General features: G+C 35.1%; 13 protein-coding genes, 1 long non-coding RNA gene and 3 pseudogenes across 25 annotated transcripts in view; 7 read left to right on the forward strand and 10 right to left on the reverse strand.

The window, feature by feature from the left end:
* The window catches only part of LOC130710251 (protein NUCLEAR FUSION DEFECTIVE 4-like), a 3811-nt gene extending 2912 nt beyond the window's left edge, over positions 1-899 (reverse strand). Inside the window, exon 1 of the mRNA XM_057559452.1 lies at positions 358-899. Coding sequence (XP_057415435.1) covers positions 358-681 — 324 coding nt within the window. The 5' untranslated portion in view covers positions 682-899. The remainder of the gene's footprint in view (positions 1-357) is intronic.
* Positions 900-11076: 10177 nt separating this feature from the next.
* Positions 11077-12552, forward strand: LOC130713159 (uncharacterized; annotated as a pseudogene).
* A 6868-nt stretch (positions 12553-19420) lies between these two features.
* Positions 19421-20370, reverse strand: LOC130712009 (uncharacterized). The gene has a single exon (XM_057561828.1). The coding sequence runs from the start codon at positions 20270-20272 to the stop codon at positions 19661-19663; it is 612 nt and encodes a 203-aa protein (XP_057417811.1). The 5' UTR covers positions 20273-20370; the 3' UTR covers positions 19421-19660.
* Positions 20371-45188: 24818 nt separating this feature from the next.
* LOC130713160 (uncharacterized) lies at positions 45189-47158 on the reverse strand (annotated as a pseudogene).
* Positions 46207-51467, reverse strand: LOC130713865 (uncharacterized; annotated as a pseudogene). Its single transcript, XR_009011055.1, has 2 exons — positions 50937-51467; positions 46207-50265 (listed from the first exon to the last, which is right to left on the reverse strand). The product of XR_009011055.1 is annotated as an uncharacterized LOC130713865 (transcript).
* A 2117-nt stretch (positions 51468-53584) lies between these two features.
* Positions 53585-57390, forward strand: LOC130710014 (uncharacterized). The gene is made up of 5 exons (XM_057559165.1): positions 53585-54753; positions 54865-55644; positions 55731-56404; positions 56482-56770; positions 56859-57390. Exons 1-5 carry the CDS (start codon positions 53755-53757, stop codon positions 57219-57221), a joined length of 3105 nt encoding a protein of 1034 aa, XP_057415148.1. The 5' UTR covers positions 53585-53754; the 3' UTR covers positions 57222-57390.
* Positions 57391-58518, reverse strand: LOC130710015 (uncharacterized). Its single transcript, XM_057559166.1, has 2 exons — positions 57918-58518; positions 57391-57823 (listed from the first exon to the last, which is right to left on the reverse strand). The coding sequence occupies exons 1-2, from the start codon at positions 58083-58085 to the stop codon at positions 57611-57613; spliced, it is 381 nt and encodes a 126-aa protein (XP_057415149.1). The 5' UTR covers positions 58086-58518; the 3' UTR covers positions 57391-57610.
* A 2167-nt stretch (positions 58519-60685) lies between these two features.
* On the reverse strand, positions 60686-65335 carry LOC130715258 (uncharacterized). Of its 7 annotated transcripts, none has more exons than XR_009011606.1 (7): positions 64558-65335; positions 64319-64462; positions 63103-63224; positions 62951-63005; positions 61584-61653; positions 61193-61240; positions 60686-61069 (listed from the first exon to the last, which is right to left on the reverse strand). XR_009011606.1 is itself a non-coding variant. In XM_057565337.1 (4 exons), exons 1-4 carry the CDS (start codon positions 64693-64695, stop codon positions 62990-62992), a joined length of 420 nt encoding a protein of 139 aa, XP_057421320.1. In that variant the 5' UTR covers positions 64696-65331; the 3' UTR covers positions 62663-62989. The 7 variants fall into 7 exon arrangements, 1 of the variants encoding a protein (XP_057421320.1); XR_009011604.1 differs by having other exon boundaries at positions 60688-61069; positions 61193-61246; positions 64558-65333; XR_009011605.1 differs by having other exon boundaries at positions 60688-61069; positions 62804-63005; positions 64558-65333.
* Positions 65336-70949: 5614 nt separating this feature from the next.
* Positions 70950-72817, forward strand: LOC130714821 (uncharacterized). 3 transcript variants are annotated; one of them, XR_009011460.1, is made up of 4 exons: positions 70950-71102; positions 71252-71327; positions 72113-72158; positions 72244-72816. It is a non-coding gene; the product is annotated as an uncharacterized LOC130714821 (long non-coding RNA). The 3 variants fall into 3 exon arrangements; XR_009011462.1 differs by lacking the exon at positions 70950-71102 and having other exon boundaries at positions 71194-71327; positions 72244-72813; XR_009011461.1 differs by lacking the exon at positions 70950-71102 and having other exon boundaries at positions 71201-71327; positions 72034-72158; positions 72244-72817.
* A 701-nt stretch (positions 72818-73518) lies between these two features.
* On the reverse strand, positions 73519-76592 carry LOC130714820 (uncharacterized). The gene is made up of 9 exons (XM_057564779.1): positions 76398-76592; positions 76113-76312; positions 75671-75852; positions 75283-75564; positions 75148-75206; positions 75006-75042; positions 74823-74894; positions 74312-74618; positions 73519-74077 (listed from the first exon to the last, which is right to left on the reverse strand). Exons 1-9 carry the CDS (start codon positions 76483-76485, stop codon positions 73733-73735), a joined length of 1572 nt encoding a protein of 523 aa, XP_057420762.1. The 5' UTR covers positions 76486-76592; the 3' UTR covers positions 73519-73732.
* A 3845-nt stretch (positions 76593-80437) lies between these two features.
* Positions 80438-82909, reverse strand: LOC130716255 (protein RGF1 INDUCIBLE TRANSCRIPTION FACTOR 1-like). The gene is made up of 4 exons (XM_057566463.1): positions 82497-82909; positions 82151-82396; positions 81888-82028; positions 80438-81229 (listed from the first exon to the last, which is right to left on the reverse strand). Exons 1-4 carry the CDS (start codon positions 82503-82505, stop codon positions 80894-80896), a joined length of 732 nt encoding a protein of 243 aa, XP_057422446.1. The 5' UTR covers positions 82506-82909; the 3' UTR covers positions 80438-80893.
* A 3846-nt stretch (positions 82910-86755) lies between these two features.
* On the forward strand, positions 86756-91621 carry LOC130715954 (protein CHLORORESPIRATORY REDUCTION 6, chloroplastic). The gene is made up of 6 exons (XM_057566117.1): positions 86756-87121; positions 87969-88040; positions 88595-88968; positions 90588-90719; positions 90808-91016; positions 91155-91621. Exons 3-6 carry the CDS (start codon positions 88758-88760, stop codon positions 91359-91361), a joined length of 759 nt encoding a protein of 252 aa, XP_057422100.1. The 5' UTR covers positions 86756-87121; positions 87969-88040; positions 88595-88757; the 3' UTR covers positions 91362-91621.
* A 5785-nt stretch (positions 91622-97406) lies between these two features.
* On the reverse strand, positions 97407-99484 carry LOC130713161 (uncharacterized). The gene is made up of 3 exons (XM_057562953.1): positions 99190-99484; positions 98547-98776; positions 97407-98435 (listed from the first exon to the last, which is right to left on the reverse strand). Exons 1-3 carry the CDS (start codon positions 99482-99484, stop codon positions 97407-97409), a joined length of 1554 nt encoding a protein of 517 aa, XP_057418936.1.
* A 2491-nt stretch (positions 99485-101975) lies between these two features.
* LOC130711234 (ubiquitin-like domain-containing protein CIP73) lies at positions 101976-111013 on the forward strand. 3 transcript variants are annotated; one of them, XM_057560764.1, is made up of 16 exons: positions 101976-102412; positions 103181-103324; positions 104243-104360; positions 105177-105257; positions 105850-105968; positions 106058-106129; positions 106901-107065; positions 107175-107244; positions 107335-107510; positions 107710-107874; positions 107950-108021; positions 108095-108224; positions 108314-108634; positions 109721-110100; positions 110427-110501; positions 110591-111013. In XM_057560764.1, exons 2-16 carry the CDS (start codon positions 103202-103204, stop codon positions 110597-110599), a joined length of 2076 nt encoding a protein of 691 aa, XP_057416747.1. In that variant the 5' UTR covers positions 101976-102412; positions 103181-103201; the 3' UTR covers positions 110600-111013. The 3 variants fall into 3 exon arrangements, with proteins under 3 accessions (XP_057416747.1, XP_057416748.1, XP_057416746.1); XM_057560765.1 differs by having other exon boundaries at positions 101976-102357; XM_057560763.1 differs by having other exon boundaries at positions 101976-102178.
* A 16380-nt stretch (positions 111014-127393) lies between these two features.
* Positions 127394-129344, forward strand: LOC130715061 (40S ribosomal protein S11). Its single transcript, XM_057565058.1, has 6 exons — positions 127394-127526; positions 127640-127680; positions 127777-127877; positions 128678-128822; positions 128917-129006; positions 129111-129344. Exons 1-6 carry the CDS (start codon positions 127515-127517, stop codon positions 129199-129201), a joined length of 480 nt encoding a protein of 159 aa, XP_057421041.1. The 5' UTR covers positions 127394-127514; the 3' UTR covers positions 129202-129344.
* An 8927-nt stretch (positions 129345-138271) lies between these two features.
* On the forward strand, positions 138272-141881 carry LOC130714646 (probable protein phosphatase 2C 27). The gene is made up of 4 exons (XM_057564566.1): positions 138272-138659; positions 139542-139739; positions 140292-140494; positions 141031-141881. The coding sequence occupies exons 1-4, from the start codon at positions 138489-138491 to the stop codon at positions 141590-141592; spliced, it is 1134 nt and encodes a 377-aa protein (XP_057420549.1). The 5' UTR covers positions 138272-138488; the 3' UTR covers positions 141593-141881.
* A 458-nt stretch (positions 141882-142339) lies between these two features.
* LOC130714645 (110 kDa U5 small nuclear ribonucleoprotein component CLO) overlaps positions 142340-144179 on the reverse strand; it is a 5347-nt gene continuing 3507 nt past the window's right edge. The window contains exons 7-10 of the mRNA XM_057564565.1: positions 143991-144179; positions 143559-143669; positions 143205-143411; positions 142340-142930 (exon numbers count right to left, since the gene is read on the reverse strand). The exon at positions 143991-144179 is cut by the window's right edge and continues 10 nt beyond it. Of these exons, the coding sequence (XP_057420548.1) occupies positions 142832-142930; positions 143205-143411; positions 143559-143669; positions 143991-144179 (606 nt within the window). The 3' untranslated portion in view covers positions 142340-142831. The remainder of the gene's footprint in view (positions 142931-143204; positions 143412-143558; positions 143670-143990) is intronic.

The following is a 144179-nucleotide window of genomic DNA, read 5'->3' on the forward strand; positions in this document are numbered from 1 at the left end:
ACCGTTGATGGTCGAGTAAAAATAAGCTTGACCAAACCATGATGTAATATGACGAAATGAAGATTATGAACTTAAGGAATAATAGAAAAAGGAAAGGGAATATCCATTTCAGAAAGGTTTGATTATTTGATACTATGGCTTATTCACAACTCCTCCCAGTTGTCCCCTTCAACTTTCCAGATAAAGTAAAGGTAAAGTTAAATATAATTTGTCTTTGAGAAATTCTTAAAAACCCAAAAACTAACAGATCAGATTAAACCAAAGTAATTAACCAGAAATCTAAAAAAGATCCAAACTTCATGAAACCCAGATCAAAGTGATTGGTGATAAAACTACAAAAAGTAAAGTAAGACATACCAAGAAGAAAGGAAGGGAGAGTGTTTGGGTGATAGAGAGCCAGATGAGACCAAAACCGATGAAAGAGCAGAGACAGCCAATGGAAAGCATGAGCCAAGGTGGGAGCTTGTTGGAGGCAATCCCAGGAAGAAGACCAACATTCTCACCAACATCATTGGCAACACCAAGGAGTGCAACCTGGCTCTGGTTGAAACCCAGAACAGATTTGAAGGAAGGAGAGTAGAGTGGAAAAGTGTAGGCAACTCCAACAGCAATTTGAACCCACACAGAAACTCCAAGTCCCACCCATGGTGGCCTTGTTCCTCCCTTCACTTTCAACACCATGGAGCTTTTAGCTTAGTTTGGTTTAGCTTCTGTGTGATTGTGGCGGTTTTGTTGTGTTGTGTGAGGTGCTACAAAGTGCAGAGTAATGGAAACTGAAGGATGAAGTTTGAAGAGGAAGAATGGAAATTTGCATTTGCGAGTGGTTGGTGTCAGAGGCGGGTGTACTTTTAATTTGTGGACTTGAACATTTGCAATTCAGATATCTCAAGTCACTGTTAAATCTGTTGATTAGTATTATATAAATATGATTCTGATTTAGACTATTTTTGAAAATATCAACTTAGTGATACTACCGACAAGATCTACACTCTAGATGGTTTGTAGATAACTATATTTCTTCATTTAGTTAATGTTTGATCTTTAGGTGATATATGAAAATTGATTCGTCGGAAGATGTTTAGCATCTAATGTGATTGCAGAGTCTTAATATGACACCTTGATGTGTTAGAAACACAAATATGATGTAAGAAATTAGAATTTAGAAATGTGGTAGAGGGTTGCATTCTTAACGAGCTTCTATAACGGCATTTTTTATGTGTCTCAAGTTACTAGATCAATTATAATTAGTTATTACTATTTTTATATTTATTTCTAGTTTGTTATTTAGATCTATGTCACTTATACGATATAGTTTAGTCGTAAGATCACCTTCTTCAAGTGATAGTATAAATTGTAAGTTGCATTGAATGAATTGGATAATAAGAATATTGACAAAAAAGCTCTTTTTTATTTTTTTAATTTTGTTTTCATTTTTTCCACTTTGTTTTTGCTTGCTAGAATGTCTCTCTACCAAATTGATACATGTGATTTGTAAAGTAGTGAATATATTTCTCTCAATAATGTTGATTTAAAATTAATTGAAATATGAGTTTGTGTATTAAGTATTAACACGTGTTATAAAATATTGAGAAGTATATGTCATATACTAATTCGTAGAAGAAGGAATAGGTTGTAGGGGTTCTAAAATTCTTGAAATAGGAAGAGAGAGTCGGCAACAAGAAGTCAAGAACAACACAACATACAACATGATCCACGTTCCTTGGGCGTATGTCCACCTCAAGTAAAAGAGAAAGAAAAATGAAAAGCTTTTTCTTACCAATTCCGGCACAAATACAAGTCCTCCAATTTCCCATCACACTAGCTCAGAACAATTAATTTATTTGGCAACTGGTTTGGTTTGGTTGAATAAATATATAGATCGAACTGGACAAATCCATATTGAAAATGTTGACCACTTGGGATGGGAACTGCCAAGATGGAAATTGAAATCAATCAAGTGGCTTGAGCCTTGATGAGTGATGACCCAATTTAACAACTAGCAGAAGATGCTGCCAAAGATGTTAGGTTATTTAAACAAAAAAACTTAGACCATCAACTGTTTTTTTTTATAATAAAGGAGGCGAAAGTCCAAAGAAATAAGATTACACCAGTAGTCTGGGTATAGCTACCCCAATTAGACCATCAACTGTATGTAAAATAGAATCAATATTGCGTATATTTGGTACGGCTTTTGGTATATCATAAATGGCTTTACGCCAACTTGAAAGGGTCAATGGGGACATATATTCATTCACACCACAACTTGAAAGGAAATACATGTGTTAATATGACACCCGGGAGCGATCTGACAGTTCAATGAGAATGTACTGACATTGATAATCAGTGGTTATTGACAAAAAATTTAGGTGGAGAGAAACATAATTGAACCAATCTCGCACTAAAAATTAAAGGTATTTCGATGATGTATATGTATGAGAGATTATACAATTGCTACTGAAGATAATAAGACGTCTATTCTTTTTTGAGAGTTAAGTTTGTAGAAATTTAAAAAGTTAATTGTACTTGTATGAGAGCAATATGAGATGAATGAACTTCAGGGATGCTTCACAGGAAGCACCATGGTGAGAATAAAATGCGTTGGAAAATTACTCATATTGCTATCGTGGGGGAACTGGCGTAATTGTCGAGTAGAGATGTTATAACTAACTCTCATTTCCCTCCACTTTCACTTCAGTGAGAGAGATAAAAATAAAAGAGAGATATGAGAAATGTAATAGAAAAATATGATTGGAAGAACATGGGAGTGAAAATAAAAAATAAAAAATGTAAGTAAGGATAAATAAAAATTGATATAATCAAAACAAATGCAAATGGATTAAACATAAGCCCGTGAGTGCAAACAAGGCTTCTATTTCAAGGTTTGGCAATCACACAATTGTACAATTGGAGTTGGAGGATAGTAATAATTGTTGCATATTAATATTATCAGGCCGGCCCAGTACAAATGTCCAAAAAGATCGCCACTAGGAGGATTAAAAAGAAAGGATTATCTCAATTTAATATTTAGAATTTTAGATGACACAATCTCATGACACTACAAGAAAATCTATTGTTGCTAGCGTCAAAAGCCGTCAGTAATAGAAAAACTGTAAATAATCTATAATTTCAACGAATATTCAATGACCACGACTTCATTAGTACAATTTTTTGTTGGTAACAATTACTAACGACTACACATAGTTGATGAAGTTACCGACGGTTTTAGTCGTCAATAAGTTATTAACGACTTTGACAGTAAAAAACACCATCAACTATTTATGGTGGTTGAAAATTTCTGACGATTAAAGTCGTCGATATTTGTGATGAATATTAACCGATAACTTTTTCATCGCTAATTGACTTTTTAAACTAAAATAAAGAAGTATGAATGGAAAAATAGAATATAAACCAAAAATGGTAACTAATAGTATAAAATAAATGAGTAATAAATATATATAAAAAGTATAAATGATATAAATAATACAAAATCTACTATAAGGTCAATACGTTGAACTACTCTTCAAAAGCGCTCCACACCCTCTGAGTAATCAGCATCCTCTCGATAGTCCTTCTCATAACCCGGCTGAATAAAAGGAGGAGTAGCAGCAATACCAACAACTTCAATGGAAGCACCAATATGCTGATGCAAAAATGTCAACTCCTACAAACAAGCTCTGGAACACAACAGTCATGTGAACATTTGTTATTACTCCATATTCATGGAGCATATGCATTGTTGGAGTATCTCGTGCAACTTCTCTATCGCCATGTTGGACTGTTGCTGCGGCTTGTTGTCCTTCTGCAACATTTGTAACATGTCATGTAGTTTGGGGAAAGCTTTTGGGACACATGATGAGTATCTGACTCTTGACTCTTCAGTAAGAGGACGAACGTATCTCCCAGAAAACATATGCTTACGGTGCCATAGATATGAGTTTAGTGCTCTCCCCGTCCATATCAATCCATAATTTAAGATGAGCTAAGGAGTCAATGTATACTCACGCCTCACTTGGGGAAGCATTTGAGGACTGCTGCTGAAATTAATATTAGAATCATATATAAGTTATGTTACACTTAATGTTATAGTGAATTATTATAATTACATAGGTCTCCTCAGCGATTTTATTAACCTAAATCTTGTCCTTCTTTCAAGTATGAGTTGAATAGCTCATCCACATATAGACCTCCTGCGTAATTGCTTCTCCTAGAGTAATAATTTCAAAAAAAATAATATAGATAAGATAAATAAAGATTTGTATTTGATGATATAAGCAGGTGTTTGCTGTGGTACATTAAGTCAGATTAGGGTGTGGTACCCAAAATGAGTTGATTCAATAATAAAGACACATGTATCGATTAAAAATTTGATTTTATTATATCATAGTAATGCAGTGTTTCATTCTTAGGGACATGAGATATGCGAGTTGTGTTTTTTGAGCTTTGTTCATCAATTAACCATGATCATTTTACGCGCATCTCAAACATCATCATTCGTTTCCACCACTCGTCCATTTTTCATTAAAAAATGAATTCCATGAGATAAAGTCAATTAACAAGTGAAGTAAAATCTAAAGATGTAGTATTTACCTTGAATAATATGATAATAATCTATTAAATTACTTAATCCAGGTACCACATCCAAAAAAAATTCAGGGTACCACAGAATTTACCAAAATAATTACTCCGGTATGTATATAATAATTAATAATTGGATGTGAAATTGTATGAATGGTTAATGGTTAAGTGATTGTATGATGACTTATATTTAAGAGATTTTTTACTATTAGAAATATAAAAAAAATTGGTCAGCAAATACTTATTTTTCTAAAATATGAGAATGAATGTATATAAGCCCTAATGCCCTATATTTCGTTTTTGTACCGAAATATGGTAAAATCTGTCTCCAATATCTTAAGCCCTCGAACTCGATTGTTGGGTCCTCTAAGTTAGTTTGGGCCTATTTCATTTTTGTGAAAGTTTGAGCCTCCTTGTTTTGCCGAGTAATACCAAAATGGACAATAGATATATTGCTAAAGTTTTTGGTACATAACAAAAAAAATAAGTTTGCTACTATAGCTATGCTAGGATTATGAAAAGAAGAAGAAAAAAAAAAGATAGATGAAAAATGGATTAAATGGAATTGCACTTTATTGGAGTTTTTTTTTTAAACTCACTCTATGATTCTATTCAAATTGATATAACATTTTGGATTATTATGAATTAACCCCACACCCTCTATTCTAGTGAAATCATGTGTTTCTTTTATCATGTGTTATGAACTTCTACACTAAAAATAAATACAGTTTTAAATACAGTTTTTTATTATTAATTTTTAAAATAAATATTTACTATTCTTAATATCATTGATCAATAGTTAAATTTTTTCCATTAATATTAAATATAATAGAATATTTGTAAAAAGTCACTAACATAAGCTTTTAGGAAGTAGAAATTTTTAGATTATCAAAAACTTAGGGCCTGTTTGGTTTGAGAAAACATTTTCTGTTTTTATTTTCAATTTTCATTTTCTGGAAATGGTTTTCATTTCACTTTTTTAAAAATTAAGAAAATGTGTTTGGCTTAACTTTCTATTTTTCATTTTCTAAAAATGAAAACATTGGAAATGTGATTGATTCAACCATTTCCAAATTATTTCCAACAAATTTTTATACAGTAAAATTTATTTACACGCCATTAATGAATAATTTGAAGAAATACTCTATATTAATTTCAAAACGTATTTTGAACAATAAGGATATTTTTATTTTTATTAATGAACAATTTGTTATTACAATATTAACAGTATGAACCTTTAATGATATTAGGGATTTATACATTTATAATATATTTTTTGTCTTGACCAATCAGTTGCCATGAAAATAATTTATTTGTATACAATAACATTAATTATTATATTAATTCATAAAATTAGAGTACATATTTTTGTATTAGGTCTTATATTTAGTAACGGAGGGAGTAAGAAACAGAACCACATGCAATCCTCTAATGATCTGAAATGCAACCTATTATTTTTATGGGGTGAGCAACCGAAAAAAAAAAAACAGCACACTCATGTGAACCAAAATACAAGTTTTCCGTGACAAAACCATTTATATTGATCTGTGTAAGATTCGAACTCGCACCGTGAAGAAGAAATAAAGATATTTCAAATGAAGTTTGACATATTCACAAAATTGCCACCGCTCATTTGGCCGTTTTCGTTTTCTCACTGTTTCAAAGAAGGCTATGTTTGGCATGCCATTTCAGCTAGCTTATAGCTTATTTGACTAGCTTAAAGCTTATTTGACTAGCTTAAAAGCTCTTCAAAAGTGTTTGGTGAAGGAGCTTATTTTAGTAGCTTAAAGCTTTAAGCTATAAGCTATCTCAGGTAGCTTATAGCTTAAAGCTTATAGCTTATTAAATTTATTCTCATTTTTATCCTTATTATTTTATTAAAATTCTACCATTACCCTTATATATTTATAAAAACACTAAACTTATTTTCACCTTACACTTACGTATGCAGTTTCCGCCACCATTCCCGCCACACCGCTGCGCACCACAAGTATTATAAATATTATATTAATAAAAATAAATATTATATTTTTAAGATGATATATAACTGTAGCTAATAAAAATATTTAAAGTGATAATAATTTTAATATTAATACCATATTGGTATTAATGTGAAAATAAAGTAATGTTAAATATAAAAATAATTATACAAGTATGTCCTTTTATGTCATTTTACAATTTCAGCTTGTTTAACAGCTAGTTCTACCAAACACTTTTGTTTCAATCACGTAGCTTTTCAGCTTTCAGCTAACTTATCAGCTTTAAGCTATCAGCTAGCTTATAAGCTTTCAGCTAGCTTTTCAGCTTTCAGCTAGCTTATCAGCTAAACATGCCAAACATAGCCGAAAACGTTGAAAACGACTTTTTTTTGTTTTCAAAATGGGACATGTTTTCAGAAATATTTTCGGTGAAAACATTTTTAAAAATTTAAACAAACACATTTTCAACTTTATTTTCAGTTTTTGACGAAAATGAAAACAGAAAACAAGCAAACCAAACAGGCCCTAATATTTTCAATGTCTTTATTTTATTTAATTGTTTTTTATCGGTATTAAAATAGTTTATGTCAATTAAATTAATTTATATAATATTTGAATTTGAATTTTATAATTTTATAATTTTCTAAAATCTTGATAGTTATAGTAAATTCCTCTCTTTTAGATTGTTGTAATGTATGTGTATTAGGTCGATCAGATTACTCGTGCAAGCCTGGCTTAGGGGAATCCCAAGTTTGGTCATCCGTCAAGCTGAAGAAAGGTTATGTTGCCAAGACCTCTTAACTCATAGGCTTGGAAAGCTTGGCCTGTTAGGACATGTCAAACGACCTCATTTCGTGTCGAGAGATATACTCAAGATGACCAAGTATCTAATAAATAGTTGACCAACTGTGTGCATAGGGCAACACCTCATTAGTAGGCTTTCCATATGAGCCCATCAGAAAAATGTGAGTGTCGTTCTAGGTACCTTCAAGTTCGGGTTCCTTCTCACCAAGGTACCTTAGCCCTACTACAATCACTCTTTTTGAAGGTGGAGCAGGCATTGGCCCTATTATGTCCTCTCTCTCTATAGGTGAAGCAGTCATTACCACTACTACTCCAAGAAGACTATGGGTGAGGCGAAAGTTCATGATGCAAATACAAAGATGAATGAGTGAAGGAAGAAGTCGTTTGGGTGCGCTCAGCTTGGGTGACGTTGGAGATAAAGGTGAGGAGGAATAAGTCGTTTGGGTGCGCTCAACTTATTTGATTAAAACCCATTTCAAAACGTTTTCCCCTTTACAATGTTGACGATGACAACAGAGTTGAAGGGGAGGAGGAAGAAGCCGTTTAGGTGCACTCAATTTTTTTGATTCAAACTAATTTCACAAAGTTTTTCCCTTTACAAAGTTGACGATGACAACAAAGATGACGGGGAAGGAGGAAGAAGTCGTTTGGGTGCGCTCAGCTTGTTTGATTCAAACCAATTTCACAAAGTTTTCCCCTTAATAAAGTTGACGAAGACGACACAGGTGAATGGAAGGAGGAAGAAGTTGGTCGAGTGTGCTCAACTCTCACCTTATTTGACTCAAACCTATTTCACAAAGTGTTCTGATGGCAGCTATTGGCTAGTAAGTTGACCATGATGAGATTCGCTTTGTCACCATAAATGTTACAAATATCATATAAGATGCTCTCCTCACACTGAATGAAATATGACGTTTACTATAGCACCACTGTTTGACTTCCTACTTGTGTCCTAGGATATTTTTTATGAACAATTAGAATGCTAATTAGTAGAATCCTTGTTTAAAATGGGATGAAATGGAATGTATTATATCTCATTCAATCTCAGACCCCATTCGTGTATGCATCTGTTGAAACACGGGCGGAATAAGACGACAGAAACAAACACCATATCCAAACCAAACATGAAGAAGCACCCGCAGCATGCGGTTTTCTGCACGCACATGGTATTGGTACATATGGACCCAACTAACCTACTTAACCGTTCTTTTCGTAAATCACAATAAAGCTTAACTACACCACTTTCTAAATATAAAATCATCTTTATTACTATATAGTTGGTCTTTTACTACCCTGGTAATTAATTAGTGCTTTCTTGAGCTAGACACGTTAGATGAATAGAGGTGTGGACCTCTCAACTACATTGGTAAACAAACTCATTACTCTCTCTCTCTTTTTTTCTTTTTGATAGGCATCATTACTCTCTCTCTACCTTACCTAATACTCCTCAGCTTCTCATATCATAACACATATATATATATAGTACTCCTACTTGAGAATTAATTAATTTTCAAATTTATCAAACATGAACTATGTAGGCCAACTTTATCAGTTCATCCGCTCCTTCTCATTATTGGATCGCGATAAACTAGTCTAGTCAGTTTAGGTTTGTTGTGACCCTACCAAATTGGACCATTTAAAACTTTTATATATCTACTACTTCTTATTTGTCCACTACTGTAGCTAAATAACCGCCAATTACGCATCGACACGTGTTCTTCCTTTACTTACTTTGTGTTTTTTATTTTTTTTTCAACTTGAAAAAGAAAAAACGACGCCGTTTTCCGTCAACACTGATGACCTTCTCTCATCAACCCACCCCGTCAACCACACTGTTCATCACGTTCTGATATCCAAGGACTGATTTCGCGTGTGCCTCTACTTCTCTACCCACCCCGCCGTAGCAGTCATACGTTCTGATATCCAAGGTTCAGCCATCCTTCTCTCTCCTTTCTAACACAGACCAGCAACTGGCCCTAATCTGGTCCCTCAGTTCCCTCCTTCTTCTCCCAAAATCACCAAATCAACTACCATCGACCACCTCCTCTCTTCCCCTCAAATCCACAACCACCGACCACCTCTTCACCGTCAAAACCGTCACCTCCACCACAACCTAAATCAAGCACCACCGCCATCGCTCCCTCTCTTTCCAAATCGCGCCACCGTCGTCGCCCTTCCGTCCTTTTCCCCGATTTCTCGCTTCCTTGACTGTATCAACGTCACGATTTCCCCCTTTTCCATCGATTTCCGATGTCACTCGGCGTGCTCTCATGGATTCTCCAGTAATGGCCATCACACCCTGTCAACCATTACGTGGGTAACGGTTCAATTCAATACACTGCTTAACACTTCTCATACGTTTCCTTCTAATTTCGTCCTTTTTATCAATTTTTTATCTGATATTGTTGATTTGATGTGCATTTTTGGGGGGATTTGGTACTTGGTTTAGTAGTTCTTATACGTTTCCTCCTCATTGTTATCTTCGGTTCATGCACTTTTTATGCATCTGTCATTTCGAAGCTGATTTGCAGTTGGGATTAGGTATGTAGATGGAGGGTTATAGGTGAAGGCTTTATAGAGGCTTCTTTTGTTTCTTCAGATCGATTTGGCTATAAATATCCTCAATTCTCATTCAACCACACTTCTCCCAATTGGGTCTCTGATTCTCTCCCAAGTTTGTGTGCGACACAGGTTGTTGTCTTCTACCCTCTTACTTTAGTCTGATCACTTTTCTATTATGTGGTTGAGTCTGGATTATTATAATGGATACTATTCTTAATTGATTGATTTGTGATTCTTTGTATTTGAATTTTCAGGAGGTTACATCACATACTGAGATTCAGAGGTAATAATTTTTCCAGTTCTTAAATTCATGCAATGCATTATAATCCAGTGTTAGTTATTGTTGATATTTTTTTTTTCTTTTTCTTGGCTGATAATTTTATAAAATTTGTTATGAATTAACCTCATCAATTTTTTTATGAAATTAGAGTTTTCAATATTCATGGCCTGGTACTTTTAACAGAGTAGGATAGGACCAATTCAAAGTAATTATGTAATTTTTCAATGTTCACAACTTGGTAGGAAGAGGAATAGGATTTTGATTCATGCTTTTGTGTCACTCAAGGCACTGTGTACAGAGATTCTTTTTCTAAATACACGATTTTGGTAATTTATAATTTCAGTTGATATTTCTTTTCTGTTTTGTGAGGTTTTCCATTTTCTTGATCTTCATTTCCTCAAGAATTGTATTATAAATGAGATAAAAGTTTAAGGGCACTTTTACTGTACTGTAACATGCCTTTATCCTTTAAAAAATTGTACAAAATGAAGAACGTATTTTTTGGGTTTCTTAGAGTTTACACTCTACTAATCCAATTAGAGACACTTTGAATATAGTGTGGAACATGTCTAATCCCTTTTTTAAACTAAAATCAATCATCCAAATGTCCAATTAAAACCTAGAATATGCAGATTGGTAATTATTGATAAATTTGTTCATGGTGTTCTTTTGCCAAGATCTAGGAAGACTAGGATTAACAAACCATACATTTTACATGTCATTCTCCATGTTCGAGTGAAACATTTATATGATTATATTAATAATTGTAAGCGTTGTGTACCATTGCTTGTGTTAGATTGAATGAATCACATAAATTCCACCTGTTGCACCTTGGTCTCTATAAGTAGTGGTTTGATGTGTTGTTTTTGTGAATTGTGGAGTTTGAAAAGTTATCACTGCTAAGATTAGTTCTTTTGTATTAATTTGTTGTCTAAGTTATATCAACAGCTTCCCCAAATTATTATGAAAGTTTTACACTCTATCAAGTACGCCTGAGATAAAATGACAAGGCATGAGCTTCACAAGCTCATGACTTTAAATTTTCCTTTCTATTCAAAGTTTTCCAGTTTTGTTTGTTCTATTCTGCCTCATGTTTTGCTTTCTGTTTATCCCCACTGTGTGGTGAAACATTGCTTTTGTTTTATGATCATTGTGTGGTGGAGCAGCATGCTATGTGACTTTAAGTATTTTATGTGTCTTCTTGTGCAGGAAGCCAGGAATGCCTCTCTTGCAGTTGGGATGTGCCCACAAAGCCAATGGGAGAAAGTTACCAAGGGTTCTAGGGCTAGATCAATGTCTCCTTTTGACCACAAGTTCCTAGACATAAGGACTGCTGGTGCAACACTAGAAAATTTTAAGGTGTCCACTGATGAAGGTAAAAAGTTCATGGTTGTATTTAACACTAATGAGTTACAGTTTCTTGAAGTTCCATTAATTTCTCTAAAAACGGTGATGACCAGCACTAAAACCTTTTCCCTCCTTTGCAGAATTTTTTGCTTATCGCATTGTATTGTTAGTATTGGGTATTATTCTCATGACCACAACATCCTTTGTCCGCAAATCATTAGTATTTTATTATAGCAGTGCAATGGCAATTGGGATAACTCTTGTGGTACTGATTGTTCTATATCAAGTAACTTTTTTTTTTATTCTTCAAGTTTTGAAATTTGGAATGTTCAATGTTCAACTGTAGGCAGTGTTATCAAATATCCGCCACGGCGCCATGGCCGTTTTTTGGCTTTCCGCAATGGCTGATATCCCGCCATATGGCTGCCATATTCCGTCATTAATTGTCGTGTGTGGCGGGATTTTGGCTTCCTGCCATCTGCAATTAACAACACTCACTATAGGTGTTGTTTATGATGAGTTTGCAATCAACCAAACCTTCAACTCCAACTCTTCATCTCAAGAAAACTATTCTTATGCCTTTTTGTAGATTATTGTATTGGAAACAGGTTTTGGGCTTTTATTCATCTGCAATGATATCTGATTGTTGTGGAAAATTTTTTGTTGACTTCAACATGGAATTCACTGCTTCTAATTTACAGGGCATGAAACTTCTTCCAACTGGTCAGAAGAGTTCCCTTGCTATATTTTTTTATATTCATCTGCTGTAAGTTTAACCTCAACACACTTCTCTCCAATCTTACTAATTTATAATGAGTGTGGATTATATATTTTCAACCATTACTTTAATCAGGTTGGTTTCGGTGGTTTTCTCCTCCGTTATGTCCTGACTTAATTCGTTTAGTACTTACGGAGCTAGGAATTGATCAAGACATGTATAATCCTGCATGTAAGTCACCTCCATGCTTGCTGCTTATTTGGTTAGACATCTATGCTGCTTATTAATTTTTTTTCTCCTTTATTTATGTGTATTCTGAATTCTGGTTCTTTTGGATGGACAACTTCTTTAGTTCTTTTTGTCTGTAAATTTGAATGATTTGCTATGAAAGAATGTATTGCCTAAAATAAAATGGTCCTTAAAAATGATTTTTGTAAGGTTTCCAGTTCTGCATTTTTGTGAGTTTATGTAAAAAAGAAAAGCCATTGAAGAATGAAAGCCCCAACCTTAACTTCTCATATAATGACATGAATTGTAGATTAATTAATTTTGTTAATACTAGGGTGTTCCTTGGCATTGATGTCTTAGATTGCAGTTGTGCATTGTAAAAGAGGTTTGCCATGTTTGGTGTCCTTGGAAAAAGGCATGCAGCAAGGCAACAATGAGTGTAGAAGGAGGGGACTAGAAAGACTTAAAAACTAGGAATGTTAAGATCAATTTTGTGAACTTGAAATTACTGTCAGCCTAATTTTGTCTAGGTCTTTCAAAAATTTGAAAAGATAAAAGGAAGCAAAAAAGAATGAAGGTGCTCTTTTCTCTTTTATTTACTTATTGAACCTTCTATCCCACATTGGCAAATCATTCTCTCTAAGACTCACGCTGGAAAAATCATGCACTTTCACCCCCTCCCCCTTCCCTCTCCTCAATAAATAATTGATTTTAAAATCCTAAGGAAGGGGAAGAAGAATTTTTGGATTTTGTGCTAAGTGTAGAACCTTTGTTAGTTTAGAAAAATTCTTTGTGCCAAGAAAGAACTATGTGTTGCTCTTTAAGGTTGTATTGTGAGTGCATGTGAGACCTGGTACCCCAAACTTTCTTGCACAGTGCATGTGAGTGCATGTTTGTGATTGGTTAAAGGCTTTTGTTTCATTTTTTCTTTCAAGTTTGAGTCAATTTGCATTTAGTTTCAATTTTAGTTTTATCTCATTTTTACTACATGGCAGTGTTCATGGGAGCATTTTTTATTTTTTGGGAGAATTTAAGAGCCAATAGTAATCAAGAAGTTTATGTATAAGCTATTCAAATGTTGTGTTTACATGATGTATTTTTTTGGTGTGATTTCCAATATAAGTTCCTTATCAATTGGAATTGAAGTCTTTGATTGTAAGTTTACTTATATGGGTGACATATTTTGTTTCCTTTTACCTATCTTTGTCCGAACAATCAACTAGAAAGCATCTAAGAACCCTTAGTAATGTGAGTATATTGGACTATATGTTCTTCTATAATTGGGGATTTCTATATCTCCTTATGCACAATGTTATATCGAATATTGAGAAGAAAATTGATCAGAAAGTGACTGAACTACAAAATAGATAAGTTACTGCACTTCAGTTAGAGGATAAAGTGAGATCTTAAAATGATTTGATGTCTGCCATAGATCAATGTGTGTAGTGTGTGATTCTGTGTTTTAGAGAAGTAAATATGTAATATGTATTATATTTTTATAAATGAGAACTGGCAACGTTTCTGAAACTTAATGGTGTATTGCAGAAATTGACGCTCTAATGCATGAACTTGATGAGGAAGAGATGCAAATGGATGAATTAGCAAAGAGGACTATAGAGAAGTTGAAAGAATCCACTCTTTGAGATGTTGATGCTGCTAAACCTGTTGAAAATGACTCATGACAAACTGCAGCGGTTAAACGTGATGAAAATATTTATACATATATAGAATAGTTGGTTGGTTGTCTCATACAACTATTGGTAGATAGGGATAATGAGTAATCGCTTTAGTGTGATGGTTTTAGATGATTATTTGTGAGGGAATTTGATAACGGGATATTTGAAGGAAGGTGATCATGAAAAGGCTACATCTTCTCATTTGACACTGAGCAGTAGAAAACAAAAGACTTTGACTTGATATTCATGCTATGAATAATATTGTTAAACGATATTTCACGTTAAAAAGTGAAGTTAGACCTGTCTTTTGCATTTCGATGCATGTAGGCTCATTTGCAAGCTCATGGAATAATGTTTTGTTGACACTTATCCACATCCACCTTAGATATATAAGAAGAGAAAATCGAGAAATGTGTGGAAATGAGATAGGAAAGAAAGTGAGATATGAATAAATCATTACTCTTGGATATGTGTATAGATATTTTCTTTTAGTTTCAAATATCCCCCTCATAGTCTAATATATTATTACATTTCAGCCAACTTTTCATTTTTTACTGTAAAGATTGCGCTAAAGTGTAAGTCGATAGGGGTTAAACACAATTAACATTTGAAACTCATATAATTCATATGTATAAGAAAGATAAAACATTTAAACATAAACATAAGATAATAACGACATATAATTGTTTGACTAATTAAAATTGTATATCTTAAAAAATACTTCATTGTATTATTCTATATATATATATATATATATATCAAATTCTGAATAATTGTAGTTAGCAGTGGAGTTCGTGAAAAATTATCCGTGCATCGCACGGACAAACGGGTATAATCCTAGTGTGTCTAATCCCTTCAAGTTCGCCTAACATTTGCAACATTAATTCATAAATAAAAATACAAAATCTTACCAATGTAATTTCGTGAAATCTTTACCTAAATTTGGATCATGTTTTGAAATTGATTCATGTGAACGAAAAGACACCGTTAATATAGCTCGATAGTTATATAGTTTTCATCCCAGCTGGTTTCTTTTAATTCTAGTTGATTTTGAAGTGTTATGGAATCTTCGTTATGATATTTTCCTATAAGAAAAGGAAAAAGTTCTTCATGGACATGATTGATGTTAATTGTTAAAGATGAAGTTGAATGAATTCAAAAGTGATGCTGGATGGAAGCTGTAAATAATAGTAACATGTCGACATGTAGACTGTCTGTACTACACACAAACGATGTTTTGTTTTTGAAAAGGATGTTTGCTCAACTTGAATGGAAAAAGCGTCTATAACACATAAAGACCCGTCACACTCGAGAATTCATCGACCTTATCCACTTATCCTCTTTTTTAATAATTATAATAATACTTTCAAAAAATAATTATAACCTTAATAATATATACTTTTTTGAACTCATTAATAATATATACTTAGTCCTTGCATATTCATACGCAATTCCTAATTGAAAGAGATTGTTGAATTTTCTTCGGAGCTATATATGAGTTAAGCATCACGCAGAGTTGGATTGAAAGGCTTGGTTTTCAATTTCAATAATAATACTCGGACATTCAACAAATTATAGAAACCTATGTTTTTCATTTATCTTCTTCTTTATATTATACATAATCCTTCTTTCTCTTCTTTTGTTTAATCATTTTAAGTGTTTGTTAGATATTTGCACGGGAATGACTGCATATAATTTTCCTTTCAACATGATTGATGTTAGTCTTGCATTGCACTATAATGTGGCATCACAAGCTAGCTAGCATAGTGTCACCACTTGCTCGACTGTTACCTTGGGTGTGGGTCAGTAAAAATATCTCTCATCATGAAATAAAATAGTTAGTGTTAAATATTTAAAATGTCTTTATTTAGTATTTATAAATTAAAAAAAACATTTATCTCACTCTCTATTTCACAAAAGTAGTTAATGAATTAGTTGAGCAAGCATAATTTAAGGGTTATCTAAATGATTAAACGAGTAACCTTACTAAAAATACCTTAATATAGTATTTTTCATATTTTTTAATTTTTTTGAATAATAATGATTTTTAAATACAAAGAGCAAAATAGATAGTGGAAGAATTTTATTAAAATTGTAAGGATACAAAATTTATAAACTTCTTGAAGAGGCATTCAAGGTAATGCATGGGGCTAGTTAAGATAAGCTTGATGATTTATCCCGTGAAGGCATTTGGTCTTTTTATTTTTATTTTAGTTTCAAGTTTTATTTTATATTTTATATCTTATATATTTCTTACCGATATTGGATTTAATTTTATTAGTTCATTAATCTTGATTTTTTTTATAAGCAAATTTGTATTTAACTCAAGCACAAGGGGTGCTAGAACCCAAATACAATGAGAGGAAAAAAAAAAGAACAAGAGACCAGAGAAAAGAAACTAAACCAAGTAACAATGGTACCCCAAGCCAAAACTAACCAATTATGTTGTTGTTCTTGGGACTGTCAATAACGGTTTGTTTGGTTTGAGGGGGGAGGGGATGGAAGGAAAACACGGAAAATGAAATCCTTTGCCTCCTTTGATTGGGGAGGACTAATGGAACAGAAGCGGAGATTATTTCTTTACTTGTTTTTCACTATAGTTTTTTATTATTTTTACATTATTGGTTTCTTTATTATTTATCTGAAAATTGCAACGATAGTAATTTCAAAAATATAATGATACCTCTTTCTAAATTATGTTACAATTTTAACTAGGACAAATACAATATTATTTTTGATATAAAATATATGTTATAAAAGTAATTTTAAGGATACCCAAAAATTGGAAACAACATTTTTTGAACTGTGTAAATATATTTTTAATAAATAATTTAAATTTTGTTATATATGAATTATTTTAGAAATTTTATATATGAAGGATAAAATAGTAATTATACATCACACTTCTATTCTTTCGTTCCACTTCTTTTCATTTCCATTCTACCTTACCAAACAACCTAAAAATCATCTTACTTTTCTTTTCCTCCCTTTCCTTCCTCATACCAAACAAACCATAAGGATTGAGCTGGTTTGTTGCAGCTTGATTGTATTCCTTTTTTATTGAACTTAATGCTGATTTTTTTTATACCTTAAACAGAGGTATTTTTTAGTGATTGCTTGGTGCTCGATTTGGATTTTTGGTTCTAGGTGTGGTTTGTTTGGTTTTGAAGCATGCATTCGTACATAAGGGGTTTTTGAGCTAGGTGGAGAGTGGGTTTGAGCCGGGAAGGAGAATGTGGCACCCGATATACCTGCATATATTCTGATGCATAAGTTAGTAAGGGAAGTGAAAGATTAAGTGAATGTAAGGATGAGATTGAAAGAACTTGCCTTATGATGTTAAGGATATTGATATTTATAGTAAAGGTTGGGTGAGGTCCAAGGGGTGGTCGCTTTTGAGAGGCGTTGCCCTTTGTTTGTGAAGTGTTGGATCTCAGCAATTAGGCCATGATCTCACGATGAGAAGAAAAGTGGCGGGCTTGTCAGGTTCGCCGTGAGGCGCGTGTCAACTGGGTGCGGTCACTTTCAATTTTCTCCTTCTCAAGGTACATGACACCTTCCACCGTTGGATTTGACGTCGACACGTCCAATTGGGGTCGTCACTCAGCCTTAGCACACATGCTCGATTGGGTTAGTCTTTGTCCTAGGTTAGCCAGATATGTCTCGTCCAAGTTACATTAGACCGAGACAATTCCCCATAATAATAGTCCCTCCAATCTAGCGTACAACTTGTCGATGTTCGAACTTTGTTGGTGGACGAGGGTCCCCATAATAAATTTTTCTCTCCTCCAAGGTTGTATCAATGACTACTGAAATCTAATGTTTTTATTTAGTGTCATCTTCTCTTTTTAAGCTTCATCAATCAAATAAGGTGATTGTCAAACACACATAGGATTTTTATCCTAATTTTGATATATTCACTCTCAACTTATCATCTATTTCATTTTAACATTTTTCTTTCGATGCCACTTTTTGTTTATAATCGCACAACTTATCATATCAGTCATCGTTCTCTTCTTATTTTCTCTACCAAATGTGAGTCTATTAAATGTCAACAAATAATATTCACTTTTCATCCAATTTTCAATTGGATTTTGATTCATTCATACTTGTATTTTTTTTCAAGTCATTGCCACTTACTTTATTTTCGTATCTCTCACTTCCTTACCTACACTACTTTCCTTATTTGAAAACTATCTCTCACTTCTTATTTGTCTACCGAATGTGAGTCTATTGGATGTCTAACAAATAATTTTCACTTTTCATCCAATTTTCCATTGGATTTTAATTCATTCATACTTGTCTTTCTTTTTCAAGTCATTTCCATTTACTTTATCTTTTGATCTCTCATTTCTTTACCTATCACACCATCTATCATTTTGTCACTACTTTCTTTATTTAAAGACTATCTCTCACTTCTTTACCTACACAGCATCTATCATATTTCTCATTTTTCCTTCCCTATCCCAGTTCCGGTACCATGTGGATGTCACATTCCACAATCCTATTCACAGCACCATTCATCAATTCATACAAAGTCTGGCACACAGGAATGGGATACAGCATCACACAAAAACAAAACTAGGTTTTCTTTCCTTCCACAACGCTTTATCCTGTTATCATTTCCTGCATTCATATGGCCCCATCTTATCATGTCCCTTATTGCCTCCCCACCACTTTGCCACCAAAAATATATTCCCTGCAAAAACAAAATCCAAAAATATTAATTCAATATAAAACCACCAAAGTTAAGATAATCCTAAGAAATCATATCAATAAAATAATAACAATTAACAAATTTAAAAGTAAACTCTGCGGGCGCAACACGCAACACGCAACAAACACATAAAAGAAACAAACAAACAATTATGTAAAGTGATAAACTAATAATAAAAAATTTCACCGAAAATAAATAAGAAAACAAAATATTCTTTCAAATCAACAGAAAAATCAAACGTAAAAACAAATCAACAGAAAAATCAAAACAAAAAAAAAACAGAAAAATAAAAAAAAAATCAAAAGAAAAAGAAGGTAGAGAGATTAACAGTGGAAGAACGCAACGAAATTCATAACCACACGATGAACGGAGAAGATGAAAGAAAAGGTTGATGACACGTTACGAGGGGAAAAAATGGAAAAACAGAGGAAAAAAAATACGAAGTGTCACCGAATTGACAGAAAGGAACGACGATGTGAAAGATTTATGATAATTGAATCAACAAGCATCAATCGAAATTTTGAGTGGAGTTAATTTTAAATTTAAAGTGAGATTTGATTTTATATAATTTTAGTCAAAATTGTTTTTGATTTGATGAAATTCAGTCCAGAAGCTTCAAACAGTGGCCATCAATGGCTGCCACTACCAGATATATCATCTATAATATCTATATACACACGCGCGGACACAGACGAACGAAAAACCACATAATAAGGCTTTCAGATCTACAGCCGTTACGGCGGAATCCGGCACGGCGGAGGCCGGTGGTCATCATCATGAGTCATCGGCGGCCTTGGACATGACGGAGAGTCTGCTAGGTCTCGGCCGAAAGTCTCCTCTCCTCCTCTGCTGATGCGAGGAAGGACGAATCAACGCGGAGAGCGCTCTCCTCACGATCTCCCCTTCCACGCCGCGGATCCTGACTAGCGAGTTCGTCATGGCGGATCTGCGCGCGTTGAGGCGGTTCGACGAGTACGGCGCGGCGGAGTGTGAGCCGAAGCCTTTGTGGAGACTGCATCGGAACGAGCCAGGGTGCGTCGTCGGCGAACACATGCACGTCCTCTTCTGCTGCTGATGCCTCTGGTTACTCTGCTTCTTCACCAACTGACCACCACCGGAACCACCACTTCGCGGCGCAACGGAGATAGACCGGTTCGGTGAAATTGACCGGTCCAGGGAGAATCGGACCGAGGATGATGAAGAAACGCCGCAGAGGCTGACACGTGTGGGAGATGTGGAACGGTGGTGGTGGAAGAAGGTGGTGGAGCGGGAGGAGAAGCTGGAGGTGGAGGAAGCGAAAGCGGAGGAAGGTGAAGAGTTGAATCGTGGTGATGGTGAGAGAGATCGGAGAACTGGGGTTCTGGATTTTCTAGAAGATGCCGCCATTTTTGTTACAGAGAAAGAGAAGGGAGTGAGTGAGTGGTTTTATTTTTCTTTTGAACAAACCGGGTTCGGCTATTTGGTTCGGCAAACCTAGCTTTACTCTAGGTATGTATATATAGGAATTGGGAACAACAGTGGCAATGAATGAATGTGAGTGAGTGCGTGGGGTCATATTCCTGATATTTTCTGACTGGGGCGTTTACTTTAGTGGAATTATATTTAGGCCCACTTCGTTTGGTTCTTTTTCTTTTTCTCTACGTGTCATTAGGAAATTAATTTAGGTTTTTTGAGAAAATTAATTGAGTTAATGTATTTTGATTATATTTCTAATGTCGACATGACTAGATTAGAAGAATAATAACCCCTCTCGTAATGTTTTTGTTTTTGTTTTTGTTTTTCAGAAAGGTGCGTGTACATGTGATAAATCAGAAATCGGGATTTAATGTGTTGTCATAGGGAGAATGAATTGTGAATGGAAAGTAAATAGTAGTGTTAATTAGTTACAATGTGTATTTAATGTAAAACTTATATCAGTCAAAATCATTAAATTAGTTATGTTAAGAAAGCATTGATTATGATTTATTAGGTTAGATTTTTTAATCAACGCTCAATTATATAAATTAAAATATTTTTATTGGAGAGTGAGAGTGAGAGACTATAGTGATTTCTCTTACTAATTAAAATTATTTAATTTTTTATTTTAAGTATGGATTTAAATTTCATTATTTATTATTTAATTTTTTTGATATTCTTAACATCAAATACTATTATTTAAATTAAATAACTACATTAAATTATTTAAATTTTTATTTCAATTTAAATTATTTAGTTATATTTTTAATTGAAATTTGTCATCATTACATTCTTTTTATTTTGATCAATTTCTTCTTTTAATTTTTATTTTATTTTCTATGATCTCTATTGTTACATCCATGATAACACTTCTTATCATATTAAATTAAATTTACAATATTTATATTTATATTTTAAATTTATAAAATTATACTCAAATATAAAATATCTAAAAAATTAATTAATTATCATAAAATTAGTTTTGATTCTTCATACAGGCTAAAATAGTATACTAGTGAAAGTAAAAGGAAAAAAGACCGAAAGGGAAAGAAAGAAAATTCAAATTGAATTATGAATAAAGGGTATTTGAAGGAGACAGGAGTGGGAATGGATGTGTATAAAATGGAAGGGCTGGGATGCAAAAGCAAAAGTGGAATTGGAGGATAGATAGATAGTGACATGTAATCTAATCTAACCAGAGGATGGAGTTGGGTTAGTTAGTTAACCTGAATGGAGGACGTTGAGCCCTCTGAATTGCTATCCAACGGCTTTCAGTTCCACAAAGCTGTGGGCTGCCCATCATATCATAATAAAAAAAAGACAAAAAATATAGGATAGGATACAAGTCACAGAACCGTTTTAAACCCACAGTCTGAAATAGTGATAGTCTGACACCTTCTTGTTTTGCGGGTTCCTTAATCCCGCGCCACGTTCACGTCACCAAATTTACCCTCCATACCGCTATTTTACCCTAAAAGTATTACATAAAAATCAATAGTTATATGAGTTTAATAAATTTGTATCGCTAGTGTAAAATAGTTTTACACTGACGTTCAATCACACTATACCATGTAAGCTAAATAGTAACATTCATTTTCTATTTTAATTAAAAAAATAGAATTTCTAATTTGAAAGAAATTAGTTGGATGTCTATCTATATAAATTTGGAAGTTTGGGTTTTATGAGGGTGTACAGGGGGAACCCCATGGCAGCGGAGATAAGAGCAATGAGGTTGGGCTCCAACTTGCATGGAATAGGAGTATCAAGAAGCTTTATTGTGAGTCTGACTGCTTGGAGTTAGTTAAGGCACTAAGTAGAAGAGATCATGGTTGTCATGCCTATGTGCTTCATAGCTGCAGTCTATCCATCTTCTCTTGAGCAGGAGGAGGGTGGTTTGTATTAGACATATTTCAAGGGAGGCGAATAGCACGACGGATTGCTTGGCGGGTGAAGGTACTTGAATGCCGTGTGGTTTCACACAAACTTCCCCTAGTGTGGTTGACTCGTTCCTATCTAGGGATATTTTAGCGCTTTAGTTCTTTATGTCTTATTTCCCAGGTACAAAAAAATAAATTATATACTGACAATACATAACTATTTAATTTTAGTTATATCTTATGGAATTTAACATCGTGAATTTAATTTACAATTAAAAAGAGTTATTTCCTTGATTGTGTGTTTATGTCGAGACAATCATATAAGTATCTACATCTTCATTACAAAATTAGTTTTTACATATGATTTTTCCACGACACTGGCTATTGTGATTCTAGACTATCATGGACTCTTAGTCGTCCATTAGTGGATTGATCCCTAAACTTTTCTCTCCTCAACCCATATCTCCCTCAACTCTTACCACTTAATCTATCATTTATTTTGAAACCTTTAGATATAAATAAAATATTTTAAACGTTAATAGAAAATAAATAATAATACAAAAATGATAAGACTAAAACACCCTCACCATTTTACTCTCTCTCTCTCTCTCTCTCTCTCTCTCTCTCTCTCTCTCTCTCCCTTCCTCTATTATTTCGCTTTCTTCTTAATTATATGTTGAATCCACGCACCATTTGTGTGTTGAATTGGTGGTGAAGTGGGAGGTTCGAGAGCGAAGAGCGATATACAAAAAATACTAACATACAATAACAATGAGATGAAACTAGCTAGGAAGAGAGTTCAAATGTATGTTATGAGATGAAGAAAGCCCAGATCAGAAAAGTGGAAAAAGAACAAGCATTTGAGGAGGCAGAGAGATATGGAGGTAGCTTATTCGAAAATCTTGTGGCATATTGGACATTCCATGCATGACTCTAGTGTTTCCCTCTTCGCATTCGACATTGAGCTTTTGGCGTAGATTAAGGATTGGGTGGTGTTGCTGTGATTAAGGGATTTTAAGTGATGGTGGGTTTGGGGGAAGGAGGATAAAAGCAAAAGGGAATAGAAGGAAGGGAATGAAGGAGATGGTGCTGCTGGGTTGGGGAGGCTTTTAGTGTTGATGGTTTCGATGTAGGATTTTTGGGGAAGGAGGCATTGGGTTTTGGCGGGGGGCAGGGTGGGGGGTTCAATAATGGTGGTTTGGGGGGGGCGTTTGGTGCGAACATGTTCTCCAAACTCCGCCACTATAGATTGTCCGAGTTAGAGTGAACATGTTTTCGGTGGTGGCAGACTTGTTTTATGGGAGTGGTGGTGAGTCGCTATAACGATGCTTTTCTAATTATGCATGGTCACGAGTGTAAAGCAAAGCAAGCCTTTCTAAGCATTAGATTTTTGGTACATCGGAAAATATTATAAGCATTAGATGATCATCGCTATAACGATGCTTTTCCAATTATTTAATCTTAAATTTTAAATTTTTACTTAGTGGTGAACCGTTGCAATGAGGCGCCGCCTTTCTTTGCACTAGATGATCATGGGAAGTACAATTTAATTTTATCTTTATCTAATATTTTCAATCGTTAGTTATTGACAAATATAATCAAGGATATGATTGGTTTATGAGAAAATGAAAGAAGAAGAAATTAATTGTAAGACCAAGATTTGGTCACGTAGTACAACTCTATGTTTTGATGATTACATGATAACTATTGTGTATGAACAATTGTGGTACTCTAACATTGTTTTCAGAGTGTTTAAATGACAGGCTCTGACTCTGGTCAATACTCACAATTATCAGAAGTATTTAGCCAAAGAGTAACCAATGCAACGCTTTCGCACTCACTATGTTCTGATTGAACAGTAGTATATGCTTCAGAAGTTCTGAAGATGATAAGCTCTGATGTGGATTCAGATCACTTCAAGTTCTGAAGACCAGAAGCTCTGAAGGTCCAGAGGCTCTGAAGGTCCAGAAGCTCTGAAGGTCCAGAAGCTAAGTAGTGAAGATTATGAAGTCCAAGAGTAAGCTGGCTCTGAAGACCAAATACTTCAAACTCTGATAACCAGAAGCAGAAGATACGAAGGTCAGAGGATCCAAGCTTCCCTCTGACTCTGATCACCAAGCTTCACAAGTTCCAACATGAAGCGTCGTCTGAGCAGAAGTCAACTAGGATAAGGCTCACGTTGATGTCCAAGTACAAAAGCAATTGTACTATCCTGACGACCTTACCTAAGATGTTCAGCCACAACAGAATCTGGAAGTTCCGGATTTGCCCTTCAACGGTAGCATTTCAAACTGCGAATACAACCCTAATCCTTGGAGTATAAATAGAGGCTGGAGATTGAAGAAGCGGCTAAGAAAATTTGTACAAGCTTAAGCAACCATCCAATATTCTCTTAGCAATCTTTCTTCAATAGTTCTTACTGTGTTTACCTTAGCTTTCCAAGAAGCACTCATTGTAAACCCAAAACCTTCAAACAGTTAGTTTGATTTCCTTAAGGGACCAAGGTTGGTCAACTCCTTGAGAAGACTAAGAGAGTGAATCTTAGTGTTTGCTAGTTCATTGTATTGTTAGTCACTGAGCAGGTTGCTAGTGGAGTTGTAACAAACATTGAATAGTGGATTGCCTTCATTCTAAGAAGGAAGAAATCACCTTAACGGGTGGACTGGATTAGCTTGAGGGATTTATCAAGTGAACCAGGATAAAATACTTGTGTGCTTCTCTTCATCTCATATCTTTGCACCTTGTGTTGTTTGTTCAAGAGATTTGTCTAAATCTCAAGACGGAAAAGTTTTTCTGTTGAAAACGTTATTCAAACCCCCTTTCTATCGTTTTCCATACCTTCAATTGGTATCATAGCGCAAGTTTTGATTACCACACCTAACAGTGTTCAGTGATCCGGGCCGGTGTGAAAAACTGAAATGGCTACCACCAATGATGCGCAAAAGGATGTCTACAGTGCAAAGCCTCCTATCTTCGATGGATAGAAGTTCGAGTACTGGAAAGACAGAATCGAAAGCTTCTTTCTTGGCATTGATGCTGATCTTTGGGATATTATTGTGGATGGCTATACTCGTCGAGTTGATGCTGATGGCAAAAAGCTTTCAAGAGAAAATATGACGCCTGAGCAAAGGAAGAAGTTCTCCGAGCACCACAAAGCTAGAACCATTCTTCTCAATGCTATCTCCTTTGAAGAATATCAAAAGATAGCAGATCGTGAGTATGCTAAGTCTATCTTTGATTCCTTAAAGATGACTCATGAAGGAAACAAAGAAGTAAAAGAGACAAAGGCGTTGTCTTTGATTAGGAAGTACAAATCCTTCCAGATGGAACCTGACGATGTAAGATCAAGTTTTGATCGTGTAGTACAACTCTATGTTTTGATGATTACAAGTTAACGTTTTAGTATGAACAATTATGGTACTCTAACGTGTTTTCTGAGTGTGCTCTTAACAGGCTCTGACCTTGACATAATCTCACACAAATCAGAAGCACTTTGCTTAAAGAGTAATCCTAGCAACGCTTTCGCAATCTCTATGTTCAATCTGAATAGTAGAAAAGCTTCAGAAGATCTGAAGTTAATCAAGCTCTGATATGGACTCAGCTCACTTGAAGTTCTGAAGATCCAGACGTTCTGATAACCCAGACACTCTGAAGGTTCAGAAGCTCTGATGGTTTAGAAGACTCTGAAGATCCAGAAGCTGAAGAGTGGAGACTCTGAAGTCCAGAAGCAAACTGGCTCTGAAGACCAAGTACTTCTCCTCTGAGTTCAGAATCAGAAGGTACAACGGTCAGAGGATCCATGCTTCCCTCTGACTCTGATCAACAAGCTTCACAAGTTCCAACACGAAGCATTCCTCTTATCAGAAGTCAACAAGGTTAAAGGTCACGTCACTATCCAAAGTACAAAAGCAAGTGTACTATCCTGACGACCTAACCTAACATTCTCAGCCACAACAGAAGCTGGAAATCACAGATGTGCCCTCCAACGGTAGCATTCCCATGAAATGTTCAAACCCTAATCCTTGGAGTATATATAGAGGTTGAAGACTGAAAGATGTCGTTGAAGAAACTTATACGCGCAAGCAATATTCAAATCTTCTTAGCAATCTTTCTTCATCGAATTCATTGTGTTTACTACAAGCTTTTAAGAAACAACTTCTTTGTAAACAATATTCTTTAAACAGTTGTTTAGTTTACCTTTAGGAGATCAAGGTTGATCGGATCCTAGAGAAGACTAAGAGAGTGAATCTTAGTGTGAGCTAAGTCAGTGTATTGTTAGTCACTTGTAGGTTTCAAGTGCAGTTGTAACAAATATCTGATTAGTGAATTGCCTTCATTCTAAGAAGGAAGAAATCACCTTCACGGGTGGACTGGACTAGCTTGAGTGATTCATCAAGTGAACCAGGATAAAATCCTTGTGTGCTTTTCTCATCTCTTATCTTAAGCACTTTACTTGTGTCTCGAAAGATTTGTCAAAATTTTAAGTGGGAAGTTTTATTCTGAAAACGCTATTCAAACCCCCCCTCTTTCTACCGTTTTTCATACCTTCAGACGAATCCATTGAAGATATGTTTTCCAGATTCCAGTTGGTTATTGCTCGAATAAGACCCCTCAACAAAAGTTATACCACTGCTGATCATGTCAAGAGGATTCTTAGAGGCCTTCCTGAAAACTGGGTACCCTTGATAACTTCATTGAAGTTTTCAAGAGATCTTGATGAGTTGAGTTTGGAAGAACTCATAAGCATGTTGAAGAGTCATGAGTTAGATCGTGCAGAGCATCAGACTCACAGGAAGAAGTTCATAGCCTTGAAATCCAAATCTGAAAAGGCAAAAGCTGTCCAAGCAGCTGAAGAGTCTGAAGAAACCTCTGAAGATTCTGACGAAGATGAGCTGACTCTGATATCTAGAAAGCTCAACCGCATCTGGAAGCACAGGCAGAGCAAGTACAGAGGCTCATAAAAGGGCAAAGGAAAGCAAGAATCTTCATCCAGTCAGAAGAAGTCCTCATCAAAAGAAGTCACTTGCTTCGAATGCAAAGAATCAGGATACTACAAAAGTGACTGTCCAAAGCTGAAGAAGGACAAGAAGCCGAAGAAGCATTTCAAAGCAAAGAAAGGTCTTATGGTGACTTTTGATGACTCAGAGTCAGAAGAAGTAGACTTTGATGGTGAGATCGTTGAAGGACTCATGACAATTGTCAAGAACAAAGATGCAGAGTCTAAGGATGCACCTAATGCTGAATCTGCATCAGAAGAAGAGCCAGACTCTGACGATCAAAATGAGGTATTTGCTTCTTTCTCAACTTCTGAACTTAAAGTTGCCTTGTCTGATATTATGGATAAATATAACTCTCTTTTGACAAAGCATAAAAAGTTGAAAAAGAATTTCTCTGCTGCCTCTAAAACTTCTGTTGAATATGAGAAAAAGATTTCTGAATTAAATGTGAGTAATCATGCTTTAGTTAACTCTAACTCTGTGCTCAAAAATCAAATTGCTAAATTAGAAGAAGTTATTGCTTGTGATGCCTCTGATGTTAAGAATGAATCTAAATATGAAAAGTCTTTTCAAAGATTCCTAGCTAAGAGCGTAGATAGAAGCTTAATGGCTTCAATGATCTATGGCGTAAGCAGAAATGGAATGTATGGCATTGACTATTCTAAACCCAATAGAAATGAGCCTCCTATGCCTAAGGCAAAATCTCTATATGAACATTTTGTACCCTCTGGTACTATATTGCCTGAACCATTGCCTGTTAAAGTTACTAACCCCCTCTAAAAAAGGGAACTTTTTCTATGTCTAAATATCATGCTCAGATTCCTCTGAAGTATCATGTTGAGAAACCTAAGGTTGTCAGAACCTCTGGGGTAACTAACAAGAAAGGACCCAGAAAATGGGTACCTAAGGAAAAGATTATCTATGTTGCAGATATCTTTGATCGCTCCACTGAAACACCAATCATGGTATCTGGACAGTGGATGTTCGCGACACATGACGTGAGAAAGGCGTATGTTCCAAGACCTGAAACTTAAGCCTGGTGGCGAAGTTGGTTTTGGTTGCAACGAGAAGGGTAAAATTGTTGGTTCTGGTACTATTAGTATTGATAATAGTCCATGCATTGATAATGTTCTTTTAGTAGATGGTCTAACACATAACTTATTGTCAATAAGTAAATTAGCTGACAAGGGTTATGATGTTATTTTCAATCAAAAGTCTTGCAGGGCTGTAAGTCAAATCGATGGCTCCACTCTGTTTAACAGCAAGAGGCGGAACAACATTTATAAGATCAGATTATCTGAGTTGGAATCTCATAAAGTAAAGTTTCTTCTTTCTGTTAATGACGAGCAATGGGTATGACATAGACGGTTAGGGCATGCCAGCATGAGAAAGATTTCTCAGCTGAGTAAGCTTGACCTTGTCAGGGGCTTACCCACTCTGAAATTTTCTTCAGACGCTCTTTGTGAAGCATGTCAAAAAGACAAATTTACAAAAGTCACTTTCAAAGCAAAGAATGTTGTTTCCACCTCAAGGCCGTTGGAACTTTTGCATATCGACCTATTTTGACTAGTGAAAACTGAGTCTATAGGTGGCAAGAGATATGGGATGGTTATCGTTGATGACTATAGCCGCTGGACATGGGTAAAATTCTTAAGCCGCAAGGATGAGTCTCATTCTGTGTTCTCTACCTTCATTGCCCAAGTGCAAAACGAGAAGGGTTGCAGAATTGTGCGTGTCAGAAGTGATCATGGTGGAGAGTTTGAAAATGACAAGTTTGAGAGTCTGTTTGATACCTACGGGATATCACATGATTTCTCTTGTCCTAGAACTCCTTAACAGAATGGTGTTGTTGACAGGAAAAATAGAACTCTCCAAGAGATGGCTAGAACCATGCTCCAAGAAACTGACATGGCAAAGCACTTCTGGGCAGAGGCAGTAAACACAACATGTTACATTCAGAACATAATTTCTATCAGACCAATTTTGAATAAGACTCCCTATGAATTGTGGAAGAATATAAAGCCCAACATTTCTTATTTTCATCATTTTGGTTGTGTTTTCTATGTTTTGAATACTAAGGATAGATTGCATAAATTTGATTCTAAATCTTCTAAATGTTTATTACTTGGCTACTCTGATCGCTCTAAAGGTTTTAGATTTTATAATACTGAAGCTAAAACTATTGAGGAATCTATACATGTTAGATTTGATGATAAGCTTGACTCTGACCAGTCTAGCTGATAAGTTTGCAGATATGAGCATAATTGTTTCTGATAAAGGCAAAGCTCCAGAACAAGCTGAGCCAGAGGCAGACTCTCCAGAAGAAGCTGGTCCCTCTGATCCACTACTTTAGAAGAAGAACAGAATAATTGTCTCTCACCCTAAAGAACTGATTCTGGGAAACAAAGACGAACCAGTCAGAACCAGATCAGCATTCAGACCCTCTGAAGAGACTCTACTAAGTCTGAAGGGATTGATGTCATTAATTGAACCAAAGTCAGTTGATAAGGCTCTTCAAGACAAGGACATGATTCTAGCAATGGAAGAAGAGTTGAATCAGTTCTCCAAGAATGATGTCTGGAATCTTGTCCAGAAACCTAAAGGTGCTCACATTATTGGAACCAGATGGGTTTACAGAAACAAGCTCAATGAGAAAGGAGAAGTAGTCAGAAACAAAGCAAGGCTAGTTGCTCAAGGCTACAGTCAGCAAGAAGGGATAGATTATACTGAAACGTTTGCTCCGGTAGCAAGATTAGAAGCTATCAGAGTGTTGATCTCATTCCCTGTGAATCACAGCATAGTTCTTCATCAAATGGATGTCAAGAGTGCCTTCTTGAATGGATACATCTCTGAAGAAGTGTATGTGCACCAACCTCCTGGTTTTGAAGATGAGAAAAACCCTGACCATGTTTTCAAATTGAAGAAATCTCTGTATGGTTTGAAGCAAGCTCCCAGAGCATGGTATGAGAGATTAAGCTCATTCTTTCTGGAAAATGAGTTTGTAAGGGGTAAAGTAGATACAACTCTTTTTTGCAAAACTTACAAAGATGACATCTTAATTGTGCAAATTTATGTTGATGATATTATATTTGGCTCTGCTAATCCATCTCTTTGCAAGGAATTTTCTGAGATGATGCAGGCTGAATTTGAAATGAGTATGATGGGAGAACTTAAGTATTTTCTGGGATACAAGTTGATCAAAAACCAGAAGCAACATATATCCATCAAAGCAAGTACACAAAGGAACTTCTGAAGAAGTTCAACATGGCAGAGTCTACAATAGCCAAGACTCCAATGCATCCTACATGAATTATGGAGAAAGAAGATGCCAGTGGTAAAGTATGTCAAAAGCTCTATCGTGGTATGATAGGCTCTCTCCTATACTTAACTGCATCTAGGCCAGATATTCTCTTTAGTGTATATTTATGTGCTCGATTCCAATTAGATCCGAGAGAAACTCACTTAACTGCTGTTAAGAGGATTCTCAGAGATCTGAAAGGTACCACTAACCTTGGCTTGATGTATAAGAAAACATTAGAGTATAAGCTGGTCTTGGTCCTGGATACCTGTGTCGTCTGCTCCCGATCAATCTGCTTCGAATCAGGCCAGACTTGACTCTATTGAGAGGCGACTTGATTCTCACTCCACACTTATTCAAGATCTTACAAAGATGTGTGCTGAGATTCTCCGAAGGCTGCCTAAACCTTAGTTTTTAGGAACTCTCTTCTCTTTCTCCTTCATTTTTCGTATTTTTATTATGTTATGCTTTTTAACTTTGCTTTTAATCAATTTATCTTGTTGATTTTCTTCTTATGTGCTTTAAGTTTTAATTTTACTTAGCATACGCGTTAACAAACCAAAAATCCTTTTTCCTCAAACACCTCATTTATTCATTCATATACGGCATTACATTTAAAAAGAAGGATTTTTCCTCAAAGATCTACATTGCCTACGCCTCTCAGCCTTCTCAAGCTCCAGACAATGCTGCTTGAACTCCAGTTGGACCACGCTCTGGCGAACTTCCTGCTTCTCAGGACCCTCTGCCATGGCTTCAAGTGCTGTCTCCACCGCACGAACCTCAGCATAGTTGTCTAGCTCCCGCTGGAAAAGGTCTTGAAGTTTCTCTACGAAACCTAGGAACCCTCTGAGCGTGGCGTCCAACTCTGGACTCAGACCCATGCCTAGCAACTGGTTTGTCAGTTGGTAAACGCTAGGATCCTCTGGGTGCCTGACATTGAAGAACAGATCCTCTTCAAATTCCTTCCTCTTAAGCTCACTCAGCAATTTTCGAAGGATGCCATTTTACTGATTGATTTCAGAAGCAGATGCGCTGTGAAGACTATTATGATTTACCTGCTATTTATAAGCTAAGTTCAGTCTCCAGAAGTTATTGCTAAAGCAGTTTCTCGAGATGTTTACATTGGAAACTGGTGCAAATCTTAAACTCTCTGGCCGGTGGTAAACGCTCCATTCTCTTTCTTGACCGGTACCATTCACTTCATTTAATTTTCTGCATCTGCATTAATTAACTATTTTCTTAATTAATTTCATTAACAATTAATTACTCTTATTATCCATTTATCCTCTTCTCCAAATTTTTCTTTAACTTAGTCCTTCTCTGAGGGGGAGTACCTTGTACTTCACGCTTAGTTTTTCACACCCCATTCTTTTTGCTTATGACAAAAAGGGGGAGTACAACCTAGTTTTTGATGTGTAAGCTATGTTAGCGTACTATTTTTTTCTTTTGGAGAATTTTCAGTTATCCATATTTATGACCATAGATTTATCAGTGAGGCACCAGCAAGGAACACATTTTCACTTCCTCTGAAGTGTTATTGATTCTAATACCTCTTCCTTGTTTTGACTCTGATTATTCATGCGCTATGATAATTCCATATATATGTGAATCTGACTGATATATCAATATGATCAATTAAACTTTAGCTCAGAATCTAGATATTACTAATGTTTCATTAAGTCTTAGATTCAAGGGGAGCTAAGCTTAGAATCAAGCTGTGACTTGGATTCAGGACGAGCAAAATAAACCATACATCTCAGGCTAAGTTTAACTCTGCTACCCTAAACTCTGAGTGTATTCAGTTTATTATTTAAAAATTGTTCATCAAAATACTTGGTTTTGTCATCATCAAAAAGGGGGAGATTGTAAGACCAAGATTTGGTCACGTAGTACAACTCTATGTTTTGATGATTACATGATAACTATTGTGTATGAACAATTGTGGTACTCTAACATTGTTTTCTGAGTGTTTAAATGACAGGCTCTGACTCTGGTCAATACTCACAATTATCAGAAGCATTTAGCCAAAGAGTAACCAATGCAACGCTTTTGCACTCACTATGTTCTGATTGAACAGTAGTATATGCTTCAGAAGTTCTGAAGATGATAAGCTCGGATGTGGATTCAGATCACTTCAAGTTCTGAAGACCAGAAGCTCTGAAGGTCCTGAAGGTCCAGAAGCTCTGAAGGTCAAGAAGCTAAGTAGTGAAGATTATGAAGTCCAAGAGTAAGCTGGCTCTGAAGACCAAGTACTTCCAACTCTGATAACCAGAAGCAGAAGATACGAAGGTCAGAGGATCCAAGCTTCCCTCTGACTCTGATCACCAAGCTTCACAAGTTCCAACATGAAGCGTCGTCTGAGCAGAAGTCAACTAGGATAAGGCTCACGTTGCTGTCCAAGTACAAAAACAATTGTACTATCCTGACGACCTTACCTAAGATGTTCAGCCACAACAGAATCTGGAAGTTCCGAATTTGCCCTTCAACGGTAGCATTTCAAACTGCGAATACAACCCTAATCCTTGGAGTATAAATAGAGGCTGGAGATTGAAGAAGCGGCTAAGAAACTTTGTACAAGCTTAAGCAACCATCCAATATTCTCTTAGCAATCTTTCTTCAATAGTTCTTACTGTGTTTACCTTAGCTTTCCAAGAAGCACTCATTGTAAACCCAAAACCTTCAAACAGTTAGTTTGATTTCCTTAAGGGACCAAGGTTGGTCAACTCCTTGAGAAGACTAAGAGAGTGAATCTTAGTGTTTGCTAGTTCATTGTATTGTTAGTCACTGAGTAGGTTGCTAGTGGAGTTGTAACAAACATTGAATAGTGGATTGCCTTCATTCTAAGAAGGAAGAAATCACCTTAACGGGTGGACTGGATTAGCTTGAGGGATTTATCAAGTGAACCAGGATAAAATACTTGTGTGCTTCTCTTCATCTCATATCTTTGCACCTTGTGTTGTTTGTTCGAGAGATTTGTCTAAATCTCAAGACGGAAAAGTTTTTCTGTTGAAAACGCTATTCAAACTCCCATTTCTATCGTTTTTCATACCTTCATTAATGTGAGAGGAGAGAACACAATTAAAAAGTATATTAAATAGATTGATTGATATGATAAAAATAAAAGAAATAAAGATGTAAATATCTTTCTCATTATGTTTGGTTGAGTTTATGTTTTTATACACATCTTGGTGGAAAAATCCATTTTTTTGCCAGCACTAGAATGTTGGGAGACTAACCGAAAAAGTGGTAAACTCGACAAGACGAACGACGAATGTTGTGAGGAAAGAGAAGGTGGATACAAGGCCTAAGGATGTACATTGGAGGCTGGAGGTGATAATCCGACAAATTATAATCGATGAAGTGCTTCCGGCACCACCAATATATGGATAATCCGAATCACGCTAAGTGTTGGTACTGAAAACATATCTACACCTGCTTAAAAAATTCAAGCCACAAAGAAGTCATTAAAATGGTGGCAAGACAGAAACGAATGAAGTTATTTGGATTGGTTCAGATTTGAAAACCGGAAAATAAAAATAAAAAATCGACCTAACCCAAAAATTGTAGTATTTTTTAATCACACTTTGGATCCAAAATTCATCACAATCGGACCCATGTTCAGCCTAATCCCTGATGTTTGAACTATTCTTTTAATGATGAAACCAAGTTAAGACTGTCCATGCAAAGACAAAACCTCATCCGCTAAACAAGGATTCGGTGAAGAGACACATAAGATATGGGCGGCTCTTATCTAAATCAGATGCCCACTTTGCAGAATGGCATGTTGGAGGATTGGTTAAAGAGAGTAACAAAGGATTCACATAAACCCAATCTAGCTGCGTTCCAGTACTGCTATATATGACACCGAAAGTTTCCTTCCACTCCTAAGTTCTGCCCTTCATTAGTTCATTTTGGAAGATTCTGAAATAAGTAATATTTTGCTCACACTCTTGCATTCCATTAATTTTTCACGAACCACACTACAGTACCATAATAATTTGACATGGTGTGTTTGTGACGATTTTTAACCATTATAAAACATAAATTTTAAACTTATCACTTTGTGACAGTTTAAAATTGCTATAAAATTAGCGTTAAAACACTGCAAAGTGGTCGAATTAGAGCTGATTTAATTTCATTTTCGGATAGATATGATTCAACGTCAGACCCATTGCAAATTGGATAGGATCTAAAAGGAAACTGAGATGAATGTTTATCCTAATTAATTAACACATATATATGATAGATGAAGTCAAGTTTTAGCTGAATACGGATGCAGTTTTAATAATCTACGGCACGTATTTGATCGTGTGCGTAGGCAAATCCTTCTTGTTCTAAATTAAGTTCTCATCCTTATTTAATTTATCAATACTCATCATTGGAGATATTGTCAACTTCACATTAACCCATTCCCATTTCCCACCACCATGCTTTCGCAATCAGTAGCTGTAGAGGGTCAAACACGACCCTGCATTTTTTGACTACATGGTGCAACTTAATCTTCAACAAAAGGGACATCAAATTTTATTTATTTAATTTATTTTTGTTGATCGACACATAATTTCTAATATACAAACTCACTTTCAACAGAAAATAAAGTAGTCATTTTAAAGGGGAAAACAAACACGATTGGTGAATCAATGAGACTAATGCGAGACCTCCGTCAGTTTAATTAAGGATGTCTGTGCCGGCCACGAGACAATGTATGACTGTGTTTTACTTTGTGGAAACAATGTATACATGTAATTCTTTTTATTAAAATAAATAGTATTTTTTTCTTAAAAAAGGCTAAAGACTCAGAAATAAAAGTCCTAGACTAAGACAAACCTTCATTGCCCCCTCATTCATAAAGTGGATCTATCCTTAGTGTCAGGTGATTTTTCCTCCATCATGGTGTGAATTAGGTGGAAATGCATTTGAAATCATTTTGAAAAGTTTTTTTTTATTATTACCATGCATCTAAATCATTTCGATGAGAACAAGTGAACTAGTGGCAAAGGAAGGAGGGAGGAAAAGGTGGTATTGTAGCGTCGCAGGGGTGAAGGGGGTGATAGAGGTAGATAAATGAGAGTGGCAGAGAAAGTGGACTAGTGGCCGAGGAAGGGGGAAAAGGTGGTGTCACAGAGGTGTTAGGGTCGGGGGGCAATATCTGGTGGCGGAGGGAAGAGGGGAAGATAGGAAGATAGGGGTAAGGGTTAGAGAGTGTGAGGGGATGGAGCGGGTATATCCGATAATGAAAGGGGAAGTGGAGGTGAGGATTGTGAGTGTGAGGGGTGGGGCGAGGGGCCGGTGACGTGGGGTGAGGGGAGACACCTTGGAAGCGGAGGTTGTGCAAAGTGTGATGGAGTTTTAGGAGGGAGGTTATAAAGATGTTGAGGCAGAGAAACAATCAAACTTTTTGGCCGATACTAAGCAGTGGACCTACGGGATGAGCAGTCTAAGTTGTTAGCATCGTTGGCAGGTGAAATTGACGTCAGTGCCCTGGCGGCGAACCACTGCTAATTGACGTTGGGCAAACGCTAAGTTGGTGAGTAATTTTATAGCCTTTCACAACCGACACTCACTAATAGCAGCTTAGCCAACGCTACTTAAGCATTGGTTGACCAATGTTGCACTTAAGTGTAATTAAATTTTTATTTTAACACTTTGCGTTGATTCAGTTGACGCTTAAGGCTGAAAATTAGCGTTGGCATCGAGTTCAACTCTAATTTTTTACTCTAAAATAAATCTTCTTTGTAGTGATCTCATAAGCTACAAGGGACTAACGATCACTTTCACCTCTTACTTCCAATTGCCATGTAGAGGAGTGTTAGCAAAGATATGTGAGTCACTGGATTGCACTTGAAGTATTTTTTTCATATTCATAATAGAATATTAATGCTTAATTGTCCCTTATATTTTTAGAGCATGTTGAATATACAGTGTAAAAAATTATAATGAGCCAAAATTACAATGAGCCCAAATTATTGTAGGTAAAAATAACTTCCTTTAATTTTGTGGTTGTTCACATGCTTTATTGTGGTTTTACATCAAATACACTCTTAAAATATTTTCATCAATTTTTACTCTGATCTTAATAATTCTTACTCATTTTTTTTCTATTTTTTTCTCCTTTTATATATATCACACATTAAAAGAGAGAGTATGCGTGAATGTATTAAAACTTTATTAATTTGGTAGCCGTTGATTAATATTGTCCAGCCTAGAGAGACACTTGAACCATGTTGCTTGCCTATAGCTGATAGTGGTGACTGGCCAATATTATTCATAGGTTCTCTGCATCTGTTACATGCACACCATTATCCCTCCATTTTCAATACCGAACTTTGCTCAATCATCAGTGGCGCATTGGAATCAAATCAATCCAAACATGCCACCTGCGCATATATACATGAGTACTCCCAACACAATTATATAAAGTATGGTTTCTATAATCTCGGTACATGTAAAACCCTGCTCCTTGGGAATCTTGGAGCTAAACAATCATTTAAACAGACATAGAGTAGAATTTATACAATTCCCACCTCGTGTGAGCTTCCCTCCCCCATGTCATGAACATCAGAGACCCATAATGTAAATGGCTGAATGCATGTCTACCGGCTATTTTTAGCCTAAAACATGATATAAGTTACATTTCAACATGATGATAGATTGCCATGTTCAGATTTGTTAATTAAAATGGTTAACTAACGGCTGGTTGATTGATGGAGATAAGATCCTTTAAGCACGTTCATGTGTTTGAAACAAAATATTATTAAAAATGAGAGGTAGATTTATGTTGGAACATGTTAAAAATTAGTCTACTAATGAATTATATTTTTACAACTAACATTCGGTACATGTAAAATAAATATTTAAAACATGCATTCGGCACATCTTATTTTATTTGAAATATTTTTAGCTTGTAAATCATATTTTTCTTAGTCCATAGTAGGCAAAGCCTCTAAAATAAAATAAGACGCATGATTGTATCTCAAAATTATACCTTGATTAAAATAGATTATTTGAGTTTATGTTATACTATAAACACTTATGCAAGTATTTGAGAGAGTTTATGTATAATAAGCTGCTCAAATTAACTTATAAATAAATGTTTATACATAACTATAACTATTTTTATAATAAACTTCTTAAGATAACTTATGAATTAATATTAATGGTTAAATTTTTTTTATAAGCCATATTAATGGTTAAATGTTTATTATCATAAACGCTTAATTAACTTAAACACACTTTAAGTGAGCCATAATGTGGCACCTATGACTGACGAGGACAAAGAGTAGTCGCTGATGCAATGAGAAGACACAGATAGGAGTAGCTCCTGCAATGCTTCTAGATGAATGCGACACATGAATTAACTGACCTCGCTCTAGAATGAGAGTTATTCCGAGACTATATAAGTATAGCTCGTGAGACTATAAGTCATTAAGTTGAGAGACACTTATAAGATTTAATTAGTATTACTCATAATAACAATATACTTTTTTTTAAGAGTTCAACTCATAAAAACTTCAAAATTAAGTGTGTTTGCCTTGAAAAAATATGAGATGAGTAAAGAAAGCGTGTGAGTGATGATAAAGTGTATTGAAAATATTCATATTATTACTGTAAAACTAGTCATTAGATCGGAGATGGATGCTTAATCAATCAAAATATAATATTTTAAAAAAAAACTAATTAATGTGATTAATGAGGACAAATTTTTCTCCCTCACTGCAAATGAGCCATAACCAAATAAGGAAAAACCGTTGCAAGTAACAACCAGAAATTAAGTTCAAAGAAGAAATTTCAACTTCATCACAGGTCATCAAATCTGCATATATGTCCCTAAGAAAAGAAGACAAGTGCTCTTGTTTTTGCATCAAGACGAATTAATGTGGCAATGACACATGCCACTTGTTTGTGTGAAACATTTGCACCCTGAATAATAGGCCACTTCTCAACCACGATTTATCAATTGTTCGATTGATGGAAAGTAGATATTATTTTTTTATCAATTAATCCGAATTCCAGTTTGGAATTTTCCTCCAATTACATTTATTCTCAGGTCTTGAGTTGCAGTGAGCTGGCTTCGACCCAGTTTGCATACTGTTCACGCAATGAATCAACATATTTTGATGAGGGTGATTCGTGTCCACAATTTTATATGATATTCAAAATTCAACCTTGAAATTTTGCGTGAGATATGTAATGGTCCTAACAAATAATTAACACAATTGTCTCCTTTTCATTTTCAACAAGGGTAGCATGCACATGCTAGAAATTTGGAACTTTTGGTCCAATAAGTGAGGGAGTTAGGTTGCCGGGTAGCGGTCTTGTGATGCACATTTACAAGGTCAAGTATGTATTTGACTATTTGTCTTCATATATCATTGGCTCCTTCGATTTCATTATTTCAATTCTCTAACTGTGAAGCTTCATAAACAATAATGATCATTGAATTGAATCCAACATAGTGCTGATACCGAATTGACATTAAAAGCTGCAGCGATTCAATTGTAGCATTTTAAACCGTCACTAATATATATGATAATGCATATATTTCTATAGATTGTATTGTTAGTGATCAATTTGCCGCGTTTTAAACAACCATGATTTGAAGGAGAACGATTTCTTTCAACTTTTTCATTTGAACTTTTCGTAAGATTTTTCCTACAAATTTGCTTTTAGATCTTTTATTCTACCAAAAATTAAATAATTTTTATTTCAAATTCCATAGGAAAATTTGGAGGCTACGTATGAAGGCAAATCCACATGAATTTTTTGAAGCTAAATCCGCAACAATTCTGCTAATGCCACTTTACTCAGTACATCTTGTTCACTCATTAAGCAATTCCGTCTCGGATTCTAATGTTGTAAACTGCAACATAAAAATTTTGGTGAAAATTTTAGAATCTAGCGCAATGAAATTATGGGAATTGGATAAAGAAATCGGGGTATCATTTTTTGGGGGCGGATAAGAAGGTCATCTAAAAAAAATGGTTGAAATGGAACAGAGGGACCAAAAGGGTTGGAAAGTGAAAGCTAATAAGGGTAGTGGTGGGGGAGATGATGATATGCCATGAAGATCTTAAGTCTCAATACAAGAGGGGTGGCCAATAAGGTCAAATGAAGACTATCAGGGAGATTGTTACTAGTGAAAAAAGTTACAAACCATTGATAACTTCTATAATCGCGCTACGGGTGATTTTACCTGCAAAAACAGTTATTCTTCGAATTGTTGAGTTCTGCTCATAGTCTTCCTTTTTTGTCCATATATACTAAAATGTGAATAAATATTAAGAATTGCACGTGGTTAGGCTTGAGATTTCCAAAATCCAATCAGCCCAATGAAACCTGATTCGATAATGCAATCTGATGAAGTAAAAAATTCCTTTTCTTTTAGATGCATAGATCGAAAACCGCCATATTCAAAAGTTGGGCTCATCTTCCATTCAAATCACCCATAGTGCAATCTTGCAGGTGATTTTAACGCAACAAAAGACATAGAAAAAAAAGAGAGGAATCTCATACTAAACAGCCCAATGAAGAAGGGCAATTGAGGAGTTTTATATCTTCACAAACATCATAAATGTCTTGGATATATCATTTGTTGGGTAGAAAGTTTACTTAGTTTCGACTTAATCTTACGGGCAATGCATGAATAGACTTATATTACTCGCAAATAATTGCATCAACTGAAAATAAAAAATGCAATGATATAAATGCAGCTGAAATTAAGTTGTCCTTCAAAGCTTACGTTTAACTAAAAATATCTCAAACTGTGTGCGTGACAGAGAGATGTCATCAGAATTAAGTTATTTTCTTGCTTATACTATACTAATGTTCCTTCCATCACAAACTTCCGATCAAAACTGTGATTTCTTGTCATTTCCATCATACCACACAGTGTAAAAGGGAAACATGCATCAAGTATAGATATATGTATCAAGTTTCCATACCACAAGAAAAAAGGAAAAAATAAATAATTAAAGAAAAAAACAACTAAGGGGAACAAGAGGGTTCCACACTTCCACTGTCATATATACACATACTGTACACATCTCAAGATTTCATGTGATCAATGTTAAACTTTTGTGTTTATTTCTCTAATTATATATATATATATATATATATATATATATTAAAAGACCAATTTGCTAATATTTTTGAAGAGAAATAGACGCAAAATTTAGCAGAACGGATGAGATGATCCGTTTCAAATCTATTACAACAAAAAAGGAGTGATCATGGAACTAATGTTTGTGATCATTCAAGAAACTGCAACAGCACCTCTGTTACCGTTCATCAAAGAGAAGCGACTAGGTTTTGGTTGGAAAGTCTTTCTCCTATGAAGATCATGGCTATTAGGCTTAATTATTTGCAGGAGAATTGCCCTCAAGGAAGCTTTTGCAGCCATGGATGATGAAACCGACAACAATGGCGACTTCAGGTGATGAGGGTCCGAGGGGGAAGGGCTTCGAGGTGAGGGCCGAGCCACCGGTGCTCGGGGCGGCTTCTTGTGCATGCTGCACCGAAACGAGCCAGGATGGTTGGTGGGTGCGCACATGCAAGTGCGTGATGCTGGGTTTGTGTGTGAATTGGACATTGTCATGGAAGAAGCATTTCCTGAGGCCATGGAGAATCAAAAAAAAGAAAAAATAATGTAAGAAACATTTGATTCTCTTTTTACATGTTTATTATTGAGAGCAGAGCCCAACACCATGGCTATGGGAGGTTGCAGTTGAAGCATTGAAGGTATGGCTTAAGTAGATTCTGTTATATTAGGTAAACACCTTGGTGACCTTTTGTTTTGAGTAGGAATTCTTGGTGCTGCTTGAGCAATTTTATAGGAGATCATTGGGCTTTGATCATTTCCCAAGATATCTATGAGAATAACTCTTTTTAGATGGGCGAATTAAAGCATGTTTCTTAATCTTCTCTCTTTGTTTCAAGCATAAAATGCATAAAGTACAAAAAAAACACTATTGTTACTTTTTTTTTTAAATTCACTATTGTTACTTACTCTAACCCAAAAATGAGTGTTAAACACCTATCATAGAAAGTATATAAAATACAAATGTGACATATGATACACCAACTCGTGACATATAATTTTGTAGCGATTTTTAACAGCCACAAACTGCACAGTAAAAAAATTAAGTAAAAGGTAGGTTATAATGGTTAAAAATCACCACGGAGCTTTATGTCGCAAGTGAGACCCACATTTGTGAATGTTCGCCAATCGTTTTGGGATATAATATGATGTGAGTCATGTTACATTAAGAGAAAAATGGAAATAAAATTATGTGTTTGAGATTAAAGGGAAGGGAATACTATTGTGATGCTTAAAAATGATGATTTTATTTTAAATTGAACTTCCACATGCTGTTTATTAGTCTTTCTATTAGAATAAGACTATTTCATTGCCTTTTATTTTTGGGAAACTATCTATTATCTAATGTTCACTCTAAATTAAAATCACTCTCTCCTTGTTGATCAATAAAAATATGATTTTTGATACTTAGCATTCTTATAATGTGATAGCATGATATTTTATTACACTAAACAATCACTTAATTATGAGAGAGCACCACTAAGAAAGTGCATGGAAAAGTTTTCCTACATTTATTTCATATTATTACATCAATCTTGTGCTACTTTTTCTAATAATTAAATGGTGTTTCTATTTTTAATAAAGAGTGAAATAACTAATGTAAAAATAGCACCACCAATTATAACTAGTGCTTTTTTACCCGCGCGTTGCACGGGGAATATGTCTATTGTATTTGATACATCGATTCATATTTTAAATTATAAATATTTAAGATGCTAAGAATGTAAGAATAATCATAATAAAGATGTAGATATTTAAAGAGCACAAATTTTGAAAAACACATAAGTTAATAAACCAAAAGCTTTAATTTTTGCATATGTGAGGTATAACTGAATTTTGTTTGTGAAGATGTATACTCGTGTTGCATAAAGGGTAATGCAATCTAGCAAATCACAATAAAAACTCATAAAATCTGGAATTAATTAAAAATCCGAAAATTCAATAAAAATATCATAAAAATTAATTAATACTCTAAAAATAAATCAAAAATTAATTAAGATAAAATCAAGAAATAAAAAACCTAAATCCTAGTCAAATCTAAAATTTAAAAATGTATTTTTTTATTAAGGAGAAATAAGGTAAGGAAAAATCAGGGCACATGTGGCAAGTGGGGCCAAGGAGAAAGAGCTTACATGTAAAATATTAGATGAGAATTAATCTGGGAGCGACACGTTACTAACTTGGTATGTGAGAGCGACACGTCATGTTAGAAGTTGTTCTTTTCTAATATATATATAATTTAAAAATGTTCTAAATAAATATAGATAAAAACTATCAAAATCTAGCAAATCACAATACAAACTCATAAAATCCGAAATTAATTAAAAATCCAAAAATTCAATAAAAATACCATAAAAAATAATTAATACTCTAAAAATAAATAGTAATATAAATTAAGATAAAATACAAAAATAAACAACATAAACCCTAATCAAATCTAAAATTTAAAAATGTACTAAATAAAAATAGATAAAAACTATCAAAATCTAGCAAATCACAATAAAAACTCATAAAATCCGGAATTAGTTAAAAATCCGAAAATTCAATAAAAATACCATAAAAATTAATTAATACTCTAAAAATAAATCAAAAATAAATTAAGATAAAATCAAGAAATAAAAAACCTAAATCCTAATCAAATCTAAAATTTAAAAATGTATTTTTTTATTAAGGAGAAATAAGGTAAGTAAAAATATGGGCACATGTGGCAAGTGGGGCTATGAAGAAAGAGCTTACATGTAAAATATTATGTGAGAATTAATCTGGGAGCGACACGTCACTAACTTGGCATGTGAGAGCGACACGTCATGCTAGAAGTTGTTCTTTTCTAATATATATAAAATTTAAAAATGTTCTAAATAAATATAGATAAAAACTATCAAAATCTAGCAAATCACAATAAAAACTCATAAAATCCGAAATTAATTAAAAATCCGAAAATTCAATAAAAATAACATAAAAAATAATTAATACTCTAAAAATAAATAATAATATCAATTAAGATAAAATACAAAAATAAACAACATAAACCCTAATCAAATCTAAAATTTAAAAATGTACTAAATAAAAATAGATAAAAACTATCAAAATCTAGCAAATCACAATAAAAACTCATAAAATCCGGAATTAATTAAAAATCCGAAAATTCAATAAAAATTAATTAATACTCTAAAAATAAATCAAAAGTAAATTAAGATAAAATCAAGAAATAAAAAACCTAAATCCTAATCAAATCTAAAATTTAAAAATATATTTTTTATTAAGGAGAAATAAGGTAAGTAAAAATCAGGGCACATGTGGCAAGTGGGGCCAAGGAGAAAGAGCTTACATGTAAAATATTATGTGAGAATTAATCTGGGAGCGACACGTCACTAACTTGGCCTGTGAGAGCGACACGTCATGCTAGAAGTTGTTCTTTTCTAATATATATAGATATAGATTTGGCTATTTTTTTCTTTCTTAGGACCAATCTGTCATTGAATTTAATTAGAATGACACTCTGCGAAGGTGGAAGGTCGAATCATAAAGTAGCATGGTGAATGAAGAGGACTTTTCGGTCAAATTGAGTGGACTGCTTGCTTAGCTGATATTTTCTTTCTTGTGCGTGAAGATTGGATCCAATTGATTCTCATTTTGCTTTCTTTTCTCTATAATTTTCTAGGAACCTTTCATGTATTGGAGCATATATGAAGATAGGAATATTGGAATACAGAGATCATGAGTTGAATTTAACCCTCTTTATCTCAGATATGACAACAATGAAAGTGATATGAAAATCTATGACAGATGCTTTACCAAAGTTCAATGCACCAGAACTAGAACGTTTCTCTAATAAAAATGTTAGGAATGAATGTGTATCCAAATAGGGTCTATCATAATCAAATTAATGGGTTGATCATTCCCATAATCCCATTCCATCACACTGAGTGCATGATTGTAGCATTTTACAAATCATTCTACAGTGGATTCTGTAGACAAAATTAATTATGTGGGGAAGTTGTTGCGCGTAGTTTCTGAGTGTCAAAATTGATTTTGAGAAAAGAAAGCTGATGTTAACATACTCTAAAGATGATAGATACTGTGCCTCAACGCACAGCCTGGGGTCCTGGGGAGTCAGCCAGCTGAGGTGGATTTCAAATTTGGTCCAAAGAACATCATTCTACAGTCTTTTGTTCTGTAACAAACCTGTGTCCCAACATGTTGCAATAGCAGCTTTACTTTTAAGCTTTGTCCATGTCGTGTGGTACATTAACAAGTTGACAATGAATCCCACTATTCAAACTAAACAAAGAAAAGCACAACCCTGCATTTCACTTTCAATGTTGGACATTTTCCCCCTATACTAGCTATAAAGGTGAATTGAGAGTGAACTGTAACTTTCGTTTTTATTTTCAAGTTCATAGTACTAGTACTTGCCAAAGCTCTTTTTATATTCATTCCATCTACATTGTCCCATAATGATTCAAATTACTCTGTATCACATATAGTAAGAGATACAATGTGATGAATATAATATAACTCAAATGCACATTAGGATCACTTGATACCTAATGTTGTCACGATCACAATATCTTTATCTTTACCTGAACCATTTGGTGTGAAGCCGATGCCGCTGCTCTCTTTAATGGATGATACAAATCACCAAGGACAACATTACAGCTACATACACTGATCTCCAATAAATCAATTTAGTATAACTCTGCAAACCAGGATAACAGCTTTTGATAATGTCTGTGAATGTTCTCCTAACAAAAGTGCAGTCTTCTAAATCAACCAAAAAATGGACCAAAGTGATAAAAACCATATGTCACATTCACTGCAGCAGCCATTTGAGTGTACTTAGAAGGGGTGATTCGACCTTGAGTCACACAATTTCCAGATGAAGATGCCTTACAAGTATAATTCTTCCAAACCTGCTCGAGACAATTAATCTGAATGTTACAAAACCTTATATGCCATCAACATGTGCAATGAATGTTAGCGCATGTTTGAAAATTCTTGTACAATTGATTCTGGAGCCAGAATCAATTATGGGGAGAAGGTTCAATGAGTAGTTTCTGGGTTCCATAATGTATTATGAGGAAGTAGAAGTTGATCCAAACATACTATCAGATATGGACATTTCTTCTAGTCCTATATGTATAGATTTTAAGTTTCATGATTTTTGATAGCCCTTACCTCACTAGCATTTTCCAATGCAACTTCCCCTGCTGCACACTACCTACGTGGATAGTCGCTGTTAAATTGATTGCAGAGAACAGGCATGAGGGTACCTGATTGATTGTGAGGAATGGAGTTTCCATTTGACACTGGAAATGAAATTGTCAACTAACTGAACAAGGGAATGTGTGATGGTCTTGCTTTGTAATAAGGTTTCCATAGCAGTTGCATTCTCCACGCATGGAAGAATTTCATCCAAGGCAACACATGTTAGGATCCGAAAAAATCTAACGGCAGCCACAAGTGAAGGAAGAGAAAAACGGAATAATTTTTGGTATTTTTTATATATATTTAAACTAGAAAGTAAGTGCTGGAAAATAGACAAGAAGGTAAACCTTCTTACAAGAGAAAATAGACTAACAAAAATAAAAGATAACTCCTAAAATAAAAGATAGTCTTAATCTAAAAAATGACCCGACCAAAATAAAAGATCAACTCCTAAAATAAAAGATAGACTCTTAAACTAAAAAATATATATAAAATAAACCCCTAATATTTAGAACCTTAACAACACATGTATGATGTATGATGTATCTGCAATGGCACTACTAGTGCAGAAAAATGCAGGAAAGTAAGGCTCCTATTATGAACATGCAATTGCAAAGTGTTTCATTACAAGTATAATGCAATGAGTTCGGATCATTCAAAAGTATAAATTGGATAAAAATAAGACTGGCGCACATGAACTTATGAAGAAAAAAAATGCACCACAAAGTATAAATGTGCCAGCAACAAGAATCCATCCAACAACTAGCAAGCTGCAGACACAAAGCCCATCAATAATTTATCCAACAAGGGGAGTAAATGAAAATAGCTCAATGAATTCAGGCTTCAGCTTACAAGGACACTACAACCCAAGTATTGAAAATGCTGCAAAAAAAGTTTTCACACAATTAAAATGACAAATGAGATTATATTTTGGTAAGCCTTTAGCACAGAGGAAGTAAACAAGAAACAATATAGAGAATCCGAGAAATGCAACAAAGAGTATAACTGCAGCAACAATAATAAGAGCTAATCTCCTACAGAGCATAACAGATGATTGTTAGCAAAACACATTGAAAAATATAATTAAAATTTTTAAACCTGCACTTACATTCCATCTATGGCTCGGAGTAACATCTTTGAATTATCTTGAGTCTTCTTGGAAAGATAATCAGCAGCAGTGCTGAATTTCTTAACATTATCAATGTCATTTTGAACATCTGATGGCAAACTAAATTCCAATGATCTGCTTAGCAATAAGCCGACTGACAACGTAGTCCAGTGTGTGCATCCAGCTCTCAAATATCCAAAACACATGCTTAGGGAGTACACACACAGATACATTGCCGCAATGGTGCAAAGGATAAGGATGATCAAGGACAAAGCATAGAGCCATAGACTAATTTAGAAATAGCCATAACACATGCACAGATACATTGCCACAATGGAGCAAAGGGTGAGGGTGATCAAGGACAAAGCACAGACTAATTTAGAGTAGCCATGAGGCTCTCCTGGAAGAGTGCAAGAATGAGACTATCCACACACACACACACAGAGAGAGAGAGAGAGATACATTGCCGCAATGGTGCAAAGGATAATGATGATCAAGGAAAAAGCATAGCCTAATTTAGGATGATCAATGACCAAGAATTATATTGTATATCTATTGATCCTTTGCCTTCTTTATTCTGTTAACTAGAGATTCTATTGATATTTGGATTCTAGTTCCTTCTGTTGCATCACTGCTTGAGATGCTTCACGTAGATGTTGAATTCCACGACCCAAACTTGCAATTGAGGGAGCTGCAGGGAGAGATTCAACAGCGCACTCAATCCCATCACCATACAAAAACAAGCCTGTGCAAGTTCCAACACTGCCTGCAAATGTAGCCCAAGGCAAGAACCCAACGGGCTGCCCTTTTCGCTTCCTCATTATTTCATAGAATGCTGTTCTCATAGCTGAAATACTGGTTTTTTCAGCAGAGGCTATAACACTGTGAGTAACGGCTCGAATCTTTTCAGCAGATATAGCTGTCTTCAGGATACCAGAGGTTTTCACTCCAGAAGTTGCGAATCCTGGAGCAACAACTTTAGATGGGCCAAAAACAAAAGCCAATGCTTTCTCCATCTGGAGGAGAGCAATCTTGACTGAAGCTGGAGTTTTGAAAGTAACAACCTTCATCAGTGTTGATGCAGGAACTCCTTTGGTCAGAGATGAAACTCCTAAAACTGCAGTCGCACCAGCCTCAAATGTCACCACAGGTTTACCCGTTAACAACCGCTTCCTGTCACTTTGATTTACATCAACCCCTTCACCTTCATAATTCTTGATCAGCTATCCAACCAGCTCTTTTGCTTCTCCAGGAAGAGGAGTATCCCAGTGTTTCCTAAGACCTGCTAGTTCACTAGAATCCACCACTGCCACAATGGTCTTGAACTTGTCATTCTGGCTACGGATGGCCTGTGCAAAGAGCACATGTGTCTTGTCATCAACCGGAAGCTCCGAGAACTCAATCTTACTTGACTTGCAACCACCAATTGGCCGCAACCCCCTATTATTCAGAGCTACTCTCAGCCCCTCAACGGCAATTCGGAAAGTATACACCTCAGAAACAGTTCTGATGTCAAGAACCTCCCCTCTTTTCACATCCAGCAGCATCTTCTGCACATGTGCGAGCGCCTTCCCCATCAACGGAATATTGGAAAATATAAAACACAAGTCCTCAAGTAAAGGGTATATACACTTGGCAAAAGCCGGGGTCTCATAACTAGTTGTTGGCTGAATTTCCACATAACCATCCTCCATAACAGCATTAGCCTTATTGCTATTACCAAGCAAAAGGGTATCCTTATACTGAGGAACCAAACTACTAACAATGCGTTGTAAACGGGTTCCACCACCATCAACCCCACCAGAATTATCACCACTGCCGCCGCCACCATCACCATTATCATTACTACTAGTGCTACCCCAACAAGTCTTCCCTAACGGCGAGACAATGACAATGAAAGAGGATCCAACATCATGAGCAGCCTTCTTAGCCGCCAACAAGGGACCATGAAAACTGGTCCCAAAAATTTCCCTGAGCACAAAATTCCCAGCAACACTCTCAAACTTATCACTACCAATCTTATCAACAAAACAACGTTTAATCACACCAAAAGAAGAAATGGGTACCGGGTTATAGTCTTCTTCTTCGGATTGAATCTGTGAGAAGGGAGAAAGACCAGCTTGAACCACAACAGCGTCGGGTTTGATTTCTCTGATGAGGCATTGCGCGTCGGAGACTGATCGTTCGGAGAGGTTGAGAGTGGAGAGTATGTAGATGATGGATTGGGTTTCGGGGTCGCGAACTGCAAACACGAACTGCTGCATGTGTTCGGTGATGTTGAGTTTTCTCACGATTCGCTTCGAAGCTCTCAGTTCGTCGAATTTGAAAGGCCAGAGGTTTCGCAGCCACAACAATGCAATTGCCATTGCGATGCAGAGAGCTTCGAATTGAAGGAATGCGATGCAGAGTGGAAGAAGAGTGTGGAAATTGCAAATGCAGTGAAGAACGATACGGTGGCAATGGCAAACACACCACCGTGGGAATTACCATTGGACTGTTATCCAGTGGCGGATCCAGGACCCCGAGGTCAGGGGTTCAAAATTTTCAAATAAGCACATCGATAAAAATATAATTAAAAATAAAAATAGACCATAACTATAATTCTTAATATATCTCATGAATTTGGGAAATCAAGCTTCACACAACAAGAATTAGGGAAAAAAAAATAGGGAAAAAAATAGACATATCCAGCTTTTTTTTTGTAAACCAATGATATAATAAAAAGGCACAACGGGTGCCATCCCAAAGATTACAAGTAAGCAACAAAGAAAAAATAAGACACAGAGGGAGAGGTACAAAGCAGCAGCAAGGCTGCAAACACACAACAGAGGAAAATAGCTAAAACTGCAATTACAGAGTTGATATACATTTTTTTTGAAAAGGCCAAAAGAAATATATTAATAAGAAGCACAAGGGGTGCTTCACCCCTAAAGTACAAGATACAATCTATACAGTGGTACCGGTGGAGATAGGAATGCCAAGCTACAGAGTTGAAAGTTTCAACGATAAAGCAGCTTTCTTTATCTCGCTTGCCGTTAGTCCGTCTAGCGCCTTTCTTTCGGTTGGGGTCCGTCCCGGGGCTTAGACCGCGTCGGGTTCTATTTTTCTATTTATAATGACTTTGCCCAACCATATCCAGTATAAACACAAAGATGATAATACAGATGTACATATCCAAGAAAAAATATTTGCCAAATCATCTCCCACTTATAATTGTAACACCAAAGCCATGCCTCCACTGTTTCCTGATTCTCTTATTTCACCCTCTAATTCTGAATTTCATCAATCATCCATACTTACAAGTTGTGTAACCAGGTTACCAGAGGTAGCATGTGATATTCTGTAATTAAATCAAAAGAATGATTCAGCTCAGTGAGGTGATATAGACTATAGGCTACATAGCTAACGAATAATTATACATACACACCTCTTTTTGAGGTGTAAGAGGTGGAATGAGGAGAGAGATAGGAAGAAAGAAAAAAGTAAGAGAGAGAAAGTATGAGATGTGATAGATGATAAGAGGAGAGAGATAGAAACAAAAAGAGGTGGAAATGAAGTGTTTTAAAAATGAGGTGTGTATATATCATTACTCGTCCTTTTGATTAATAGAAGAACAAACAAATTTTCAGATTTAAGACCAATCCCCTTCATCTAAAACGTGACAAATGGTCTCCAATACTACTATAATCTGTGAGAACTATTATGTACAGCAATAAAACTAACCAACAATTTCCAAAACTCATAGGACCATTGTCTCCAAAACTAACCAACAATATCTTGTCTCCAAAACGCATAGCTATATGAAAAGTTGGAAACATTAACTAGCCCCAGGAAAGAAAAATCAATTTCCCCCAATTTTGAAACCTAGGGTTTCAGAAAAATATTTCTCATTCTTCAGATATTCACCATCTGAAGAAAATCCTAGCCTCCGCTCCTTCCCTTCTCAATTGACAATCAGACAATCACGATTCACGCATCTACAAGAACCCAAGAAGAAACAAAACAAAATACCTGCATACGAAGGGAAGGGAAGGCGAGGCGTGGCGTGGCGTGGTGGTGGTCGGTGGTGGTGTCGCCGTGCCGTGATGAGGGTGCGAGAGGCGGAGAGGGTGAGGGCGTCGTCTGGGCGTGGTGACTGACTGGTTGGTGAGCGTGAATTAATTCGTGAGAGTGAGACTTGAGAGCGTGAGTCGTGAGTATCAGAGGCAAGGCAAGTGTGTGAGAGAGGAGTAAGTGGAGGGTCTGGGTGCAAATCTAAAAACTCAGGGGGTTCAAAAAACAAATATTATACAAATATTATAGGGGGGTAAGTTGAATTTTTTTTTTTTTCAGGGGTTCAACTGAACCCCTGGGCTTGCTGTGGGTCCGCCCCTGCTGTTATCTCCACCGGTCCATACTACACTCTCCGGCGCTGTCAGTGGCAAACGCACCACCGTGAGCTCCGGCAACGCCGTCAAGGATAGTTGCAAGCGCACAGAGGATGGCTTCACAATCAAAATGAAGAGTAAATGGTTGAGACTTCAGAGTGTTGGAAGTTGAACCTGAAGAGTTTAATAATTAATGTTATAAGATTGAAATACTGTTATTTAATTAATATTGAGTTAGAAAATGATAATTATTGATTAACTAATTTATGAGAATTATAATATATGAAAATATAAAGTAGTGGTTCAGAAATATAATATTAAATGAAGGCATGAATAGAATAAAATGAGGTAAAGTTATTTCGAATTGGAAGTGTAAAACAATAATAATTTTGGAATGAAAGGAGAATCTATTTTCAGAGAACAAATCATTCTCCATTACCACGACTCTCTCTGCATATTAAATTTTGGACCAACTGTGTTGGAATTTTTTTTGGTCTAGGAGGAAACGTAACTGTGTTAGAACTTGTTAATAAGCTATTGTTAAAAATTGAAAAAAAAATTACTCCCTTTATTTTAAAACAATTGTTGGTTTAGTTTTCACCAATTTTTCAAAATTATTATTGTTTTAGAAATTGAGATTTTGTAAATGACTCTAGAATTATCCAATTTTCTTCCGCATATGTCATCATCTAATATTATATTTATCACCTAAAACTTCTAATTTTCACTAATCACAGTCCTTACTAATTATTTAACCAATAATTATCATTATCTTTCTTCAATATAACCAAGGATCTTTTAGTTAAATTATATATCAATCAATGTAGTTCTTAACCTTAAACAACATTTGACTTTAACTATGGAAATTATTGGTCACATTCGACTGTACCTTCGTAAACATTAACGTTAGAGGTCGGCTATCAATTTGGTCCCTGTGTTAGAACTTAGAAGGTCACTTTCTCCCACCCCTGGGTGGGAAGGGTAGCTCACTTAGTTGAGCTAAGGGTAGTTACTAACCACTAACATTTACTTATAAAAAAAAAAATTCTCCCACCCCTACGTCTGTCTCCCTCCCCCATCTCCCTCTCACCCACCACCTCCCTCTCCTCTCCCCAACCCATTCCCCTCACCCAAACCCTCCCTTATAGCTTCTCACAACCTACTTCTCCCCCCCCACACTCATTCCTTTGTTGTCGATGAACTCATCATCATCTTTATTTCTGGCAATGGTCGCACCTAAGGGTGGGAATAGGTCAGGTCGTTCGTAGGAGCCTATGGTCTATCCTATCACAGGCCCAGGTCAGGCCAGGCCAAATTGGTAAATAGGCAAGGCTTAGACTTTTTGAAAAGCCTATTTAGTTAAAAAGACTAGACTCGGGCCATTCAAAAAGTCTTTTAAGCCTTATAGGCTAGCCTATTTAAATAAAAATGATCAGTATTTTTCTGGCACATTGTAAATACGATTAGTATAGATATATTTTACTTTACCATTGATGATGTCTATATATTATAAATTTATCATAATATCTTAATATTATATAGGCTTAAATGCATTTGGTGCCCCTGATGTTTCATGGGAGTGCAAATGATACCCCTCTTCTAATTTTGTCAACGTTTGTGCCCTCCATGAAACAAAACAGTGTAGCGTTTGCCCTTCTGTCAGTTCAACGTTAGTTTACTAACGGAGGGGCTGACGTGGAATTTTATTTTGCTTTTCCTATTTGCCACGTGGATTTTAATTACTGAATAACAAAAAAAAAAAAGAGGGGCACGTGCTAGATGGGTTACTGCTAACCCTAAATCCCCAATTTGGGGATAAATCCCCAAATTAGAAACACAGAGGGAGGAACGGTCGAGGAACAAGGTGCAAGCGTTAGCCCTGAGGAAATCCTTGAGCACGTTGTTGGCCCCTTTTCTTGATCCTTGAGCACGTTGTCGTCGCACATGGCTAGTGGGTCTCCAAATCGTGGACGTAGTCGAGGTCGAGGTAGGAGAACAGGAGGGACCCCGACGAAGGATAAGGGGAAAAATGTGGTCCAAGAAGAACCCACTTGTGAAAAGCAGGGATACGACCCTTTTCGAGATTCCTGGTTTGGGGAGGATATTCCCGACCATTATCGTTTCAGGTATCCCTTTTCAAGATTCATGTCTATTTTTGAATACTTTTTCATGAGACCCACATGTGCATCTATGTTGAAAGTGACTTGGTCATGTTATTTTATGTTTGATTGATACTTCACATGCCAGTGTCCTTTGTCTTAATCTATTGCATGTTGAAAGATTATTGTTTTTAATACTTCACATGCCAGAGTGTTTTCTCTTAATCTATTGCATGTTGTTCTCACTGCAGGCCCACTAGTAGTCAATTTGCAACAGTTAAAGTGTGGCATGGTGGGAAATTTGTGTGTGAACCGAGGGTAGATTATATAAATGGGGTTTGTCTTACTCTACCAAACTGGGATATGGATGAGATTAATTCAATTGATGTAGGCAAGGTTGTCAGAGGCTTAGGATATTTGAACTTTAATGTGTGGTACAAAGACCCTGGCCTTGGGTTTGAGATAGGCTGCAAGCCTTTCAAAGATGATAGAGATGTATGTGCCTTTCTGAATGATGTGAGTGGCTATGATGTTGTCAACTTCTATGTTGAGCATATAGTAGAGGAAGAGCCTGAGTTTGTTGAACCTCCACCATTTCTTGAATTTACACAGCCTACTGTTGAGGGGGAGAAAGATAGTGAAGTCTTGTGTGAAGGGCAGCCTACTGTTGAGGGACATGCTACTGGCATAGACATTGATGTTGACATAATACAAGTGGGACAGTGTAGTGTTGAGAGGGAGAAACAGGGTGATACAAGTGTTGTTGGTGGGGAGAGTGATAAGGAGGGTGAAGCATTTAATGCAGGACAGGGCAGTGGGGAGGGTAATAAAGATGGTGATGCAGTTATTGTTGAGGAAGAGGAGGTAGTTGCTGGAGACAAGGAAGGGGAGAAAAAGAAGAGTAAAAAGAAGGAAAAGAAGAAGGGTAAAAAGAAGGACAAGAATAAGAGTAAAAAGAAGGACAAGAATAAGGGTAAAAAGAAGGAAAAGAAGAAGGGTAAAAAGAAGGACAAAAAGACAGAGCAGGAGGGGGGTGTTGAGAGTTTAGTGAGTGAGAGTCAAAGTGAATCTGAATCTGAGAGTGCAGTGAGTGATGTGAGTCTAGATGACAGTGATTTTGATGAGAGGTGGGACTGGAGGACAGTTTTAGAGGTTGAAGGAGATGAGAGGCATCCAGATAGTACCTCAGAGGAAGATGATGATGCATTTGTCAATGAAGTAGATTTTGACAATGAAGATGGTTCATCTGATGAGTTGGAATCTCCACCAGACACAGATGATGAGCATTACCAACCACAGAAGAAGTACCCAAGATTCAAGTTGGGTCCAGAAGGCACAGAAGTAAAATTTGAAGTTGGTCAGGTACCTAATTTATGTTATTATTTTTCAGATCTGCTAATTGTTTAGACATTAATATGCTCTGGATATTTATGTTCTTATCATTCATGTTTATTGCATGAACTGTTTTCCCAGAAATTTGAAGCATCTCAAGTATTTAAGACAGCCATCAGAGAATATGCTCTTCAGAGGAGGAAGAATTTGATAATTGAGAAGAGTGATAGTAAGAGAGTGGTTGTCAAGTGTGAGGGAGAGTGCACATTCTACTGCAGGTTGTCCAAGTATAAGCAGAATAACTTCTGGCAGATTGTGAGTCTTGTAGATGAACACACATGCTATAGGACAGCAAAGAATAGACATGCCAGGCCACAAATCCTTGCTAAGAAGTTGCTTCCAACTATAAGACATAATCCTGGATTGAAATGCAAGTCAGTGATAGCTGAGGGGCAGATAAGGTGGGGTGTTGTCCTTAATAGGTTTCAAGCATCCAGAGTTAAGGCAGCTGCAAAGAAGATGATTGATGGGGCAGAAAAGGACCAATACACTAATCTCAGGAGCTATGCTGATGAGCTTCTTAGAAGCAATCCACAAAGCACAGTCATCATCAAGAGCTCTCTTGGAGCAAATGGTCCTGTTTTTGAAAGGATGTATGTTTGTTTTGCTGCTTGCAGGCTGGCATTTGCACATCATTGTAGGCCACTGATTGGACTGGATGGCTGTTTTCTGAAAGGTGTGTATGGAGGGCAGCTCCTTTCAGCTGTTGGAAAGGATGGGAACAACCAGATGTTCCCCATTGCATTTGCCATTGTTGAAGCTGAGACCAGAGACTCCTGGGAGTGGTTTGTAGCTTTATTGCTTGAAGACCTGAACTTGGTAAAGCAACAGAGATGGGCATTTATTTCAGATCAACAGAAGGTGATTTATCATTTTTGTTTATTTGTAATTTTTTGTTCACTTATGTCCTAAACATGAACTGATTTCTTGATTGTTTTCACACTTAGGGTCTAGTTCCCACTTTACAGTCATTAGCAGGTGATGTGGAGCATAGGGTTTGTGTGAAACATGTGTATGGTAATTGGAGGAAGAAATACCCAGGAATGGAAATGAAAGGTGCTTTGTGGGCTGCTGCAAGAGCATGCACTGTTCCACAATTTGATAGGGCTATGGAGAAGCTGAAGGAGATGAATGAACAAGCATGGATGGACCTCTGTCAGATACCTGCCAAGCAATGGTCAAGGGCCCATTTCAGCACTAATTCTCTGTGTGACCTACAAGTGAACAATATGTGTGAGGCTTTCAACATGGCCATTCTAGAACATAGAGACAAGCCAATCATTTCACTGGTTGAAGGATTGAAGCGCTATATCACCTCCAGGATTGTGAAGCAAAGACAATTAATGATGAAATATAGAGGGAATATAGCTCCTATGATTCAACAAAAATTAGAGGATAACAAGAGAGAAGCAGAAAGTTGGCATCCTGAATGGAATGGGGACACCGAATACTCTAAATTTGAGGTTTCAAGTGGTCCATTTTTGAAGTATGGTGTGGAGATCAAAGACAGCCATTGTGCTTGCAGAAAATGGGACTTGACAGGTATCCCATGCTGTCATGCAATTGCTTGTATGTGGTATAATCGCACCTACCCTGAAAACTTTGTGCACAACTACTACAAGTAAGTACTCATGATCATAAACTCTTATGGGGTCCTCTCATTTATTTACACTTAATCCGTGTGTTTGCTTATTGCAGGAGGGATACATTTCTAGCAACATATTCCTACATCATTTTACCTAACAATGGCCCAAAATTGTGGACTAAAAGCAATCTTCCACCAATTCAACCACCATATGTAAGGAGGGCACCTGGGAGGCCAAAGAAACTAAGGAACAAGAAAAATGATGAACCAAGAAACCCTTACAAGATTCCAAGAAATCAAACAAAAGTGAAGTGCTCCAGATGTGGACAATGGGGGCATAATGTGAGGACATGTGGAGGTAAAACTGGTGCTGATAGGGACATAGAAAAGGGGGGCAACAAGGTAAAATTAAAGCAATTTTTAGTTTATACTAGAACTCTATAGCTTATGCATATTATTGACTGAGAATGATTTGTTTCTAATTTGTCAGAAAAATCCAAAGAAGGTCCACCCTGGCCAGGCTTCTGGAAGTGGAACAATTCCTGTAACAAGAAGTTCATCTGCTGCTGCAAGGGCTGGAAAAGGGCCTCAGAAACCTCAGTACAAACCTGCTGCAAAAAGAAAGAGGAAGGCTCCTGATGCAATTACAACCCAAACTGCTCCACAGCCAGCTTCCCAACCAGCTTCCCAACCAGCTTCCCAACCATCTTCTCTGCCAGCTTCACAGCCAGCTTCACAGCCCTCATCAGGTCATGGGAGCACAATAACAGCTACACTACCTCCATCTGGTGCAACCACAAGAAGAAGAAAGAGACCAAGAGTTGTAGTTGGAACTCAAGAGAGCACTAGTTGATTATGAGCCTTGATTATGCTGTTTTTAGTCTTAGTGTTTTCTGGTTATGTAATGAACTTAGTTAAGCCTTTGGTTAATGTATGACTTTATCTATTGTAATTTGCAAGGGATGTTATCCATGTTTGGTTTTGTATGACATTATCCATTGAATTTGGAATCTATGATTATATTAGCCATTTTGAATTTCCATATGACAACTGAAAATAGTAGATAGCCTAGATAGAACATTGTGTTTGCAGACATCATTTCAAACAACAAAAATTTGAGGACAAATTACTCAAATTCATTTATCAATTTCAAGTTTCATACATATGCACTAAAGGCACACACAGTACAAATAAACCCCACAACCTCTCCTACTTCTACTACATCATCCTCTCACCCTAATTCTACTTCATCATTTTCACCATTAGAATTGCACATACAATCAACAGGAACACAGCTACAGACCATCCCAGCATACAACACTTGATCAACATTGCTTGGTTCTTCTTCATCTCATCTACTCTACGCAACAAGCCTGCAATTATTTTCTTGTCACGCGGGTTACCCTCCAACTCATCATACCACTGGAAGAAATCACAGTGCCTCCTGTTCTGTTCCTGAGAATAAATAAATTTTCCCAACAATTTCAGTTCAAGCAAAACCAAATTCACAACAATTAATCAACCTTAAACAATTAATCCAAAACATTACCTTAAACCTGCCACATCCATAGAACCGCCTACCAATATTTCCGTTCTCGTTCGTCCAAGTAGTCACAACCGGGGCAACTTCTCCACACTTGCACAAAACAACGTTCCTCCTTCGACCGTAGCCACTGGAAACAGAGCTCCCTCCAGAGAAATGGCTTTCCCCACCCATGTATGCCTCTTCTTCGTCTCGAGCCCTTAGCCTTCTCCCTTTCCCTTTCGCGATTTGTTGAGCTCTCGTGCTCGTGTTCTTCGTCGCTCCTCTTCTTCGTCTTTCCCTTTCCCTTTCGCGATTTGTTGAGGTCCCTTTCCCTCTGTGTTTCTAATTTGGGGATTTATCCCCAAATTGGGGATTTAGGGTTAGCAGTAACCCATCTAGCACGTGCCCCTCTTTTTTTTTTTTGTTATTCAGTAATTAAAATCCACGTGGCAAATAGGAAAAGCAAAATAAAATTCCACGTCAGCCCCTCCGTTAGTAAACTAACGTTGAACTGACAGAAGGGCAAACGCTACACTGTTTTGTTTCATGGAGGGCACAAACGTTGACAAAATTAGAAGAGGGGTATCATTTGCACTCCCATGAAACATCAGGGGCACCAAATGCATTTAAGCCTATTATATACTTATTGACATTTTTATATATTAAAGCAAATTGACTCATATAATGACTCAAAGTTATAAGTCTATTTAGAAATAGATATATAACGTATTTAAATACCTTAATATGATGTGTGATTTTATATTGGCTCTCCGACTCTAAGACACCAACATAATCTCTTGTCATCTCTACCGAATAGCTTATAATATTAGGAGTCTGATTGTTGAAAAAAATATTTTAGTATAATTCAACTCGTTAGTTTATAAATTTGATAGCTTCTGTACAGATAAGTTTGCTGGCAAACTTAAAACTCTTGTTGTGAAACAGACATTTAAATAGGCTACCAGGCCATGCCAGGCTTCCGAGAAGGCCAGGCCAGACTCGAAAAAAAGCCTTTGACAAGTCATAGGTCAGGCTCAAGCCTTAAGATTTTTAAACAGGCTAGGCCTATTTACGCAAAGCCTACCTAGGCCCAGCCTATTCCAACCCCTAGTCGCACCCATCTTCTTCAATATAGAGAATAATCCCCCACCGCCACATCATACTCCTCATTCCTCCCCCTACCCACCGCTTCTTCATAAGTTGTTTCCTTAAGATCTTTCAAAGTTTCCTTAAGATCTTTCAAACACGTATACAAACATATATGTTATAAGATAAACTCATAATCTCTTCCAAACTTGTTCTTCTCACTCGATATAATGCTATACTAGAAAGACTAGAATTTTTTAAGGATATGAATATATTTGGTTTTCCATCCATTGACACTTTCAATCACATTTAAATGTAACGTAAACGTGATTTTACATATCTCGAGACACTAACGGGGAAGTTAGAATTCGCTATGTTGAATTTAACGTGAATCAAAGTAGTCTGATTTTGACACATTAACTTCAATGTAAACATAATTTCACATATCTCGAGACACTATATGATGCACCTAGAATTTTCAATATTGAAAATTTGACGTGGATTAAAAATATCTAATGCAAAACACGTTAACTTTAATGTAGCGCACAAGTAATTACTACTAAATATGTTTAAATCTCCTTATATTCTTAATGGCAAAAAAAATATATGCCGACAAGTAACTAGTCAAAATCTAAGAAACTGAATTGCAAGAAAAGTTGTCAATTTAATCTACCAAAAACTGAGATAATTAGGTTTATCCTCGTTTGTCCGTGCGATGCACGGATAATTTTTTACGTACTACACTATTAATTACAATTATTGAGTATTTGATATATATGGAATAATATAATTTTCTAAGACATACAGTTTTAATTAGTCAAACACTTCTACCGTTATTATCTTATGTTTATGTTTAAATGTTTTATCTTTCTTATATATATATGAATTATATGAGTTTTAAATGTTAATTGTGTTTGACCCCCTTGTCGACTTTAATTTGGGGCAGTCTTGACTGTAAAAGATAAAAAGTTGGCTGAAATATAATAACATATTAGACTATGAGGGAGATATTTGAAACTAAAATTATACACATATATAAAAGTAATGATTTATTCATATCTCACTTTCATTACTATCTCATTTTCACACATTTCTCTATTTTGTTTTCTTATATATCTAAGGTGGATGTGGATAAGAAATGTCAACAAAACATTATTTCATGAGTCCAAACCACTAAAGGGCAATAATAACAGCAAAATTTCTTCATATCTGTTACTTCTTTCATAAGTTTTTACTTATAAATATTTATAAAATTATGAATAAAAGTTCTTAAATTATAATAAATTTATTTTTATATTAGTTTTAATATGAAAATATTTTTGTACAAACACCATGAGAGCATTTTACCCTGTAACTTAAATGTAAATAAGGCTTAAATATGTTTCCTGTAAAATTAGGGTATTTTGGTTTCTATCAAAGTAGGTTATAAAGAAAGTAGATCGGTAATATGGAGAGAGAAAAATATAACGTATATTGTATTGGTATTCTTTTAAATGAGGGTAATTTATGAACACAGTTATGAATTTATTATTATAAACTAATCCTATCAACCTTTCTTGAAGGTTATAAAACAAAGTCAATATGATTTATAAAATGGAAGAGATGAATCTAATCCTTTTAGGAGAAACCAAATAGCATTGGAATTAGTATATGTAGAAACCTTTGATGTTGAGAATGACTTCTAATATATGATTAAAATTGAATTTCAAATGATGGATAGTTAAGCAATTAAATAACTAATTTTTGACAACTACAACATATATTAATAGAGAGAAAACCCATGAGAACACTCCTCTCATGCTAGAGACCAAAACAGACCAAAACATTAGACACAAAAATTCAACAGAGTGTTAACACAAATATTGATGAAACATACCACAAAACCGATAGTTGTTCAACACATGAAAAGAAATTACTCCGCTACAATATTTCAAACAATTATTCTACATTGTTCTCTGCAGTCAACACTCCTCAAACTATACCCCGCTGACACTGAAGAAATTGAATCCTGGATAGAAAGAGACACTAGAATTCCACGCAAAAGAAAGTTGATGCACTGCCCAGACTCTAACAATAAGCTTAATCATTTGCTACACATTGGCATCCATGATTGAGAAAATGAAAAAAGAAGAATCATAAGTTGGAGATGCAATGAAAGAAGAATCAGAAAGCAAAGCAATTAATTAGGACAAAGGAAGAAAGAAAAAACTAACCACCAAGAGAAAGTGAGTTCGTGATTGAGCTTGAGAAGAGATAAAATTCTGAACCTAAACAATAAAGTGCAATAACATTAGAATTTGTAAGTGACTCTTAAAAGATACTTTAACAAAGATTAAAAGCAGGTATCAAAAAAACAATATTTTTTTAGAAAGACAAACAAAGAGTAAAATCACTAATGAAATAAATCTCATGCCTATAAAATTCATTTAAGAAATTCTCCAACTATCTCCAATGGCCAATTCAGTTGAAAAAAATGCATTATCTCTCAAAATGATGCTTTGATAACAAATCTATTCCTTTATCCTACATCCAACAATATGGTATTAATTCCTCCTAAGCCTCAGTTTGAGATTTATTAACAGCAGCTTTTAGATCAATGGCAACCTTTTCTCACTTGATGTCTGTTCTTTCCTCATCTAAATGTTCCTTGAGTTCAGCTATATTTGACATTTGACTGTAAGCAGAAGAGACATTGTTACCACTGGTAATGAAGATACTTCTCAGTTGTATATAATTTCAATTAAGCTGAAATATGCAATTAGAGGTTGAGTTCTTAAGTATGCAAAAAGAGCCATGTAGAAAGGAACACTGCAGGCAGAAGATGCAGAAACAAAATGTTGCAGCACATCTGCATTACAAATGTTCATCTGCATTTTTAACCTTGAATTGCATAAAAGCCCTCCTATGGGATGAGTAAAAACATTGCATGCATCCACAAATGAACAGAACAGAAGTCATTAATTAGAAACAAACTATCTGAGGATTGGCATTGACTATCAAAACTAAAACTACAACATTTAGTTGCTCCGTAACAGCACTCTAAACTTTTGATGAATCCATTATTCTATTTATTCTCTTGCACAATAAAACATATACACCATCAGAGAATTTCTCAGCAACAGATCAGATATCATATCTTCAAAATTAGAGACAAAGAGGGTATAGAATAAAAATAAAGGGTCCAAGAGAGAAAAAGCAATATCAAGCTTTAAATTCATGATATTTTATTGGGAGACCATAGCTAAACAACAATATGGAGACTATGTAATAGGTGTAGATAATCAATAGCTGTACACATACTGAGAAAGAAAGAAGTGATAGGTCTTACTCTTAGTATAAAATATAGAAATAGGAGCATTTATACCTGAACTTGAACCAAGAAGAAGACTAAATGGCGCACGGGAAGGAGACACTTAAGGATGAAAACCATTAAAACAACAATGAAAATGACTCTTGTAATCTATCCCTCAAACTATCACGGGAAAACTGAAACATGGAAAAATAAGTATGATGCCTGAAAAAAAACCAACTCAATTTTAAATGATAAAGACTACTTATTTATATCTTGATTCCTTAGCAAGTATTATAAATGATTAGGATTTGCCAAAATGTAAGTGTGCTGTTGGAGCCAAATTAGCCCCTAAGTTTTTTTGGAAAATCCAAATATATATAATCAAGGCAAAGCCTAAAGAAGAGTTACATGATAGAGGCAAAATAAAATACACAAATAAAAGAGAAATAGCAAAGGAAATTAGATAATGAAAGCATGTATAAATAACAGTAACACAAAAGAACAACTGCAGCACAATTGTCTATATCCTCACTTCTAGTCATGTTCCAAGGCAGCAATGAAAAACGAATCAAGGGGCAGGGCACACAACAAAAACTTTGCATTAATTCAGCAAGGAGAACAACAGAATTTAACAGTAGCAGAAATCAGAAGTGGATAAATACTCCTGGTCACGATCAACCTGAGAAAAGATGGCTCCAACAACAACTTCTGCAGTAAATCAGCAAGGAGCACATCTGAAAATAACAGTAGCAGAAACCAGAAGTGGATAAAAATAAAAATCACTCTCAACCTTAAAAATATGACATTAATTTCTAAGGGTTAAGAAGAAACCTAAGATGAGCCATCTTGCAAGGCCTTCCCCCATTTTGGGGCTTGTCATCAAGTTGTCCTTGAAAATTCAGTGCACCAATGCCTTCTGCACATTTCTTCTCACCGAGACTTGCAACCATAACCTGTACATGTGAGTTTACAGAAAGAAAGAAAAAACCATTGCAGCATTAACAACTTTTATCAAAGGAATGTAAAGTGTAAAATGGTAAACTTTTGTCACAAGTTCCGGCCCCATCAAACACTTAGATCTTAAAAGAGTACCTATTAAAAACAACATGTAATATAGTCATCATCAATTGAAATTACTAAGAATAATATAATTAAACTAATATAATTAAACTAAGGTCTAGTTGCAGAATTAACATTGTGAACATAGCAAAAATGATAACACAGCAAGAGTTTCATATTTGTGTGAATGATCACTCACTTAAGGCCCTTGACCAATAATGGAGTGCAAAAAGATCATGTGTAAATGTCATGCAAATTAAACCTAATATCAACGGAAGCAATTTAAGTTCATGTTTTCACCTTTTCCAGCTTTCCAAATTTTCTATCTGTTTTCTGTCACTTGAAGAGTGCATAGAATGTTTCAAAAAACATTTTATGGTTTTTAAGGTCAGAATATGACTAAATCAGTTTCCACTATGGGGTTTTTAAGCATAGAACTCATATCCAAATATTCTGTCACAAGCTTTCAATCATATAAATCAATATTTTTGAGTTAAGTTAATAAGAAATTTAGCCTATGATGTACATACTGTAGAGATGTATGAGTCAACCTTCATATTTATGTTTGCTACCATGATATTGTAACAAAGGTTGAGCTCAAATAGCCACTGGATACTTATTTAAATTCATGATTTCTTCCATGCTATGACAAATATTTCTTCATTTACCTAATAGCACTACAAAACTTCTCACTTGCAATTTAGTTCCAATTTATTCCACAATTTCTTTTATGTTAATGCCAATATCATATAACCTTCCCATCCTCAGCAATTACACATTTACACAGCTGGCAACGGATATTACAGATTGCATAAATATAGTAAGTAAGAGCAATAATCCTCCAATTAAATGATAAGCAAAAAGTTCTTGCAATCTTACTCATTGCAGTATAACATCAAGATGAAACATGAACGAAAATTCATTTAAACCAGTTTGACAGCAAACAAATAGCAAGTAAATCTACCTAAAATTAAAGATAAATGATTACCTTGTAATCATGTTCAGCAGCACGATAAGAACCGTTGTTATCCACCAACACAAAAAATGTAAAAGTGTATACATTTCCTTCAACTATGTCCCTTTGGAATTTTCTCATCAAATACTTCTTGATATTTGCCTCTATTTTACACCCCTGAAATTTATGATGGACTTTTAATCAATACAACAGGATCAAGATTTCTAAAAAGAAATAAGTAACATCAAATACATCAAGACAAAAGTACCTACCTCTGAATCAATCAACACAAGCTGCAAAGCATATGGTTTGGAAGGTTCAGCAGCAGGTGACATCTCCCATTTCCTAATAACTCTTGCTCTGATCTTCCATGCTTGTCTACCAGGGCATAAACTTCGAATGGAATTCATGTGTGCAGGTACAGAGTAAATAAAAGCACAGTTAGAATAGATGGGGGTTTGAAGCAGAAAGATTGGGATATGGGAATGATGAGATGGGAGTTCACAACTGGGGTATTTATAGCCAAAAAAACACCTCAAAAAACTGAGAAAGAGATATCCTTCAACACATTACAGTTGTACGAAATATATTAAAAAAAATGGGGATTGGGATTGAAACTGACCGTTTGTGGAGGGTTCAAGCTCTGCTGATGCATTCAACGATAGTAGTTGGGGTTATCGTGAAGAAGGATGACAAAGGAACAGTTGACCATTTAAGCTGTCGATCAGCGATTGGTTGTACCATAAACGACGGCAAGGTTGGCTTGAGATACACATCTAGTGGCGACCGAAAGCAATTCTTCATCAGATCAATCAAAAGAGACTGTATTGATGGATTGGTGAGAAGTAGATTTAAAGATGAAGGCTAACACGGAAGCCATCTAGGGTTTGAGTTTCACGTGGAGGAAAAGGGACCGTGAGAGAGAGCGCTCGAAATCATAGAGAGTAGGATAGTACGGCGGAGTTGGTGGAAAGGGAGAGAAAACACGCGATAAGAGAGGTAGGGTTGATGAGACAACGGTGAAGAACAGGGTTGAACGAAAACGACGTCGTTCTGATTTCTGGGAAGAGAAAAAAAAATTAAGTAAACAACGGCTGGACACGTGTCGCTCGGTCATTGGCGGTTATATAGCTACAGTAGTGGACAAATAAGAAGTAGTAGATGTATATACACAGCATTATTGAATTTGTATGTTTCTTTTACACCTAGATATTGATGATTCCATTCCAAACAAAGGATTCTTTTTTCCCTACATTCCAACGTGTAGGGGTGTCAGGCCTGAGGCTCACTATTTTTCGCAAACTCAAACTAGACAAAGATGGGGTTGCAAAAAATTCTACCTCTTGTAAGCAAAGCACATCACACATAGGGACAATGTTTCATTTCACATCTAAGACCATTTACAATGGTTCAACACCCTCAACACCACTTTTTCTCTTCCCAACACTCCACATCATTTTCTCTCTCCAATTCAACACTCATTCAACTTTTACCCACTCCAATGGTTTTTCATTCAACACCAACACCCTGCCCCACCACTTTTTTATTTCATACTAGTATTTTTTACCCGTGCGTTGCACCGGGCCTTCTATTTTATTTTGTATTGTGTTTTTTTTATGGTTTTTTTGAAATTATTTATTTGTATGAAAAGGAGAAAAAATAATTTTTTTTTTGATAAATAGGTTTTTTTGTCAAAGTATTAATTTATGTTTTTAATTGTGTTTTTTTTTGTCTTAGGTTTTTTTTATGAGTGTATTTATTTTTTAGTTTGTGTTGTTTGTCCTTGTTTATCTAATTGATATTTTTGATTTGTTCTTTTGATATAACAATTTTATTGTACTTTACAGATAGTAGTAGTATTTTTTTGTAAGATCTTATTTAATATTAAGTTTGTCTTTTTGAGGTTCATAACTCATACGAAATAAATAATCATAAATTTATTTAAAATAATTTGAAGTTAACAGTATAAGTCCATATTAAATTATCACTATAAACCTTGGTTTCTTCAAAGATGATCGATTAAATGAAAATGATGTCAACTATATTAAATTGTACAAAATCATATTTTGCAGTAGGAGTCGTGTCACTTGTAACCTCTTCAGTTTTTGAGATGCCGATTCAAGTAATCTTTTATTTGTGCTTTGTGACTCTATATTTTCTAGCAGATGCTTGAACCATAAAATGTTAAATCGCATAAACTTGTCATACATAAAGTGTGTCACCAAACTGTAGCATTTGAAAAACTACAATTTTAAAAATTCACTTAATTATTGTAACAATAAATAGTTTGGTTTAGGTACCTTGAAAGTGGGGAAAACAAAGAAATTTAATACTTTTTCAACGATTAAGAGCAGTTTAATACTATTAACAATTTGAGATTTTTTGAAATCTCTTGTTTTCCACACATGAAGTACACGAACTGTTTGAGTCATCCTACAAAATAAAAAGTTGAGAAAATCAAAAACAAAATAATTTTTTAGTTGTTTCAATTTGACATGATGAAATCAAGTTGAAGATCATCATGAAATAAAAACCATGTTAGAACACACGTAAACATTATAGGCTAGTACATCAATAGTTAGTCGTTGGATATATGTACCTGAAAATGTCTTGAAGCATGAGCCTTTGAAAAGAAAAAGACAAATACCTCAACAAAGCTTATGTGAAATGCATATGTTAAATGAGTATTGACACTTATTACTTTATATAGTTGTAGACAAAAGGATTAGTGATAGCTTTTTTTTTTTTCTTTTGGTAAGATTTTATTTAGTATTAAGCATAAATTTTTTAATTGCATAACTCATATAAAATAAATAATAATAATTTTTTTAAGTAATTTTCAATTAATAGTAGAAGTTATTTTGTAAAAAAATTAATAGTAGAAGTCTATAAAATGACATTGATGAATGAAGTTCAAGAGGGAGAGATAGGAGTTTGTTTTTTATTGAGTGACCTTTAACTTTCAAGATTTATTATTAATATTAATTATTAGTTGATTAATACTTCAACAAACCTAAACTAATAATATATGTCTTATGAAATTCATAACTTATATCATATTTAATATTAATTTTGACCTATGACATTCCATAACTCATATAAATTAAATAATAATAAATTTATGAGTAAAATACACTCACCCCCTCAAGGTTTGCAAGAATGACACTCCACCCCATTGTTTTTTAAAATCTACACTCCACCCCATTTTTTATAAATGCAAAATTTAGTGACGAAAACAAATTCGTCACTAATAAAAAATAATTACTAATTAGTTAAAATTTAAATAAATTAAATGCATATACACTATCATACATCAATTTATGAAAATAATTTTACTGAATTAAATTTAAAAAAACCATCCACTCTGTCTGTTAAGTCAACGTCTCATCTATCTCCAAATTATATTTCTCACCACAAACGGTCACCACCAAACCTTTGCTCCCTTTAACACGACGACAACCGTCCCGGAATGTGAAACCCCATGGCACCACCATGCCTCAAAGTTTTGCTGCGACCTGAACCCCAGAACGTGAATCGCAGATCCCCAAAGCCACTTGTTCAACTACTTGTTGTGAACTTCACCCCTTTAAGTTGTGAGCGAACACTTTGTTGGTTTAAGATGTTGTTGGATTTTGTTAAAAACGGTGCTCCACCGCATCGTTGGGTTCTAATAACCTCTGATCCACTTCATATTTCTTAATTTTGTTTCTCTATTTTCTTCACCCATTTGTGTTGCTTTTTGGGTCTACAATCCGGTATAAATAGATTATTTTGATTAAAATTGAATTATTACCAAATATGAAAACACAAGCATGTTTCACTATGTTCGAGATATGGTTTGTCAACCAGTCATGTGTGCTATTGCAGAATTTGCATTGTGAATTTACGGAGGAAGAACGCGAATGAGAGAATGAGGAGGACTGTGATGTTTTCATTTTTATATTTATTGGATTATATTGAAAATATTTTTTGAAATTATTGATTAAAAATTTAAATAATAACTAATTATTAATGAAGAATATTTTTCGTCACTAAATTTGCCTCTATATAAAATGGGGTGGGGTGTAGATTTTAGATAAGAATGGGGTGGAGTGTTATTCTAACAAAACTTGAGGGGGGTGAGTGTACTTTACTCTAAATTTATGTAACATAATTTGAGCTTAATAGTATAAAGTTATATACTTACATTGATGGAGGAAATTCAAGGGGAATATCAAACGGTTGAGATTAAAAGTCTTCTAAACATCGAACGGTTCTTAAAAATCACATATGAAATAATATGTATAATTACTTAAAAGCTCATAGATAAAAATAAATATATGAAACATTTTTTATTGATAGACTATTTTACCCTCGAGGTTGCTAAACTTCTTCTTTAATTTTTTTTTAAATTGAAGGATTTACTTTCAATAGAAAAAGGAACAAAAATGAAAATAAAACTCACCAAATAGAGTCGATAGATAAAAGGAATAAAAATGTAGAACAAAACCAAAAACTGAAGAAAAAAAAAATGTAAGATTAGTGACAACATTCATAGTGTAAATGACACCTAAAAATGATATAAATTGAGTTAAACTTAAGGTAGACGATGAAGATGACAACACCACACCAAGTTGTAAAATAAAATAAAGGTGACTCTCATTTAGTCGATTAAGTTCATAATGAAACAATAAAGATTACGAAAAATGCAAGAAACTTACATGTTTTCAAGATGTAACATTGGAAGAATGGAAAACAACATTGGAAAAATCTGAAAGAATAAACAAATTGAAACTAAATCATTGAAATGTAAAAGGAGAAAAAAGCTCCATTGTACCGCATTAGAAGAAAAGATTGTCATTTGGTCAACTAAGTTCATAATAAATTAATCAAAATTAAAAAAAAGCAAGAAACTTACATTGGTTGAAGATTAAATTGTCAAAAAAATGGAAGCAAACATCATAAAATTGTTCAAGAAAAATAATGAAACACAATTACAGAAATAACCAAGAAGATGACTTTAACGGTTTATGTAGAAAAAATATTTTTGAAACGAAATAGAAGTTATGAACATATCATAATAATATTGATAATCAATAGCAAAGAATAAAAACATGCATAAATTGAAAAAAGTAAAATAAAATGTGCAACTTTCATCTATTGAATAAGTGATAACAAAATGCATATTGCGAATAAAGACTAAATCTTACAGGAGTGGGGGATGAAGAATGAGAAAAAATAAGACCGTTTGGGAAGAACCGTAGCATGAGAACAAAATCAGAAGAAGAATTGATGGCGAAATCAGAAAAGTAAATCAAAAGGGATAAATAAGGCGAAGAAAGAAGGGCACTTACCGGATGGAAGATGGTGATGAAGTAAAACTCAATGCCTGAGAATGAAAAGTGATTAAGAAGAAGTGACCGGTGGAGAAGAAAAAGATGCAAAAGAAAATTTTCTAACCTGATGGAAGATCTTCTTGTGCTGAAATGATACTGTTAGAGAATCCAAATTAGAGAGATTTCCTGCACATGAATGGAGATGCTGAATATCGAAATGAGAGAGATGAAAATAAGTTGAAAGAGGAATGGAAAGATGTTTTATACATGAGAGAAGAAGGAAGAGACTCTTTGTGATTTTGTAACCATAATCCATGATCATGAGTTACAAAAGCAACAAATAAAACGGCCAAGAATATGAAAAGGTTGTACAAATAATTTCATAAGAAAAGGATCAACAGTTAGGATTAGAAGAAATGAATGGCCAAGATTGATTTCATATTGAATTACTCACAAATTTACCTATTTGACCATGAAAAGTTTTCCACCCATGTGCATTAAAATATTAAATTACAATTTTACCCTCAAGGCTGCAAAAACTCTCCCTTTATATAGTTTATAGATAGATAGATAGATAGATTTTTATTTAATTATATATTTTTGTTTTTATGATTTACATCAATTACAATTATCGATTTAAATTAAATTAAAACAATAAACACTTAACAATTTAATTTTTTTTTAAATATAGACAATAATTTATTTTATTTCCTTAACTTATTTTATTTTATTGTTGAGATCCATTTCAAAACAAAGGATAATAGAAAGATAATAAAAATAGTGAAAAAATTGATTTTTTTTTTCTGTGTCCAAATCAAACGAATTAAGTCTCTATTTATAGAGGAAAAAAAATCATGAATTTTGGTTAAAAAAAATTTTTTTTTGCAATGAAATAATTGAAGTTCAAAAGATTAAGATGATAAAAATCCAGACAACGAACCAGAACGCGTCACGTGGCACCGGTTACCCCCTCTCAACATTTTGAGAACTCTCAACACCTTCTCTCCTCCACCTCATCTTCAACACAACTCTCAACACCACTACACCCTCTCAACTACCCTCAACTCTCCTCTCAACACCACCATTGCACTTGGTCTAAGGCTCAACAAATATTTGTACTGTACTATCTTGTGGATTTTAGTTTCCCAAAACAAAGATAATCCAATAGAGAGCATCTTGAAATACTTGTAAAAAATTATGAAATCTAAAAAAATAACACATTCCGATGTACTTTAATTGAAGTTACAAATTGCTACTTCAATTAAAGTGTCTTGGAATGTGTTATTTTCTTATTTTCATACTTTCTAACGAGTATTCAAATGAGTCCTGATTTGACATCATGCCTGCAATGTCATGTGCCTCCACCTCCATTGCTCCTCCTATCATTCCAAAGCTTTGCAAACAAGCTTTTGCCAGCCAAATGCCATCATCACACTTTGTTTGACCGAAACAAATGAAAAGTAGTCTCCAACTGAAGACAAGAGTTAAAGGGGGAAAGTAAGGTACGGTCATTGCTTTGGTTTATGCTTCATACTTTTTGGTTATATATATGGTGAGTTCTGTGGTACCTTAAATTTTTTTTTTGGGTGTGGTACTCCATTAAATAATTTCCTATATATAGCTGTAAAAACCATGTATTAACAAAATGCAGGGGCCACAGAGAAAGAAGAGACCCAGATAGTGTGTTAACTTGAGGGAAAGTGCAGTGAAGTGCTTGGAGACGAAAGGTGTGAAGTTTACTCTTCTGCTTATCATGTTTGAATTAATTTCGCTGTTTCTCATAGTCAATTTTAACATCCACATAAGAGCTTCTCATCCAACTTGATTTTACTTTAAAATCAATTATAGAAGTATTTTCAAATATGCACTGCATCCGTTTTGATAGCTACTGCATTCACTAACATGCCCTGCCCTGTATCAGATTTACCTTGAATGTCTTGTAAAAGAAAAATGAAATCACATACCACCACCCTGTATCACCCTGTACCATGTTTCTGTTAACTATGTTAGTGCATGTTTTAGTACATGGTAGATTTACACGTTAGAAGAAGATTTCATTATGGGAGAACCTACTCCTAGTAGCTTTTGTTGGAGGCTTGGAGCATAATTGATTCTGAAAAAATTGAACGTGTATTTTAACATACTTAGCATCTTTCATCAAATGGTTGTCCAAAATCTGAAAGCGTCCCTTTTTGGAAAGAAAAGTAAATTCTAGACTCTTTGGGCAAGCATATAATTGATGGATCAATTACAATTAACCCTTGCAAAATTCTAGTTTTGTGTACCATTGTGTTCTCTAAAAAGCTATGTTTTTTTGTGTTAGCTTCCAAGGGAAGACTTATGAGAGATAAGTATGCAAAACTATAATTAGGGATATTCCAATTTCCCAAGGCAAAACCTGATATCCTCTCAACTTACCATGTTCATTATTAGTCTTTGAACAGTTGATGACTTAGAGGCAGGACTAGAGTGGGTTTGAACATTTTTATCTGAAATGCTGTGTGTGCTGCAGCAGGGGAAAGCTATGGAAGGTGGTTGCTCAAACAATACAGATATTGGTATTGATATATTTTATCTCTTTTATGAGAATATATTATATAGTGTTTTGACTCTATTGACAGATATAATGTGTAATTTTATTAGAAATTTCCTTAGGACCGAAGGCCTCCGAGTTGGGAGCATTACAGAAAGAGCATGAAGAGAAGATTTCCAAAATTGAAGAGCTCAAGAGACAGATTGAATCGACAAAGCACCGGTTGGAAAAGAAAAAGAAGGAGGTCACAGAAGAGCAAATGGCAGGTTTCAATACCTTAAGCAAGAAATATAACAGTCTGAGTGAGGAATACAATGCAATACTATTGCTAGCTGAAAAATCAAGGGAAACTAAGTAACTTTACCTCTCAAATTAGTAACAACATTGGTCCTTGAACATATAGTTTCTGACTTGCAGTGAGTGTTCAAACAACAGTTAAGGATATATCTTATCAAAGCTATGAACATATGTAATCAAAGTTAACAATTGCTTCTCCATGTCCATAACAATATGTGTGTGGACATGTTTAGGACTTTAGGCCTATCTGGGGTCCCTCCCAATAGGTACATGTTTAATCAAATTCTGATTAAGAATTTTATGCATTATCTACTATTGCTGCAGTACCACCATCTGATGGCCATCCAATCCACTCTCTGATATCACCACTTCCAAATCCTTTCAGGTATTGAAGCATATATGAATGTAGGAATATTGGAATACAGAGACCATGGGTTGAATTAAACCCTCTTTATCTCAGATATGACAACAATGAAAGTGATCTGAAAACCTATGACAGATGCTTTACCAAAGTTCAAAGCACCAGAATGAGAAAGTTTCTCTAACACAAATTGTAAGGAATGAATGTGCATCAAAAAATAATCCATCTTAATTAAATGATGGGCTGATCATTTCCATTCCATCACACTACATGATTGTAACATTCTGAAATTATTTCACAATTGATTATAAAGTCAAAATCAATTCTAAGGAAAATATGTTGTGAGTAGCTTCTGGTTGTAAAAATTGGTTATGAGAAAAAATAAGCTAATCCAAATATGCTATAAGATGACAAACACCGTTCCACAACCCATGGAACCCACAGCCTGCGGTCCTGGGGGAGTTAGTTAGCTGGGGTGGATTTCAAATTTGGTCCAAAGAACATCATTCAACAGTCTTTGTTCTTCAACAAACCTGTGCCCCAAAATGTTGCAAAAGCAGCTTTACCTTGAAGCTTCGTCCATGTCGCGTGACGACGTGGTACATTAAGAAGTCAAAAATGAACCCCACTCTTCAACTCCAAACAAACAAAAGCAAAAGTGCACAACCGTGCATTTAACTCACTGTTGGACATTTTCCCCCTTGTACTAGCTATAAAGGTGAGTTGATAGGGTGAACTGTAATTTTCATTTTTGTTATACTTTCAAGTTCACAGTAAGTAATACATGCCAAAGCTCTTTTTCTATTCATTCCATCTACATTGTCCCATATTGATTCAAATTACTCTATATCACTATAATAAGAGATACAAGATGAATACAATCCAACTCAAATGCACATGAGGATCACTTTATACGAAATGTGGTTGAAGTCAAAATTTATTTATCTGGCCATGACCCGTTTGGTGTGAATCTGATGCCGCCGCTCCCTTTCATGGATGATCCAAAATACCAAGGACAACATTACAGCTACAGACACTGCAACTGATCCCCAATAGATCCATTTAGTATAACTCTGCAGACCAGGACAATAGTTGTTGCTAATCTCTGTGAATGTTCTCCTAACAAAAGTGCAGTCTTCTAAATCAACCAAAAATGGGCCATAGTGATATAAGCCATATGTCACATTCACTGCAGCTGCCATTTGAGAGTACATGGAAGGGGTGATTCGACCTTGTGTCACGCAATTTCCAGATGAAGATGCATCACAGGTATAATTCTTCCAAACCTGCTTGAGACAAAATTAATCAGAATGTTACAAAGCATTATATGTCAACAAGATGAATGCTAGCGTATGTTTGGAAATTCTTTAGAATCAATTTTGATGAGAAGCTTCTGAGAATTAAAATTGATTATGAGGAATTCAAAGCTGATACAAACATGCGATAGACATAGACATTTCTACTAGTCCTACATGTATAAATTTATATTGTTTCATGTCATTATTTTCTATAGCTCTTACCTCAGTAGCATTTTCCAATGCAAGTTCCCCTGCTGCACACTGCCGAAGTGTATAGTCGCTATTAAATGGATTGCAGAGAGCAGGCACGAGGGGGCCTGATTGATTGTAAGGAAAGGTGTTTCCATTTGTGACACTAGAAATGAAGTTGTCAACTAATTCAACAAGGGAATGTGTCACGTTCTTGCTTTGTGCCAAGGTCTCCATAGCAGTTGCATTGTCCACGCATGGAAGAATTTCATCCAAGGCTGTGTGAGCAGTGGGGTTCAGAACCCATTCATCCATGGCAACACATGTATCTGCAATGGCACTAGTGGAGAAGTATGCAGAAAAGTAAGGTTCCTATTATATAGTACAAGCAATTGCAAAGTGTATCATCATAGATACAATGAGTTGGTATCATATATAGTACAAGCAATTGCAAAGTGTATCATCATAGATACAATGAGTTGGTATCATATCAATCGAAAGTGAAATAAATTGGCTAAAATAAGACAAGAAAACATGAACTTACTTATGTAGAAAAAGAAATGTACCACAAAGTAAAAATGTGCCAGCAACCAGAACCCATCCAACAATTACCAAGCTGCAGCCATAGGAAACACATCATTTACTGTCAGAAACTTTAAGGGGACACAAACCCATCAATGATTTATAAGGCGGGAAAATTGAAATTAGCTCAATGAGTTCAACTTACAAGTATACAGGACACCGCAACCCAAGTATTGAAAATACTGCAAAAAAGTTTTCACAAAATTAACACTGACGTACGAGATTATTCTTTCACAAAACACTGACAAAAGAAAGCCGAGAACGTCTAAATCAAGAAACGAACATACAGAACCCAAGCAATGCAACGAAGAGCATAACAGCAGCAACAACAATAAGAGCGAATCTCCTACAGAACATAACAGATGATTGTTAGCAAACCACATTAAAAACAAAGTTAAAATTTCAAACCTACACATACTTACATTGCATCTATGGCTCGGTGTAACATCTTTGAATTATCTCGCGTCTTCTTGGAAAGATAATCAGTAGCAGTGCTGATTTTCTTTTTAACATTATCAATGTCATTTTCAACAGCTGGTGACAAACCAACTCCAATCACAATCTGCTCAGCCGAATCAAAATATCTCGACACATTCCTGAGGTTTTCAGCGGTGAATTCCGCCTGACTCACAACGTAATCCAGTGTGTTTGAAGTCGTTCCATCAAACTTCCCCTGACTAATGTACAAGACAATGCATCCAGCTCTAAAATAACCAAACACATATATGCTTAGAGAGTATACCACAGCACATACTTCACGAAATAAACAACATACGAGATTACGAGAGTGCGAGAGAAAGAGAGAGATACATTGCTGCAACGGTGCAAAGGATGAGGATGATCAAGGATGAAGCATAGCCCAATTTAGAATATCCATTAGGCTCTCCAGGGCAACAGAAGTAACAGGCACAGATAACACTTAGAATAACCCCGAAAATCACGAACCAGGCCACAGCAACAGCCAAGAAGGGAATCGCAGTAGAAAGAACTGACTGCAACAAATCAAGAACAATTCGAGGTCAACAGTTAACACAACAATATCAACATTCCTAATAGAATCAGCTTCTTTTTCCTCATAATATCAACAATTCTGACACTTAGAAACTACTTCTATAACTTAACCCTAGAATCAATTTTAGCTTCTTGAATCAATTGTAGAGAGATTCCAATTTCAATTTCAAATTGAATACATGCATGCAGATGCAGCAACAATTGAAACAGAAGAGTGTGAGTGAGAATGAGAGTAACCAACCGTAATGTAATTGTTATTGGTGATATTCCAGCCACCATTGTAACGACGAAAATGGTGAAAGAAATCCTTGCGGCGAGTTCGTTCCTGAGCGAGGACCAGAGTGGTGGAATTCACCGCCGGAGAAGCAGCGTCTTCCGCCGCTGATCGGAGCCACGGCAGCACCTGATCATGCTGTTTAACAGCAGCGATTTCAACGCCGTCTGAAAATGAAAATGAAAATGCGGATTCGAATTAGCAAGAAAATTTAGGATAATCGGAGAATTAAGAAAGAAAGAACGAACGAACCTTGTAATGCGGTGGAGAGAAGAGGAATGAGGAGGAAGAAGGAGAAGAAGAGAAGGAAAAACGAAGGGTTTGATGTGACGCGTGACATGGTGGGTGAGATTGCATGAATGAGAGTGTGATGAGAGTGACGAGTTGAGTTGAGTTGAGTTGAGTTGATGGCAGTTACTGTGATATTACTTACCCGCGTTATGGAAGAAACACGCCTTTCCCTTTCAGAACAAGAGTTCACTTTGGGGACTAGTAACTGAACCCAGCTGTATCCAATCCAAACATTACATTACTTTTTTTTAACATTTTCGCATAAATATTTAAATTATTATTATTATTGAAATTAAGAAATTTCATCTCTTATTAATTTTTACGTTTTAGTTTAGGGTGAGCTAACAACTAAGTCATTCACGGATCAACGATTTTCTCTAATTCATTAAATCTAAATTATTGATGGGTAACCTGATAGTGGAGTAATACTCTTCAAATTTTAAAGGTATAGCAAATTTCTTAACATGCTAACATGTACTAAAAAGAAACATATGGACTACATTTTATTTAGCACCAAACATATATAGGGAGTGATGGTAAAATTAAATGAAGAATTTTTTTTTTATTAAATATTTTGAGAATAATTTTTTAATGGAGAAAGTATTCTCTAATAGGGATTAGGGAGGAACCCCATGTTGTTGTTTTTTTTGTCCATCTCAGCCACAAATTCTGATTTATCAAAACTTTCCTAGGGCGTTGGGCTTGGCTTGGTCCATAAAACTTGACAAAGGTTCATAGGGCATTGGGCTTGGTTCTGCTCAGCCACAAGTACGAATTTGGGTAAGTATATAAAAAAAATGACAAGGTTCTAGAAGATGAGTTTTAAAATTAAGACAGTTGTTTCAGTTGAGTGTGCATGTTTGCTCTTAATTTTCTTATGTATTTGTGTATTGTGGATAGCACTCTTAGAGATTTTTCTCGCATGTTGTAAGTGTCGTTTGGCAAACCATTAAGTTTTAATTCTATTCATCTTTAACCAAAAAAATAAATAAATTAAGAGGGTTGTCACATTGGTTGCTACTCAGAGTTTGTCCATATGGACCAACTTCTAGTCCCTTTACAATCCATTACTTTAAATTTCTTTATGTGTTTGTTTATTTTAATTGAACATTTTCTTCTACTAATGAACACTATGTTGGGCGTTGTCTCTCTAAGCCATTCTTAAATGGATAACAGTTTAAACATGTTCATAAGGTTCGAATTGACTAAGTTAGTGCGCATGGTATGAGTAGTTTGATTAGAGATGCTTTGGGCGCTTGGGTGGAAGGATTTTATGATGATAATGGAGGCGATGATCCTTACGTACAAAAATTTGTGTTCTGAAATGTGGTTTGTGTTTGTTATTGGATCTCAATATTAGATGACTCATTTGTAAAATGAATTGTTTATAGATTGTGTAGTCCCTTTTGGATGATAGTTTAAAATTTCATGTGTTAGGTCGTGATTGGGATTTTGGTCTTGATCACATTTCAAAGAATGCTTTCTTTTTAACAATTAAAATTCAATTCATTTAATTTCAAAAAAAAAATTCAATTCATTTAACTTTTTTTTTAAATGCAATTCATTTAAGGGAATTGTTATTCAGACCCCCTCACAGCTATTCAGACCGAAAAAATTTTCTGAAACCCAAAATTACCCCTTTCGAACGCACCTTTAAATTGTGTGACAGTCGCAGTTTGAACCTCATGTTCCGAGTACGACACGAACGCACACTGAGAGTGTGTTCGTGACGCACTGTGAGAGTGCGTTAAAAACGCATCGGCCATTGACCATGAGTCTTGGTCGGGGACAAATTCAAATTCTTTGTTCTTGGCATATCTGAACCAACATTGAAAACATAAGACTCAAAATAGAACAAAAACATAAAGGCATTGAAGCTTTGACAGATAAGGGTCTAAGACGCACTCTCAGGGTGCGTCTTGGTCGCACCTTTAAGGTGTGTATCAAGCGCACTCTAAGGTGCGTGTATTCTGAACACGCACCTTCAAGCTGCGACACAGACGCATCTACAAAGTGCGATAAAAACCATAACATAATGGGTCGGGTCGCGTAACGAACCTAGGTTTCGGGAAGAATCTTGGGTGGTTGGCAGCAGAAGGTGGCGATGGGGTGGCGGCGACTCCACTCGGTTGCGGTGTCGCTGGCGGAACCGATGGTAGTGGCAGGTGGAGGTAGTGGAGGAGGATGCGTGAGAGAGGCAGGGAGATTTTGAATGAGGAAGATTTAAATGAGTGAAATGTGTTTAGGGGGGGTGTTTCGGAAGTTTGAAGAAGGGGGGAGTTAGTGGGGAAAGTGGGAAGTTTTTTTTAAAACAGGGGTATTTTGGACAATTCACCAATTTTGAGGGGTCTGAATAGCTGTGGGGGGGTCTGAATAACAATTTCCTTCATTTAACTTAAGAACAGTTGTAACATCCCGATCTGACGACTGGCCTCACGGTAACAACACGAGTCTTTTCAGCGCGCTTTGTCCTCACTTGCGCACTTCCCGAGAAAACTTCCCAGGAGGTCACCCATCCCAATATTACTCCAAGGCTAGCACAGTTAACCATTAAGTTCTTATGAGTTGGGCTTCCGAAAAGAAGTTGCAACTTGTTGTCATGAGTAGTACCAATCAAATCTTTTATGCCCTCCTCAAACTGTATAGTTCATCCCTATACAGTCTCGGAATACCTCTTGTTCGGGTGTGAGATCGGTTCATTCATGTGCCCCTCCGCCTAGAAGCCTGCCAGGAGCCGCTCCTTGTCCGTGCCTCACTGCACCGGCGATCACTCCCCGCCCTCGTCGGCCCCGGGCGTCACAACAGCTATAAAGACGTACACTAATGAAATTAAATAACGGCCCAACTGACACTTCTCTATAACAACATTTGCTTAGCCTGGCGAAGCTATTAGCCTCCCAAAAGATATGACATATACAACAATAATTAACCTATAATCTTAACATTAACATGTTAGTAAGATTCAACTCATGATTTGTAAGCTTACATGGTCTATTTGAAGCGTAATTAGCCCAACCAACAACAAGAGATGAATACTTTCTAAAACGACATTTTTTAACATGTATTCCTTGCATAAAAGAAGAGAATTCAAGATGACTGAAATTTTAGCCTCGTATGCCCATTTTCTGCCCACCTGTTAGGATGCTAATGAATCGATTGATTGATTACTTTGATGGTATTAGAGCTGATCATTAATGTGCATTGACTGTCCTGGATAGACATCTTAGAGGATTGTGCCCCTTTTGTTTTGGGATAATTATGTTCAGTTTTTCTCTTCATAAAGAAAGAATATAGGTGGTAAATCTCAAGTGGTTGTTGTTTATGCAAAACTTAATTTTCACTTAAAATTAACAAAATTCAAATATTTTTTAGCTAAGGTGTTCACCACCGATAAAAGTGTGATTATTCTTCCGTTGTGAGTGCTCGAACTAAGCAGTAGACAGTGACTATAATTAATATGCATTTTATTTTGATGGGCAATAATCAAAATCCTAACTTCATAATTAAAAGATGGTGTAAACTAAATATTGCGCCACACCTTATCGTTAAATCCAAGCGATTTTTAAACTATTAAGAAGTCTCAATTCTCAATTGTTTGATATCTTAACTATAGAATGACCGTTTGTTTAAAATACAACTTTTATAAAGCATTTTTTATAAATAAAAGTATTTCTTTCTACTTTCTTCATCACATCAACATTGATCTTTTCCGGTTGTACAATATTTGACCAAGACAATAACCAACCAATTTATTTTTTTAGTATTGACTAATTATGTTAAACATTCAATATAAAATCAATGGCCGAAATACTGTTGAAAATATACTAGAGAGTATTATGGTGGAGATTATCTATTTTTATCCAGCACTAGCATAATACATGATAGACCATCATATTCGAAACGAGTTAAAATATTACTTAAAGGGAATTAAACATGTAATATATAAACTAATCAAATCAAATGATAGTCTATTTCACATATGCTTGTGTTTTATTGTACCATAAAAAACAAATACAGGTTCTCTTACACAAATGAGTACCTTTACACAATTTGTGGTTACTAAAGATTTAATTTACCAGTCAAAAGCAGGATTCTTGACTAGGATTTAAGAATAATTAATTATCATGATATAGTTGTTGTATACATATAAAACTACTAAATAAATGTACAGACCATAACTTGGAATTGGGAATCACGTGATGCCATTAAGACAAAACCCCCGACCAAGTGATTAATTTAACAAAAAACTTCAACTTCGAGAGACAGAGGACATTGAACAATTCCCTCCAGTCAAAATTATCATGTCACAGCAATTAAAAAATTATTAAAAATTTTAAGTAGTAAAATAAAATAAAAAAACTGCTAGTAATCCTTTCTTTCTTTCATTTTTTTCTTTGTCCCTCTCTTTTGTTGGGGGCTGTGTTTATTCATTGGTGGTGTAAAGCAAAAAAAATTAACTAACACAGAGGAGATCTATGAGGGATGCCTTTTCTTCTACTCATGCTTGTGGCCATGTCTTCATCTGAAACCTTATAGCTATTGGTTTTGGTCATGAATTTTGCACACACACTCCATCCACTCCTCCTCTTCCTCACAATCTCAGTGCAAGCCATGCTCATGTTCTCTGATCCTGAAGATGAACTCATTGGCTCATCACAATCAACAACTGTTGAATTAGTCATCTCTTCATCCCCCATGTCTTGTGGGATTAGGTAGTCAGGGCTTAGTTGAAGGGAGTTGCATGTCCTCAAGTATGGAGTGAGGTCCTTGCAGTGTTTCAGCACAAAATCCACCTATACCATTGAAAATCAAACTAATTAGCTATTACTTATAATATGTTTGGAAATCCTACCACAATTAATAAAAGACAAACTCAATTTTGAGGAAAAATTTATGTGAGTAGATTTTGTGTGCAGAATCATTCTAACTATATAATTCAAGTATCATGTAGGTGGGTAATTAAGTACGTAGGTTATGTTTGGATATCTATCAAAACTAGTATACACGAATGTTGACATTCACCTTGAGACAAAAATTGAACGCAACTTATAGTATGATGAAAGTCTGTTTACAGCATAACCAAACACACAATTTAGTGTGTTGAAGTCAAGTCAATTTGATCAATTCAATTGTAATCAATGTGTGTAAGTAAATACAAGTGAATTTGCTACATATTCCTCTATATTCCTGAAGAACAATCTGTTTGAATCCATAATTCTCTCTGCATAAACCTTCCCTAGCACACTGGAGTGAATTTTGATTGTTAATTAAGATGGTTTTATCTACCATGGACTTAGAAAATCCGGTTCACAAGTTAAAAGATTTTCTCTAAAAATTAATTTTAACACATAAGGTAATTAGTAGTAAAAGCATTCTTCATAGATTGATCAGTAGAGAGTTGCATAGATTGATCAGTATAGAATTGCCCAATTAAGATGTGCATGTATGTACCTTGCATCCTAGAGAGCAATGGATGAAAGGTTCTTGGAGACTTCTATCACAGGAAGTGCAGTAGTTTCCTGACCCTTTGAATTGGCGGTTTTGAGGTCTCTTCTTGATGAACACCACTTTAGCACTATTGATGGTATAGGCCTAATAATAAACAGAATTCAAAGCCTTTTGAATCAGAAAACCATATCAAGTTGAATTGTGTTAAAAAAAATGAATAGGAAATAACTGATCATAATCACCATCACGAGTGTTTCTTTATTTACCTGAACATTGGAGCAGTCTATGAGTTTCTGAAGATCTTCCAATCTGACAACATCATGATAAACGTAACGCCGAACCTGAAGAAGCCTGTGGTAGCGATGAGAAGGCAGGCAGTGAGGACAAATGCTTGTGCAGCAATCTAAGCAGCACACATTCTTCTCATTCTTTTTTGCATTCTCATGGTAACAGCACCCCACAAAGAACTTTTCTGTGTATAGAGCTTCCAACCATGCAGGCTTTTGATATCCCTATATCAAAACAATCCTATTAAGTCAATTGAACCAAAAGGGTAATCCCTTATCAATGAGAATTTCAATAGAAAGAGTTAAAATTGATGGGAATTCAAACCATGATCATAGAATCAGTTGCAATAGAGCTTCTCAACTATCTCCCTGAGGTGTAATCAATAACAAGAAGAGAATGATGATAAATTAAAGAGTACTCCCTCCGGTCCTATTTATAAGCAACAAAAAAAAAATTCACATAGTTTAAGAAATGTAGTTAAACTAGATAAAATGCATTAAATTTGTCTTGAATCAAAATAAACTTCCAAAATTACCCTTTGTTATTAGTGTTGGAAAGTGAGAAAGAGAGAGAATAATTAATGAGACACATTTTACAAGTTAGAATTAATAAGGGCATCATTGGAAAAAAATAATTAATATAGCTCAAACTTTCATTTGGTTCTTATAAAAAGGACCAAGATTTTTCTTCTCTTTCATGCTTATAAATAGGACCGGAGGGAGTAGTACTTATGGAGGTTCAGAAGAGAAGTGAGGGCATGTATTTATTAGTTGGATAGGTAGAGAAGATTTTGAGTTTTTATTTTATTTCATTTAACTATATATCATCTATTGAGACAATTTTATTCTGAATCAGGATAGGATCACACGGAGAGAAAACTTTATCCGACTAAGTATTTAGCGCAACTACATTCATAATGACTCTAACCTGAATCCTTTGATTAAGTTAGAATAATCACATATTAATATTAGTTGATCTACGTGTTTGGTGAAGATTTTAAGTGCTATGAGAGTATGAAAAAGACAGAGAAAAGAGAGAGAAACCGAAAGGCCATAATTAAAGAAACAAGTTAAGATATGAGGAGGGGAACGTGGCGCTGTCTCCCATTTACTCTAAACTATTCTGCTCATCACCTTGGCTTAAGAGCTCTCATGCTAAACAAACTAATCTCTTTTTGAACTTGCTGCAATTGCTAATTATTTTTGTTATATTATATAAATTGTCACCTCTTCTCTGATTAATTCAAAATATCTTGGAAACCACCAGTTTCTTATAGCATCTTGAATCTTGATGGACTTTGAAATTCATGGATGAATTTCATTGTTTTGTGCAACTGATCGATATATATGAAAATATAGTTATAAGGTACAATTTGTCTTTGCTAGTTCAGCTTCTCTAGAGTCTAATTTAATTTTAAAAGATTTTAGTCACTCTGGTGCAAGCGGCTGTCAAAGGGACATTTTAATTTCATGAGTATTTGAAAAGATTTAAAAGATACAGAAAGATATATAAGAAATCGCCAACAAATCCTGACATGTACGAAAATAGCTGAATTCTTAAACATGTTGATAAGGGTTCAATTTATGATTATGTCTATGAGAATGACTTTATTCCGAGTCGAATTATGTCAACTTTGGCAATTTCTTCCTCTCAAAAGGTACGTATTGGTATATATTTGAATTTTTGGTAATCTCATATTATGATTATATGAGTTAATATGTTAAAATTTTATTTTTCCTTTCATGCATTATAATATGTGTTTTTCTATTTATTTCAAAACAAACGACAAACCAAGCAAACACTTGGTGTTATTATTGGCGGTAAATATCCTTGGTGCCTACATATTTGATGTGGAAGAATGTGGCGATGTATTGTAAATATGAATAAATAATAAATAAGTTTTAAATATATATTTTGAAAATAACAATGTCAAGATCTTAATCAGCTCCTAATGTTGGTACTGGTAACAACAATTGAAAGATTTTCCAACACGGGTAGCTAGGTAACTATGTCACATGTTCTAAAATTGACATGTTTTATGAACATCTTAATCAGCTCCTAATGTTGGTACTGGTAACAACAATTGAAAGATTTTCCAACACGGGTAAGTTGGTAAGGACGGATCACTTCCTTTCATAAGATTGTGTTCAATTTTTGCCGTCAATATAAGGGTTGTGATGGTGAGCCATCTCTAAGTATCTCTATAAGCAACGTATGATTTCGGAGACATGCATGCTCTAACGACCAGAACCGACTCACCCAAACTTTTTTCTTACTAACAAAAAAAATTGAAAGATTTTGCTTTTGCAACAAAGAAAAACTGTAGGAGTACTTTGATTGTTTCATTTTTGACACTGGAATTCTATGGAATCATGGCAAGTGGGCTAGTAGCAATTGGCATTTTGTCCCCACTAGGCATTTTTTTTTTGCTGTAAACTCTCAAGTCCTAACTCCTAATTCTACTGGTGGTGACATTGAAAATATAGCACCTAGATAAACCAGTGCTAGTTTTACATGTATTAATAAGACAAAACCAAAACCCAATATATATTAATACTATATTACTTGTCCAACTTTCCCATCTTCTATTTTCTGACTAACTAAAACAATGCCAATTTGTACTTCAGAACCCAAATTATGAAGCCACTAAGAACAAAATGTTCTTAGTGCTATATGCATTGCATATGGCAGCAGCATCACCTAAACTGAGAAATCTGAAACAAGACATTTACGCTGAAATCCCATGTTTTTTGGGGAATCAAACATGGGCAACAGCAACATTAACCAATCAACTACTCCACTAAAACCAATCACTGTGCACTTTAATAATTAGTTCTATGTGGATTTTTAACAAACTTTTGACAGACAGGCACAACTCATTTAGCACTAAACAGCCAAATTAATGACAAAATTATTTAAGGGCTTAATTTAGTGCTAATTTTGAGGAACTTGCTTATTGTTTTGTGCCTTTAGGGTCTAACCAAGAGTTATTCTTGGGGTTTGAAACTTGAACGAGTAGGAGATTTAATTTTTGTTTCTTTCTCCCTTTAATTACTCTTTACCTTTGGTATATGGCTTTCACAAACCCTGTTCACGTGATCCTTAGTCTTGGCGTGATATCTGATGATTTAGAATGGTGTCACTTTTGTGGAAAACAATTTTACCCAGAAGACATGAGTAGAAGATGTTGATACCTATTGTAAATTGAAACTTATCTTGAAAGTTCGGCTCTAGATAGGTCCTAAGCTAGCTTTTAGAGATTATTTTAAGGCATTAGGGAATGCAAAGCAATGTATAGTGTTTTGGTGTTTAATGTTTATTGATGTCTTCATTGTTCGCAAGTTTACTTATCGGTAAACCAACACCTTATTTATAGTGTTTTGTTCCGATAAAATGGAACAATTGACAACTTTTTCAAGAGAAAATGGTATATATAAGAACCCTGAAATTGTTGTTTGTTGTAAACAGAAACCTTAAGTTCTTATTTCATCTCATAACTCCTTGTACTTCTATTATCGTTTCAATAAATCTGCTTGTTAACTTAAGGATAAGTTGCACAAATGGTTATTTAACATAGATTTTTTTTATAGAAAAAGAGCATACAATCATCATAAACATTGGACTAATAATGAATAAAAAGATCTAACTTAACAAAAGTAAGTAGAAGTTTAAGATCTAACTCTTACTAAACACTATCTTATGACATATATTTTGTTCCGGTAATGTTCACGTACCCTTAGTTTCCCCGACCTTCACACTTTGGCAAAGAAAGTAATGTTGACTTATTCTTAACTTCCTCGACTTCCACGCAAACATAGTCAATCTCTATTGTTCAATGACCTGTCAACAAGATGATCTAAAGACCAATCACGGAGCACGTTGCACATAGGTAGCAAGTGACCTATACATAACCTTAGCTTTTTCGACATTTGCTTATTTAAAGAAGCCAGAAGAAAAATGTTTAGATATGTTCTCATTTCACTTTCTCTTTATTCATCTTCTACCCATAGCAACTTGGGCATCATAGTGTCATCGCAGGAGCTACCGTAGATAGAAGTAGTCAAGCAGCACCTGTACCACCATCATTCCACCTATGTCATCCCATGAGGACTGCTTGATTTTTTGACCGATCGAGTAACATAATGTGTGGGAAAAACAGAAAGCATATATAATGAAATTGCCTGTATTATATAAGAGTGAGATAGAAGCTTATTAAATAAATCGTATGACCGCACAAAATCATGACCAAAAACTAGTAGCTAGACAAAATGAATGAACAGAGAAAAAGAGAAGAACTGCCAAAATAAGAATCGAATGCAGCAAAAAATTTGTCACCCCCACGTGGCATGAAAAGCAGAATGGCATTATATTAGCAAAGGAGCTCACGTGCAAAAGGGATCCAAAGACCTGTAACATGAAAATTTAACCATGTATATACTATATATGCAACTATGAACTACCCTTTTCCTCATCCACGTTCATTCTAATTCTAAAGAAAAATCAAGATTGTGGCGGTCAAAGATGCAGAGATGATTGATGAGTGGTGAGGGTAGAAAAACAAAGTGTGGGTCAGCGGGTGAGCCGCACGAGGGGGGATCTATATATCTGTTGCAGAGGCCAGTCACTGCAATTCACTTTGCATGCCCTGCTGCTACTTTCTTTAATTAATTTACATGTCCTTTCTTTAGCTACTACTTCTACATGCCCTGTTTCTTTATTCACTTCTACGTGCTGTGCTCCTTTTTTTAATTTGCCTGCTTTCATTATTTTTAAAGGCTGCATCACGTGCTCAGCCGCTTCCAAAGACCAGAGGATGGATGATGAATCATAAAATGAGCTCTGTCTCACTCTTTCACCATGTAACAGGTGTTGTCATTATTTATGAATCTACACATCTGGTCTCTCCTCTCTTCCAGAGTTAAATGATTGTGAACCAAACATGCATACAGGTAATTGATCAGTTTTACGAGGGGATTGAATCATTTAATTGCCCTATATGTGCACATAACTTCATTCAATGGACTAATGGAAAGATAACTTTGATCTACTTTCATAATGAAATATTCAAATAATGAAATAAGGTTTTTGATTCATTCACCTTCATTCTATGAGAATACATTCTATTTCGTTTACTACAACAATGTGTGTTTTTAGCTGCGACGGTTAGCGTCAACCCCTGAGACTGATGTTAATGAGTGCCGGCTTCACCAGCGTAAAGTCGTTCTAACCCTAACAGAAACTATCTCATGACGTAATCATAGTGTTAGCCTGATTAAGTCATTAGCGTTGGTTAAGCCCACTAAAAATGCTGACACTGAGTTATTTATAATGTTACATTGGCTTGGTCGAGCTAAAGGTGAGGCTCATAACCTAAAGCCCATTTGTGTTGGTTTAGTCGGTGTTAAGTTTACATATGAATTTGCGTTGGTTCACAATATGACAAGTGAAATTTATAATATATTGAACTAATTGTATCTGCTCCCGCAAAGCACGAGTCTTAGTCTAGAACAAAATCGAAGAAGCTCTTACCACATATAATTGATATTGAGAAGTGAATTGTAGTCTTCGCCTTTGTTTGCGTTGATGACTACATCAAAGTTTTCGACATCTAGAATAGGGATAAAATCCTAAATCTAAATTCTACTTATGAGACTGTGAATCTTTCTGTTCAATAGGTTCAATTGATCTTCTTCTTTGCTTTGATTTTACATGTTTTTCTTCATTTTCACAATATAATTATGCTTCATCACCTAGAACCCTAATTGTTGTAATTGACTCTGTTGCCTTTGTATTTAGGGTTTTGTTTGAAGTCTGAGATGTCCCTCACAGAACAACCGATTTGAAGGTTGTTGTTCTACACCATTTTTGGTAAGGTTGCGGTGCATTCTTTTCTCTTCTTTAATGTCTAAATATGTGTTGTTTTACAAGCATGTTATTGATGTTGTTTGATTGGTTACGAACATACTCATTTATTCGTAGGGCTCGTTTCATACGTCGTATTATGCATAATAGTATAAGTTTATACAATAAAATATAAATTTATCAATTGTTTGGTACTAACATTGCATTATATTAGCTTATGCATCAATCTACTATACATTAAAATAATGAATTATTTAATTCATCGTATAGATGATGGATAAAACCTTATAAGAGTGCGATTTATAAGTTACTGTTGGATTTGACAGCAACCTAATACACACGGCTTAAACTTGTTTCATGCACTAACTCCAACTTCATTAAAAAAAGAAAAGAAAAAAAAAAGGAAAATGATAGTCCTTTTTTTTTGGTCAAGGAAAATGATAGTCCTTGTGTCATTTTTTTTTTGACTAATCCTTGTGTCATGTAGGCTACTTAAGAAAACCAAGCATTGTTGGGGTTTTTTTTTTCAACTGCCAACCAGTGTTGGGTTGACGTTTCAGGCCCAGATATTTTGGTGATAATTGCAAAATTCAATTTTGAGGAACCGGATAGCGCCCTTGGGAAAAACATAAGGTGTGAGTGAGTCGTTTGTAGATAAAGAAACTGTATTAACCGCTTCTGGTTCTGCCAAACACTAGTTCCAGTTACAAACTAAACTAGCTCATGGCTGCAACTACCATCAAATTGAAACCGTTGCTTCCACTGTCTCCTCTGCCAACACAAACCACTTCAACTCCAACTTCATCATGGCTTTCCAATCCTCTGGCTTCGTTCCGAACTCCTCGTACCATGTTGTCTCAGCGAGGACATGTTGCTGTCTCCGTTGCCTTCAACCCCCAAGGGAACTTCGACCTCTCTTTATCTGATTATGATGGTAAATACTATCTATCACCCAATCGCTTTTTTTTCTCTCCATTTTATCATGCTTTCCTTTTTTTTATACTTTAACAAAATAGCTAGTGGATTTTTATGATACAATATTTGAATAATGATACCAACATGTGTGAGTATAATTGGCAGATAGCTAAACTCTTTAAGCATTTAGTTGAAAGTTTGATCACATTTAATGTGTACGGAGAAAAATATGTTAGAGAGGTCTATCCCATTTAATGTGATAGCTCGAGATGATTAGTCTCATGCCTACTAGTAGTAGTGGAAAAAAAATTGAATAATGATATACATGACCTCTTGTAAAGAGAATTATGAAATTGTTATGGTGCACTTAGGTCAACAGTTAAAGCACTTATAACAATAGACATTTATCGCATAAGCACTTATTTATAAGCTAATTTGAGGAAGGTATAGGAATAAGCTGAAAGTAGGTTATGGATAAGTATAAACTCTTATTTATAAACTAATTTGAACAACTTATGAAAGTTAGCTCAAACAGCTTATATGTAATTCATAAACTATTTATACTTGAATAAATGCTTACACTATAAGATATATGCTCAAATAAGTTATTCCAAACAAGGCATTTATGTTTTGTTGGGCTGCGAGATGCATAAAACTCTGAAAGATCTTCACATTGTGTTAAAGAGCAAATAATACCACGGTTAGCAGTGTAGCGCATACAGGGGCGTAGCCAGGATTTTGACATCGGGATGACCAAAGATCAAATAAAAAATTAATTTTGGTTTTTTTATCTAAACAATTAATATTCATTTTTTGAATTTATTTTTACGTATAATTTCTATACACATATTCAATCTTTTATCCTTCATTATATCAAACATAATTTTATCGAATAATAATCCAAACAACTCTACATGTATAAATTAATTAATATAATTGATATTTTTTATAAGAAGAATAAATATATAATTAGTTTGACTATAATAAATACTAACCAAACCAAAAGTGAGAATAAAATGTATATCTTTTTATGATTGTTTTTATGTTAATTAAATCGTCGGATACATTATACATTTCTAGCTGGCTTAGTGGTTTGTGAAAATGAAGAATTTCCAGGTCATTCGGGGTTCGAATCTTAGTACGGGTATTTATTTTCATTTCTGATAGCCTAACGTGCTAATTTATAAGGTTTACTTGATATATAATGTATTAATTTCATGACGGAGGCCAAAAGAAAAATATGTATGGTACCCAAATGAAAATCGAAAAGATGAAGGGCGCGGCGGCACCGGTGAGCCACCCCACTCCCTCCGCCCCTAAGCGCATAGATCGGTATAGTCATTGTGATTTGGACATCAATACATCATCCACACAAAACCTTAAGATATCCAGTTTGAGGGTTCTCTTAATTATAAACTGTTAAATGTTGGACTTCTTACTCACATGTCCTATTTCAACATTGACAACATACATCTTGCTCAATGCGCTGCTTTTGATGTGTTCTGAATCTTACTCCTCAACCCTCAGTGACTAGCAGAAATTTTGCTTCTTGCAACTACTGTATCTTCAACTTGTACTGTTCCTCTATGCACTTAATGGGACATATTACACTATACTTGAACAGATTTTGGTTCGCAGATGCCCCTGAAGTTACACCTCCCATGCCCCCGTCTGAAGGCCGATTTGATGTTTTCATTGACAACGATGCTATTACTCGTCTTGACTTGTCCCCTTTTCAATCTGCAACAGGCATGAAAGACCCTTTATCTGGTAAGGAAAACCATTCAAACTTGAACACTCTTTATTGGGATATTAACAACTTTCTTAATTAATTTGATGGTACTGTTGTTTGTCACAGTAAAACCAAAAGAATTTATTGACCGCACAATTGGCTTCACCATCAACTACAAGAAAGAAGATCCTCGCGATCCTCGAGAATTATCCGAGTTCCCTGATATAAGGCTATGGTTTGTAAGACTTGATGCTACTTATCCATGGTTGCCAGTCTTGTTGGACTGGAGAGCAGGAGAGCTGGCTCGTTATGCTGCTATGTTAGTTCCACATCAGGTAATGTAAAAAAGTTCACTAGAGGTATTGTTAAATAAGTCACAATTCTCACCATGAGTTAACTTTTAGGGAAGATTTAGACCTGGTCTGAATTCTATGATGTTTGATGTTAATTCAGTGTTTATATCTATGTTGCAGATGAATATGAAAATGGGAGTTGTTTTCAATCCAGAGGCATTGGAACTGTTTGTTATGAAGAAAGTTTTTGTTGTGTATTCCTGGCTGAAGCATCACAACATTCCTAAGCCTGAACTGAAGGCAAATAACATGGCCAGAATGCTTGGATTTGGAATTGGTAATGAACTATATGACTTAGTTGAGAACCATCCACTTGATCTTTCATGAAAGGACATCCCAGGATTTGGGAATCAGTATGAGAATCTTTTTCTTGTTTATGTTGATCCAGTATGTAATCAAGTGTATCTGCATATTAATGTTAAGGGTAATTAGACTTGTAAAGTAAAGGGGCAATGAAATTAGCAGAGCTTAAGAGGGTCATTAAGAATTGTGCTAATGATCAAGTGTTTGTAAAGTGTCTTTATTGTCAATGTTTCCCAAGAGTTTCATATCAAATTCAGCATTATACAATTATTGGCATTCATGTTTCTACTTACTATTCTTTTCACTGAATCCCTTAATAAATACACCATCCGGTCACTATTATAAGCAAAAGACTGCTTTTAGATTCATTCAATAAATCGTGTATAAATTTAAAAGTGAAAACAAGGAGCAAAATGTTCAAATAGTGAGCCATTATGAAGAGTTTGTTTGTTTCCCTCCACCTATGAAATTCCTATTTTAGTTTTCTCAAACAAAGTCCTGGCTGATCAATAAGCAGGTTCTTGAAGTCAAAGTGTAAAGTTTCTTGAAGACTTCAATGGTCAACGGTGAAAATGTTTGTTTTATTTGTTTGAAAAGGAAAAGGTTTGTTATACTTATTATATTAATTAGACACCATCCTCTCACCCTAAATTTTACTTCATTCAAAAAACAAAAATAAAGATGTTATTATGTGAGAGTTTAATTATAATTTTATTTTTGAAACTATAAGGACGTGAATAAAAAAAATAAACAGTAAGGATCTGATTGAAAATTGATTGAAACTGTATGAATTTAATCAATTAATAGATTAAATTAAGAGCTAAATACTCCCTCCGTTCCTAAATATAAGACCTATTCCAAAAAATTGCGCTTATTAAGAAAGCATTTAATGTGACTAATTAGTGTATTGATTTTTTAAAAATGCATACATTCTTCCCTATTTACCATTTGTCATTTTCTCTCACTAATAATCATTGCATTTATACCAAAAGTCATAGTTAGTTGGATTAGTAGTAATTAATGGTAGGTGGTAACTTTGGAATTGAAAACATACAATTAATGTGAGGGGTAAATATGGAAGAGTATAAAACCTTTTGCTAGATTATTGTAAGAGGTCTTATATTTAGGAACATGAAAATTTTGAAACAAGGTCTTATAATTAGGAACGGAGGGAGTATGTTTTTAGTCCCTATAAAATAGGGGTGGATTGAACTTGATCCCTAAAAAAACATCAGAGCTTTTAGTCTACAACATTAAAGAAATTGGCGAAATTAGTTCCTCGATTCATTTAGCAACAATGATATATACACACATCATTTTTTAAACATTTTATTTCCACCTATTTTTATTTATATCTCTCTCCTCTTATCATATATCACATCTTATACTTTCTCTCTCTTACTTTTTTTTTCTTCTATCTCTCTCTTCATTCCACCTCTTCCACCTCAAAAAGAGGTGTGTAAGTACCATTAGGCCTGATAGTATAAGCCCTGATAATTTTCTTATATTATCCAGCGTTTTGCCATACTCTGTATAATTTACAATATCGTTTAAATTAATGTAATTTTATGTTTAGTGAAGTATTGAATAATGATATAATAAAAATCAAATATGGAGGTGATTATAACGGTGGTGGCGGTGGTGATGGAAGTGGTGGTAGGTTGGTGGTGGTGGTGGCAATGGTGGTAGGTTGGTGTTGGTGGCGGTGGTGGTGACAGTGGAGATAGGTTGGTGGTGGTGGTGGCAGCGGTGGTGGTTGTGGTGGTGGCGATGATAGGGTGGTGGTGATGGTGGTGGTAAGGCGGTGGCGGTGGCGGTGGCGGTAGGGTGGCGGCTATGGTGGAGGGTGGAGGCAATGGTGGTGGTTGTGGTGTCGGTGGTGGCGGTAGGGCGGTGGTGGCGGCGGTGGCAGCGATAGTGGTTGTGGTGTTGGCGACGATAGGGTGGTGGTGGTAAGGCGGTAGCGGCTGCAGTAGCGCGGCGGTGACGGTGGAGGGTGGAGGCAATGGTGGTGGTGGTGGTGGTGGCGATAGGGTGGCGGTGGTGGTGGCGACGATTATGGTGGTGGTGGCGATAGGGTTGTGGTTGTGGTGTCGATGGTGGTGGTGGCAGCGATAGTGGTTGTGGTGTTCGAGACGATAGGGTGGTGGTGGTGGTAAGGCGGTGGCGGCTGCAGTAGCGTGGCGGCGACGGTGGAGAGTGGAGGCAATGGTGGTGGTGGCGATAGGGTGGTGGTTGTGGTGTCGGTGGTGGCGGTAGGGCGGTGGTGGTGGTGGTGACGGTAGGGCGACGGTGGTGATCGGGTGGTGACGATGGTGGTGCCAATGATGGTGTAAGTTGGCAGCAATGGAGGGTGGTAGTGATGGTGACTTATACGTCCCAACCTTATCATGCCGTATCCATCACTCACATGATGGATTAAATAATACGTCATTTTAACGTATAAGGGGACTTTGATGGATAAGCTTATACAATACAATGTCATCACCAAACAATGGATAAACTCATAATGTATTGTATAAGCTTATACTATCATGTTTAATACGGCGTGCCAAACGAGCCCTTAGTGGCAGTGAACACACAATGACTTCATGTTTTAATTTTGACCATTCATAATAGATGTAACAGTTGCGATTATTTCTTACTTCTCATAGAAAAACATTATTCTCATAAAATACATTACATACATTATTTTTTATAGACAATACATCACCTACGTAATTAATGGAAATTATTAAATACTTAATGATATTTATATACTTTAATGAAATTAATATAAAATTCACTCAATTGCAATGAATATAAAACTACCATCTTGAAAATGAATTATTTATTTTTAAAAAACTCCGCTAAGTTTGACTAAATAATTAAGAGAGAGATATTTTAATAAATACACAATTTTTATAAGAGAAAAAGTTTGATGCATTGACGGTGTAAAGTTTTTTTACACCGTCAACCAATTAGATTTCAAGGATGTGCCACGTCAATTAATAAAATTAAATAAAATGAGAGATTTTCTCACATTCTTGAAATTTGATTGGTTGACGGTGTAAAAAAACTTTACACCGTCGGTGCATAGAAATTAAACTATTTTTATAAATGATTGAAATGCCTTATTTTTTAAGAAATCATTAAAATAGCGAGTGCTCCACATTTTTTAAAATGAATAAACATTGAATGATATGTATATTATTTAATGATATTAATATAACTTTCAAAAAAAATGATATTAATAGAAATTTAACTCAATGGTAAAGAATATAAATTTCTTTCTTAAAAATAATCATATATTTTAAAATTAAAATACCTTAAGCGGTGGCTAAAAAATTTAGAGAAGTAATTAAAATAAAATTTATTGAAATGTAATGAATATAAAACTATCTCCGTAAAATGAATGATATAGTTTTTAAAAACACCTAGGTGTTGACTGTATGCATGTGATATTCATATTACTTTGATGTGTTGTCATGTATTCATGTTGCAATAATAACATTTTGGTAAAACTAAAATATTTTCAGATAAAGATATTTTCTTCGAAAATGTTGATCTTTCACCAAATGTGATTTATTCCTTTTTAACAAATAATGTTTCATTTATTGTCTCATTAGGGATATGATGATGTTCTCTTGAGGACAAAATTGGCATTTCACTTGAAAGAGGTTAGCTTCTTATATGGAAATGATGTTTCATATGAATTGTGAAACTTGTTTTGATCTCCCTTATGGAGATTAATGGTTGTGTTTTCTTAAGAAGACACAATGTGGGTCTATACATAATAGCATGGAAATGATTAAGTATTACGTTATGATGATTTGTACTACATTGCACACTTATATTTGTGATCATGTCAATAAGGAAGTTAATAAGGTTGTTAGTTATGTGGTCATAAGCCAACTACATTCAAAATGATTCATCTTCACTTATGTCTCTTAGTTTATGACTTTATTAAGTGTTTTGATCATGTTTTGTGGTGATTGTTATCAAGTTATGTTAGTGGACACAAAGCTTTCAAAGTGAGGGCCATTTTCAATTTTATTTAAAAAATAATAAAACTCAATCAATGTTGCTCATGTGAAAGAATGATATGCTTTCGTGTGTGTGTGGGCTTCAGTTGATTGATGGATATAGGTTCTGTGAAACAAACATAATTAATCTTGACATTTTCTCCTTAAGCCCACCTATCTTGAACTAAGGAACCATCATGTATAATACTTATTTTTATTTTTTGGGCTTAAGCCCAATTGTTAGTGTATTAAGCCATGGTGTAAGCCCATGGTTCCACTTATATTATATATATGGTCAGGGTCATTTATCTCTCTTGAACTCTGACTGCGCAGTCGTCTGACCAATATGTCAGTTATAAAGAAGAGAAAGAGAAGAAGATCATAATCCTTAAGAGCACCCTTGTGCACGGCATCTCACTGCAAATAGATTCCTGAAGCTGCAATCGTTTTTATTATCTCTTCAAGAGGTAAAGAATTTTTATTATTAATTACACTGTTGTTCTAAATCTCAGCATAGATCCAGTCATCCAGACAAATCTATTGACTACAACTCCTTGATGATGAGTTATGGTTATCACATAGATATGCTCAACTTCTTCCCCTTCCTTTTGATTATTTGTTCGCTCATGGTAAGCAATTTTTTCGACACAATAATTAGCAAATCTGGGAATCATCTTCTATGTTTAATTTAAGGACTATTAATATGATAGATGATCTGATTATAATTAGTTTGGCTTAGATTTAACATGAAATTAAGAAACAAATCTAAAACAATTAAATTAAATTGGTTTGAATTTTTGGGTTATCGAGTCGGGCACCTTAGTGAAAAAAATATACATGTCTTCTTTAAAATGAATGATTTATTTTAAAAGTAAACCACTTAATTGTTTTCACTTCTAGTGCTATCTGGAGTCTTTTTTTGGGTTTTGCCACTCTCTGCCTGCCGTGCCTCCCAATGTCAGGATGGGGCTCTTTTTTTTTGGGTTTGTGTGACTTGTTTTGATTTTTGGATCTCGTCGTTGTATTTCAGACCTCGATGAAGTCCCTTTCTCAATGGTTGTTTGGTGCTTGATCTGGGTCTCTAGCTTTTGTTATGATTGTTTTTGGGTTGTATTTTACTTGTGGGTTTTGTGAGCTGCACGTGTTTACTTGGTTTTGGGTTGCAGGGTTTGGGATTGTTGGGTATGGTTACGTGATTATGGTTTTTAGTTTCAGTAACATGTAACTTCATCACCATCACCACCTTCACCACCACCACCGCCCCCGCCCCCACCACCATCATCACCACAACCATCTCTGCCACCACATGCATCCTCCACCCATGTCACCACCTCCACCGTCGTCGCCGCCACCACCATCTCCGCCACCGCCTCCACCACCACCACAACCAATCTCCACCGCCACCATCTCCACATGCATCCTCCACTCGTGCCACTCCCACCCCCATCGTCGCCACCACTACTATCGTTGCCACCACCACCACCACCCTCCAACACCACCACTTCCACCTCCACCACCATCACCGACTCAACTGCAACTACCAGCACCACAATCTCCACCTCGACAACCACCACGTCTATGCCATCACTATTATCATCACGAACATAGGTAACACCCCCTCTACCACCACACCTTCATTGCCACTACAATCACCTCCACCATCACCACCACCGCCTTTGAGGTTGGCACCTCCACTGCATCACCACCCCCAACACGACCACTTCCCCCACCTCCACCACCATAACCGCCACTATCACCGTCATTAGGTAACATCAAAACTCTACCACCGCTGCTATCCGGCACCTCTATTATCGTGTCGCCACTACCACTCATTATCGTGAATTCAAAAAGTTGATAATTGTTGTGACTATTGTGGATTTACAAAGTTAACACCAAGTATTTTAAAACTCAAAACCATAAAAAAAAAAAAAACAATATTTATAAAACTGAAAAGTGTAGTTTTAGTTTTTAAAATTTTCAAAACATAAAACCAAAAACCACCTCGAACGGGGCCTTAGTTTTTAAAAACACCTAGTTGTTTTTTGAAACTGGTCTGCATATTAAATTAAATCAAACTAGGTGAAGACGCCAATACATCAGTGACCACCAAATGATCCACAACATGAGGAACCTCTTCCACCCAAATAGAGTTGGGGAAATCAGAAGCGTTCCTCGCCAAAAAGTCTGCAACATAATTTCCTGAACGTCTTACAAAAATGAAATCAAAAAAGCTAAAAGCAGGAAGTAAAGAAGGACAATCATGAACAAAAGCATCTAAATAAGATAAACCCGATGTCCCTTTTTTCCACCACCTAAATAGTTGAAGACAATCCGTCTCAAAGCACACAGAACGAAACCCAAACTCCACAGCTAATTGCACCGCCGAACGAAGACTTGAAGCTTCTCCTAACAATGGGGAAATGGCATTTACTGGGTAAAATGTAGCAGCTCCCAAGACCTTTCCATTTGAATCTCTTGCCACCATGCCATAGCCACACACTCCATCCTTAATTGATGCATTCACATTAACCTTTATTACTCCTACCGCTGGTCGCTTCCATGTTGTTGTGCGTGTTGCTTCCTCCATTTTTTGGTTTTCGTTGCCTGCGACCCTAGGATTTGTCATTGAAGCCCGTCGAACCACCTCCACCACGTCCAGTCGCCGTCCTTTGAAGATCAAGGAGTTTCTAGCTTCCCACGTCGCATACAGAAGCACATGAACATCAGTAGAAAAATCTGGTTCATCTTCATGTAAAACCACAACCATGAAGTCGTACATGGAGCTAAAATTATCCATTCTTATTGCCATATCGGAGGCAAACCAAATTCTTTTCACAGCTGGGCATTTAAGGAATGAATGCTCACTTGTTTCCACCTTGGATTCACAGAATATACAACAAGGATCAAGTTGCATTCCTCGCTTTGCTAAAGCACCCCTCACTGGAAGGAAGCCTTGCACCGCTCTCCAAGCCTTGCATCGAGGAAGAGCTGGGCTTGCCCAAAACTTCCGCCATTGATTGACATGCAGGAGTGGCCTAGAAGAGGACGACGCCTCCTCACGAAGCACCATGTCCCTGATAAATTTATAACCTGACTTGCACACATAAACACCATCATAGGTATCATACCAATAAAGAACATCAGTGTTACCTTGATTTTAAAGTGGAATAGCCAAGATCTTCTGTACTGTGGAGGGACTAAAAACCTCCTCCAAAAGCTCTGAATTCCAACGCTCATTATCCATTAAATCTGCCACCTTCTCCAACCTCAGCTCTGCAATAGCCTCATGCATGTACACCAAAGATGACCCATCCGGGAGCCACTGGTCCTGAAGCAAATTGATGTGAGAACCATCCCCCACCCGCCACCTCAAACCCCCTTCAATTCTTGCTCCTGCCTTTAAAATGCTAGACCATGCATGGCTAGTCCTGTACCCTTTTTTTGCCACCAAGATTAAACTAGAAGGGGAATAAACCGCCCTAAAGATTTTCCCCAAAAGTGATTTCGGGAACATGTAAATTCTCCATCAGTTCTTAGCCACTAAGGCCTCATTGAAAGCTCAGAAATCTCTAAACTCAAGACCACCATGACATTTGTTTTTGCAGAGATTAGCCCATGACCCTTCTATTCACATCACCGCCCCAAAAGAAGTGAGCAATCATTCTGTCAATATATGCACAAATACCATCAGGCAAAATAAAACAGGACATAACATAAGATGGGATAGTCTGTGCTATAGATTTAATAAATTTCTCTCCCAGCTCTGGAAAGCGATTCTTCTTTCCAACCTTTCAACTTTTTCCAAACTCTTTCTTTAACAAAATTAAAAATTTGTGTTTTTGACTTACCAATAATTGTTGGTAATCCTAGATATTTGTCAAAACTTTCTACTGCCTTTACTCCCAACAACTGTGTAAGCTCATGAAAACAATTCTCTGGCACATTTCGGCTAACTGAAAGCATTGATTTATCTAGGTTCACCACTTGGCCCGATGCTTGCTCATAGGTCTGCATAATGGTTTTCACACATTCTGCTTCTTGAGCATTAGCACGGGAAAACACAATATTGTCTTCCGCAAACAAATGATGAGAAATAGTAGGTGCAGAACGAGCAATTTTAATACCATGCATACTAGAAGACATCACTTGACGCTCAATTAGAGCATAAAACACCTAGTTATTGATTGTATGCATATGATATTTACTTTTGATATGTTGTCATGTACTCATGTTGCGATAACAACATTTTGGTAAAACTAAAATATTTTCAAATGTTTACTTTGAAAATATTGATCTTTCACTAAAATATGATTGGTTCCTTTTTGACAACTGATGTTTCATTTATTGTTTCATTAGGAGATGGTGATGTTCTCTTGAGGACAAAATTGATATTTCATTTAAAGGATGTTATTTTTTTTATATGAAAATAATATTTCATGTAAGTTGTGAAATATGTTTGTAATCTCATTGCGGAGATGAATTGTTGTGTTTTCTTGAAAACACACAATGTAGGTCTATACATAATAGCATTGATTTAATTAAGCACTATGTTATGATTTGTACTACATTGCGTATTTATATTTGTGATCGTGTTAATAAGGTTGTTAGTTATGTGGTCATAGGTCAAGTACACTCAAAATGATTCATTTTCACTTATGGCTCTTAGTTGATGACTTTATTAAGTGTTTTGATTGTGTTTTTGTGGTGATTATTATCAAGTTAGTGGACACAAAGTTGTTCAAAGTGAGGATCATTATCAATTTTATTTCAAAAAATACTAAAACCCAATCAATGTTGCTCATGTGAGAGAATGATATACTTATGTGTGTGTGGGCTTCTACTCATTGATGGATCTAGGTTCTATAAAACAAATTGAATTAATATCTTGACACTTTCTCCATAAGACCATGTGATTTGAACTAGGGAACCATCATGTATAGTACTTTTTTTATTTATTGGGCTGAGGCCCAATTGGTTAGTGGCTTAAGTCATGGTATAAGCCCATGTAACTTAGAGCCCTTTGATGGATGAATCTAGGGTTCCACTTATATTATATATATGGTCAGGATCCTTTATCTTTCTTGATCTTTTACTGCGCAGTCGTTCCACCAAAAGGTCAGTTATAGAGAAGAGAGGGAGAGTGAGATCCTAATCCTGAAGTGCACTCTTGTGCGTGACCCGCTGCAAGAGGATTCCTGAAGCTGCGATCGTTCTTGTTATCTTATCAAGTGGTAAGGAATATGTTGTGGTTATAAATCCCAGCATAGATCTAGATAAATTTATTGACTAAAACTCCTTCATGATGAGTTAGGTTATCACATAGATATAATCAACTTCTTCTCCTTCCTTTTGATGATTTGTTCGATCATGGTGAACAATTTTTTCGACATAATAATTAGCGATCTGGGAATCATGTGACCGATTAAAATTAGTTTGACTTAGATCATGAAATTAACCAACAAATCTAAACGAGTTAAATTAAATTGGTTTGAGTTTTCGGGTTATCGGTCGAGCATCTTAATAAAACTTGTCTTCTTTAAACTTAAAACTTTATTTTAAAAGTAAACCCCTTAATTGTTTTCACTTCTGGTTCGATCTGAAGCTGCTTTAGGGTGTATAGGTCTTTTCTTGGGTTCTGACGTTCTCTGCATGTCGTGCCTCCCAATGTCGGGATGAGGCTCTATTATTTTTTTGATTTGTGTGGCTTGTTTTGATCTTTGGATCTCGTCACTAGATTTCGGTCCTTGATGGAGCCCCCTCTGCATGGTTGCTTGCGGCTTGATTTGGGTCTCTGGTTTTTGGTCTGTTTATTCTTCAAGATTGTGCATATATATATCATTTTTCATTTTACTTCCGAAAAACAATTATTTGATGATATTTATATAGATTAATATGATTATATAAAATTTACACAATGATAAAGAATATAAAATTGTCTTCTTTAAAATGAATGATTTATTGTAAAAATGAAGTACCTTAATGTTGACTAGAAAATTAAGAAAAAGTATATTTGAATAAATATATAATTCAACTAAATATTTAATGTTATTTATTTATTTTAATGAAATTACATAAATTTACTAATTGACAATGAATATAAAACAATAAAACTACTTTCTAAAAAACGAATAGTATATTTTTTAAAATCCCCTATTTTTCTTAATTATCAAGTCAACAAATAGGGGGTTTTTTAAAAATATATTATTCATTTTTAGAAGGTAGTTTCATATGCATTTGTCAATTAGTAAATTTATGTTAATTTCATTAAATTATATAAATACCATTAAATATTTAGCTATTTACAATGAATTATATATTTATTCAAATATACTTTTTTTTAATTTTCTAGTCAACAACAACAATTAAAGTACTTTATTTTTACAATAAATTATTCATTTTCCAGAACACAATTTTATATTCTTTATCGTTGTGTAAATTTTATATTAATCATATTAAACTATATAAAATTATCAATATCATGAAATAATTGTTTTTCCAAAGAAAAATGAAAAATGATAAGGCACAATCTTAAAAAAGAAAAAAACATTTTAAGAAATCTATAATTTATTACATTATTATAGATTATTGAAATTCCTAATTTTTCAAGAATGCAATAAGAAAATGAAAATGGCGGCGACCGACTCATCATCATTCACCTGAACCCAACCCAAGCAAGTGGAAGAGCAAGGGTGGGTGATTATAATCCACTGCTCCAGGCTCCACCATAATTGCATGCGCTCGCTCTTCTGAAATTCCGCGGCGAAACCTCCAACGCCGCTGCATCACCCACTCCTCCGCCACTTCAATCCCTAATCCACCGTCTCTGCCACCTCTGAGGTACTCCCTCCCTTCCTCCCTCCCTTCTCCACCGTCTTCGTCCTGTTTTCCCTTCCGATTCCGAAGCTTTTAGGCATAATCATCAATCAAAGTAGTGATTAGCCGAACTAGGTTACGATTGTTGCTGCTGCTGCTGCTGCTGCTGCTGCTTGCTGTTGTTCTTCGCCAATCGCCACTAGGTTTTTCGTTGCTCTGCTTAACAGTGTTTGTATCTGTTCACGAGAGTGAAATTAGGTTCGCGAATTCAGTTTCGTTCTTCATAGACTTGTGGTTTCTTCTTGATCATAATTCAGTTTGAGTGTTTTGCACGTTTTGGTTGCTCGTATTGGCTCATTCTCATCAATCTAGTGCCTGCATTTTCAGTTGAAGCAATGGAGTCTCTTTGTGAATTTTATTTCTTCAATGTATCAGTTTAGTTTATTCTCCAATTGCACTCAATTTCTACATGGTAACATAATTGAAAAGCTTCTGATATGGATTTCATTTCTTAGTGTTATGTGTTTTTTCCTGACTTCGATATATCGTGGAAATAGAACATGCAGTCTTATTTGTCAGGAAGAACTCTACAGTTTTTGTAAATTGGCTGTTTGCATTTTGCACAAATGTGCTTTTCTAGTTGCTGTTTGGGCAGTCACTGCCCTATGTGTTGGATAGTTTAGAGTTTCCTTTTATTTTGTATATTTTGTGCATGGATTTGATGAACATGAAATCTTGTCATGTTTTGAAGTCTCATATGTTTACTTCACAGGCTCCATTTATCATTAACTTCCACATCACATGTGTGGAGGCTTTTATACTTATATTGAAATGGGCAATTTAGCAAGCAAGCTGCTGTATTGATTGTTCATATGCTTACTTTTCCTAATATGGCTGTGTATACTTCTTTCTTCTCATATTGATTAATAAGTTTGATATGATATGCTCAATAGCCTCTTTATGTCATAGAAGAAAAACAAATACCAACAGACCACTGATAGATTCTGATACCTTTTCATTTAATAGGATATTGTGTCATCTTGGAGAATGGGAAGTAATGGCACCGAAGAGATCACTAGCGATATCAGCACTGGAAATGCAGACACCACTATTGAGATAAAGATCAAAATGTTGGATTCCCAAACTTTTACCCTCAGAGTGGATAAACAGGTAATTCTTTGACTACTAGTATATGATATTTCTTCCCTTTTTTATTTTTTGAACTTCTCCAGTATACTAGTTTGATTTCTTGCATAACTACATCAGATCTTGCTTCTTGCTTCCCCTTTAAGTAGAAACATGTTATCCAATCAAGAGGTTTAAGAGTTCTCTTCTTTGTGCCTTTTCAGGGGAAAAAGTTCTTTAAAATATTGAAAAATATTAACAATAACTGAATAATTTTTTCATAAGAAAAGCAAAACCACAAAAAACTGTTTTCATATTTTACCTCATAAGCTAGAAAGGGTAGCTTATGTAATGACATCCCATGAAACTAAGCCATAAAATCATTTATTTAATGCTTATCCAAATCAGAATTGTCAATAGTGTGCTATAGTGGTGTAGGCTGCTCTTAGCTTTTGTGTAGCAGTGCAATTTAGTGTTGTGGCCGTTTTTTGGTCGCTATTTGGTGGGACTGACAAAACCTAAAAATGTCTTTGGAAAGTTAATGTAGGGCATTTTCAGGGGTATTCTAGGGTTTTTGCTTCGAAAGCATGCTGAAAAGGGTTTGGTTTGAAGAGAATGAGGAGGAGGAGATCTACAACTGTGATAATAGTGAGAGTGATAAACTTGGATCTAGAAGAGGACGATTCCTATTTGGGAAACTTTTATTTGAATCTCATGTTTTTTAGGCAGTTTAGTTTAAGTTTTAGAGGCTTAAACATCTTGATTAGTTGAATTTTGTTGGCATTTTCTTGTATCCTTCATTAAAGACACCTGTGATTTTTATTGTTAATTATGAATGCCATGAATTTTAAGTATTTCTTTTGTTATTTTTGAGTATTTAATTATTTATATATCAGAACGGCAGTCCTAATTTTAAGATCTGACCTATTGCCCCTCCCTCCTACAATTTTCCCTGTTCTTCAGATGCCGGTCCCTGCTCTGAAAGCACAGATTGAATCTTTAACTGGAGTGATGTCAGAAAGGCAGCGCTTAATTTGCCAAGGGAAAGTTCTAAAGGATGATCAACTCCTGTCTGCCTATCGTATCCTTTATCTTTCTACTTTGTGTTCAAGAACTCTACCATGGAAGCTAATGCAGTATTTCATGTTAACAGGTTTACAAAGATGCCATATTTCCCATTAATAGTTATGGAGAAGAGATTTGGATTTTAGAAGGGTTAACTTAGTATAAAACAATCTGAAATAGTTTGACGTTTCTTTTATGTTTGTGATGTTCATTTTGTGTTCCTTTTAATTATATAGCACAATGCTCTATCCTTTGCTTTTGTAGGCATTACTTCCTCCACTTTGATAAAATTTCTGCTTATGTGTATAAAAAAATATATGATTCTTTCTGTAACCATGTGGTCTATTTTATTTTGTCATTGAGCACCCCAAGAGTTTGGGATTTTGAGGCAAAAGAAGCCAGAAAAGTAAAAACAGATTGGTAGAAGGTACATAATAGCCATAGAAGTAAAAATTCTCTATAGAAATTACTTGAGAGTTATGTGCTCAGTTGCTTGCACCTTTACAAAGAAGTATTAGTAAGTTAATTATTTGCTGGTGACCTTTTGTCTATGGTTTACCAGGTATATTAATATTGAATCTCAATAGTCAGTAATTTGGTTAACAGAAAAATGAAGCATGCTTGTTTATGGCTTTTGCTTGCAAATGCTAAATCTTCTATTAATGCTTAAGCTTGTAAGTTGATTAAATCTGAAAGTTTTATTCTTTTATGGCAATGAAGCTTTGTTGATAGTTGATACTATGTCCTGCAAATTCTGATTGATTCTTGTAATGATATCTTCATCTTCTTCATACCTTCTCTTTAATATGGGCTTCTTCCCTAACACAAGTAGATGTTGAAGATGGTCATACCTTGCATCTGGTTGCAAGGCATCCTGATCTAACACCACCAGGAAGTTTGCCCAATCATTCAGGTTTGATATGTAAATATGCATTATCATTTGCTTTTGTAGTTAATGTGTGTATGTGTTCATGCATTGTTATTTGTGTAGATTCATGTCGAAAATTGGTCAAATAAAAAATTGTGCACAGCTTTGGTGGAGGTATACGTTAACTATTAGCCTAGTCCAGCCCAAATTCTGAAGATATTCTTCGTCTGAACCTCTTTGTGAAGAAAACATGAATTGCATTAAACTTGCTGAGAAGTATGGTACTTGGATAATTAGATAAAAAATCAAAGAACACATTTTCAGTGCCACTGATCTGGTGCACCTGCAAGAATTAGATTAGATACTTAGTTTAGTTCTGCAAAATTTGTGCTGGAAAATATTCATTATTATTATTGTACCTAATTTGTATAAGAAGAAAATCAAGAAAGTTATTTTTTTATTTGATAATTTCCCACCTGAGTACTTGTAAAATTGTTACCTTCATAAGTTTACTTAAGAGGTTGTGGATTCGATAGTTGATCCTTTCTTTCCCCTCTTTTATGGTATACTCTCATGTCTAGCCAAATGAAGTTCTTCCTTTAATATTGTATTAACTGCCTAGTTATTCGTTTTGCAGCGACTGAACCAAATTCAAGCACAGGCCATGGTTATAGTAATCAAGTAGCCCCGGGGGTATTTATTGAAACTTTCAATGTGCCTGTTCAGGGCGATGGAGTTCCTTCTGAAATCAATAGGGTATATTTAAAATCAGAAGAGAAAGGGCATATTTGAGAGGTTCTTTGCGTATGTTGGTTCATCATCTTTAATCTTAATTTTCTATACAGATTGTTTCTGCTGTCCTTGGCTCTATGGGGCTTCCAAATTTCGCAAGTGGTGGTGAAGGGATTTTTGTCAGGGTAAATTCAGCCTTTCATATCTTATAGTTTATATTCTTTCGGGAGGGGAGTATAGTCACACTATCAAATTTATGACGCGTGATAAATAGTGAACAACAACAAATCCTCCCCCACCCCCACAAAAAAAAGACTGCTGTATAATGTGTTATGAACTATGAAATATGCTTGATACTTAGACATACTTAATAAGTGAAATCACCAGAAATATGGAAATGCTTAATCTTTATGTTCCTTGACCAAAAATGAAGAGGAAAAAAAAGACTAGAGGACTGGATTTGAGGCAAAGGGAGATGGGTCGAGAGGGATGAAGTAAAACAGAAGACAGCTTGTTGCTGTAAAGCTCTTCTCTATAGGTCCAGGGAAGGTCAGGCTGTGGGCATCCGTACCTTGTGTTTGCTTGAGGCTGATAGATGAAGTAAAATAGAAAGAAAAATAAGATTTTACAGTTTCAAAAAACTATCGACTTAGGGGTTGCAATAACTATAGATTTGTTCAAAAGTATTGTCAGTACTTACAGATATGCTTAGAGTTGAAGAGTGCTAATGCACTAATGATGTTTTTTTTTCTGTTTTCTTTTATTGTCTTTGTTCAGGATAATAATATCTTATCTTCTGCTTCTGTACCTTAACATTGCTCTTTTCCGTTAAATAAATTATCTTTTATAAAACAGAAAGTATTCAAATTATAATTATAAATGTTTACGATTATGTGTGTTTCTTGATGTGTGCAAATCTTTAACATTATATCTTGGGTGTACTTGCTTGGATGAAGGAGCATGATTCAACAGGCTTAGGAAGAACTTCGGATTTTACTGGAAATCCATCTCGTCCACAACCTGAACAAGCAGGTTTCCGGATTTCGTCAGATAGTTCGCGTAATTCTTTTGGATTTCCAGCAGCAGTTTCTCTAGGGTCTCTAGGGTCTTTGCAGCCTCCTGTATGTGCTAAGTTTCTTATTTATTTCATTCACATTTTTCTAGATTTGACTATGACTGTCTTTCTGAGCCTAGATTAAACACTTTATTCATTTATTTTTGGTTTTGTAGGTCATTCCTGATTCTTTGACAACTTTGTTGCAATACCTAAGTCATATAAACCATGAGTTTGACACAATTGGTAAGCATACCATGTTGAAATTTATAGTTATCCTTGGTTAGCTTCTGCCATATGCTTGTTTTTTGAGAATGATGCACATTTTACTGACAGCTAGAGAAGGGGGGAATAATGTCCAAGCAGCTGAGGCTCATAGGAATGAAGAAAGGGGATTCGTTTCTTCACGTTTGAGTTCAACACCAGAAGGACTTTCATCTCCGGCATCCTTGGCAGAAGTCTTACTTTCTACCAGACGGATGATCATTGAACAAGCTGGGGAGTGCCTACTTGTGCGTTCTAAAACACCTCCTTATATTTTCCTTCTGTATATGAACTGATCACCTAACAATTTCAATAGTAAAATGAAGAGCCCCCCCTCCCCCCCTAATTTTCCGCTTACCATTCTTAAGTATGTGTTTTGAACTATAGTAATCATTTTATCATGCTAGACTTTGAAATTTGTTGAGAATTAATTATATACTTCCACAGCAACTTGCTAGACAGCTGGAGAATCATGCAGATATTGCTGATCCCTTGTCGCGGTCAAGCACTCAATCTAGGGCTTTGAGGACTGGAGTTATGTTTTATAACCTTGGTGCATATTTGCTTGAGCTTGGTCGCACAACCATGACTTTGCGTCTGGGTCAAACACCGGTAGACTTGGTTTCCCTTCCTTGGCTTCTTATTCCTATTTGTTATCTTTGTGATACTAACTAACTTCCTGCGCAGTCTGAAGCTGTAGTTAATGGTGGGCCTGCAGTTTTTATATCGCCATCTGGTCCTAACCATATCATGGTTCAGGTTGTACTTATCCCTTTGCCTTGCTTGTCATGGAAAATATCCTGCTATTGCTTATTGAAATGCATGGTTTCAGCCTCTTCCTTTTCAACCTGGAGCAAGCTTTGGTGCTATCCCTGTGGGAGCTGCACAGTCTAACTCAAGTTTAGGCGGTGGACTTGGCTCAAGTTTTTTCCCAAGGCGTATTGATATACAGATAAGACGAGGTGGATTGTATTTATTTTTCTGTGTTCTATGTCCTGTTTTTTTCTTCTTCATAATGCTCTATTTCTCCTAACTTCTTTCTTAATATTAGGAGCATCAACCACACCTGGTACCAATCAGGAAGAGCATGGTGATACACAATCTGCTTCAGTCCAAAGAAATACAGGTGAAAGTTCTGTTAATCAAACAACCTCTAGGCGTCCGGATGCATCTATTGCGGGGGAGCCAGGAGTAAGGGTTGTGCCAATTAGAACCATGGTCGCAGCAGTACCAGTTCTTGGGAGATTTCAATCTTCTGTGAATACAAATAATGAACAGGGATCTCAACCAGCAAGTCAGCAACATGCTGCGCCACATTCAACTGCTGAGTTCACATTGCATAGGCAAAGCATGGAAGATTCTGCAAGGAATGGTAATTTAACGAATGAGCATTTAACATTTCATACTGATCGTTTACGGTTCTGCTTTGACTAGGATATGACCAAGGGAATCTCAATAGGTTAGGCAATCCTCACCCTTGAACAAGCTTTCGGGGTGGAGTTAGGCTTAGCTTGAATTCTAATACAGTATCAGAGCGTATTCTAGACCAATTTTGTTATGGGCCACAAACTAAAGTGATCCAAGTGAATATAAGTGTGCCTGACCCTGGAGATATTGATGGAGTCAATCTGGCTTCGAAAATATCCCACGATGGATGTCAGGGCATTTTTCATAAGGATAATGATTTATCCTCCTACATACTAAATGGAGGAAGTATTAAATGAAAAGTTAATGCATTTGGTATCTTGGAAGTGTGAAAAGCATTAAATTCTTGCTCCATTTAGTATGTAGGAGGATGAAGTCGCATTACTCTTTTCATAAATATTAAGTTTCGAATCTCCGTTCTTCAGTTATTTAGCTTAAGGTGTGACTGTGTGGGTTAAAGGTCTCCTATTGACTAGAGATATGCCTAAGCTTTGGGGTAGAGTCAAACCTGGTTTGAATTCTAAGAATGATGACCGTTTCCTCTTGCAGAAACTTTCCCAGTTTGATATTGCATTTATTTTTTTCTTGACTGATATATTTCGTCATCTAAAAATTTATATTTATAATTTTCCCAAATAATGGGTGCTAATTAATTATTGAATGCATTTCTACTCAATTTGTTATTGCATTCTTCTTGCTTTTTGCTCTTGTTAGGGTTATTGGAAATTCAAGAATGCACAGCTTTGTATTACGAACCTTCTAAGTATATCTTTTAGAAGTCTTTACTTTTATAAATGCACAGCTTTGTATTCTTCAGTCCAGCTTCTTGCATCTTTGTTACTCCTCCCTTCTGTGAGTAGTACTCCATAGGTTGCTCATTTGGTTATCACTTTGTGAGCGCTCAAATGCCTGCTCATTTACCTGATGGTTACATATTTTGATTTAGGACATAGACTAAATAAATATAGATTAAGAAATTAGAAAGTATATCTTCAGTACTTATTTTGATTTTATTTCACTGGACTTGTTCTAGGAACCTTACCAACTCCAAATACACAACAAGAGCCATCAAGTTCTCGTGTTGTAAATATCAATATTCTGTCAGCTGGTGGGCCTGAAAACAATGAATCTGAGAGACAGGTACCAAGCAGTGTGCTTCAGTTTTTAAGGGCACTCTTTCCTGGTGGAGAAATTCATGTGGAAGATCCAAGTTCACAAGGAACAACTGCGGGGGTTACCTCTGCTGCAACATCAAGTGGTGCTGCTCAAGCCCCTGAAGCAGAACCCAATGTTAGTGAAGAAGGAATATTTTTGTCTAATTTACTCCGTGGGATCATGCCTGTCATATCTCAACATATAGGGCGAGGGGGAGATTCTTCTGAAGATCAAGTGACTCGAGATCCATCGACCCAGGTTGGCGTGCTTCATTGCTTTCTTTTCTTTCCTGATTCTATTTTTGATTGAATGCTCTTTCATTTTAATTTCAACTGCTGAAACCCTTCTTCTCAACGGTGCCACAATAACTGACTTTGACGCACACTAGTTTGTTTCTTGTTTCAATTCTCATTGGGTCTTTCTATTCCCTAGGTTTATGCACAGTTGTAATGTAGCAAAAGTATTAGGCGATATTATACTGGAGGACTTCATTATTTTTATTTTCTGCCTTATGAAGATTAAATATTGTTATCATCCTATCCATATAGAAAAAGGAAAGAAAACTTATAAGTACATGTGTGCAGGTTGAAATTGGTGCTGGGACATCACGCAGACAGAGTGATTCTGAATCAAGCCCTCCTAATTCAAAGCGTCAAAAGGTTCCCCTTCTACTTTTGAGTTTGTAAACTGTGTTTTCAATTGTTTTTCATATTACATTTTTTAATATTGGCATGGCTTCTCGATGCAGATGGAGTGATATTGAGGATAATGTGCAATATGCAGTTTCGGAAGATTGCGATGATAAGAATCAGATATCAGGGTGTATCTCTTGATGGCTATGTGGTATTTTGTGCTTATCTAGTTATCTTTTTGAAGCATGATTTCACTTTCTCCTGCTGTAGAAATTTAAGGAGACTGTTCTTCAACCGAGACATGTTGCTTTACTATATTTTGCATTGGAATTGAGGTAAACTCAATCAATTTCGGTTATGATCTGAAATGGGTATAGAACATTAGAACTTAAAATTTGACGCCATATAAATTTTCGGCTGGGTTACATGAAATTTCAGTGAACTGATATTTCTTCCAGGATGCTTTAGCCATCCAATTATATTTTGAGGAACGAGGAGTATCCCTATATTGAATGCATAAACGCACCGTTATTTCAGAAGGATTTTCATTCTATTCCATTTCGACATCTATCTATGTTTTTTCTCACTCGGTGATTTCTTTGAAATGCGAGGCTTATGGATACATGATTTCAGAAAGACTAACCATTTCAATCAAATATACAAGCGACATCAATTTGGTCATTTTAAAAAATAAATTGTTTTTCATTATCCGTTATATAGAATGAAAATTTTGCTATCGATTTTCATAATTAAAGAGTTAGATTTATACTAGCTCGTAATTACTTCACATGTATATTTGTGAAAATTGATGTAGCATGATTTCAGAAAGACTTTTTTTGGGTACAGTGATTTCAGAAAGACTAACCATTTCAATCGAATATACAAAGCGACATCAATTTGGTCATTTTAAAAATAAAGATATTTTCATTATCCGTATATGGAATGAAAATTTTGATATCGATTTTCATAATTAAAGAGATAGATTTACACTAGTTCGTAATTACTTCACATGTATATTATGTTTATCCTGTGGAACTTTGGGCGTTTATGTAGCATATACACTTATTGCCTATGTTTAGTCTGCTCGAATATTGAGTTCAAAAAAAAAGTCTGCTCGAATATAGTTTCCAGAAAGATATTTGTTTGACAAATAGGAAACATGAATGCATAAAGATATCAACTTCATGGTGAAAAATTAATATAAAGAGTTTAGATTAGAATTAGATTCATTTGAAGATAATTTAAATCTTAATTTTTATAATATGAACTAGTTAAAGAATTATTAAAAAAGTATGAAATAATTTATTGTATATATAGTGTGTGGACATAGATAAGCTTGGCTAGTTTGGTACTTGTATTTATATTTATATCGAAAGCATTTGCAGGAAATTATTCATCTAGATCCATTTTCAGGGTAAATCTCGTACCAATTGTGGGTAGCTTCTATGGATATGTATTGGATACGAGTTTGAATATCATTCCTAGCAACCTATGATCATAAGGATGTCATTTCTGATACCTAAATAAGATGCCCGACATGGGAATAAAATCTGGAGAAACGAAATTCTGTCTCATTATATTATATTATTATTATCAAATACTCAGTCATGTGTATATCGATGTACATGAATGCAAGTTGTGTAGCCAATAAAAGAAGTCAATTAATAAATAACTAGTTTGCAGCATAATGAGCATCTATAGAAACTAACTTCTCAAGGTGGGAGGTAAATATAGAGAATTAATTCCTAATGTAAAGGCATTGGCTTCGCAAGAACGTGTGGATGCCAATGGATATATGCACCAATTTATCCAAAGCAAAGTAAAGGTGATATCTACCCCGACAAAAGTCACAAAACAATAGTTGGCACTTGGCGTTAATATGCTTGTTCCTTCCACGCGAAATATCACACAATCAAAAAATTAAGCTAAAAAACGTCAGACTATTAATAAACAAGACCGCATTTAAGAAAACAACTTCATTAAATGTTTATTGTATAAGAGTTTATGTTGTAGGTGCTTAATTCAATAAACTGTTTGCATTTTTCGAAGCACAAAAAAAAAGCTATTTGCATTTAGATGCGCATATTGAGAATAACTTGTACAAAATAAAAGCGCTTAGATGTATTTTAGATACGCACTTACCGGTAGTTGAGATTAAAATTAAAGACATTATAAATTAAATTAGTATTTGAAAAGATTAAAATTTAAAGATCAAACCATAATAAAAAAGAAATTAACATAAAAAGGAATTATGATAAGAAATGGAATAAATCATTGGTCACATGTAATAATTTTAGAAAATTGTATTTCAGTATAAACACATCTTAAATTTTTAGGGTCAAACACAATTTTAAATAAACTAATAAATTAAAAAATCATCTAATTAGCATGATATATATCCTGAAATCATCATTAAAAACAAAATAAATAACAACAATACGTCAAATATAAGTTAACAATAACTAGTGCATAGATTTGAAACATTGAAACAATTATAAAAATAAAGCTAATAGTTGTATCGTGTTTTTTTTTAAATGGTAGAACGGTGGAAAACACCTCCATACTACCGGGTTGAATATCGGTGATAGAATAGAAATATGTATTATTTTTATTTAGTCTTTGTAATTAGGCTACATTCATTCATGTCATTAAGCTAGATATATTAGAAATGTTTTGTCTTAGTTACAAAGGCTAAATAAGAATAATATATATTCATATTCTACCGCAACCCGCTTTTGAAGCTTCACTTTCCTCTTCTATGCTACTTTGGTCTACTGTGATAATGTCAGTGTCATATACCTATCCGACAATCCTGTCCAACATCAACGCACTAAACACATTGAGATGAACATTCACTTTGTTCGAGAGAAGGTCGCCCGTGGTCAGGCACGCATCCTTCATGTTCCTTCTCGTCACCAGATTGCAGATATCTTCACCAAAGGCCTCCCTCGAGTTCTTTTTGATGATTTTCGAACCAGTCTCAGCGTCAGTGAACCTCCCGCTTCGACTGCGGGGGTGTGATAGAATATGAATATGTATTATTCTTATTTAGTGTTTGTAATTATACTACATCCATTCCTGTAATTAAGCTAGATATATTAGGAATGTTTTGACTTAGTTTTGTATATATACCTTTTCAGATTGATGAGAAAATCACCCATCCAAACTATTTTACAGTCGATGCCATGTTGGGGGTCGGCTGATGCCCACCACTACTACAAAAACACTGTTTTGGGACGGACAAATCTGTCGCACAACAGTTGAAATTTCCGTCCCTAAATAAATTTGGGACGGAATGTGCGACTAAAATATTTTGTCGCGATTTTGCTCGTCGCAAAGCTGTTGGGACGGAATTTATTATTCCGTCGCGCGTTTGGGACGGAATTAAGGACAGAATATATTAAATTGTATTCATTTAATTAATTAATGCGTGATGGAATTGGTGACGGAAGAAATAAACTTTTTGGGACGGGTCCTATTACTCCGTCCCAAGTTTGAGACGGAATATTAATTATTGATGTTTTTTAAAATATTAATTTTGGGACGGCGTTGATGACGGAAATAGTGATTTTTATTGTGACGGAATTAGAACTAACACAGTTCGTCCCAAATTTTGCGACGGCGTTGGTTACAGAAATACTAATAATTGTCACGACGAAAATTAAAATAATAAAGTCCGTCCCAAATGTTGTGACTAAATTGTGACGATTTGAAACAATTTTCACGGTAATAGTTGGGACGAAATAGTTCCGTCGCAAATGTAAAATTTTGGGACAAAATATCTCATTTGAGATTAATGTATTTATTACTCATTTCTGTTTATTTATAATAAATATTATAAATTTTTAAAATAAAAACAAACTATAAAACAACAATCATATTCAAACAATTTCATCCATAAATAAATCCAAACTTAAACATAATTATCCTGTTATGAGTATAATTAAGTATATCAAAGATGAAAAACATAGAGGTTCCGTCAGAACATAAACAATCATGATTTATATTAAAATGTATCCATCCAGCCATCAAATTTATTCATCACTCAGATTGTTATTTGAAGCATCACTTCCTGGAACATCATGAGGATTATCTTCATCCAAATCCATTGCATCCAAATCAATGTTTGCATGTCTTGCAAAGAAAGCTATCATTTTATTTTGTCGAGCAATGGTAGCACTTATATTATCAATTGTTTGTTGCTGCTCTGTAATCTTCTGTTTTAGTTTTGCCTCAACCTCAGCACTCATACCTCAGACAATATCACTATAGTTAGCATATTGTGATTTGGAAGTTAATGCTTTAGCACGCATCCTTCCATCCAAACTAAGTCCATATACCATTCCTTTCGCATTTCTTCCCCCAACTGCTTCAATCATAAGTGCATCATAATCAATTGGTTTTGGTTGACTAGAACTCTCACCATCACCGGCTTGTGATTGAGACTCGGCTTGTGAACAAAGATTTAGATAGTTGTCCTGACAAAAATGAAAGATTCTTTAATATAGAATCAATTAATATGCTTGAATTAGATAACGCTTACATTATAAATGTAGTAGTACTTACATAAGAATCACTTGATCTTTTATCAACAAAAGTCTGTGTCCCCTTCCTAAGATGGCACTTTTGGAATATTTCACCCTTATTTGGCATTCTTCCCAAGCTCTTAGCCTGTTCTTGTTTAAACATATAGACATATGCTAAAAATATTAAAAACAATGTTCAAATGCAAAAAAAAACAAGGTTTCAACTTCAATATCAGTATGAGTCTGTTCACCAAAAAATTCAACACAAGCAGTAGAATAGCGTAGTCCATTATAATAACTAGCAAATAAGCTCAATCACATAAAAATCAGTTCTAAAACTGGACATCCTACTCGTTGCAAAGCATTAATCAAAATTCATGTCACAAACTAAATACACGACGTCCAAAAATATAGAGCACATAAATATATACACTTAAACCTAAGCTTTCAAGAATTATATATAAATCTACTTACGACTCTAAGTACTTGCTACATATTAGTACTCAACAGTCTCAAAAAATCAAAGGTACTACTTGGACACTGTTAATGTTGCATATAATGGTAACATCAAGACCTCTATCAATTCACAAAGAAGTCATATATATGATAATAAATCTAACAGAATCAGGAATCCATGAAGGTTCATGAAAGAACTATTAAGAATATAACTCACCAATTCAAGTTCATGCTTAAATTGATTCATAGATCCTTGAGTATGTAATGAACCACCAGTATCTGAATGACGATTTGCAGATGCCACACATCGTAATGTTTGATAATCCTCATCTTCCCATATAGCAAGCAACAGAGGCCACACATTATCAGGAATCCATGAAGGTCTTGATGAAATATTTTCACGTGCTCTTGCCATTATCTTTCTGAGCAAATCTTTTGCCTTTGATTCCCACATAGCCTTGATAGTTGATTCATGTTCACCAATCCAAAAGAGGGCGCCACTTCCTATTATGAATGTATACAATTAACATGTTAAATTAGAAAAATGTGTATAACTACTCAACTTAAAATAAAATGAAAAGATACCTTAGAAACAATGACTTGAGTAAATTCCCTTCACTATTGAAAATCCAACTACTAAAAAATGATATACCTAAAGCCAATAAAACTCAGTTAGGTGAAATTGATAGACAAATATGTAAAAAGCATGAGAACATGAAGATCACAAAAGAACACTAAAAAGACTCATACTAGTGCAGAGATACAAGAGATCATATACTAGTCCAAAATGAGAAAAAGATCTCAATTAAAGAATAGAACTCCAATGTTGTGAAAGAAGTTGAAAGTCATGTTTTTCTTCCAAAACAAAAGAATTTATTAGAGTTGGATGGGTGACCATGAAAACACTAACCAGCCCACAAGCTCCCAAACAAAGTGTAATACAATTGAAAAAGATACATATGAGAGTTGGCTCTCATGAAGAGTACAGATAAAACAATATGTAGAAAAAACAAAAAACAAATAAAATAAAAAGCTATACAAAGCTTGATCTTCAAAGAGGGAAGTCACGGCACACACAAAACAGAAAGGGAATTAAAAAACAGCTACAGATATTGAAGCTCCAGGCTAGAAGCAAACACACCACCACAAACAGAAGCAATAGCCTATCCCACGTTGCAGCAATCCTCTTTATTGCTGAAAATAATATAGAAATAGCATTATAACATGGAGATCACAAAAGAACATTGAAAAGACTCATACTAGTGAAAAGATATCCTCTTTATTGCTGACAAAAATATAGAAATAGAATTATAACATGGAGATCACAAAAGAACATTAAAAAGACTCATACTAGTGAAAATATACAAAAGATCATATACTATCTTTTTTCCGCTTGTAACAGATTGGGAATCATGGGGTGTCTTTTTGTTTTGCTGCTGTGGGTGTTGTGGGTTTTGGCCAAGTGTATTTGAGAAAGAGAAGAAGCATGCAGGACTTGATTTTGAGGAAAGAAAATATACTACCTAGTCCAAAATGAGGAAAAAAATCATTAAAATTGGCCTATCCTCCTTGTAATTCAAATTGGCCTATCTTCTATTAAAATATTCTATGTCAACACTCAAATTGATGACAAACGCTTCTGAAATTCGCATCTCTAGTCGCAAATAGATCCTTCGCATGAAAGACAGGGACTCCAAACGCTTCTGAAATTCGCACAACCAGCAACACAACCCAACATAGAGGAGAACCATGACAAAACAGAGATGGGTGAAGGGGCAAGCCAAAACGCACACAGACCAAGAGCAAACGGAATTGAGAGCCGCAGCAAACCAGAAGCAAGCATAGAGAAACCAGACCACCATATTGAAGAATACCCCAAATAGTTGGGAAGAATTAAGGAGGAAAGGAAAAGAAAAAAACAAACCTGACAAGAAGAGAACGAGTTGAGAAGGAACCACAAAAGTAAGCACCGCAGTACGGCGCTCGGAACAGAACCAATGGCACCTTCACGGCTGACTGGCGGGAGTTGGGTTTGGCACCCCACCTATGGGGCTTGGCACCCCACTTTATCAAATACGGAATTTAAAGTTCCGTATTCTCCATATTGAATACGGAACTTAAAATTCCGTACTGTATTTAAGCATGCGTGTCACATTTTCAACCACTCATTATATACTAAAACAGATACGAAATTTTATTTTCCGTATTGATACGGAAATTTAAATTCCGTATCTGTTTTAGTGGGGTGCAAAGCCTAAGGGGTGGGGCTCCAAACCCAACTCCTCTGACTGGCGCCACTCACAGTGGGAAGAACCAGAGCGCTAAACATGATAAATTTGGGGTAGGGTTTCAGCTTTTACGTTTCTTTTAATTTTTGAAAGGTGATTTTTGTTTAAGAGCTCCTCTTTTTTTATTTAAAAATTGTTAGATATTAGGTATAAAAAAATTGAAAAAAAACTAATATATATAAATACGTATATATATATATATATAAGTATTCAAAAATTTGTAAAAAAAAAAAAATAGATTATATATAACACGTACATACAGTACGTGTATATATATATATATATAATTATATATTAATTGAGTTGAGTTTTAAATTAATTTAGTCACATGTGTTTAAGGAAATTTGGAGCCCAAGCCTAGGGGTAAAGTTTTTGAGGACGTTATGGGTATTTTGAGGGCATCCGGAGTAGTATATAAGGAGCGTTATGTCTAGGTAAGGAGTGCTTTCAATGAGGCAATGTGCCGGTCAACTTACCTGGGAACTTCTCGAGCCATTGCTTGGGTGATGATGGGCCTTTTGAGTTTCGAAATTTATCACCTCTTTGGAAAAAAAAAAACTGAGTTAGTCCCCGTATTTGTTGGGTTACTAATGTGATCCCCGGTTGAGAAATTGAGGCGTTACAATACTGGTATCTGGTTATGATGAGCCACTGAGATTAATAGATCATTATGTTATGCTGAGTCTTAGAGATTGGTTATCGAGTTATATTAGGCCTAGTAGGCCTTGTACGCAACACGAAGCCTTACATGGCCTAATTGAGCCTTTGACATATGAAATCTCATTATATTATGACGAGCCTTAGTGATCATCATGAAACCCAATAAGTTTGACGAGTCTCGAAGATCTAATTAAGTATAATTAGGGCAGATAAACAATCGAGGTCCACATGAAGCCTTATTAATTGGGCCTGCCGGACATTGAATATCAACTAGACAACTCATCAAAATTGATGACCCCAAGATTGAGATGAAGCTTAATTAGGCTTCATAAACAAATATTATTTAGATTTATCTCTAACTGAGAATAGAAAAAGAGACACAATGAACTAAATGAGATAAAAACTTGATTAAATAAGATATAAGATTTTGGGAAAATAAAAAATATATATCTTATTTTTCCATTAGATTTTTTAAAGATTTTGTAATTTCAAATTTAAATTATTGTACTTTCTCTTAAAAAGAAAGAGTATTGCATAAATCATTAAATTAAATTAGTCTTTGTCTCTTTCTTTAACTTTTCCTATTGTTATCTCCACAAACTTGTGAATCAAAATATCATCTAGTTGTCGTTCTCAAACAAAATCAAGAACTCGATATCTGTACATTTCGACAAGTAGACAACTTTGAAGAAAATATACATATTAGATTGGTTCGGACCCGTAAATAAGTTGGTCTAACATTTTATAGATCATAGTCTGCAACGCTTAAGTCTGTGGCTTAGAAGGCTTGTCTGTGAACCAACCAAGTACTAAATTAAAAAATAATATAAAAATTATAATAAATATGTATTTGTATTCATAATAGTAAAACATAATAGTGATTTTTTACAATTTTAATTAATTTTTAAATGTGTAAAAAATATTGGTCAATGGGTCCACAATGATTTTCATCAATTATAAATGTTTAAATGGGGACGAAATACGAATTGTCGTCCCAATATTGCGACGGGTAATTTAAAACCGTCCTTAAATTGTGACGGAATGTACATTTTGTCCCATATTAATAGTATTTGTGACGGATTGTTGTTGCAAATTTCGTCACTAGTTGGGACGGAAATTTCGAAATCTGTCCCAAAATTTGGCGTCATGATTCCCACAAAAAATTTTAAATTTTTTGGGACGGACTTTAATTTTCCGTCTCTAAATCGCGACAATTAATATATATCCGTCCCTAAGTTGTGACAGAAAGTACATTTTGTCACAAAATAATTTATATATTGTTAATTCACCCTTGCGACGGAATGTTATTGCAAATTGCGTCACTAATTGTGACGGAATAATTACGAAACTCTGTCTCAAAACGTGGAGCCATGCTTCCCACCAAATATTTAATAAATTCTTGTGACGGTATATATATTCCGTCCCTAAATCGCGATAATTAATATATTTACGTCCCTAAATAGTGACAGAAAATACTTTTTGTCACAAATTAATAGATATATTGTTAATTAACCCTTGTGACGGAATGTAATTGCAAATTTTGTCACTATTTGGGATAGAATAATTACGAAACTCTATCCCTAAATTTGGCGCCATGATTCCCACCAAAAATTTTAAAAACTATTGGGACGGTATGTATATTCCGTCCCTAAATTGTGACAGAATATATATTTCTGTCCCACTAGAACGAATCTATTTTAAAAATCGTTTGTGACGGAATATTATCGTTCGTTCCGTCACAAATGGAGACGGAATAATTAAAAGATTTCGTCCCTAATGTTGGCGCCTTGTTTCCCACCAAAATAAATATTTAATTTGGGACGATTTATATAAATTTCGTCCCGCCAAATATAATTTTTTAAAAAAACATTCGGGACGGAAAATTATTGCTACATCTGTCACCAATTGGGACGGAGTAATTAAATTATTGCGTCGCAAAAGTTGGCGCCATGTTTCCCTCCAAAATAAATGGCTACATGGGGACAGAATATTAGTGTCTGTCTCGAAATTGCGACGATAAATATAAGTTCGTCCCTAAATTGCGACAACATAAATATTCCGTCCCAAAATGTTAAATTAATTTTTAAAAAAATCTTGGCGAGGATAAAGCGTCACGAATTCCGTCACTAAGTAATTATTTTGGGACAGAATAATTTTTCGTCGCAAAATTCCGTCTTAATTCGATTATTTTCTAGTAGTGCACTCTTGGGTAGAAGCGTCGAGCAATCTCCCCAAGGAAGATTGCCAGTTTTCCACCAAATGAGACTTTAATTTACTGACCTCAAGGGGAGTCGAACTCTCAACCTTTGAAGAGGTGAAAGTTAAACTCAGAATTTGAAGTCAGTTGGCCAACTCATGTAACACCCTCTAAACCCCACATAATAATATATCATAAATCAGAGTAAAATGCATAACACAGAGGGTGTCACACTTATTCTCCAGAAACATAAATCAAAACACCTGTCATGCTCATAATAAATATATAAATTTTCCAACTTTAATGTCGCAACATCATATGCATAGCACAGCGGATTTATTTCAACTCCAAAATTTAACATAAAGAGAGTTCATAGGTAACTCTTAACATCAAGGTACAAAACTAAACGTTTCCCGGTGTTACATAACAGAGCATGACTCCCCTAACTAAACCGTAAATGAAAGACTAGCTCCTCCAACTAACCCTCGCGAGAAGCTCCACTATCTTCGGTACCTGAGCGATGTCGCATAGAACATCATTCCAACAGAAGGGTGAGAACTCATATCATATGGATAAGCATCATAATAAATAATGTAAAAGCTTATCTATGCTCCACATAAATTACTCACATTCACTAACAAATAATAAATTATGTAATTTTAACATAATTAATCAAGTTCACAGTTATGGCAAATACTCCATAAATTATAGCTCAATTAGAACATATATAATAGTCTCTAATTACCACCACATCAAATCTCTCCAAAAATATCACCATAACACATATGACTCAAGTGAGACCCGTGCAAATGCCTTTGGTACCAAAGTTGTTATCCTTAGCGGTATCACCGCGTCCACTCCAGACAGATAACCACCAATAAAGCCCTCGCTCTAGGCTTCAAAACCACTTCAGTTTTGGGACAAGTCACTAGCCTCCACGAGAACTAGCAAACATTGCCTCTTGACAACTATGCAGTGTATTGTGCAAAACTCAACTAACATATGCATATTCAGACCATCTCCAAGTCCTAATTATTTTAGCATATTCATCACCAGTTGCACAAAACACATATTACATGTTATCAATTATACAACTTGCAATCACAACAACTTACCATCTCAAACATAACATCAATTCAGAAACAACATCATATAATGATTATTAAAAAATAGATGTAAATTAAATATAATTCATATATAACAGGTTCTGCAACTATTTCCTAAAGACTGGATTTCTCTCTAAATTTTCCCAAAAACTCGCGACATGCTCATGCTCGCCATCTCGCGACATCTCACTGCACAACTCGCCATGTCGCGACATCTCACGACATCTCCCTACGCAACTCGCCATGTCGCTGAATAACTCGCCATGTCACAACATCTCACGACATCTCCCTACGCAACTCGCCATGTCGCGACATCTTGCGACATCTTCCTGCGCAACTCGCCATGTGCGCGCACCACACATCTAATGAACTATTAAACAGATGTAAATTATCAAATATACTCAGAAAAATCTAATATTTTTATCATGGTTCCGTATACACGTTTTGTAAACCTCTATAAATTTTCAAGTCACAATTCGAAGTACAAAAATCAGGAAAAATCGTACACTAACCGCAGTTCGTGAGAAACTGGACAGCTTAACCTATACTCACTAAAATACACATAACTCGAGCTACAGACGTCGGAATGACGTGAAACCAGTGGAAAAAGTTTCGTAACAGAAAAACCTACAACTTTTATGAAGACTACTTCTTCAAATTCGGCCATTAACATAGCACGAAAAAGGGTACAAGAGAACGTAAATTTCTGCGCATCATGCAAGCCTATCATCTACCCCCAAAATCATCTAAAAGCCAAACCCTAACTATTTCAATTTGGGAATTTTTGCAACCTAGGGTTCCTAAATCATGCTTTCTATCATTATCCACTATCATACCAATCCATAAAACATGAATTCAAACCCTTACCTCTTGTAGATCAGTTCTAAGTTTTCTCCTCTTTTCTCCTCTCCTTCTCTGCTTTCACGTGTTTCTTGTTTTGCTTCTCTTCTAATCCTTATTTTTTTTCTTTTTTTTTTCTATTTCACTCCTAACCCTTAAATAGCCATACAATGGGCCCCACTCTCAATTACTCACACTAAACCCTAAAACCTTATTTATCTATATCACATAATCACTTAATTATCTAATAAAATCACTTAATTACCATATACCATAATACTAATTAAAATAAAATAATAAATAACCTAATAACAGAAAATGGGGTGTTACAACTCATGTTGTCACTAATAGTGTGATAGCGTCTCTAACTAGCTCCATTTGCCTTGACACTTTCTTGAGCGGTTCATCTCATGTCACATCTTCAGGGGTAGTGTTATGAGCATCAACATTGTACCTTAAGTTAACAGTCTCATCAAACAAAATAAAATCTTTATCACATGTGTTGGTCCTTCTTATGAAATTGTGTAAAGCCATACAAACAACAATAATGTGAGTTGTGGTTTTGAATGAAAAAGAAGACACATTGCCTAGTATTTTTCATCTAGTTTTGCAACACTCAAATGTTTGTTCAATTGCGCAACAGAAGACTAGAAAGTAAATAATTAAACACTTCATTTCTTTCTCTAGCTTTGGGCCCTAATCTTAAACGAGGGAGATAATATCTGATGGATTTGTAGGGTGTTAAGTATCCCATAAAGCTATGACAGTTTGCATGATAATATTTACCTATGAATAAAGTGTATAGTGATTTAAATACACACACTAGTGATAAAATTTAAAGAAAAAAATACTAACCATGAGGAGGATGCGAAAAATGCAACTCGGCTTGCGCAAAGCATTTATAAAGATCCTAGTGTCATGTGCAAAACTTTCCCATCTTGCTAACGCAAACGTGAAGCACATATTGAAATCACAAACTCCCATTACATTAGTTGTTGTATAGCCTTTTCTAGAAGGGTAAGGAATTTGATGTTCAGTCGGGACTATCAGTTTTGCATGAATGTTATCTATAGCACCAACACAATCCTAACGAAAGGTAATATCTTTTATCACTTCTAATTTGACATGGTGTATACGTAAAGGTAGGGTTAGAAAAGTGTAATTACAATTTACAACCCTGAAGACTCTAGCATCGTCTGAAAATGGACTCCCTATAATTCAGGATTCTCGCCTCTACATTACGGATGAGGCATAGTTGTGTTAAAATATATAAGAAAATCTCAACCTACTCATGTCTCGTTGGTTTCAAACATTAATGACATTCCAAAACTACATAATTGTAAAAACAAATTTTTTTTCTCATCCTAAAATGTTGATAATAACAAATATCATTGTTATTCGTAATCTCTTGAACCCATGCATGTCCTTGTAATTCAGAATCCCACATGGACATACACACGTTATTTATTTCTAACTTACTAGTCGTCGCCAAGAATTAAAATGAAAGAGTTGATAAACATAATTCATAGCTAAAAAGCTTGAACAAAATCAATTAATATTTTTCCCTAACATATCAATATTTTTTCTAAAATTCTTCATCCAAATACACTTTTTTTATTAAAATTAACACACATTAATATTTAAAGGAGTTAAATAATATTTTTTTTGCTGAAAATATATGTTGGTCGATGGTTGAAAATAATATTATTTTGTACAAAAACAATCTCATGTTTTGGGCTGGTGTGAATAGCTCATATAACAAAGCCCACAAGTTTATATCTCACAAACAAAACCAAAGTCTTTCACAAATTGGAGTCAGAGCAGTAGTTATGGTTTTTGAGTGCGGCCACCTCAACACTCTCATCTTCAGCACTCACGGTTAGCTCCATCCACCATGGCCAAACAAGTAATTTGATTTTCTCTAGATCCATTTAAACACGATTAGTGTCCTATATCAGGTTGCAATTGGTAGCCTCCACCATCTTTGCGAATGATCTTATCATCAGAGCGCCAAACAACCCTGGTTCGTGAGTCACCATGCTCCATATATACAAATGCCCTGCCATATGAGGGCGGCAACACAATAGGAATCCGGTCGATCAAACATTGTCGTGTCTGTGAAATTGGCTTGAAGATAATATATGTCGATTATGTAGGTCCTAAATATCCTATAAATTTATGCGTCAATTACCCATGAATAAAGTGTATAATGATTTATATATACATCAGTGATAACATTTAAAAAAATAAGTTACAAGGACATGTATGGGTTCCAAAGGATGTGGAAAATGCAACTAGGCTTGCGCAAAACATATATAAAGATCCTAGTGTCATGTGCAAATCTTTCTCATCTTTCCAACACAAACGTGAAGCAATATTGAATCATTACATTAATTCTTGTATAAACCTTTCTAGAAGTGTAAGGAATTTGATGTTCGACAGGAACTATCAGTTTCACATAAGTGTCATTTATAACACCAACATAATCCTTAAAGTAAGAATAATATTTTTTTATCACTTCTAATTTGACAAGGTGTATAGGTAATGGTAAGGTTAAGAGACTTAATAATATCACTAGAAAGTGTAATTACAATCTTGAAGACTCTGTGGAATTGTCCGAAAAGGGTCTCCCCACAATTCTAGAATCTCTCATCTACATTACGAATGAGTATAGTTGTGCTAAAATATATAAGAAAATCTCAACCACTCGCAAATCCCCATGTCTCTTGTTGGTTTAGACCATATCTATTTTGGCATTACTTTCCTATTTACATAGTCATTCTTCTTTTATTGTTATGTTTCTCATGTATTATTCATTCTTATTTTTCTCTGGTTGGTTATAGTCAGGACAAAATCAAGAAACATGAATTTCAAATCACAAAAGTTCAGTTCAGAATGTCGAGAGAAACACAAAAGTACACAAAAGTTTCCAAACCAGTATGTGTCTATGGTCCAATTCTAGAGGATCCAGTCAAATATAGTCATATATACCCAAATCATGGAGCAGAAATTCCAACTAGGCAAACAAACTGTAATATAAACTACAAATGATGGGAATGACTATAACAACAAATAGCAGATTTAAATATGCATGCCAAAATCTATTAACATCCCGTTTTGACAGCCAAACATTATCACACCAACATAATTTTGATGAAAAAGTAATAAGCATGTGTTATGCTTTGCATTGAACTTGATATTTTTATCAAGAAATGGATGAATAAATATGAATAAAAATTAAAAAGAACTATCTTTATCCTGGGCGTTAACTAGTTCAAAAACATGAATCATTACAATCTTAAAAAAAGTATACCCATTTGAAGATGAGGTAAAAGAAGCATAAGGCACTGACCTCCTGAAAACGGTTCCTAATAGTTTCAGAGGTCTTAAATTCCAAGAGAAACTTTATATAGATGACCATAAGGGTTTCAGATTCATCACCCCTGACGATCGCGACGACGATCTCTTCGTTAACCAGTCGGAGATCAAAGTGGCGGCTCAGAAGGCTAAAGGAGGAGACTGCGGCTGAGGAGGCGACTGCGAAGAGTGTTGACGAGAGAAGAAGGCAAGCGATCAAGAGAAGGAGAGGACGTCGCGTCGAGTTCACTCGATTTGAGATTTGGGGTTAAGGTTGATTCATCAATTTGAGGTTAGGGTTCATCAATTTGGGCGTTAGGGTTCATCAGATTTGGGACAACACATTGGAACTTAGAAGCTTCAGAATCATATGTTGTTGACTTGTTGTTTTTTTTTTCGAAATTAGTTGGGTGGGTTCAGTTTTTTTTTTTAAATCTATTGGGTTGAGCTGATCCATCCAGTTTTTAGTTTTTTAACCATTTAATCTATTTAATTTTTTTTTATTTAAATCCATTTGATCCATTTGTTTTCTTAGGTGGATTATGGATATCCAATGGATTAAGTGGATGGATTGTAATCCATCCATTTAAATTATTTTTGTATGTGGATGGATATGGATGGATTTGATGGATATGGACTAATGGATAATTTTGCAACCCCTAATCTATAGCACCAACACAATCCTTAAAGTAAGAATAATATTTTTTATCACTTCTAATTTGACAAGGTGTATATATAATGGTAGGGTTAATAGACTTAATAATATCACTAGAAAGTGTAATTACAATCTTGAAGACTTTGTGAAATTGTCCTAAAAGGGTCTCCTCACAATTCTAGAATCTCTCATCTACATTACGAATGAGTATATGTGCTAAAATATATAAGAAAATCTCAACCCACTCACAAATCCTAATGTCTCTTGTTGGTTTAGACCATATAAATTTTTGGCATTGCTTTCCTATTTACTTAGTCATTCTTCTTTTGTTGTTATGTTTCTCATGTATTATTCATTCTTGTTTTTCTCTAGTTGGTTCTAGTCTTTCTTGACTGGTCCACTACTCATTGTATTCGGGTTTAGCAACCATTGTACTATTTGAATGCAATGCCTTGACTTATTAAAAAAAATGATATTCCAGAACATTACATAACTGTAATTTGGTGATAACAACAAATATCATTTCCATTCATAATCTCTTGAACTCATGCATGCCCTTGTAATTCAAAATCCTCATAGCAGTTGCCAAGGAATTAAAATAAAAGAATTGATAAATATAATTCATAGCTAAAAAGCTTGAACAATATTATTTTATATTTTCCCCAACATGAAAATATTTTTTTCTAAAATTCTTCATCCAATCACACATTAATACTTAGAGGAGTTAAATAATAAAAATATTAATTCATTTTTTTGTCAACAAAAATATTAAAATTCTTTGTCCAAAAATAATCTCATGGGCTAATATGAATAGCCCATATGACAAAGCCCACAGGTTTATATTCACAAGCCTAAACACTCTCACACAAATTGGAGTCAGAGTAGGTTTTTAGGGTTTCTGAGTGCAGCTTCTCAACACCCTCATCCTCCGAACTCGCCGCAAGCTCCCTTCACCATGGCCGAACAAGTGAGTTCCTTTTCTCTGGATCCATTCACCCTATTCGTTTCTCTCAATTTCCCTCAGTTCTCGTTTGAATCTTCCATTGATTTTTGTTTTGAAATGTTACTTTCGTATTGCAGACTGAGAAGGCTTTTCTCAAGCAACCTAAGGTGTTTCTGAGGTATGCTAATTAGTCAAAATCGAATTTTTTTATCTGGGTCATTGCATTCTGATGTTGATGCAGTATTAAAGTTCGTTGTTCTGTTCATTTTCACAGCTCGAAGAAATCTGGGAAGGGTAAGAGGCCTGGAAAGGGTGGAAATCGCTTCTGGAAATCCATTGGGCTTGGATTCAAGACTCCCAGAGATGCCATTGAAGGTCCTTCTCTCTCTCTCTCTCTCTTTCTCGTGAAATGTTTATTCTATGCAGTGTGAATCTATGAGGTTATTGTTGTGTTGTGTGTATGGGAGGTTTTGTTAAATTATAATATTTTTTTGATTTTGTGGATTTGGGGTGTTTGTAGATTAAGCTGTAGACTCATGTTGTTATGTGGGGTTCTCTCTATAAGTTATGGGTTCACATCCATTGTTAATTTGCATCGCCATGGTGAAGCTGCTTTGTGCTTTCGTGTACTAATGTTAGTAGTACATGCTATAGTTTAGTTTCCAGTGGGCTGAGCCTGCTATTTGAAAGATAAACTTTGCTTAAACTATGATGTAATCGAAACTGTTGGCAAACCGAGGTGGTTATTGCTTTGTTGCGAACTCGCGATAGTTGTTAAACTAGCATTTCGACACCAAAGCATAGATTTGATTATTTGAGCCATATGTGAATAATGTGAACATTTTTTATCATAGGACTAAGTATTTTTCCATGTAAGCGCTTACTCAGGTTTATTTCTGTTAAAGTTGTAAATACTCTGGTGTGGAGTCATGCTAGCCTTGTTCGGAAATATTTGTATCCTGCATACATAATAATATGCATTAATCTGGTTATTTTAAAAAAATCTTGATTAACGAGATGCTGATGGATCTTAATATCTCTTGTTAAAACTCTTCTTGATGTTATTCACTCGTCTCATTCCATATGAAATGACTTGGTTATTTCTCTTTTTATGCGTTTATGGTTGTTTCTGATTCTGATACAAGACCCTTTTTAAATTTTGTTATTCCATACAGGAACCTATATTGACAAGAAGTGCCCCTTCACTGGAAATGTTTCCATCCGTGGTCGTATCTTAGCTGGAACTTGTCACAGTGCTAAGATGACAAGGACTATTATTGTCAGGAGGAATTATCTTCACTTTATTAAGAAGTATCAGAGGTATTGTTCTGTCAAACTTCGGTGTGCAGTTTCTGTGTATTAGTACACTTGGAGAAACATAACATAATTATTTTTCTTTACTTATTCTATATAGATATGAGAAGAGGCATTCAAACATCCCCGCTCATATTTCACCTTGCTTCCGTGTGAAGGAAGGAGATCATGTTATCATTGGCCAATGCAGGTGAGACTTAATAGGAGAAACTTTTTTTATATTAACCTGAAGATCTTATTTTTCTATGTTGTATAGATATCTGTTTGATTGCTTTTTTTGTACCACTACTATAGGCCAATCTCAAAGACCGTGAGGTTCAACGTGTTGAAGGTGATTCCAGCTGGATCTTCAAGTGGGGTGAAGAAGGCATTTACTGGAGTGTGAGATTTGGTTCAGTTGTTTTGAAGGACAATTTTCTTTATTAGTAATTTTGATTTCTGCAAGATGACATTTATAAAAATATGATCAATTTTGGATTGCTTGAGGTTTTGTTCTGTGATTGGTTTAATGTTATCAGTATTTTGGTATATGTTATGGTTCTTGGGTTCGAGTAGCAGTTGTTTCTGCACAATTCAGATTCTCATTTCTTCCTTGGCATGTTGGATTAGCTTCTCTTTTCTTAGAATCAATCCTCAAACCTAAATGCTACAAATGCTTCTACACATAATTGATTATGTAGAAGGATTTGTCAATTATTTGTGTTGGAAGTATACCTTAGTATTTTTTTCCTTGTACAACTCGAGCATTGGATTACATATCTGACTCGTGCTCTATGTGAATTAAAAAAATTTATGAAGAAAAAAGAAAAATCATCTAACCTCACAATTAGGGGTAAATGGTCACATTGGTCCCTGGATGTTCGCACCGACTTCAGAATCGTCCCTGGATGAATTTTATTAGGCTCGCGGTCCTCAGATGTGGCAAAAAATAGTCATATTAGTCCCTGACGTTAAAATCCTTTAACGTCCGTTAACCCAATTAATAAAAGTAAACATTATCTTTCTAATTTTCTTTCACTTTGGTTCCTTTCTTCTTTCTTCCACCCACTTCACCCCCCCTTCCATCATTTTCACCAAAACCCACCCCCCATCATGCTTCAGAAACCCAGAACGTAAACCCACAATCTTCACCTCCTTCATCTTCATCTTGTTCATCTTCACTTTATTCATCTTCATCCCCTTCTTCCATCATCTTCACCAAAAACTCCTCTCCTTCTTCATCAACCCATTCCCTTTTTTTCTTCTTTTTTTTCATATCATCATCATCAACACTCTTCTTCTCCTTCTTCAACCAACCATGCCCAAACCTTCTCTCCCAGATTTAACACAAACCCAACTCAGATTTAACACCAAATTTACCCTCCATGAGTAAAATCTCCACCTCAGCTATTGCTATAAAATGTCAAGGGTGACAAGTTCTTATGGTCCTTTGGCTTCATCATCCAGTAAAACTAAAGTGATTTGAGTGCTTTGGTTCATGGTAAAGATCCGAACTTTGATTGACCCTGTCTTTTATTTTCTTTGTCATCACTCTTCTTATTCTAATATCCATATATAACACACACTCTGCATCTTCTTCCACCTCTTCCCATTTTATGGATCTCAGATTCAGTGTCCTTCTTCTGGGGTCCCCAAAAATTGTTTACAGTTACACCCCAGTTAATTTTCTTTCTGTTTTCTTCAAATCATGGACCAAAGCTACCAGCTTTGTAGTCAAAGACTGAGGAACACACATCAAGCTAGTTTTCACCATTGAAAAGCACCCTTTGTATATTGCTTTGGAAGATTTTCTGTAATTTACAGATACCCTTTGGATCACTTTGATTGAATCTTCTTTCTTATTGAGAAGTTTTTTGCTTTCAATTTTCAAATCTCATTTTGATTCAAAAGGGTGCTATAAAGTTCTGATTTTTTTCTGTTGGGTTTTGGAGATTCTGTGTTGAACATGAAGTGCAGGATCAGAAAGAAGGAATCTCCAGAACCAAACATCTTGAACCAAGCTTCACCTTTTCCTGATGAGGTGTTGGAACGAGTTCTTGGCATGGTGAAATCACGCAAGGATCGAAGCTCGGTTTCTCTGGTTTGCAAAGAGTGGTACAACGCTGAGAGATGGTCAAGGAGGAGTGTGTTCATTGGAAACTGTTACTCTGTCTCTCCTGAGATCTTGACCCACAGGTTCCCTAACATTCGTAGTGTTACACTGAAAGGGAAGCCTCTGAAGCATGATGGAGGGTGGGTTTTGGTGAAAATGATGGAAGGAGGGGGTGAAGAGGGTGGAAGAAAGAAGAAAGGGACCAAAGTGAAAGAAAATTAGAAAGATAATGTTGACTTTTATTAATTGGGTTAACGGACGTTAGAGGATTTTAACGTCAGGGACTAATATGACTATTTTTTGCCACATCTGGGGACCGCGAGCCTAATAAAATTCATCCAGGGACGATTCTGAAGTCGGTGCGAACATCCAGGGACCAATGTGACCATTTACCCCACAATTAGTGAGTGGAAAAGTTTGTCTTCAAACCCCTTATTTACCTCCACCATCAACATTAGAGGTAGGAATAAAGATGAGTGATAAGATAGAAAAAGAAGAGGGGTAGAAAGATGAAGTGTGTGGAAATGAGATGGAAGAAAAATGTGGATATCAATATATCAAAACCTATTACTATTATTGAGTGGTGAATTATTTTCATCTATTGCCGTTCCTTTTTATCTAAAGGGAAGTAGCACTTCATTTACGTTTTATTTTAATCAAATTGAATAGTATTTTAGAAACGACTATTGGTATGTTTAGCCATGTTTGTTTTAATAAAATGATTTATTTTTTCAGACGCACTCTACTCAATCACATTGTTAGATTATTGCATTTTTTTGCGGTCCATAATGCATTTAATTGCAATAGATTTAAGCTATAATACTTTTTTTCTGATAAATATTGATGTTAGGCTTTCATGGTGGGTGAAAGTTTGTTTAATTTTTAAAAAGGATTGTTATACAATTTCTTAATATTTATTTACTATACTTTTTTTTTGTTGACCAAAAAAAAATTTACTATACTTTTTGTTATTAGATAAAATTCACATAAGCTTCACTAAATCAAATGATTAACTTTCTATTTGGTGATATCAGAGATGGGAATAAACTCAGTTAACTTTTCAAAACTTGATCCTGACCGAATTTACAAACTTGAGATTTGAGTTTGATCTGTTGATTAAAGTCATTGCATTTTTGGTCCTATTAGTTTGAATTGTGTGATTTTGTTCACATGTATCTTTCATTAAAGCAACCATGTTTCTTCAATTAAAACAATTCACGCTAATTGATCTACGCGTTTAAAGATTTTTTTTATGGTATCATAAAGACTTTCTGAATGACTTAAAAGTATATTTTTGTTGAATAATTTTTTTTACCAAATGTCTAACTTGACCATTATTGCAAGTTTGGTGATAGGGCACTCGACAGCTTTTGTACCAAAATGGTATAGTTTATTTCGGAAATTACAGCTTTGGGGTACTTTTTTTTTATTTACCAAACTAGTATAAATCGCCACTGCCAGTGGCGATTCTATATTTTTTTTTTACTTTTTTAAAGAATCGTCAATGCTATTGGCGTTTTTGTTTTTTTTTTTCGTTTATTAAATAAATCGCCAACATGGTTGGCGTTTTCTTTTCAATTTTTTTTTTTCTTAAAATCGCCAACATAGTTGGCGTTTTCTTTTCTTTTTTTTTCCCCTTAAAATCGCCAACACAGTTAAGTAGTGAACTTGTGGTAAGCATGTCTTTTGAGTCTAAACTAGAAACAATCAATGCAATTAAGCAACGGCCCCAACGTGTGCGGAAAAAAATCCATTGCTGCTCGACTCCACAATAAAAAATAATTTTCTCTTGAACTAAATTATGTAATGCATATGTTTATTTTTAAATATCAGTTCAAATATTTTTGATCAAAGTGTTGCAAAATTGAGTAATGACACAAAATTGTGTGTGAGTATCAATTGATTAAATATCATTCTAATTACTATTTTAAAAAAATTTAAAAAAAAGTAGAAAAAGCCAACTGTGTTGGCGATTTTAAGAAAAAAAAATAAAATAAAAAATAAGAAAACGGCAACTGTGTTGGCGATTTTAAGGAAAAAAAATTTGAAAAAAGAAAAGAAAAGAAAACGCCAACCATTTATTTAAAAAACGAAAAAAAAAACAAAAACGCCAATAGCATTAACGATTCTTTAAAAAAGTAAAAAAAAAAAAATAGGCTCGTCACTGACAGTGGCGATTTATACTAGTTTGGTAAATAAATAAAAAAAATCTCCAAAGCTGTAATTTCCAAAATAAACTATATCATTTGGGTACAAAAGCCGCACTCGACGAGTAGTTTGACCTTACAAAGGAAATTTTGTCCGACTGAATAATTACTCTTTCTTTCCGATTTTCATATTATATTGACTTATTAGGAGAAAGATTAAGAAACAGAGAGGCTCTAAACTACACATGCTATTAATGATGTTATAACAGAGGCAGTATATGCTAGAGATGCTATTATTGGTTTTACATCTTAAGGAAGGTTTGACTTGATTGTCAATGGTTGCATGATAGAAACTTGTGCAGTTCAACCCCACTGTCTGACATGAAACCACTATGTTATTGTTTGCCTATGGTGGTGCTGATAATAATTTGGGGCTATAGACAGGGGCGTATCTAGGTAGGGGCAGACATGGGCTATCGAGTTAAAGTTGAAATGTTCCTGGGGCTATAATTTTGAAATGTTCACTGACTATATGTATTTTTATATAGAATATGTTATAGCATTTTGTGATGCTTATCAAGTTAAAGTTCCTGACATGAAAACCTCTTATTTTATGAGTAATGGTCGTCATATGAAAGTAAGAAACAAGGTGGAGATATGGAACATCATTATAGGATATATGTATTTTATTCTGCAATTGATTTGCAACTATATGAATTAAATAGAAGATTTAATGTAGAGGCAGTGAAACTTCTCATACTTAGTTCAGCTTTAGATCTTAAGGAAAATTTTAAATCATTTGGTAATGAGAAAATATGTAAGCTTGTTGAGAAGTTTTATGCAGATGATTTTTCTGAGTTAGAAAAGAGAAATTTGTCGTTCCAACTAAGACATTATCATTTAAATGTTTCCCGAGATCCTAATTTAGGAAAAATTTCCAATTTATCCAAGGATTACCAGAAGTTAGTTGAAACTGGAAAAACAACAATATTTCCACTTGTTGATAGATTGCTACGTCTTGTTTTGACATTCCCTATTTCAACAACATCTACAAAGCAATATTTTTATGTAATGAAAGTTGTTAAGACTTCGGTTTTGCAATAAAATTGAAGATGATCTTCTTATAAATTTATTAGTTGTATATATTGAAAGAGAAATTGCTGAAACATTTTATGTTGATACAATAATAGGTAAATTTAGTACTATGAAAGAACAAATAGTTGTATTTAAATAATCTTTTATAATTTAAAGTTTATATAATATTCAATGAATATTTTTTTAGTCTTATATTTCGCCCCCCAACAAGAAAATCCTGAATACGCCACTGGCTATAGACTCTAGTATATCAAATAATGAAACTGTCTCTCAGCAATGTCTTGTGAGAACTGTTGTCTCCATGTCATTCTCCATCATAAAATAGTCCTAAATTGATAGTTCAATACCCCAACTACTAACTCCCCAAGTATGATTGGGAAGTTTCTTTTTGTCTTCACTAAATTACCTAGCATTGGTGTATCTATTGAAATTCAAACACATGTTCCACAAAAGCCTTTGGTGTTCTTTAAAGACTGAGTTACTTAACTCATTTTGTTTCCGACTTTTTACTGTCTTCGGATTTTATTTGTATTAAATTTCTTTCCTTTAAAATCGTTTTGTGTGCAAATATGATGTATTGTCTTATTTTGTGGTTAGATTTGATTCCTAACACAAAGCATAAATTGGTGTGCAAGCAAGGGCGTTGGAAAAATATGCTACTAATAGAATCAGAACCTCACAACCTTTTGGCTTGTTGACGCTATAAGATTAGTGGTTTAATTTCTCGAGTGGTGTTCTATGTAGTTCCCATTCTTTGGTGCTGATGAGTAGTTGACTCATTTTCTTCCTCTTCTTTTTTTGTTAGTCATCTCCAATGAAAATATCTCATATCAATCAATATGCAACAATGGGCACAAAGCTAATGCACTAGTGAACGGAGTTGTTCCACGTTTGATTCCAACACCTTTTGTTCTCCCATCAATTCATGAGAAAGATTCTTGTGTATTGCTATTGTATTGATGAACAACTTTAGTGTAAAAGCATGACTTGACCATAAAGATGCATATATGATACATGAACATTATAGTTCTTGTTGGAATCCTAGTAGGGATAAGATAACCACTAAATTTGTGACGTTCATTTTTAGGATTAGATAAAACTAACAAACCTAATTCGGTTCCTATCTCTCAAGTTATTATATGATTAATCAAACTATATATGGCACTAAGAGTGAGTGATGGGCGGGTCATAGAGCACATGAACTGACCATATCTTGCTAACAAGTGTTGCTGGGAGGAGGAAAGGAATGAAGAGAGAAGAATTTCAATGAAATAAAATGTGGTTTGATTTAGAAGTTTTCAAGAGGGGAGAAAGCTTACGCTATGTTTGATTTATGTTACACTATTGATTTCATTGGTCAACAAGTGTATTTTTTTTCACTTTCAAAAAACAAGTGTATTTTTTAAAAAAAAATTGAGAAGTGAATTTTTCCTAAAAATTAGGACTAATTTGGTTGGCCAATTATTTTATTATATTTTTAAGTAATTAAAAAAAAGTATTAGTGGCCCATATCCATAGGTCCCCACGCAGCTCGTATAGGACAGTGTTGGACTATCAAATTAAGAACTCACACTTATTTTGGCACAATCCAATCCATTCCAAAATTATGTTAATAGACCCGTCGACTTGAAGTGTGCCTCAAGACGGTTCTTGACGAAGTCAACAACCGTTTGAATCAAGCTCAAGAAATATATTGGGTTCATGGTGGAAGTCATCAGTTCGACCTTGGTAATTCCTAAACCCAATGTGAACTTTCAATTTTTGATGTCCTGATGCCTTTTTAAGTTCACCATCAAATCACATGGCTCAACCCTGAGCAGATAGTGGGAACTAACAAGCTGATAGTTGCAATAAGATAGATGATGCAAGGGTTATCAAGAATGATTTGTTAGAAAGCATCTCTTTTTTCCTATCTTATTTTTGAACATTGAAAATATTTGGATTCTACGAGTGAACATAAAGTTAAAGCTATATTGGATATCATATGAATAGCCACATCTATCCTCCTGAGGTTTGAACACCTCTAAAATCAATTATATTAGTATTTTCTTAATTAATACATACATGTAAACACTTTCCCTTTCAATTCGAATTATAATATTAAATCCCAACATGTTGTTAGTTCATATCATTAAATAATATTTTAAATTTAAATCTTACGTAAAGACTTGCCAAAAGAGTCAATTATAGTGTACTATAATATTTCAACTAATCTTAAGGGGTTGATTGAGTGGAGCACGACATGTTCCCTTGAACCTCCGCTCACCTCCTTAAAGTAAAGTAAATTTAAATCTTTTATAAATGCTTGTTAAACTGACAAACTCTCCATTCTTTTTAACTAGGCACCATCCTTCATCCTAACTTTTGTCTAACAAAATGAACATTTTTCAACTACGACAAAATAGCCTCCACTAGTTATAATCAGAAACAAAATATCATGGTCAATAACCAGTCGCTTGTTTTATTAAGAGTATGATATCACCGACAAATGAGAACCTGTAGTGGATAATGATGATCTTGAGTTTTGATTTTTTATAAAATAATAAGGGTAGTAGGTTTCTTCGTCCTCATAAAAGCTTAGTTTATTTAGCTAGTCTGAAAGTTAGAAATTAATTGCTTAACTGAAGAAAAATCTTATTGAGTTATTTCCTTGCTACCTCTAAAATCTGTCTACCTAACTCTCAAGGAAATGCCGTCCTTAATTAATATCTTAAGGAATTTCCCACAACTACCAATTCTTTTCAACAAAAATATCATTTAATTTGTCAACGTTTATCATGCAATAACATACTGTATTATTGTTCTTTTACATATATAAAACGTTATATAGATGGACCTAATGTTAAAAAAAAAATGATTGTTTTCCTTCACGCTTACGCAGTTGATGTTTTTGACATTATAACAACTTCCAAACAAGAAGAGACAAAAAATAAATAAATTGAAAAGAACCCTTTCCTATGAAGTTTTTTGTTACAACTTACAAGTGAAGTAGAATTAGAAGGTAAATTTATATGCTACAATAAGTAGAACCACCACTACGGCACTACGTATCAATATAGTTTTTTTTTTTTTTGAAATTCAATATAGCTAGCATGAATTAATCAAGGGAAGATGATAAATAATAGTGAAAAATTGAAATATTAATCAAACACTTGAAAGAAAAATAAATTTATGTGGTTATATTTTAATTCACTTGAATTAATATAAGTAAAACTGATATTCACAATTGTTCATAGGCATATCAAATTATAAACTCAACATTAAAATATTTTACATTTTTTAAAAAAAGCTAAAAATGATTTACTATTTTAACCAACTCAAGGAGGTAAATTAAGGGAAATTATACAGTCATGAAGTAGATAATTAAAAAAAAAAAACATATTCTTACTTTGTGAGAGTTTTAACAGCTACAATTGTAAGTGTATGTTGGTGTTGTCACCGTAGTATGTTCGACACATTTTTTTCGTTTATTTAATAATGTATTTCAACTTTCCACGCTAGTTCCCTGACTTTACAAGAATTTATCCTTACAAGTTGCAAATTAGCTTTTGACCACATTAGTCCTACAAATTCTCATTCTCATATTACTAGAAAAGAATACAACAAAATTAATCAAAGATATTAGCGAAAAGGAAACGCATAATGTTTAGGTAGAAATATCCCACAAGATTTTTCACATGGGAGCGGGAAAAAAGGTAGAAAAAGAGAAGGCAAACAATATCAAAAGGAAGAGTGGGATTGAAAGTGACATTATCCAATCTTATTATTTCTGACCAACATTGTAGTAGTAATAAAATAAGAATATCATTCAAACCATCACCTAATAAACTCAACCAACAACTAAACAATAGTTTTACATATTGGTTAACACTTCATCTCTTTAACAAGTAATTGAATCTCATCACTCTTATGAATGGAGAAATAAACTCTAACCAATCTTCTACGGTTAAATATGTTGTCCGTGATTTGAGAGATTAGTCTGACAATGATCGTGGTGGGATACCTTGCTTAATCCAACCAACAATTTTGGACCACGCTTTTCATACAAAAATCTAGAACTTAACGGCTCTCGTTTTCTCTTTCACACTCCTTTCTAGTTGTACTCACACCAATATTACTATAAACACAGAAACCTCCATCATTTTCCCAACATATTCTAAGAATCTTCTTCTCTCTCTTTACTACAATTAAGCTACAAAATACCTTTCAAGTCCCTCACATGTGGAGCTAGTTGTTCATGACATTGATCACTTTCTGATAACTTCTATGCCTACAACTGCAAATTCCTGAGCTGGAGGTACCACTTGCCTTTACCCACCCACTACTTGTATTGTCACCATGTGTGTGCAGGACGGTGAGCAAGTTGCTCAAGATATGGAGGGAGAAGTTGATAACAACAGAAGAAGGGTGTCATGGCCTTTGCATTGTGTTCCCTTGCATACCCAGATGGAAAACATGGAAAAAGACTCTTCTCAAAGAGACCAATTCAGTGTTGCAAATTCATTTCCTGTAAGAATTTGGGTTCCCTGGTCCTCTCTTCCATTTGTTGCTTAATGGGTTGTCAAATTTTTCCCTGTTTTTTTATTTGTTCTGTTTTTTGCGTATACTATAAGCTAGTTTTTGAAGATACTCTTTCAATCAGGCTTGTTGGACTTCCATAATCCATAGTGCTTAATAGCTTATGGGCTTTAATTACTGTTTTTTCTTCATTTTGTTGAGGCAATTTTTTTTTATCCAATTGTCCTTTTTCAGTTAGACATTGGTTTGTATCCATATACATGGCTGCTCATCCTTTCCTAGAATGATGCTTGTGAGTTTTCAGTGGAAGAAAACCTGCAAATGAAATGTGATTTTTAAGGGTGAAGGGATCTTGAATTTCTCTCAGATGTGAGGATCAAAGGCTAGCTGATGCTAGCCTTTCATAGAAGATGTGATTCTTTGATGTATTGAAGTCTACTAACATGTTTGGATTCACGCTTAAATCTCTCAGAATTAATTCTGCTACCACAAAAGCTACTAAGAGTAGCTTTACTAGCCTTTTTCGTAGAATTAATTCTCCTTCGAACGTGAAAATCTACGGTGTATCAAAACATGCACTAAATTTGTGTACCTGGTAAAATAAAGTGGAATTTGATTGTGCTATCAGTTGAATCATCATTTACAGTGTAAATTATGATCATTGTTCATATTCTAAAGGATTCTTATTTGTTAGGCTAGTAATTGTGTTTGTATACTTTCTGAGACTTTTATATTTCTTACTCTTCATGGATTTCTTGAATCTTGAGGTTGCTTAGCATCTTCTATATTTTAACCTTTTCTCTGCATAGTGTTTCCACTTTCCACTATCTTGTCTCATTTGTTTCTTTGTTTTCTGCTGTGGTACCTTTTTAGCTGGAAAGCATATGTGAGGATGCAGAAACTACCGAGAAAAAACATAACATGATGAATTTTGTCCCTACTCTTCGGTCTGGAGAGTGGTCTGATATTGGAGGTCGCCCTTACATGGAGGATACCCACATATGCATTGGAGACTTGGCAAAGAAATTTGGATATAATGTGCTCGGCGAGGAAGCCATTTCCTTCTATGGTGTAAGCAATCTTATTGACATAGCATGTCTAGATCAGCTTCTCTTAATCAATTCTAAGACTTGTGAAAAGCTTCCTCGCGGAATTCTCGGAATTGATCCTGAGTTCCTGACTTTAGAATCAACTGTAGAAGAGTTTCCAAACATGCACTAAGCTAATTACCGGTTGTCAGAAATTTCATGGCTCAGAAGTTTCCTATCCTACAAATTTAGCAAGCAAATGAACTCGTAGTTAGATTTTATTCAACTAGACAATGACCAGATAACATTATATGATGCTATGAATCAAAGTTAGGAGATATAAGATCATGTCTTCCATAATATTTTTCTTGTTTCAATTTTTCCAATGGTGAGATTGTAGTTTTTCTTTTTCATCATTGCCATACTCCTCTTCCCCTTTTAGACCTGAAAAGGTGTGCGTAAAACAAATTATACAAGCTAGAAAAATTCACTCCGGGCAAAAAGAGGATAAACATCTATTAGCCATCTTTTGTAGGGCGATATACATCTTTTCAATCAGGATTTGACATGTAAGGGCAAATGGATTTCTATGCAGGTATTTGATGGACATGGAGGGAAGAGTGCGGCACAATTTGTCCGTGATCATCTGCCGAGGGTGATTGTTGAGGATGCAGACTTCCCTTTGGAACTTGAGAAGGTGGTGACAAAGTCATTTTTGGAGACTGATGCAGAGTTTGCTAAGACATGCTCTAGTGAGTCTTCGGGTACAACTGCACTCACTGCAATTATATTGGGAAGGTTAGCATTCATCTCCATAGTTCTTATTGCGTGCTTGGATCAGCGTTTGTCACAATAGATTTTGGTAAAATTGATTATACTAAAAATGAGCTGGAAGTGAAGTGAATTACGTTTAGATACATTTATGAAAAAGTGAGTTTTGTTGGATAATGTTGTGAAATTGAGTTGTAAAATCTCACAATTGATTATGTTCAACACAGAAACTACTAGCTCTAGCTTCTACTAGAGTTGATGGCTCTCAAATATCAATATTTTCATCCATAATTGATTTTACTCTACTAAAACTGATTTTGCAGTTTCCCAACGGAAAACCAAACACACTTCTAGGCCTTTATAGCCACATGATAGTGTTCCAACTTCCCAGCTCATTTGTGAAAGGCATACTACTTTAAAGTCAGATGCAGTGTCTAACATCACAAGATCTTTACTTTCAGGATTTATTCTTGTTCACTTATAATATCAAATAATAGGACCCTGTTGAACTGTTTTGAATAGACATTTGATGCTGCAAAATAAATGTCATTTGTCCTGTTCAGGTCTTTACTTGTAGCCAACGCCGGAGACTGCCGCGCTGTTCTATCCCGGTCTGGAGCGGTCATGGAAATGTCCAAGGATCACAGGCCCTTGTGCATGAAAGAAAGGACGCGGGTCGAGTCTCTAGGAGGATTCATTGATGACGGCTACCTGAATGGTCAGTTAGGTGTCACTCGTGCTCTAGGCGACTGGCATCTTGAAGGAATGAAGGAAATGAGTGGAAGAGGAGGACCCTTGAGTGCCGAGCCTGAACTTAAACTGGTGACACTGACCAAGGAAGATGAATTCCTGATAATCGGCAGTGATGGAATCTGGGACGTTTTTCGCAGCCAAAATGCCGTTGATTTTGCTCGAAGGAGGCTTCAAGAGCACAATGATGTGAGACAGTGTTGCAAGGAAATTATAGGGGAAGCAATGAAGAGAGGAGCAACAGACAACTTGACAGTTGTGATGGTGTGTTTTCACTCAGATCCACCACCACCTGTGGTTGTTGAAAGGCCTAGATTCAGGAGAAGTATATCTGCTGAGGGACTGCAGAATCTTAAATGTCTGCTAGAAGGATAGAGCATTCTTCTCTGCAAGATGATTTTTCTTCTATTGTTTTTTGAGCTGAGAATGTGTACATAAATTTATCTGTACCTTCCCACTTCCTCTTGTCATTGATCCTTAAGGGGATAGAGAAAGATACTAACTGGGATGCCAAATTCAAATAAAATGTATACCATTGTATGGTTGTTTTTTTCCCATTGTTACTGGGAAAATATGTATATCTTGGACAATGTGAGTTGTGCAAACAACATGACAAGCATTTAATTTCTCAGTAATTTAATCTGTTTTGCTGTCAAGCATCTTACGGTAGATGGGCTATATATGCAGATGCACCAAGCTACCTACACTAGTACTAGTACTACATCATGTCTTTTTCCCTTAAGATCTAATTTGATCAAAATAAGTAAACACCTATAATGGATAGGATCTGGAAACTGTTCTGGAGCGTGACATTCCTCCCAACTCTGATGAAAGGAAAAAAAACATAGAAAACACTACTAAAATTGTTTTAATTCCACTCATGGAAAAGTATGTTTGATATTAATTATCAAGGGGCCCCTGATATGGTTGAAGCAACATAAATTGACTAACCACATCAGAATTCAAAATCACTTTATCATCCAACAACCACCTCCTAAATGCCACATAAAGAAAATAGTAGTATACCAACATAAATGATGCAGACAGGCTTGAAAAGTGGAATACAACATGAACATTAGACAAGAGTACCAAAACGATTGAGAAAGCGATTTACACCAGCCATTTAGCGAATTGTTCACATCCATAAAATCTAGATCACAGACAAATATATCATAAGTGCAGTTCTGCATCAGCTGGTTGTGTTTTGGCTCATGCTATAATTGTTACACAGTAGCTTCATCGAAAATAGAATTCTCTTAAACCTATGTGGTATCTTTCATACAATTAACTTCTTTTTTCTTTCTAAGTGTTTTGTTTCCTACAATAAGTTATAAGATCAACATGATCCAATCAACACAATTAGATAGAAACAAGAAAGCTTTTTTCAATTGGACAATAGACTGATAATTCAATTCTCTTTCAGTGACATAAGAGCTTGCATCAGTACGTGAAATAGCTGTGCCAAACCCCTGCCAACTCACGAGTACTGCACCAATAATTTGCTTGTATCATGCAACTGCTTGTACTCAGTTTCACAGTGGAACAGGCTTAACTCCTGAGCTTCTGAGAAAAATCCAAAATGAAGATCAAATCGAGCAGAAACTTTAGTGAAGATCACATCATCTGTTGATGAAGATCTGCCTCTTGCTGTGCCAGTTCCACCATCATAGCCTCATCAAAGAACTTACTTATGCTCACATCCTCACTCATTCCCTGCAAGAGCAACATGTATTAAATGCTTTGCAGTAGCCAGTTAGAATATATGCTCTTCCCACCAGATATTTCACAAATATACTTTGCATGACCATGTCTTCTACTTGCAAATATTTTCATTTTCTTTACCTTTCTCATAAAAGGATAAATAAATCAGCAGTTACAAAGGTGACAGCATAAATGTGGAATATAATATCATTAAACATAACACCTCCGAGAAAAAATATAAATTAAAAAAAAGAGCGCAATTATATGAAGGAGGAAGAGCATATACCTTTCTACGCCTTGTCTTTACCATAAACTCACGGGCAAGATGCTGGATTGGTGCCGGTTCAAGGGGACGCAAAACAATGCCTTTGTCCAAAGGATCACCAGGAACAATAGCCCAATGATCAAAAACTGAGACGCAAAATGCTTGACCTTGTGTATGGTATCTCAAGTCAGTCTCAAAACCAAAAGATTCTATCACGGGTAAAAATGCCTGAAAGATGGGGGGGACAAAGTCAGTAAACCAAGTTTTTGATTCAAACAGAGAAACTCAACCTGATACTCAGAACATCCTCAAAACCATAGCAGTCTAACGAAGCAACCCATTAAACAGATTACAAAGCCAAGGTTAGGTACTAACCTTAACTAAATAAGCAGGGGTGCCTGGTTGAGGAACATCAGCAGTAACATGTCCACGCCTACGAGACAATACAGTGTAGATCGCAGATACACAATCTATTGGAGTTTGAATCTGATGCAAAGGCCAGTAGAATAACATTGCCATCATAGCAAGTATCAGTGAAATAGTAAAATTATTGGTCTCAAAATTCAATCTAGAATTAGTGTAAATATAAGAATGATTTTGCTAGCTTCTGTAAATTATATTATTCTGGCCATACTTAATTAGCCATGCTTTTAAATTAAAATGGTGAACATGCTCTGCTAAACAGCTTGAATGCAGATCTTTCTGACAATATGTAATAATCAATGAGTTAAAATGTCAGAAACCACAATGATTACAACCAAATTTGATACGCAGCCATAAATGAAGTATAAAATAACAAGAATATACCTCTACATAATATACTGGTTCCATTAACCTAGGGGTAGCCATAAGGAAAGATGAATAAGCCACTCGTCGAGCAGTTGGAATGATTTGGCCAGATCCCCGATTAAGTGGCTCTGGGGCAATCCTTGCATCAACAATCTTAAACTTAACATTTCTGATGGGCTCATCGCAAAGAGGTCCTTCTCGTGCACC

Source organism: Lotus japonicus, chromosome 4 (assembly GCF_012489685.1).
Source record: "Lotus japonicus ecotype B-129 chromosome 4, LjGifu_v1.2".
Taxonomy (NCBI): Eukaryota; Viridiplantae; Streptophyta; class Magnoliopsida; order Fabales; family Fabaceae; genus Lotus; species Lotus japonicus.

Bases quoted from the DNA above. Each gene is read 5' to 3' on its own strand.
- LOC130710015 (XM_057559166.1), bottom strand. From the start codon at position 58,085: ATGGGTGGGGAAAGCCATTTCTCTGGAGGGAGCTCTGTTTCCAGTGGC. The intron at 57,824-57,917 runs GTAATGTTTTGG...ATTTATTCTCAG, and splicing joins ATGGATGTGGCAGGTTTAAG to GAACAGAACAGGAGGCACTG.
- LOC130714646 (XM_057564566.1), top strand. From the start codon at position 138,489: ATGTGTGTGCAGGACGGTGAGCAAGTTGCTCAAGATATGGAGGGAGAA. The intron at 139,740-140,291 runs GTAAGCAATCTT...ATTTCTATGCAG, and splicing joins AAGCCATTTCCTTCTATGGT to GTATTTGATGGACATGGAGG. The intron at 140,495-141,030 runs GTTAGCATTCAT...TGTCCTGTTCAG, and splicing joins ACTGCAATTATATTGGGAAG to GTCTTTACTTGTAGCCAACG.
- LOC130715061 (XM_057565058.1), top strand. The intron at 127,681-127,776 runs GTATGCTAATTA...TCATTTTCACAG, and splicing joins CAACCTAAGGTGTTTCTGAG to CTCGAAGAAATCTGGGAAGG. The intron at 128,823-128,916 runs GTATTGTTCTGT...TATTCTATATAG, and splicing joins TTTATTAAGAAGTATCAGAG to ATATGAGAAGAGGCATTCAA.
- LOC130710014 (XM_057559165.1), top strand. From the start codon at position 53,755: ATGGATGAGATTAATTCAATTGATGTAGGCAAGGTTGTCAGAGGCTTA. The intron at 55,645-55,730 runs GTGATTTATCAT...TTTCACACTTAG, and splicing joins TTATTTCAGATCAACAGAAG to GGTCTAGTTCCCACTTTACA. The intron at 56,405-56,481 runs GTAAGTACTCAT...TGCTTATTGCAG, and splicing joins TTTGTGCACAACTACTACAA to GAGGGATACATTTCTAGCAA.
- LOC130714820 (XM_057564779.1), bottom strand. From the start codon at position 76,485: ATGTCACGCGTCACATCAAACCCTTCGTTTTTCCTTCTCTTCTTCTCC. The intron at 76,313-76,397 runs GTTCGTTCGTTC...TTTCATTTTCAG, and splicing joins TCTCTCCACCGCATTACAAG to ACGGCGTTGAAATCGCTGCT. The intron at 74,895-75,005 runs GTAAGTTGAACT...CTATGGCTGCAG, and splicing joins TTGCGGTGTCCTGTATACTT to CTTGGTAATTGTTGGATGGG.
- LOC130715258 (XM_057565337.1), bottom strand. From the start codon at position 64,695: ATGAATTCCATTCGAAGTTTATGCCCTGGTAGACAAGCATGGAAGATC. The intron at 64,463-64,557 runs GTAGGTACTTTT...CATAAATTTCAG, and splicing joins TTGTGTTGATTGATTCAGAG to GGGTGTAAAATAGAGGCAAA. The intron at 63,225-64,318 runs GTAATCATTTAT...TCACATGTACAG, and splicing joins CTGCTGAACATGATTACAAG to GTTATGGTTGCAAGTCTCGG.
- LOC130716255 (XM_057566463.1), bottom strand. The intron at 82,029-82,150 runs GTAAATAAAGAA...GTTTATTATTAG, and splicing joins TAGACTGCTCCAATGTTCAG to GCCTATACCATCAATAGTGC. The intron at 81,230-81,887 runs GTACATACATGC...TCAATGGTATAG, and splicing joins ATTGCTCTCTAGGATGCAAG to GTGGATTTTGTGCTGAAACA.
- LOC130712009 (XM_057561828.1), bottom strand. From the start codon at position 20,272: ATGGCGGCATCTTCTAGAAAATCCAGAACCCCAGTTCTCCGATCTCTC.
- LOC130711234 (XM_057560764.1), top strand. From the start codon at position 103,202: ATGGGAAGTAATGGCACCGAAGAGATCACTAGCGATATCAGCACTGGA. The intron at 107,066-107,174 runs GTATGTGCTAAG...TTGGTTTTGTAG, and splicing joins TAGGGTCTTTGCAGCCTCCT to GTCATTCCTGATTCTTTGAC. The intron at 107,875-107,949 runs GTAGACTTGGTT...CTTCCTGCGCAG, and splicing joins TGCGTCTGGGTCAAACACCG to TCTGAAGCTGTAGTTAATGG.
- LOC130715954 (XM_057566117.1), top strand. From the start codon at position 88,758: ATGGCTGCAACTACCATCAAATTGAAACCGTTGCTTCCACTGTCTCCT. The intron at 90,720-90,807 runs GTAAGGAAAACC...TGTTTGTCACAG, and splicing joins CATGAAAGACCCTTTATCTG to TAAAACCAAAAGAATTTATT. The intron at 91,017-91,154 runs GTAATGTAAAAA...TCTATGTTGCAG, and splicing joins CTATGTTAGTTCCACATCAG to ATGAATATGAAAATGGGAGT.
- LOC130713161 (XM_057562953.1), bottom strand. From the start codon at position 99,484: ATGTCTTCTAGTATGCATGGTATTAAAATTGCTCGTTCTGCACCTACT. The intron at 98,777-99,189 runs GTAAGTCAAAAA...TGGCAAAAAAAG, and splicing joins AGGATTACCAACAATTATTG to GGTACAGGACTAGCCATGCA. The intron at 98,436-98,546 runs GTTTTTAGTCCC...TATGTGTGCAAG, and splicing joins ATTCAGAGCTTTTGGAGGAG to TCAGGTTATAAATTTATCAG.